Raw genomic sequence first — 144,179 nt, forward strand, 5'->3', positions numbered from 1 at the left:
TTATTTTTCTCACTATTTTATTCGACGCTTTCGAATGGACCTGAATGTCTTGACGATATCATCTTCATCAACTTCAAATAAATATTCCCCTCAATAAAAGTGACTAGATTGTAGCAGCAACCGCCGCCGCCTTCTTTGATGCAAGCTTCTAACATAGATAGAGTTGCAATATCCGAGTTTCTCTTTATAATTAAAAACAAATTACGAATTACCAAATAATTAAACAATTTAGTATTTATGATGTTAGCAAATTAAGTAGACAATAATTTTCTAAAAAAGATGAAGAGCAAAGATTAAATTTTACATAAGAAAAATAGCGAATCAAGACGATAAGCCCTAACAGGCGTGACCGTATATACTGTAGAAGAGACGTATGAAATAGATGACGATCCTCCGACTCAGAGCAGGGCGGAGGGCGGCAGGGCACCAAGGCCAGGGCGGCAGGGCGTCACCAACTCACTGGTAGGTGGTGACGCGACGTGTTCCTCCGTGGCTCTGTACTTCCCAATCGGGATTAGATTAGGAAATTGTGAAACGAGTCGGAGCTCACATACTAGACGTATGGAGTTCACTTGCCCCGTGGGCCACGTTACATGGGCCTCCCGTCATCACGTTATGGCATCCAGGTAAGTTTTTTTTCTTTTTCTTTCTTATACAAAAACGGTGTATATACTATTATATAGTATATATATACTGCTTGCCGCTGGTTTTGCAGGGTATGCCGTGGCTCAAGCCATTGCTTTTGCCAGTATAAAAAAGTAAAGTAAAAATAAATCTGATCAAATCTACGTCTAATTAACAACACATATCATTATAACAATAGTAAATCATACATACTTTATTCCTTTGAATGTTTTTAAATTACCGGGTTCTATTATGCTAAGCTAAGGAGGCATATATGTTCTGTGATCACGCATAGTCAAATATACATGCATGTACAAACGTAAATGTATATTTTGTGGCTTATGAATCGTGAAAAAAAATCCTTAATGAATTAAATACCAATGACACTAAAAATTATCTTTACATAGCACTGTCCGTTAGTATTATGTCTTTTCAAACTAATGCTATGAGTCTATGACTTTGGCCAAACCAAGTCAACAGTCAGCACTCATCAAATTTCCAAATCGCATATATGGTTACAACTACCCCATATCTGCCCCGGCCCCAGAAGTCCAGAACATGCAGAACATGGCTATGGGGCGCGGTGCGGTCTCTTTCTTACGAGCAGAGTGCTCGCTGGAGGCTGGAGGTGTACTCATCTTCTCTGCTGAACCTTGGTGCGTGGTGTCATCTGCCTAACGGTGAACATGAGTTAAATGCGTCCAAGGTCTATGTATCTGTACAGAGTTTTAAGTTAGGTTCGTCAACTCTAAAAATTAATTTTAAGGTCCATAAAAAATTAAGTTATTCATTACAGGTTTTTTTTTTTCATTTGGCCCTTAGATCTAACGTGCATACATAACGTTAGCGTAGCATTTAAATTCCATTTAACCTCTTTTTCTCAACCCATCTCCCTTTCCTTGGCCTCCCGAGCCGCTGCCGCTGCCGTGCTCTTGCTCGTCGGTGCCCCCTCCTCCACGCCTATTGCACTCTTTGGCCTGTGCTCACGGGCCCATGCGCTCACTAGCCCTATGCGATTGTTCGATAGCCACGGCTACGCAGCGGTCTAGACCCCTGCTGCACTCTATGATTGTGCTCGTTGGCTCCTCTCCTCTCCTCCCTTTCCCCCTCTTCCCTGCTCCCTTCTTCGAGAGGCAGCATGCATCACGTGGAAACTGGCAAGCTACATGAGCGCTCCACCAACAAGGCAACAAGCAACACCGCATGTTCTTAAATGCAATTTAGACGCTATGCTGGCGATGGCTTTACATGCCACATCAGATCTAAGGGTCAACGAAAAGGTATGGACCTGTTGTGAGTAACTTAAAAAGTTTATGGATCCGAAATCGACTTTTAGAGTTGAAGTTTGTGGACCTAATTAAAACCCCTGCATAAGTTTGTTTGGATACCCTGTGATTATAATAATTAGATTATGGCCCCGTTCGCTTCGCTAAAAAAACAAGCCGAAACACTGTTCCGGCTGATTTGTTGTGAGAGAAAAACACTGTTCCGGCTGAAAAAACAAGCTGAAAAGTACGAATTATAAGACAAGCGAACAGGGCCTATATAATCAAATTATGATCTTAACATGTTTGATCATATGATAGATTATTATAACCAAAATCCCTTATTATCATAATCTAGGTGAGACCAGATTTTAGGAGATTATGGGTGCTGAAAGTCTAACTTGCCCCAATCAATTGTTCAACCTGCCAAAATAAAGAATAAAATAGAAATTTCTCATTTTAACCGACCATAATCAATTGTCATAATCTAGGGATCAAACACTCTGATTATTATAATACATAATTATTTTCATTACAATAATTATATGTATAATCTAAATTGTAATAATTTAATTGTGATCCAAACGGATGTCTAATGGGCCTAGCGAATTTAACTCTCTGAAGAATGAGTATATTTCGGCTTCTCTCGATGATGTGATTGGGTTCTTGTGGTGGAACTTGCCCACCTGGGTTTAAGTCCTCAACTTTGCATGGATGCTTATATTTTTCTGAATTTATTCCAGGCGTTATGCTTTTAGTGTTAGGTGACGTTGCCGTCGACAACAAGGTACCTGTGGTGACTTCATGAATCTGGAGATCTACCGGCTCAGGTGCTCATAGGTGTGTGTTTACGTATGTGTTTTCATATGGGTGAGTGTGCGGGCGTGTTGTAAACGTCTACGTTGTACCGTGTAATGAAAAAAAAAAGAGCAACAATCCATTTGTGAAGGGATTTTCCATAACATATTTTATCTGCCAATGGCCCGTTATCCAATTCAATCAGTTTTAACTCCTGCGGTCAAGTCATCGAAGATTCGTTGGTCCATCAAGGAAGCTTCGTGGTGGCCTGTGGCTGTGGGGTGTTGCCGTGTGTGAAGGGGGTTCAGATAGGCCGTCCCGGGAAAATTCGAGGCCCTGTACCAAGCTAAAAAATGTGGCCTACTAGTCGCTGCAGGCTCAGGTTGTCGTCAGTTCCTCACGCTCGATGTCGATGGCTCGTGATACGCGGCCGATAGCCGATACGGCATCAGGGCGATGGCAGCGGTAGGGGACGAGGAGACCGAGACCTAACTGCTGCGAATTGGGATTGGCAAAACAAAATGATGCACTGTCCAGCGGCCGGCCAACAAATCATTTTTTATTGGGCCAGACTGTTGCTGTGCAAGCTGCCGCAATATGCTTGCTAGCTAATGGGCCAAAAGCCGAAGCTTCAGCTGTGCTGATCTATTTAAGTACTCTATATTTGAAGGCCTACGAGATTTGGAGGCCCTGCGCCGTCGCTCATGCTGCACATGCGCAGGGACGCCCCTAGAATCAGATTCTCTAACTTGCTGAACGAAAGTTACCGGTGACTTACTCCATGCCCGATGCCATCCATTTCACGTCCAACGGCTGATAGAAGATGCAACTTTTCCACCCCAAGCAGCAAAGCCCAGCTATGGTTTTGGCCCAAATATAGCCAAACTCGGGATTATTATATATGAAACAGAGAAATAACAGATAGTTTTACTAAGTATTTTCATAGCAAAATTAAACGGGCATTTTGCTAAGTATTTTTAATGAGCAATACTATGGTAACCTCTTTACTTACTAGGAGGTAGTACCTCAAATAAATCTAATCCCTTGATTTTTATAGTTTTTTGAATTAATTATTAATTAATCTATGAAAAGAAAAAGAGATATAGTCAAATCCTCCTAATCAGCACCTTCCTTGCCGCACCTTTTCTTGTGCTCGCCATTTGTGAAGGAAAGCCACTATCTGGGATCCCATCGGCGGCGACGCCATCACTACGTGGGCAGTCACTCTATCACCTTCTCCTTTGAGGGTTACTACTTCAACGGCACCACCTCCGGCTCCGGGGAGCTTTGCATGACTGGCACAGGCTCCTATTCCGAGGAGAACGGCTCCACCGAGCGCCTCCGCAGCGTCTCCCTCTACCTCCGCGTAAGGATGGCAATGGGGATCCTGTCGGGTATCGCCGGGACATTCGCTTCTCCGCTACGGAGAATTCATCCCGTCCACATCCCCATTAATTGTCTCGGGTATAGATTCTTGCCCATCCCCATACCCATCGGGTATCGGTCGGGTAACAGATACCCGACGAGTACTGCATACCCGATAAACAAGGACACTTGGGGTCGCAGCTTTGCAATCGGAGACGTTTGTTTTTCACCCAGGTATAAGTGTCGGAGTCTCGGAGATGCCGAGGAGAAGGAGCGAGGTTGCGAGGAGGATGAGCAAAGGTGGCAGAGAGACCGAACTGAGGAAGCGAGGGGCACGAGCTCTCGTGAGACATGCGTGCTTGTGCTGCTGGCGGAGATGGTGAGGAAAAATTGAACGAGGGTTCCTAGAACACACAAACTATATATATATATATATATATATATGGCTGTTCAGATTTGGACCAAAATACCTATGTTGAGTTTCTTTGGACCTAATACTCGTATGACAGCTCAAATAGTCGGGTTCCTCAACGGGTAACGGGGACGGGTAAACAGGGAACGTTCCCGTACCCGCTATACCCGTCGGGTATGGATTCTTTCCCATTTAGATGCACACGGGTAAAGATATGATTCCATCTCTATCCCCTAATGGATCAAATACCCGTCGGGTATCGGGTATCGGGGGCCGTTGCCATCTTTACCTCCGCGTCCCCAACCCCTCCAGCATCACGGACCCCTTCATCACCGGCAGCCTCGAGGGAACTGGCTTCAAGACCATCTCTCTCGTCGCGTACGACGAAGACGGCACCTACCACTATGGCAAGCGCGCCTCCTGCCCGCAGCTGCCGCCATCTTCTGCCGCGGCAACGAGGGGCGCGCTCCAGGCGCGCGGCTCCAACTTCTCGTGCACGCACCTCAAAGAGCGTCTCACGACTTCTTACAAGCTGCAGGACGGCGACGGCGCGCACCCGCTGAGCTCCTCGCCAGAGCGGCGCCTGCACATCAGCGAGGTGCAGTGCACAAGAAACGGGTCCGTGCGCGCGTACGCGGCGTTCTCCAACGACACGCAGATGTGGAGACGTCTGCAGCCACGCCCACCCTTCATGGTCAAGGACGAGGTGGTTGTCGCCGAGGGGCACTGGGATTCAGCTCGGAGCATGCTCTGCCTCAGGGCGTGCCGTGTGGTGAGCTCTGGGGCGTCCATGCCGGTGAACAAGGAGTGCGACATGGGCATGAGCTTCTGGTTCCCGGGAGTCTTGACGATTCGGGATCGGAGTGCCGTCGCCGGCATGCTTTGGAACTCGAGCAGAGCGGCTGATGGCGCCAACGATGCCTCTGGTGTCAATGGTGTGAAACGACTGTCGAGCATCGATGTCAGCATCCATAGAGGCAACTTCTCAGAAGTGAAGTACGACTACACGATGGTGGAGGAGGCGAAGAAGCATTATCTCTAGGATCCTGTATCGGGCAAGCGCAAGAAGAAGGTTAAGGGGCCGTTCGTTGCTCCTAACTACACCGATCATGACTTCGAGTTTCATTTCTACGAGACTAAAAGCATGATGATGCTGAGTGGAGACGCCTACCCGGTTACGATCGGCTCGGCGATGGTCTATGGTGATCAGCTGGCCGCCGACGATTCCTTCTCCCGGCACGCCGTGGTCGACATGAATTCGCAGGAGCTGTTGACCGTCAGCTACGACATCCGTGAGCAGTTTCCACCTGCGGGGGCTGGGTGCGTCCCAAGAACGGGACGTACGGGGTCACCCTTGAAGAACGGCGAATGGCAGCAGAGGGTGTCTTTGATCCGAAGACGGGCATCCTGTGCATGATCGCCTGCCGAGAGTACAACAGCTCGACGACGGACTGCCAGATACTGGTCACCGTTTATTTAGCCTCGCTGGACGGGAAGGCGCAAGGCCATGGAAGGGGAGCGATCAGCAGCCTGAGGAACAAGACGGACCCTCTCTTCTTTGACAAGGTCGACATCAGGTTGTTCGGGATGTACTCCGACCAGATCTCGGAGTCGATCTCGAGGATGGACTTGGAGAGCATCCTGCTGGTGATCTCGACGACGCTGCCGTGCGTCTTCACCGTCCTCCAGATTTTCCACGCCAAGAGGAGACCCGAGGCGGCGGCGGCCACCTCGGTCGCCATGCTCGTCGTCCTGGTCCTGGGGTACGTCGCCCCTCTGGTGGTCAGCTCCGAGGCTCTGTTCCTGAGCCGGAGGAGGCAGTACGTGCCGCTGCCGTTCCAGAGCTACGGGCCGTACGAGCTGAGCCAGGCGATGCTGAGGGCGCCCACTCTGATCGCCCTGCTGCTACAGCTGCGCCTCATCCAGCTGGCCTTGTCTGCACGGAAGGCGGACGCCGACCGGAACAAGGCCGAGGCGTCATCTTCGGTCGCCGAGAGGAGAGCGCTCTGGCTATGCGCGCCGCTGTACCTGATCGGCGGCGCACTGACCATCATTGTTCACTTCGTGGACGCAGCGCGGGAGGAGTCCCTGGCCGTCCGCGTCAGCCCGGAGCCGGCGACGCTGTGGGAGGACCTCGTGTCCTCCGCGGGCCTGGCGCAGGACGCGTTCCTGCTCCCGCAGGTCGTCATCAACGCGCTCTCGCCCGGCGCCAGCAGGATCAGAACCCTCTCCCCGTGGTTCTACATCGGCGGCACCGTGGTCCGCGCGATGCCCCACGTGTACGACGTGATCAGGGCGCAGGGCTACGTGCCGAGCTCGAAGCGGTCCTACGTCTACGCGAGCCCGCGTTACGACCGGTACGGCGTCGCCTGGGACGTCATCGTGCCGTGCGCGGCGGCGCTGCTCGCCGTGCTGCTCTTCTTGCAGCAGCGGGTTGGTTCGGCGGCACCCTTGTTCCGTTCGCGGAGGAGGTTGGGTGAGTACCAGATGGTCTCGCCACTTTAGACGATGATGATGGCTTTTGCTTGGCACGTTATGGTCTACGTCTCGCGTGTCTCTTCCACACCATCGTCGTTGGCTCGTTGCCACGGTGCATTTCTTTATCGCACTCGCACCCGTTTGTCGTCATGAAAAGTCTTCGTTGGATAGTGGAGCACTATCCGCTATGCAGTAATGTAGTGTAAGAATAATGTATATTTTATTTGAGGAGCCTCTGTTATTTTTCTCGAGTAGCGGCTTTATGACTGAATAGTTGACGTTTACTTTGAAAACCAAGCAGCGTAGATTATAGTTTTCCAAACGTGCCGGCAGGGCACTACACGGCGCTAGCCCGTCCCGGCACGGCATATCTGGACACGGCACGCTAGGCACGGCTGATGAACCGTGTCGTGCCATGTCGTGCCACCGTGCCCGACTTTAGGTTCAGGCACGGCACTATCATTTCTGGAGCGTGCCGTGTCGTGCTGTGCCGACTTCAGGCTCAGCGTGCCCGTGCCAGCCCAGGCACTAAACTGGCAAAACCACTCAATGAACTCAGCACAGCAATTCAAAGAGATCTAAAATGACTAAGTTCACAAAAGATCAAAAACAGATCAGAACACAGCACAACAAAGAACACAAACTTTTGAAACTAAAACTAATTTAAGTAGGAGATGTGCAATGGCTGCCTCATTAAAAACCTGTTTAGGTAAAACTCACCCCTGTGAAAAACCCTAAATAAAAAAAAGTACAGCCAGCTCCTAGATTAATTGTTCATTACATCCATCACCATAAGTTCAAGTCTCAATTATTACAGAACCATTATATAAATGAGAAGCGAACTAGTCGACATCAAGATAAAGACCAGCAAAGGCCTCTTCCAGCTCCTTGTCCTCCACTATGTGCTGCAGTCTTGTCTCAGCATTCTCCCAATCCTTGATGTAGGTAAGCGCCTCTACAGTTTCAGGGTTCAGCCTCCACCGCCGCTCCTCTATGATCCTGCCAATTAAGCTAAAAGTAGACTCTGAAGAAATGGTTGACACATGCACTGTCAAAATATCTTTAGCAAGAACAGAAAGTACTGAATAAGTAAGCCTGTGCTCATGCCACCACTGCATGATGTCAAACTCATCATTCAACTGGCTTACTGTGTCACAGTCCAGATAGCATGCAAGCTCACTAGAGTTAGAACTAGCAGTTGCTGCCTGTAGCAAGGAAGTGATGGAAACACTCCTAGAATAATCAAGACTAGAAGGGAGGGAAGAACAGTCAGCTCCAACATCCAACTCATCATCATCATAAATTTCAGTCCAAGCTGTTCTTTTCTTACCAGACAGGGATGGAGGAACAACCCTTTCAGCCTATTAGAGCCATACATTACATCATACCTGTTATACATTTTGAACAGAATAGCTCTGGTGTCCTGCAACTTATTAGTGTAGTCAATATTAAAAAGAGAATGTAACTTCCTAAGCACTTTGGTAAATCCCTTAATTTTAGCTCTTGGATCCAATATGAATGTAATAGAATAAAGATCAGGTATGTTCTTCCAGTACTTATTGTATTTGTCAATCATAGGTTGGATAATAGATCTTAGATGTTCATCATGTTGATACCTATGCAGGTGTATAGCAATCTTAACAAGATGATGAATCATAAGTGGAGAAGTAGGATAGTAAACACCAGACAAATCAACAGTTGAGTCATAGAATAGTTCAAGAAATTCCAAGATTTTATTTGCCATAGCTCAGTGATCATCAGTCAAAAGGAAACTACTACCTCAACATCTAGGATAATTGGTCTCAATGAAAGTACTGAAAGTACTCCTATGAGGCAGCAAGTGCTTAAGCATTAGGTAGGTAGAGTTCTATCTAACATCCATGTCTAATCCAAACTCCCTAGGTCTAACACCACTAGCAATGCAATAACTCTTGTATGCAGTAATTCTTTGATTAGAGGAGTTCGTAAAAGAGATTGTTGTTCTAAAATCCTCAATAAGAGGATTCACAGCAGCCAGTGCTTCTTTCACAATCAAGTTAATAATATGACAAGTACATCGTTGATGCAAAAATAGATCAGAACCCAAATATTCTTTAAGTATAGGTTTCAGTTTATCCATAGCATTTTTATTTGCAGATGCATTATCCAAAGTTATAGAAAAAACCTTGTTAAGTATACCATACTCAGCAAGGACAGATGCAACACGCTCAGCAATGTTCTCAGCATTATGGGACACATCAATCAACCTTAAACCAAGTACCATTTTCTCTAAGTGCCAATCAGCATTAATGAAATGAGCCACAATAGATAAATAATCTTCTTTAACCTTTCCAGACCATATATCAGAGGTAATAGCGACAGATGAAACAACATTATCCTTTAAACAGATCATCAGTGTCGCAGAACTGACCAATTTATAAGAGTACAAGTACAATGGCAGCCCGCAAGCGGTCGCACTGTCATACTTGAACCCATATAAACCCGGTAGTCCATCAAGTACCACGACGGGTCTCGATAAACGATTTACAACAACCAAGATCGTACAGGATTCAACATACATGCCACATATTACATAAAGTTCACAGATACATTTCATCATCAGAGTAAGAATAAAAATTATTACAAACCGAGTTTGATAACTAAAGCGGAAGCAATTAAGTTCGAAAATAAAGTTTCCAACATAGTTTGATACAGTGCCAAATAGGATCATGGTCCACAAAAGCAAAGATAGGAATTAATAAAGAAGCCCGCCCAAGGCTTACTCCTCATCCACGGCGGGATAGAAGCAACTCTTGCAATAACCGTGATACACAGTGCCATCTGCAACAATGGGAAAATAAACCCTGAGTACGAGAAAGTACTCAGCTAGACTTACCCGTCATGAACTAGAAATAAAATGACTCCAAGGATTATGCAAGGCTGTATAAGTGGACATAACTCGACAACATTTTTGCATAAAAGCAATTGAATCATGGTACAATTACAATTTCTTTATCAGGTTAATTATAACTATCCATTTCTAGATTAGCAACTATCCTATGCCAAACATGTGGTATATCATTTAGAAGCATACAATAGTAACCATAGCAGGTATTGTAATTCCATATTCATCTGAACCATCATGTTTCATAACACAGTTGCTACGATGTTGGGACTAGCCAAGTTTCTCACTATCCGGGAGAGACGGCGATTCGAATCGATTTCAACCAGCTGGGAATTTATTTCTAACACAAACCTAGGTCTACCAGCCACGATAGCCTTAGGTCACCGTTGGTACAACTCAGGTACACATTTCATGGGTCCGTACCGCACCGCACAATCTAGAACACCAGATGCTAGGATGCTCAGGCCAAGCCTGCCCTTGGGCTCAGTCTGATCGTTCCCCGGAAGGAGCGCACAACAGAACGGGTCCTGGCCTGAGTTGAATTACTCGACTTCGCGGTCGGAACGAGTTATCCGACCAGCTAAGTGAGAGGCATGTGTTCAATCTTGTCAGAAGCGCCAACAACGGTACGGTCTTTAATCGACACAGACGAGGATAAATCCACACCCAAGACCTCCATGTCTTGTTGCTTCTCTATCGACTTCCCGTCCGGTCTCGATTTACTTTTACCCCATGGTTCTGTTCCACGATAGCAGATATAGCCAACCGTGCTCTGGTATCCACCTACATCTCGCAGGTGATAGGACATCACCCGACTTCTACCGGTCTAAGCATGGCTAAGCATATATTTGATCCTAGACCTATACCGGTTAAAGGTGTAATATCTGGACAAGGAATTTATATGTATCAAGTGGTTCCATTCAACTCTTATAACCTAATGCATCAATCATAAGTACTTAAGTAAACATTTGTAAATTACGGGGAGACTTATAATGCTCCAGAGCTTGCCTCACAAAAAGGAAGTAGGGCGGTGGTCAGGACACTCCGGAAGCTCTTCAGGGTTCTGCTCCACGCCTTCGGGAGCTGCGGCTTGCAGATTCTCCTGCTGGTCCCCTTCCTCCGCTTCTTCGAATTCCAGCAACGTTATCTCTTCCTCTGATCCTAGATGCATGAATATGGCATAAGTATTACGAATGCATATATGTTAACAAGTGCATCATGTTTATTGAGTAGGTGCATATCTCTTCTCGATTATTTAATTAACTACTTCCACAATGCATCGATTATACCACAAAACAGTAGCTACTTGTTTCACTCATAACTGGAGTTCTACTAATCCAAATATAGTGATCCTGGACTTTCTGGAAAGCTTATCAAATTTTATACAACTTTTTTATTAACCATTTTTACAGTACACATCATTTTCAATATGCAACTCATCAAACTCTAGAATCTGTCCGGAAACTATTCAATATGCAATACAAAGTAACAATACTTCTACTTCATGTAATCATTCAAAATTTGACAACATAAAATCTACCAACAGTTTAAGCATACCAATTACATTTAAGATAATATAATGGTGAAGCTCAAACTATTTATTTAAATGCCTTTATTATTTTACTAAGATATTTAGGTTAAATAATAAACATATATCAGATGTACTTCATAAATTCTCAAAAATTTACAGTGCCTTATTAATGCTATCAAAGGACTACTATAAAAATTTCATATCATTTTACCCAGTAGAACATCCTATACAAAAATGATAAGGCAGCAAGGCATGAAATAGCATAAATGGAAAACCCTATTGAAAAGTGTCAAGCAACAGATTTTCTATTTTTCTTAGCATCCATATACTACTAGGATTATCTCCAAAAATTTCATGAATTTTGGATTCATAAATAATTTATAAAAATTTACACAAGGATTAACTATTTATAAAAGAAAAATCTATAACTATAAATCTACACATGCACTGGTCCTCAAATTTTTACCAGAGTTCATATATGCTATGACTAGCTTACCACAAAAATTTCATAATTTTTGGAGCACAGGAACTCTAGATATAAAATAAACAAATTTGAATGCATTCAAAAGCACATTTCAAATCCCTATTTAAATCTCCAAAAATTTCTACTGTAAATGTTAAAAACATATTTTTTCTGAATACTACACTTCCTAAGGAACACTAACAAATTTATTTCAAAATTTTTGGAGCTATCAAACTGAATATATAAAAATCACAAAAGAATTCAAAAACTGGATCAAATGAACTATCACACACTCTAACTGTCGCTGACCGGTGGGACCCGCTGGTCAGGGGACCCCACGAGTCAGTGACTTGAAACAGGGCAGCGGCGCTGCACAGCGCTGGCGTGGCTAGAGCTCGTCGCCGGTGAGTTCTCCGGCGAAACCACGGGCACTATCGTGATCTACTACTCAAGACGCGTTGGATGGTCTAGGTGGTGACAGTGCTAGTGCGGCGGAGCATGATCGTCGCCGGCCATGGCGGCACGGCGGCGCTGCTCAACTCTGTGCCGGCCGTCTTCGGCCATGGGAAAGCTAGGAGAGGCGCGCAATAGTACCACGGTGTCCTAGTGACTTTATTTCAGCAACAAATGCTTCACGCAAAGCTCCGACGACGCTTGACCACGACGCGGTGGTGCGGGGGTTAGAATGCGGCGGCGCGGGTTGTCGCGTTCCCCACCGGCGGGCTCACTAACGAAGGTAACGTCCTAGCACCGACTAATACACGTCCTGACCAAACGCTAACGCTCAAAATCAAAGGAAAAGCGCCTATGAGCCGAGCCATGGCCAGCTTGCCGTGGGGGCGGCCATGGCGACCGAGAACTTTGGCGAGAAGGAAACGGTGAATACGCCCTCACCGAAGCGTGACAGCCGCTGCAATCAAGAAGAGGGGTGGAGGGAGCTGTGGCATAGCTATGGGCGAGATGGAGGCGGTGGTGTTGCGACGTAGCGCACGCAAGGCGACGGCAGAGCTGCTTGGCGCTGCGGGAGCTCGGCGGCTGCGCGCAAGGACAAAGGAGGGCCGGGAAATGCGAAACAAGGGCGTAGACAGGAGCGGGCGGGTGCTGGCGTGATAGTGCCACGCTCCGGCGTGTCGTGGCCTGCGCGGTCAGGGCAATGGCGACGCGCGGCCATCGCGACCTCCACGCGGCGCGCGGTTCCTGCCGGTGTCGGCCACTAAAGATTTCGATTCAGTCGATTCAGTTAAGCAAGGCCGAGCCTGACGACGAGTTTTGCAATCGAGTTAACTGAGAATCCGTGGCTTCGTTGTGCAAACATCCTAAACCGAATTGGTAGACCTATGTACCAGCTTCAACTATTGTTCAATAATCGTGTTCTAATTCCCAACCAACATCGAGTAAAATCAATCCAAAGTCGGGCTGACAGCACTGTTAGTGATCAAGACTTAGTAAAATTTTGTTAAGTGCTGAAATCTTGATTCTTCTTACTTTTGTGGGACCAATTCAAGCATGTTAGAAGCTAAATTAGTCAATGACCCAAAAATAAAAGTTGTTCCTTATGTCAAACACTACAACTTTGCTTTAGTGATCTCCTCCATGCAAGGTCTCTAACACCTAGTTCAAACTTGGTCAAACAAGCTACATTCAAATGATGATACATACTCAAACTGTGACTTAATGACCTAATTAGCCCTAGCCCTAAATACCAAAGTTGTTCATGATGATATTCTAAACATGTTTAAGCTATTTGCAAGGTCACACAATCATCTACATGTTTACACTCATGATCATATGCACATACACATGGAAACATGAAATAATAAGAATGTTGCACATGTTTCAATCGAATGTTTCAAATGTCAAAGCTTGTATATGAATGCTTTATGATCATGCTCATGCTATGCGAGTCAAGTTATGCAAGGCTAACACCCGAGGTGTTACAATCAGTTTATCACGTTTCTCGTTGTAGTATTTAAATAGATCTCTACCAGTGGTTTGCTTAGAGACAGGTGAAAAATTAGGGTTATGAGCAGTTTTAATATAATCTTTAAATGCCTCAGTTTCACCAATCATAAGAGGTAGGTCCAATCTAGCAAGCATACGAACAAGTTCAACACGAGCTACCTTAGCACTGTACTCCCAACGATGAATAGAACCATCAGAATTAAAAGTAATATGAGTCTGAGTCATGCCCCGGGTCTTCTCAAGTTTCTTAGGACACTTAGCAAGATGTCGAGTAAGATGCCCAGTGCCACAAGCAGAATAAGCAAAGTAGCGCTTATGGCAATGAAGGCAAGTGGCAGCAAACCTGATCTTTCTACCTTTCTCAGTTTTGTAGTGCTTCTCAAAGTCCTCCCAGACAGCAGACGTGGAAGGGCGATTAGAACCGACAGGGCTAACCTCGCTCTAGCCACCGTCGGCATCAGCCACGTCGACTGGGGGGTCGGAGTCATCAACAGGAAGGGGGTCAGCAACAGAACGGCCAAAGAGCATGACAGTGTCCTCGCGGACATCATCGTCCTCATCATCTCCGGCCATCCCGCACATACACAGCTCATCGTTCTGGGAGTGGTCAAACTCCCCGTCGTCGTATTGCCCGGCGCCTGGGGCCATCTCTGCCGTCTTTGGTTCCTCGACGGCTACCACAATCAATAGATAAAAGCAGGGTTAGGTTGGGGATTAGGGTTAGGGTTAGGGTTAGGGTTAGGGTTAGGTGAAAGGGTAGAGATGGCGACTAGAGGGGGGGTGAATAGTCCTTTTTAAAACTTAATCACGTTGGCTAACCGAAACAAGTGCGGAATTAAAACTATTGGTCTAGCCAAGACTACACCCCTCTATCTATGTTCACTAGCACCTTGCAAAGATACTAATCAAGCAACAAAGGTGCCGGGCCGGCTAGAGCTCACCTAACCAATTCTAGAAGCAAGGTCACACAAACCTATGCCGCTAGTACTTTAAGCAACAAGGGAGCTCCTACACATGCTAGTAAGCAAAAGCACAAAGCCAACTAAGCTCAATAGCAATGCTCAATAACAAGGCAACCAATGCCAAATTAGAGAGTGCAAATACTTAGCTACACAAACTAAGTAATGTGACTAACAAGGTTACACAAACCAAATTAGCCACGCAAGGGAGCTACTTCTATGCTACACAAGCAAGAAGGTAATTAGCAAGCTACACAAGTTATCTAATTACAAGAGCAACAACACAAGCTCAATATATATAAAAGTAATTGCAAGCTTGTGTAACGGGGATGCAAACCAATGGGAAGAACAATGTTGACACGATGATTTTTCTCCCGAGGTTCATGTGTTTGCCAACACGCTAGTCCCCGTTGTGTCGACCGCTCACTTGGTGGTTCAGCGGCTAATTAGCATCACCCGCTAAGCCCGCACGTCGGGCGCCGCAAGAACCTACCCCTTGAGTGAGGGTAGCTCAATGACACGCTTTACTAAAGTTGCTCTTCGCGACTCCCACGGGGCGAGCACAATGCCCCTCACAAGCTCTTCTCCGGAGCGCCACACAAGCTTCTTGCTGGCTTCGACAGAGACCACCACCAAACCATCTAGGAGGTGGCAACCTCCAAGAGTAACAAGCACCACCGGCTTGCAACTCAATCACCTAGTGCTACTCGATGCAACCTCACGATGCAATCGTACTAGAATCGCTCACTCACACAATCGGATGATCACTATCAAATATGTGTGAGATGGAGGGCTCCTAAGCACTCTCAAGCATGGACACAAAGTCCCCCAAGGTGCTCAGCACCAGCCATGGCCAAAGCCCACTTCTATTTATAGCCCCAAGGGCTAAACTAGCCATTACCCCTTCACTGGGTAACTGTCGGGTCGACCGGACGCTCCGGTCGTGTTGACCGGACGCTGGACCTCAGCGTCCGGTCGCCCGATGATAGCCACGTGTCACCTGCGTTCAATGGCATTCTTCCGATCTCAACGATCATCTTCTGACCGGACGTAGCATCTTCAACTGACCGGACGCTGGACCCTCAGTGTCCGGTCGTTTACAGTAAGGTACCGACCTTGACTGGATGTGTCCGGTCGCATGTGATCGGACGCAGCCCAGCGTCCGGTCACACTCTAGCTCCTGCGTCACCATGCGTCAGCCTGACCGGACGTGCCCTGCCAGTGTCCGGTCACTTCCAGTGCCAGCGTCTGGTGCACTCAGTGAGACACTATCTTTTCTGTGTAGGGCGCCGGTGGCACCGTCGGACTGTCCGCACTCTACGGGCAGACACTCCACCGGTGGAGTTTCTTCACCGAGTTGATCCACATCAACTCCAACTTCATCTCCTTTGTAAATGTGCCAACACCACCAAGTGTACACCACCATGTATATGTGTGTTAGCTTTTCACAATCATTTCCCAAAGGGTTAGCCACTCAACTTGCCACGCCACTCAATCCTAGCGACGATGCGAAGTTAGATCACTCGAGTGGCACTTAGATGACCGATATGCAAACAAGTTTGCTCCTCTTGATAGTACGGCCATCTATCCTAAATCCAGTCATAAACTTCTCTACACACCTATGACCGGTGAAATAAAATGCCCTAGGTTATACCTTTGCCTTGCGCATTCTATTCCATCTCCTCCAACGTCGATGCAACACATGCACCAACACGATCAACAATGATATGATCCACTTCATATCATCACGTGATCATATTGGTTCATCGATCTTGACTTCACTTGCTCTTCACTGTTGCCATCGTCCATCGGCGCCAAGTCTTGTTCAAGCTTCACAGCCACGTGGTCCATCACTCCAAAGCCTTCGACTTGCCCTTCATGCTTGCAACCGGTCCATCAAGCCAAGTCTTGTCTTGATCTTCTCCACCTTGATCACATAACTCAATGTCATGTCTCATGTGCAATGAACTCCTTCATCATCACATGTGTGAGCTTTGCAGCATCTCCAAGCCATTTTCACCTTGATGGCATATGTTGCTCACACACATGTACATGTGGACTAATTACCTATGTATCTCACATAAACACAATTAGTCCACTTAGGTTGTCACTCAATTACCAAAATCAAACAAGGACCTTTCAATCTCCCCCTTTTTTGTAATTGATGACAACTCTACAAAGATATTGAAATTAAGCTCTTTTGGATTCATGTTGCTTGCCCAAGCAATTTTTACCTTGTGAAAATAATTTTGGACAAGTTTCATGAACCTCAAATGGTAGCAATTACTCCCCCTACATATGTGCTAAGAGTTTGGATTGTAGCTTGCACATATGCATAGATTAAAAATATGGGAGAGTAATTACTACAAAATGATGCTAAGGTGTATAGAATAAACCTTTGAAGCGTGTACCAATCGGAGTTGCACCTTTAAGTTCATCCTTGGCACCATGGTTAGCTAGATATCACTTGGCAATAAAACACTAGATACCTTGTGAGATCAACATTAAAAGCAAGGTACTAGCATTATTTGAAAAGCATACCAAGTGTCTAGCTATCATCCTATGCATGCTAGTTATCAAAACATCATTCAAGCTTTACAACTAGCATACACCACACAAGCATGCATATTGAATTTAAAAGCTTATGCAATGCAAGCAAGCACATGAATATGCACATATCAAATGCAATCAATCAAAGTTCATGAGCTTGCTCCCCCTACTTGTGTGCTTCTCTTGTCCAAGAATTTTGATCAATCTCTTTTCTCTAATGTTTCTCCCTCTTTGCCCATGTTCATGTCCAACCTCTATTTGTTTTATATCTCATCTCTCCCATTGTACAATCTCTACCCCATTCAATCAAGCTTTCATATCTTTGTATAATTTCTTCCCCTTTGTCATCAATTTCCATAAAAAGGTAAGCTTCATATTGATGCAAAGGTATGCATTTGGGGTAGATGGTTGAGTCTTGAATCTTGCATTTTTTATGGACATCACTTGATTGTTGGAATGACACCACTTGTAGATACCACTTGTAACTTATACCACTTGAATCTTGTGTAGGGCTTCTTGAGATACCACACATAAGATTTTTTGATCTTGATATCAATTTGTGGGACACCTCCCCCTATGTGATAGCATAGGTCATCCATTTGATACACTTGAGCTCTTGTAGTTGAGGGATGCATTCTTCAATTGATGATCACTTAAAGTTGAGGATCACTTGTGGAACCATCATCTTGCATGATTGATACTATGTATAGATACCACTTGTAGGAAGTGAATATCATTTGAAAGAATCTTCTAGTATGGAACCACTTATTTGATTTATCAATAAAGACCATTTCTTGAACATTTTCTATCTTTATAAGTACCACTTATAGGATATCACTTGTGAGTTGATCTAGACATTATTTGTAGATTCTTGATAAAATACTTGAGTCTAGATACCATTTGAAACATACAAACTAGATATCCATTTGCATTGTTATCTTGTGCTTGTACTCTTATCACTATCATGAGCTTCTATGATTGACTTGAACTAAAATGATTTGCCTAAGCTTCCAAGTTCGGTTTGAACCAATGACAAGCTTCTTCACACCTCTTGCAAGGGTTATCTTGCTAATGTTGTACTTGTCACTTGTTAGCAATCCAAATTAAGTCAAGTACTTGGGTTCACTAGCTCATGAACAAATTCATGTACTAACCACTAGATCAAGTAATCATTCAAACAATAGTGGTAGGCTATGAATTTAAACATTTCATTTGTTATGCATGATCTTATGAAGTGTGTACTATATGCACTAACCGCATACTAGTAAGGGATGAAATGATCATGCACATTACAATGATACCTTTGCTATGTTGGAGTAGAGGATAGTCACATAGATTCCAATTCATTACTCCAATAGCAATGTGAAGTCCAATTATAAGCTTGGTGAAGACCAATAGATACCATGTTGAATTTCATTCTTCACCCATATGAAATGAATACTACTTATGATCAAGTGCACTTTCTTGTTGTGGTTGACTTGCTTTATCTTTTGATCTTTGCTTGCATGAGAGTATCAATTTGAGAATACCACTTGAAATATCATGATTAGCTCTCTTTTGGGTGTTGCTTGCTTTTCTTGATAAACCCTTTTGATTGCTTCAACTAAGCATCTCAAATGTTCCTTGGATCACCACTTCCATGTTAGCCTTCTAAGTACCATACTTGGTTTACCTACACATAGGCGGCAAGCCCCTACACTAGGGAGAAGTGACCTCTCTCCAAGAATCATTCTTCATACTCACTTGAAATGACTTGATTGATTGATCCAAGTGATGGACTTAACTTGGTGAGTAACCTTGATTCCTTCTTTAAGTCATTTTCTTTATTCTTGTTTAAGTTATTTTCTTTCTACCAAATGATTTCCAATAGTCACTAGAACTTAACCTTCAACTTCATCTTGAGTTTGATCATGATCTTCCAATTTGAATACCAAAGGTGTGCAAAGTACACTCCACAATCAAATGGCCTTGTACTCATATCTTATCATGCTTCTAGATCATCTCAAAACCAAACTTAGGTACCTCAAACACTTTTAAACATGTTTCCAACTTGAGGACCTTTCAATCAAAGTGACTCTAGATCAATCCAACATTTGTTACTTTTCTGACAGATTTTGTACCCTTCAAAGGAATGAGCATATTTTCCAAAGTACAAATCCAAATACCACTAAATTTGGTGGAGATGTTCTTTACTAAGTTATCTAGCAGCTGTACAAATTTGAGCTTCATTTGACTTCTAGATTGCTGCCACATTTCAATTCTTCCACCACTGCTACATGCTGAAAACTGCTGCACTATAGCTGACAAGATCCACTCCAAAACTGAAGCATTTCATATCCAATTCTCATGAAACTTTTGCAGCATCTTATACCATAAGTCTAGAGCATGTACACCAAATTTTATGCCAATCCAATAAGTTTTGTTCACTCAAACATGGCTAAGATCATAGCTAGCTCAGAATTTGCAATATAGGACATATTTCAACAATTGAGCTATACTTCATCAAATATGAATCAAACTTGAAACTAACTAGTTTGAATACTTCCATAAGACATATATCCATTCAAACCACTTACTAAAAGTCATCTTATGAACTTATCCAACACAAATCAATCTAAACTTGATTACTAAGCAATTATCCATTCAATCAACTTATAGCAATCAACATTGCATATTTATCCAATTCAATCAACTCACATGCACCCAAATGAAATAATCAACAAGAGATATACCTTGGTTGGCTCATGATCATCCAATTAGCAAGCTTCAACTCAAATATTTGCAAGCCATCAAATAATATCCAATGAATTACCAACAACTTGAATTATAGCACTTGTATGTTGATAGCGCTTGGACTTCACTCAATTTTCTCTTGGCATTGGGTTCGGATGTGCACTAAGCTTCATAACTTGATTCAACATATGATGATTAATTATGAAAACAGTTTGAATCAAGCCTCCAATGCCATGGTACCTACACACATTCATCCACTTTTTGATGGTACCCAAACAATTTTGGATCCTCTCAAGTTAGGAGCAACATACTTAGGCGATGCCTTAGTATGAGTAGCGGGATGTTTTGCAATAGCAACCATAGAGGTACCATCACCATCCTTTCGAAGCATATCATGATCATCAATTGAAAGAGGCTTAGAAATTTACCTAGGGGACATGAATGTGCCATGTGTCCCCTTTCCCGGCATGAGTAGCACCTTCTCTTTGCTTGAGCCTTCTCTTCTTTGCTCATGTGGTGCTTCTCATTGCCTTGCCTCTCATGGATTGCTTGAGCCTTCTTCTCAAGCTTGGTAGGACACTTAGAGGCAAAGTGTCCCATACTTCCACACTTGAAGCACTTGATGTGAGCATAATCTTTCTTCTCATCTTCATTCTTGCTCATCATCTTAGCATCTTGAGTTTGCATTGGATGCCTTGCCTTTCCACCCCTTCTTGTTTTCTTCTTCTTTATCATCAAATCACCACTATCTTCATGGTTGATCTTGATTTGCTCTTGGGGTGTCTTCTCTTGCTCAACTTGTGGCTTTGGTTGAGGCTTCACTTGTTGCTTCACCAATTGCTTGGTTGGGCACATTGAGGTAAGATGACCCCAAGTGCGGCACTTGAAGCACTTGACATGCTTGAGCCTCTCATCTTCTTTTATATTCTTGAGCTTCTCAATGTTAGGGCAACCATTTGCAAGGTGTCCCGCTTCATGACACCGGTAGCACATGGTATGAGAGAGCTTTCTTTGTTGTAGCTTCTTCATCTTTCTCTCTCTCTCTCTTTCGCCCTTTGTCATCTTCTTCTTGAAGCCAAGGCCACACTTATCACCATAGTTTCTTTGAGTCTTCAACATGTGCTCAAAGGTGACTTTTGAGTTGTAGCACCTCTCCAACTTGTTGCTTAATTTCTTCACTTCATTTTTGAGCTCATTGTTCTCCTTCAAAAGGTTAGTCTCACAAGACATAGAAGTAGAACAAGCATCTAATTGTGAAGAGCATGGCATATCTAATAAATCATCACAAGAGGTGGATACATGCTTCTTGCCTACATCACAAGGGTTAGCAACATTTTGCGATTTATCATTTGATCCATGTGATGAGCTCTCATTGTTTTTAAGTTTCTTTGTAAACACTTTAATGAGAGAAGCATGTTGTTCTAATAATTCATCATGAGATGCAAGTAGTGTCTCATGATTCAATTTTAGCTCATCAAGTGAAGATTTATAAGCATTATATAATTTCTTATGTTCTTCACAAGAGTTCTTTAGAAATGAGTTTTCATTTTCTAATTTCAGTGTTTTAGCTTTCTCATTTTCTAAAGACATGGTCATGCTAGCAAGTCTACTAACAAGCTCATCATATGAATCAATATGATCAACCACATTATCATTTGATACCTTGGTGTCACCTTGTGACATGAAGCAATGTGGTGATGTAGTCAGAGAGCTTGTAGTAGCATCTTCATCATGGCTTGAGCATGAACCATCATCACCATCAAGTGTACATGGGGTAGCATCATCACTTGCAACACTTGTGGCATCATCATTAACCTTGTCAAGTGAACTTGTAGTGGATCGATCATCATCATCATCACTTGACCATGAGGTGGAGCAATCTTCCACAATCACGAAATTGTGGTTATGCTCAACACACTCATGTGCCTCCTCCTTGAGCTTATCATCATCATCGAAGACCATCCCATACTTCTCATTGAGATAACTCCAAATCTCATGGGCAGTCTTCATGTCCATGATCTCTCCAAATATGCAATCATGCAAAGATCTATACATGATGTTAGTAGCATGGATGTCAAGATCTAGGCATTTCTCTTGTGCTTGAGTTAGATTATCTTCATCCAACACATGAGAAAAGCCTACATCTACCATCCACCACATTTTAGGGCATACATACTTAAAATTACATATCATCCAATTTTTCCATCGTGTAAAGTGTGTGCCATAAAAAATGTGTGGACAATCAACATCTAGCCCATAAGCCGCCATCCTCTCGGGTCGGTGAAGACCACAAATGAGAGACCTAGCTCTGATACCAATTGAAAGGGTCGAGATGGCGACTAGAGGGGGGGTGAATAGTCCTTTTTAAAACTTAATCACGTTGGCTAACTGAAACAAGTGCGGAATTAAAACTATCGGTCTAGCCAAGACTACACCCCTCTATCTATGTTCACTAGCACCTTGCAAAGATACTAATCAAGCAACAAAGGTGCCGGGCTAGCTAGAGCTCACCTAACTAATTTGTTGGGTACCATAAAACAGGGTACCCCGAGCATACACCAAAAGAGTCACTTAAACCCCATCAAAAACAAAGCCAGAAGGTAAGTCGTTGATTAACCACCGGCCCCATCCGAGCCCACCGGCTCTCTGCCTCGCCTTTGGCCTCGCACGGGAGGCCTCGATGGCCTGATGAATCTCCGCCTCGCGCGAGGCCTCTCATGGGAGGCCTCGACAAGGAACCCATTCTCCATCTCACCCGAGGCCACGCGCGTACAACCTCGAACGAGACAACAATTCTTCGTATCGCTCGAGGTCGGCTCAGCAATAACCCGTTGCTCCCACCTCGACCAGTCTTCCCGACAGAGCGTCACGTCCCATTAATGCATCAACCACTCCCGCAATCTCAGCCGGACGACGGCTCGACACCGTAGAGTGGCCGACGGGACAAGGAGTCGCATCAACACCGTACCGACTAGGACAGGGCGCAGCTGGGATTATCGGCCACTGTGTTCTGGTGTTGTGCCCACGATCAGCGCCTGCACTACACTGTGCCACGTAACCCCCGTGCTCGAAGACAATGCGGCATGGGGAGTCTAGTCCGAGTCACCATAGCCTCGGAATCAGCATACAAGACCAACTGTTCCCTCTTAGCCTCAACAATCTACATTAGGGTCTCGGCAACCTCGGGATTCACGTTGGCCAAGACCACCATGACAGTTTGGCCTCGACACCAAATGAGCCTCGGCTTCTCACGTAGTCAACACACAGTGACCCGCACGTCGACCGCCATGCCTGCTTCGAGGTAACCCTGGAGCTCCCACGACGCATAGGATCAGATGTGACCGGCATGTCGCACCAGTACTTCTAGGACAGACCACTCCGTCGGCCACGCCGCCATAGGAACAGGCTACAGGGCTCAGACACGCCGCCTCCGTTCGCACGACGCCATGTAGTTAGCGCATGTATTACCCTTGTCCCCCCTTCAACTATAAAAGGGAAGGACCGAGGCCATTTCTGAGGACAGGCGATTAGACCTAGGCTCACGCAATGAACTTACGCACAAATGCACGGACGAACACACGAGCTTTTCTATGGCTTGAGATCAACATCCCAAGCAATCCACACTGCTCCATGAAGAGACTTGGGAATAGCTCCCTCTCTCGCCCTGCTTGTAACCCCCTACTACGAGCATTTTGGTGCAAGGAATACAAGATCGACCCCTTGAACTAGACGTAGGGTACCCATTACCCGAACCAGTATAATCCTTATGTCTCTTTGCATCACCATTCGGGGCTGGGAACACATAGTACAAATTTACTAGTTGGTTGAGGACCCGCCGGTCCAAAACACCGACAGTTGGCGCGCCAGGTAGGGGCCTCTGCGTGTCAGCTTCGTCATCCCAACAAGTTCTAGATGGCAGACCCCGTACGACCACTACGTCTTAGCACGGTGATCTGGTTCGGTAGCCTAGAGTTCATGTCTCTAGGATCTGAGCACGACATGGTGCTCCTCACACCCTGAGCCCCACCGGCCGACGACAACGCCACGCACCGGCAGCCTAGGCGCAGGCGGCGCCCGGGTAGCTGCTCTCGTCGCACTCGCCAAGCGTGACACGGGCAGGACCACCACAACTCTACCCAAGCTTAGGGCGCCACGCCGCGCTCCACCGTCATCCCACGCCCAGCTGTTGGCATAGGATCCCTGGTCGGGGACCTATCTAGCCTAAGCTTGGACAAGGGAAAAACGCCGATGGTGCGCGGCGACACCCCGACATCAAGCTCCACTCCACCATGTCCTAAGGAGCTAACTCCAGCGGAGCAAAGCCCGGCAATGGCACCATCTCATACCCCTTCGGGTTGAGAAATGTCATCGCCTCCTACGCTTACGCCTACGCTTCCGCTCACGTGGATCCCCCAGGACGCCGCCAGCGCTTCGCCCTTGACTTCGACACCACCGCTTTGACCTACACCCACGCTGAATCCTCAGAGGAGGATGAGGCATGGGTTGGAGCGGATTTCTCCAAACTCCACGACCCTAAAACCATGCGCCGCTTCTTGGTCGCAAGCGACTACTGCTTCGGCTACTCCGACTCCGACGACGAAGGTGCTTACGACCCCACTCGCGAGTGCTTCCAGATCAGGCTTGGGATGCCAAGGACGGGCGAGGAGGACGAGGGGGCAGGTAGCCGTTCCCCGCTTCGCCTAGGTGTAGGCGCCGCCACACCTCCACGCATTGTCCTACCGGCAGCGCGGAACAAGAACCTCGCCCCCGCACGACCTCAATGCCCGGACCTAGAACAGCTCCGTGAGCTCTAGGCCAAGGTCGAGCAAGACCGACTCCTCCTGCAGCAGCTGTGAGATACTCTCGAGCAGGAGCATCGAGGTCGCGGCGAGGGAGGAGGAGCCCGACAGAGGAACCGCGACGTGCACCACCGCATCAATGAGGACGAAGGGAGTGAGCAACCCCCAATCTTCAATCGCGCTAGCCAGAACGTCGCGGCTGCAGTGATGCTAGTCCGCACGATGCCCGAGCCATCCACCATGGAGGGGCGACGGGTCCGCGACGAGCTCCGGGATCTCCTCGAGACCGCCGTGGTGCAGCAAGCCGAGAGTTCCACCTCTCGACGGCACGGGGGCGCCTTGGACCTTCTTATGGCACTGCCTCGGTAGAATAGGGAGGCCTCGGTATGTCCTGAGCCTGCTCGAGCACCAATAGCCCCCCGGGTCTCCTTTCTACTCGACCGCCTCGGCAACCAACGCGAGGCGTAGGGAGACCATGAGGTGGTCAGCAGGCGACGACGCCATGACAATGAGGGGCTCGCCTGGGGCTACCATCCACACCGAGGTGGCTGTTATGACAGTGAGGAGGACCGCAGTCCTTCTCCTGAACCGCCGGGCCCTTGAGTCTTCAGCAGAGCCATCCGCGCTGCTCATTTCCTGGCCCGGTTTCGGCAACCAGCCAACCTCACAAAGTTTAGCGATGAGACCAATCCCAAACTTTGGCTTGCCGATTACCGCCTAGCTTGTCAACTAGGTGGCGCGGACGATGACCTGCTCATCATCCGCAACCTCCCCTTGCTCTTTTCAAACTCAGCATGAGCCTGGCTCAAGCACCTTCCTCCCTCATAGATCCACGACTGGCGCGACTTGGAAACATACGTGCGCCCTGGAAACTCCTGGGACCTTAAGAGCTATCGCCAGAAACCGAACGAGTCTCTCTGAGACTTCATCCGGTGCTTCTCTAAACAGTGCACCGAGTTGCCCAGCGTCGGCGACTCAGAAATCGTCTAGGCTTTCCTCTCTGGTACCACCTGCCGAGACTTGGTCCAAGAGTTAGGCCGAAACATGCCACGCTTGGCTACCGCGCTCCTCGATATCGCCACCAACTTCGCCTCAGGCGAAGAGGCTGTTGGGGCCATCTTCCCAGAGAATGACGCCATGGGGAAGTAGAGGGACGAGGCCCCTAAGGCCTCGGCTTCCCACCTCCCCAAGAGAAAGAAAAAGGGTTGCCAGGGGAAGCAGGCCATCCTCGAGGCCAATCTAGTCGTGGCCACAGAACGCAAGAATCCCCGAGGCCCCAGGGGCCCCTAGCCTTTCGACGACATGCTTAAGAAACCCTGCCCTTACCACCAGGGCCGGGTAAAGCACGCCCTCGAGGATTGCTCCATGCTGCGGCATTACTATGCCAAGCTTAGGCTCCCCGACAATGATGCCAAGTAGAAAGGCACCGGTGACCGGGATGATGTCAAGGACAACGGGTTCCCCAAGGTGCACAACACCTTCATGATCTTTGGCGGACCCTCGGCATGCCTTACGGCGCGCCAGCGAAAGAAGGAACGCCGAGAGGTCTTCTTGGTCAAGGTGGCCACTCCCCGATACCTCGACTGGTCTCAGGAGGCGATCACCTTTGATCGAGATGACCACCCTGACCATGTCCTGAATCCCAGGCAGTACCCGCTCGTGGTCGACCCGATCGTGGGCAACACCCGGCTCACCAAGGTATTGATGGACGGAGCCAGTGGCCTCAACATCCTCTACGCCAGCACCCTGGAGCTCCTGGAGATCAACCGGTCGAGGCTCCGGGGTGATGCCGTGCCTTTCCACGGCATCGTGCTAGGGAAACGCACGCGACCCCTCGGGCGCATCGACCTTCCCGTTTGCTTCGGCACCCCCTCCAACTACCGCAAGGAGGTCCTTACCTTCGAGGTGGTCGGATTCAGGGGAACCTACCATGCCATCCTAGGGCGGTCGTGCTACGCCAAGTTCATGGTAGTCCCCAACTACACCTACCTCAAGCTCAAGATGCTGGGTCCCAACGGCATCATCACGATTGAGTCCACGTACGAACATGCATACGACTGCGACGTCAAGTGCATTGAGTACGCCGAGGCTCTCGTGGAGGCCGAGACCGTCATCGCCAACCTCGACCGGCTCGGCGGCGAGGCACCTGACTCCAAGCGTCATGCCGGGACGTTTGAGCCCATGGAGGCCATCAAGCTCGTCCTAGTTGACCGCGCCTGCCCCGACGACCGGGCGCTGAGGATCAGCGCCACTCTCGACATCAAATAGGAAGTCGTGCCCGTCGACTTTCTCCGTGCGAATGCCGATATGTTCGCATGGAGTCCCTCGAACACGCCGGGCATACCGAGAGAGGTCGCCGAGCACGCCTTGGACATCCGGGCCGGCTCCAGGCCGATGAAGCAACACCTACGCCGATTCGATGAGGAAAAGCATAGGACCATCGGCGAGGAGGTGCAGAAGCTCTTGGTGGCTAGATTCATTAAGGAAGTATCCCATCCTAAGTGGTTGGCTAACCCCGTGTTGGTTAGGAAGAAAAGTGGGAAGTGGAGGATGTGTGTAGACTACACCGGTTTGAATAAAGCCTATCCGAAAGTCCCCTTCCCATTACCTTGAATCGATCAGATCGTTGACTCCACTACGGGATGCGAGAAAATGTCTTTCCTTGATGCGTATTCCGGTTACCATCAAATCAAGATGAAAGAGTCCAACCAGCTCGTGACTTCTTTCATCACCCCATTTGGCATGTACTGCTATGTGACTATGCCTTTCGGCCTCAGAAACGCAGGGGCCACATACCAGCGGTGCATGACCCAGGTCTTTGGTGACCACATTAGGTGAACCATCGAGGCCTATGTAGACGACATCGTGGTCAAGTCCAGAAGGGCCGGGGATCTCATGACGACCTAGAGATAGCCTTCAAATGCCTTAGAGAGAAGGGCATCAAGCTCAATCCCGAGAAGTGTGTGTTCGGAGTCCCCCAAGGCATGCTCTTGGGATTCATAGTCTTGGAACGCGGCATCGAAGCCAACTCGGAGAAGGTCTCGGCCGTAACCAGCATGGGACTAATCCAAGACCTCAAGGGAGTGCAGAGGGTCATGGGATGCCTTGCAGCCCTGAGCCGCTTCATCTCGTGCCTCGGCAAAAAAGGCTTGCCTCTGTACCGCCTCTTGAGAAAATCCGAACACTTTTCTTGGACCCCCAAGGCCGAAGAAGCCCTCACTAAGCTCAAAGCACTACTCACCAATCCCCCCATCCTGGCACCGCTGGCCAGAGACGAGGCCCTCTTACTCTATGTTGCTGCAACAACCCAAGTGGTCAGCGCTGCCGTAGTAGTAGAGAGGTAGGAAGAGGGGCATGCTCTACCCATCCAACGACCTATCTACTTCATCAGCGAAGTGCTCTCCAAGACCAAAACATGATACCCCCACATCCAAAAGTTGATCTATGTCGTAGTCTTGGCTCGGCGTAAGCTGTGGCACTACTTCGAGTCACACCCAGTAACCGTCGTGTCATATTTCCCCTTGGGAGAGATAATCCATAACCGAGAGGCTTCGGGTAGGATAGCCAAGTGGGCCGTCGAACTCATGGGGGAAACCCTGACCTTTGCGCCTTAGAAAACAATAAAGTCTCAGGTCTTGGCCAATTTTGTAGCAGAGTGGACCGACACCCAGCTGCCACCAGCTCAAATTTAGACAGAGTGCTGGACCATGTACTTCAACGGGTCTCTGATGAAGACCGGGGCAGGCACGGGTCTGCTCTTCATCTTGCCCCTCGGAGTACACATGCGCTACATGGTGCGGCTCCACTTCACCGCCTCCAACAATGCGACCGAGTACGAGGTCCTCGTCAATGGCTTGCAAATCGCCATCGAACTTGGGGTACGGCGTCTCAACGTCCGGGGCGACTTGCAGCTCGTCGTCGATCAAGTCATGAAAGAATTGAACTACCTCAACCCCAAAATGGAGGCGTACTGCAAGTTGGTACGCCACCTAGAAGACAAGTTCGACGATCTCAAACTCAACCACATCGCGCGGAAGTACAACGAGGCCACCGACGAACTAGCAAAGATGGCCTCGGCATAGGCTCTGCCCCCCTGAATGTCTTTGCCAGGGACCTCCACAAGCCTTCCATTGACTATGCCTCAGCAGCAGAAGAGGGCCCACCGGCCGAACCCACCGAGGGGCTCGACGACCCCTCTGCTGCCGAGACTCCTTTGGCTGAGCCCGAGGTCATGGAAGTCGACATCGGGCCTCCCCAGACCGACCAGGACACGGACTGGCGAGTCCCGTTCCTTGATTGGCTCGCTTAGGGAGAGCTTCATAGTGACAGGACCAAAGCCCGACGGCTTGTGCGACAAGCCAAAACTTACGTCCTCTACGATGGCGAGTTGTACAGGCGAAGTCCATCTGGCGTCCTCCAACGATGCATCACCATCGAGGTAGGCCAGTCCCTACTTTGGGACTTGCATGCAGGCGCCTACGGGCACCATGCGGTGCCTTGGATGCTCGTCGGAAACGCCTTCCATCAAGGATTCTACTGGCCGACGGTAGTTGCCGATGCCACCAAGTTGGTACGCTCCTGCGAGGGATGCTAGTACTATGCTCGGCAGACGCACCTCCCGGCCCTAGCCCTCCAAACCATCCCCATTACATGGTCGTTTGCTGTATGGGGGCTCGACATGGTCGGGCCTCTGCAGAAGGCCCCCAGGGGCTACACCCATCTACTAGTAGCAATCGATAAGTTCTCCAAATGGATCGAGGCTCATCCGATCAGTCAAATCAAATCCAAGCAAGCAGTGCTATTCTTCACTAACATTATCCACAGGTTTGGGATCCCTAACACCATCATCACCGACAATGGGACACAGTTCACCAGCAAAAATTCTTGACATTCTGCGATGACCACCACATCCGTTTGGCCTGGTCGGCCGTAGGACACCCAAGGACCAACGGGCAAGTGGAACGTGCCAACAGCATGATCCTACAAGGCCTCAAGCCAAGAATTTACAACCGGTTGAAGAAATTTGGCAAGAAATGGCTCGCCAAACTCCTATCGGTCATCTAGAGCCTGAGGAACACTCCAAGCCGAGCCACAGGGTTCACACCTTTCTTCTTGGTCTATGGAGCCGAGGCCATCCTCCCCACTGACTTGGAATATGGTTCCCCGAGGCTACAGGCCTACAACGAGCAAAGCAACCATGCCACCCATGAGGACGCCCTCGACCAACTAGAGGAAGCCCAAGACGTCGCACTGCTGCACTCGGCCAAATACCAGCAAGCCCTACGGCGCTATCAGGCCCGGCGCATTCGAAGCCGAATCTTGAAGGTAGGCGACCTAGTGTTGAGGCTGACACAGAACAACATGGGCCGCCACAAGCTGACCCCACCATGGGAAGGACCATACATCATCGCCCAAGTGCTGAAGCCCGGGACCTACAAGCTAGCCAATGAGAGGGGCGAAATCTTCACCAACGCTTGGAACATAGAACAGCTACGTCACTTTTACCCTTAAATTTCCAAGCATTGTGTATATTGTTTCTCGGAATACAATTGAGAAGTGTTCTTTAGTTGTGCTAATTTTTCGAGAACCCCCCCCCCCGAGCCCATCGCGGGTCTCGGCAATACGATAACACTGTAAGGGAGACTCGACTCTGCCTCTGCAGAACCGAGCCTCCCTCGGGGGCTAGATGGGGGACTCCCCCCTATGTCTCATGCACATTTTTTAAGTCGTTTTTCAAAAAAAATTCCTACGCCAAACTCTCTAGCACGCTCTGACAAATCGGTTGTAAAAAACCCAAGGACTGAAAAGTCTGTCCCAGGGACCGAAAGCCAATAGAGTCACGAGATGGCCTACGCCCCCGGGCTATGGCACTCCCTCACCACCTTTCACCCAAGGGATGGCTTAGGTTCCAAGGAGGTTTTTTGCAAAAGAAATCTGATCAGAGACAACAAAGGGCAGAGGCTTGGAAACACAAGAAAAACAACTAAGAAACATGAGTATTTTAAAAAGAGGCCTCGACGGCCACAAGCATCACGATACAAGGTTAATCCCTATTCTATTTACATGGCCTCTTGGGCCCAGGTCAAGGCTCAGGACCTCCAGCATCGGTAGACGGCGGGGGAGGGACCACCTCCTCTTCGAACAACATTGCCAGCACCGTGCTAGGGCCTTCCGCCGCCTCCATCAGCTTTGTGACCGCCGCGTCGGCCTCCTCGTCATCATTAGGCAAGACGTAGCCATCGCTGGTGGCTTGGAGGTCAACACCGATGTAGTGCGAGGCGATGACGGCCAGCGTGCGCTTGACGCCCGTATGCAGCGCTCCTCAGAGCCGCTCGCGCACTTGACCACTCAATGCAATCAGATGGCTCCCAAGGGAGCTGCTTGACTGAACCCCCTCGACCCCCAGGGCCTCACAGGCGATACGGGCAGCATCCTTCAGCGCGTTGTGCTCCCCGATCTCGGTCTCGAGCACCGCCTGCACCGCGACAGAAGCCTCGGCTGCCCAGGTGACCTTCGCCTCCGACTCTACGCCATAGGAAACAGAATAGAGTTGAGCGTAAAGGAAAACAAACCAAATAGGGACGGAAGCCTACGGGACTCACCCTTAGCCTTCTGCTCCTAGCGTTGGGCCTCGACCCAAGAGACCTCGGCTTTCTCCTTCCAGCGCAGGGCCTTGGCCTGGGAAGCCTCGGCCTTCTCCTTCAGGCACTGGGCCTCGACCTGAGTACCCTCGACCGCCCTAGAAGCCTCCCTCCCCAGCTCTGCATCACACCAGAGAATTAGGGGGCGAATACAGGAAAAGTGAATAAAACAAGGGGAATAGGACTCACCCTCGGCCTTTCCCCTCTAGACCATAGCCTCGGTCTAGGAGGCCTCAACCACCGTAAGGGCCTCATCCAAGGTGCCTTTTGTCAGCTGGTGCGCACTCTGCTCTGCTCCTAGCTGCCCAGCAAGAGCCTTGCCCGAGGCCATGGCTTCTTCGGCTCGGGACCTGAAGGCATCCCGATCACCGGCCATGTGGGTGAGCTCCTCCTCCAACTCCTTGACCAGCGCCGCCAGGGGGGCGACCTGCTCCTGGGCCGTGGCCGCCTCGACCTTCGCATCGGCACAACAAAGGCGGAGGTCCTCCACCTCTATGCTCCATGCCGAAAGGAGCTCATTGGCGCCGGCAAGAAGGCCCTTCTGCCGCTGAAGCTAGTCCTAGATGTCCCTCTCCCGCTAGAGAAAGACCGACTTCCCAAGGGACCGGGTCTCGAGCTCCTAGGGGAAACAGAACAGGGGTCAATCCCTATAGGAAAACTCGGAAAAAGACAACACCGCGTGAGAAAAGAAAGCATGAACCTGGGCGACTTCGGGCAGATCGTCGGCCACCATGGACAGCGCCGTCCGTAGTGACCGCTCTGCTAGCTGGTGGTACTGCTCGAACGTGTCCCAGCACCCGCCCTCGACCGCGTCCTCGAGGGTGAACAAAGGCTCCACCTCAGGGTCATCCCAGCTCTACCACAGGACACATGGGTGATCCCACCTACGGGGCTCGGGTCGTACCCGCGCGAGGGCCGAGCTTCCCTCGCCCGGGGTCAGAACCGGCTGTTCCACGGTGCCGGCCACCTTGGCGTCGACCATCTCCTGCACCGGGGAAGTATCGTCGGAGGAGATCAGAAGGACCTCCACCTCTCGGGCACTCTCCCACAACGACGGTGGGCCTTGACCCAAGGGTGCCACCGAGGCCTCCATCGCCTCCATCTCCACTTCCTGGGCCAACGGCCTCGCCGCGATCACGTCAGCCTCGATGGTCCCAGGGGCTTCGGCCTCTACCATCGTGGCCTCGGTGGTCCCAGGGGCTCCGGCCTCCGCCATCGTGGCCTCGGTGGTCCTGGGAGCTCTGGCCTCCGCCGTCGTGGCCTCGATGGTCATGGGGGCTCCAGCGCCTGCTGTAGCAGCCTCGATGGTCTTGGGCACCCCGGCCTCCGCCGCCTCAGCCTCGGAGACCAAGGGGCCTCGACCTCGGTGACCTTGGCAACTGAGGGCACTTCAGCCCTATTCAACTCACGGGCCTCTCCCTCGTGGGGCGTAGGTGCTCCCTCCCCCATCCGTGTCGAGGCTGCATCGGTAGCCCTCCTTGGGTGGCCAGCTCCTTCGGGTCGGCCCTTACCAACACCGCGCCACGTTGTAGGGCGGCTTGCGCCTCCGCCACCTAGTGGGCGGTGGAACCGAGGGGTCACCTTGAGCGCCTTAAGGGGCGCCAGGGTAGGCACCTCCGTAGGATGCTTCTGACTAAGAACAGAACACTTGCAGGGTCAGCACGAGACCGAAGAACGAACGGAAAAACACTACGGCTCTGCCAAAAATTCGCTTACCTCGAGCGAGGCTGCAACCGCTTCGGCACGGCAACCCTTGTCTACAAAGGCGGTGGCGGTGGCAGAAGCACGACCTCTGAATCCGCCGGCACCGGCCGATCCTCGATGGACCCCGGCATCCCCTCCATCCTCTATGGGGGTGGTTGCGTCGCCCCTGCTGCCACCTGCTCCACTGCTGCCGTCGAGCCCACCAGGCTGACGGCACGCTTGCCCAGCGCCCACGCCTCGGGCATGTCGGCCTCGGCCTCGAGGCGAGCGATTGCTGACCCCAGGACAGCTCCTCCTCCTCCCCCTAGGAGCGCTGGGCTACTTGCCGACACCCTAGGCACCATCTCCCCTATGTCAAGGAGATGGTCTAGGGGACCCCGCCCCATCTCGCCCTTGTCATCTCCGTTCGAGGCATCCGTCGATAGCGACGGCGACGGGGACTCCTCCAACGGGAGGCCGTCCTACCTTTGCTACCGGCAACGCTCATCTAGTTTCTCATGTGCAAGAATCTGCTTCGTGCGCTTCGCCACCTTGGCGTCTTTCCGCTTTTTCTGTGCCTCAGCGTGCGCCCGGTTGATCGCCCATCGCCTTGCATCCTCGGGAACGGGCGGCGGGGAGGCTCGTACGTCCCTCATCCCCTATAGGAATGGTGAACGCGCATAAGGGAATGAGAAATGATGAGAAACAGAGAGGGCTCGGGGGCTATAGCGGCGCGCAACTAACCAGCGAGAAGAACCCCCATGACGGATGCATCACGGGGGTGGTCAGACCACCGCTCCTTAGCTTCACATCCACCGTCTCCCTCACTCGGTGAAGAATTTCCTCGTCAGAGAGGGCGAAGGCAGACATCCAGATGCCCACGATCGGCTCATCCGGCCTCATCTCGAACAGGCGCCGCTGCCGAGCCATCAGTGGCAGCACCCTCTGGTGGTGGAAGGCAGCCACGACAGCAGCCGCGGTAAGGCAGCGGTCCCGCAGCCTCTGCAGCCCCTCTAGGAGCGGCTGCAGCTTGGGCTGATCCTCCCTCAGGACACCATACTTCCACCTCTCCAGGCAGCTCCCCATAATCCGCCCAGTGTAGGGGGGAAGTCTGCCGTCATCGTTGCGGAGGTAGAACCAGCTCGTGTACCATCGACGATTAGTTGACGCGAGCTGGGCTAGGATGTAGAGGTGCTGGCAGTCCTGGCGCACTTGGGGAGTGCAGTCGCCGGCCCTCACCACCTTCCTCATGCCCAACGTGCCCGTCGGCTTGGTGGTATGCCCCGCCCAGAAGAGATGGAGCCACAACTCCCAATGGGGAGCAATCCCCAAGTACCCCTCACAGACAGCGATGAAGATGGCCGCCTACGCAATAGAGTTGGGGTTGAAGTTGTGGAGCTCCACGCCATAGTAGTGCGGGAGCGCCCGCATGAACCGGTCCACCGGGACACCGAGGGCGCGCTCGTGAAAGGACACGAAGCTCATGATGTAGCCGTCGCAAGGCCTCGGCTCTGGCTTGCCCGATGGAGCGATCCACTCCGGCCTGTTGGGGTCGGTCACCAGACGAAGGAGTCCGCCGTCGACGAGCGACTAAAGCATCTCCACGATGACGTCGGATGGATCCCAAGGGTCCACCTTGATGACAACGATGTCGTCCGCCATGAGTGTGGTGGAGGGTTCAAATGCGGCGGTGAGTCTGTCTCTCTCTCTCTCTCTCTCTGGCTCGCCCTTCTCCCATCTTCTTCTCGGTGCTCGCTGCTCTAGCGACGGCTCAATGAGGGCAGAGCTAATGCAGGCAAGGTAAGGTGGGGAGGGGTGAGGCTCGTTGCGTATTTATGTAGGGTGAAGGCGAAATGGACGGGCGGCAAAATTGGGGAAGTTTCCCCCTGATCCGGTGCGGTTAATCCTGATCCAATTTTACCGCCCACATGCCCACATTTTCCTCAATTAAATCGTGGGAACAGCTACGTCCCATCCACTGACACCACGTCGCATCCAACAGCAGCAGCGGCAGGCGTCGTTCCGCCTCCTCAGGAAAATCACCTCAAAAGGTGTGCCGGCCGCTGTCGAGCCGATGGGGGAGATATCCCCCCACCCTATTCCTTTCAAACGAAGGAACGAGGCGCCGAGCCCATTACGGTCCAGGGGTTCGAAGGCTGGCCCCTAGGGGTTTCGACAGCTGCCCCAGGGCAAAAGAGTCAGGGACGACCACGGGTGAGCCCATACGGGGCCGAGACCCAAGCAAGCAAAAACGCTTAGGACGCCCAAAGTCGTGTCCGAGACCGGCAGGAGGTCTCTGAATGGGATCCCATCGTAGGGAGGCACCGAGCCACTGAGGCCCAGCGAATAGCCTCGGCACCCACTAGAGAAACCCTCTAGTACTCTTGGAGTGCGTCTCTAGACCACTAGCCGACCCCTAGCGAATAGGGCATGGGCCTCCACTCGGACTTACCTGATAATAGCTCACCAGAAGTGCCACCGCTTGTGCCCACCGAGGGTAGCCTGGCACATTCCACCCCTCCTTTCGAGCGAAAAGGAAGCGCGAGGGTCGTACAAAAAGTCAGGGGAACCCCTAACGGCCCTCTTGCTCCGTGCAGAGGCTAAGGGGCTCTTCCTGCAACCTTGCCGAGACCTTGCGACCCCGGCTCGCACTCGAGGGGGCTCGGCAAAACAACCCCTCCTTCCGAGCAAAAAGGAAGCGCGAGGGTCGTACAAAAAGTCAAGGGAGTTCCTGACGGCCCTCTCCCTCTGTGTAGAGGCTAGGGGGCTATTCCTGTAGATATGCCGAGACCCCGTGACCTAGGTTCGTACCCAAGGGGGCCTCGGCAAACAAACCCTCACACGCGAGGGGCGTACAAAAAGCCAGGGGAACTCCCGACGGCCCTCTCACTCCGTGCAGAGGCTAGGGGCTCTTCCTGCAACCTTGCTGAGACCCAGCGACCCATGCACCCACCCGAATGGGCTCGGCAGACAACCCCTCCGTCTGAACGAAAAGGATGTGTGAGGGTCAAACAAAAAAGCCAGGGGAACCCCTGACCGCCCTCTCGCTCCATGCGGAGGCTCGGGGGCTCCTCCGGCACCCAAGACAAAGACAAGCGACCTAGGCCCACGCTAGAAGTTTTGTTAAAAACGCGATAAAGGGCATCGAGCCCGTTACGGTCTAGGGGTTCGATGGCTGGGCCCCCTAGGGTTTCGATAGCCGCCCCAGGGCAACAGAGTCAGGGATGACTATGAGCGAGCCCATGCATGGCCAAGGCCCGAGCAAACGATCGCTTGGGACGTCCTAAGTCGTGTCCAAGACCGGCAGGGAGGTCTCTGAATGGGATCCCACCGTAGGGAGGCACCGAGCCACCGGGGCCTAGTGAACGGCCCCGGCACCAACTAGAGAAACCCTCTGGTACTCTTGGAGAGCGTCTCCGGACCGCTAGCCGACCCCTAGCGAACGGGGCATGGGCCTCCACTCGGACTACCCAATAACAGCTCACTAGAAGTGTCACCGCTCGCGCCCACCGAGGGTGGCCTGGCATATTCCCCCCCCCCTCCTTCTGAGTGAAAAGGAAGCGCGAGGGTCATACAAAAAGTCAGGGGAGCTCCTAATCGCCCTCTCGCTCCGTGCGGAGGCTCGAGAGCCCTTCCTGCGACCTTGCCGAAACCCCATGACCCGAACTCGCACTTGTAGGCTCGACAAATGCAATAAAATCTCTCGCTCAATGTAAGAAAAAAGACCCTAGGGGAATGAATCCACTCCCCTAGGGCCTTAGGGGCTACACCCAGTGGGTACGCTCGTGTGCACCCACCGAGGCCTTAAAGTACAAAACACCATCCCGCCAGGGGCTATCGCAAGCCAAGCCTCGTCAAAACCACAAGGAGAGCGCTCACGCTCTCCCTAAGGCTCGGGGGCTACTGTCGGGTACCATAAAATAGGGTACCCCTAGCATACACCAAAAGAGTCACTTAAACCCCATCAAAAACAAAGCCAGAAGGTAAGCCATTGATTAACCACCGGCCCTGTCCGAGCCCACCGGCTCTCCGCCTCGCCTTTGGCCTCGCACGGGAGGCCTCGATGGCCTGACAAATCTCCGCCTCGCATGAGGCCTCTCACAGGAGGCCTCGACAAGGAACCCATTCTCCATCTCGCCCGAGGCCACGCGCGTACAGCCTCGAACAAGACAGCGATTCTCCGTATCGCTCGAGGCCGGCTCGGCAATAACCCGTCGCTCCCGCCTCGACCAGTCTTCCCAACAGAGCGTCACGTCCCATTAATGTGTCAACCACTCCCGCAATCTCAGTCGGATGATGGTTCGACGCCGCAGAGCGGCCAATGGGACAAGGAGTCACATTAACGCTGTACCGACTAGGACAGGGCGCAGCTGGGATTACCAGGCACTGTGTTCTGGTGCTGTGCCCACGATCAGCGCCTGCACTACACTGTGCCACATAACCCCCATGCCCGAAGACAATGCGGCATGGGGAGTCTAGTCCAGGTCACCAAAGCCTCAGAATCAGCGTACGAGACTAACTGTTCCCTCTTAGCCTCGGCAATCTATATCAGGGTCTCGGCAACCTCGGGATTCACGTCTACCAAGACCACCATGATGGTTTGGCCTCGGCACCAACTGAGCCTTGGCTTCTCGCGTAGTCAACACTCAATGACCCACACGCCGACTGCCACGCTCGCTTCGAGGTAACCTTGGAGCTCCCATGACGCACAGGATCGGATGTGACCGGCACGTCGCACCAGTACTTCAAGGACGGACCACTCCGTCGGCCACGCCGCCAAAGGAATAGGCTATAGGGCTCAGACACGCCGCCTCCGTTCGCACGACATCGTGTAGTTAGCGCATGTATTACCCTTGTCCCCCCTTCAACTATAAAAGGGAAGGACCGGGGCCGTTTCTGAGGGCAGGCGATTAGACCTAGGCTCACGCAACGAACTTATGCACAAACGCACGGATGAACACACGAGCTTTTCTACGGCTTGAGATCAACATCCCAAGCAATCCACACCGCTCCACGAAGAGACTTGGGATTAGCTCCCTCTCTTGACCTGCTTGTAACCCCCTATTACGAGCATTTCGGTGCAAGGAATACAAGATCGACCCCTCAAACTGGACGTAGGGTACCCATTACCCGAACCAGTATAATCCTTGTGTCTCTTTGCATCACCATCCGGGGCTGGGAACACGCAGTACAAATTTACTAGTTGGTTGAGGACCCGCCGGTCCAAAACACCGACACAATTCTAGAAGCAAGATCACACAAACCTATGCCGCTAGTACTTTAAGCAACAAGGGAGCTCCTACACATGCTAGTAAGCAAAAGCACAAAGCCAACTAAGCTCACTAGCAATGCTCAATAACAAGGCAACCAATGCCAAATTAGAGAGCGCAAATACTTAGCTACACAAACTAAGTAATGTGACTAACAAGGTTACACAAACCAAATTAGCCACGCAAGGGAGCTACTTCTATGCTACACAAGCAAGAAGGTAATTAGCAAGCTACACAAGCTATCTAATTACAAGAGCAACAACACAAGCTCAATATATATGAAAGTAATTGCAAGCTTGTGTAACGGGGATGCAAACCAATAGGAAGAACAATGTTGACATGATGATTTTTCTCCTGAGGTTCATGTGTTTGCCAACACGCTAGTCCCCGTTGTGTCGACCGCTCACTTGGTGGTTCGGCGGCTAATTAGCATCACCCGCTAAGCCCACACGTCGGGCGCCACAAGAACCTACCCCTTGAGTGAGGGTAGTTCAATGACACGCTTTACTAAAGTTGCTCTTCGTGACTCCCACAGGGCAAGCACAATGCCCCTCATAAGCTCTTCTCCGGAGCGTCGCACAAGCTTCTTGCGGGCTTCGACGGAGACCACCACCAAGCCATCTAGGAGGTGGCAACCTCCAAGAGTAACAAGCACCACCGGCTTGCAACTCGATCACCTAGTGCCACTCGATGCAACCTCACGATGCAATCACACTAGAATCGCTCACTCACACAATTGGATGATCACTATCAAGTATGTGTGAGATGGAGGGCTCCTAAGCACTCTCAAGCATGGACACAAAGTCCCCCAAGGTGCTCAGCACCAGCCATGGCCGAAGGCCACTTCTATTTATAGCCCCAAGAGCTAAACTAGCCATTACCCCTTCACTGGGCAACTATCGGGTCGACCGGACGCTCTGGTCATGTTGACCAGACGCTGGACCTCAGCGTCCGGTCACCCGATGACAGCCACGTGTCACCTGCGTTCAACGACATTCTTCCAATCTCAATGGTCATCTTCTGACCGGACGCAGCAGCTTCAACTAACCGGACGCTGGACCCTCAGCGTTCGGTCGTTTACAGTAAGGTACCGACCATGACCGGACGCGTCCGGTCGCACGTGATCGGACGCAGCCCAGCGTCCGGTCACACTCCAGCTCCTGCGTCACCATGCGTCAGCCTGACCGGATATGCCCTGCCAGCGTTTGGTCACTTCCAGTGCTAGTGTCCGGTGCACCCAGTGAGACACTGTCTTTTCTATGTAGGGCGCCGGTGGCACCATCGGATTGTCCGCACTCTACAGGCGGACACTCTACCGGTGGAGTTTCTTCACCGAGTTGATCCACATCAACTCCAACTTCATCTCCTTTGTAAATGTGCCAACACCACCAAGTGTACACCACCATGTGTATGTGTGTTAGCTTTTCACAATCATTTCCCAAAGGGTTAGCCACTCAACTTGCCACGCCACTCAATCCTAGCGACGATGCGAAGTTAGATCACTCGAGTGGCACTTAGATGACCGATATGCAAACAAGTTTGCTCCTCTTGATAGTATGGCCATCTATCCTAAATCTGGTCATAAACTTCTCTACACACCTATGACCGGTGAAATGAAATGCCCTAGGTTATACATTTGCCTTGTGCATTCCATTCCATCTCCTCCAACGTCGATGCAACACATGCACCAACACGATCAACAATGATATGATCCACTTCATATCATCACGTGATCATATTGGTTCATCGATCTTGACTTCACTTGCTCTTCACCGTTGCCATCGTCCATTGGCGCCAAGTCTTGCTCAAGCTTCACTTCCATGCGGTCCATCACTCCAAAGCCTTCGACTTGCCCTTCACGCTTGCAACCGGTCCATCAAGCCAAGTCTTGTCTTGATCTTCTCCACCTTGATCACATGACTCAATGTCTTGTCTCATGTGCAATGAACTCCTTCATCATCACATGTGTGAGCTTTGCAGCATCTCCAAGCCATTTTCACCTTCATGGCATATGTTGCTCACACACATGTACCTATGGACTAATTACCTGTGTATCTCACATAAACACAATTTGTCCACTTAGGTTGTCACTCAATTACCAAAACCAAACAAGGACCTTTCATTAGGGTTTACCCTTACCTCTATGGTCGGAGCCCCGTAAACGACGACGATGAGACAGACCGATTGCACACACCTGGTACCTCAACGAAGACCAGAACCCTAGAGGTGGTGGTAGCCAGCGATGTGGACGACGGACAGATGACGGAGATGTGGTGAGGATGCTGAGAACGAGGCTCAATCGACGTTTAGGGATGAAGAATAAGGAAATAGATGGAGATTGAGGGCGGGAACCACCGGATCTGAGGGAGAAGAGGGAGATTGAGGGCAGAGAGGGAGAAGAGGGAACCATCGGCCATCGGAACTGACCCCTTACCCGCCGGAAGACTCCATGGCGACGAAATGAGCTAGGGTTTGGAAAGGCTCTAAGCCAGGAGCGACGGCTGGCTTATAAAGCTGTCCCACCTGATGATCTAGACCAAAGAGCAAAAAACCAAGCAAAACACAAATATCAGACCAAAGAGCAAAGATCAGAGATGAGCTAGGGTTTAGGGTTTGATAATAGGGGGCTCACCTCTATGGCCGAAGCACCGGAGACGCCGGAGAGGTCAACGACACATAGATCTAGCCCCCTGGTACCTTGACGGCCTCGCCTTGGCAAAAGACCTGCGAAAACAAACAAATCAAACCATTAAAACATGCTTATAAGTCTCAAAACAACCGGATCTGAGAGAGATTAAGGGTGCAACCCACTTACCGGAGCCCCAGAGGTGCCGACGACCGACGAGGTTGACGACGGAGAGGAGACTCTAATGCGGCCAAGATGCGGAGGATGAGGCTCAATCGACATTCAGGGATGAAGATGAGGGGCAAAGATGGCCGTGTCATGTGCCCGTGCTAGCCACCAGTGGCTCAACCAGCCACCGGAGGGCGAGAAGAAAGAGAGAGGCTAGGGTTTCCACCGGCAGGAGAGAGGAGAGTGACGAGAGAATGAGCTAGGGTTCCAGCGCCGGGGGAGCGGCCATGGCGGGGAGGATTATATAGCCCTCATGCCCCCACGGGAGGATCCAATGGCTAGGAGCGGGGGGAGGGGATCAACGGCAGGCACCCGTGCCACCCCCGTGCTGCCCATTGGAGCGGGCCATGCCCGTGCCGGCACTATGGGCCGGTGTGTAGGCCTAGGCATGGGCACGGTGGTGGGTCGGGCTAGGCACAGGCACGAGCCAAGCCGTGCCGCACCGGGCCAGTGCCGTGTTTTTTCGCACCGGGCCCGTGCCGGCCCAGCGGGCCTGGCCCGTTTGGAAAACTATAGCATAGATAGAGACCGATGGACTAGGTCGGTCAACTGGGGCAGACCAAGGTGTTACCAGGCAGCAAATATGCATAATTAATCCCCTCATCTTGTAACGAACAATGAGGGGCACATCTACTATCAGATTAGCAGTGTAAATTTAACAAATTACTTGCACAATTGACACGACGATTTACGTGAAAAACTTTCTTAAGGTGAACCACGGGACCAATCGGTCCACTCCAAGCTTCCACTATCATCAATAATAAGTACAACAAATCTTCTCTATAGCATCTAGAGGATTACAACAACACATTCATCATGTTACAAGCTTGGGATAAACTACAACCACAACCTTCTAACAAGAGGAATGACAACACCAAATAGAGAAATCACAGATTATGTCCCTGTCAGAGATATGGGCTAGGGGTACCTGCACCGCCCGTATATATGACTACCACCAAGCTATCGGCCCAACAGCCGTCAAGAGGGAAGCCCACAAGGGCTGACGCGATCAACCAACATGGGGATCAAGGCAAACCAAGGCGGGTGTATCTAGACGATAGCTAGGATCAATCTATTGCGCATATCGTGTAACAAACTAGGAACACAATCTGCTAGCCCGATCGTCCTCCCTGTAACCCTACCTCTCCTGCCTATATAAAGGAGGGTAGGGACCTCGGGCATGGGATCCAATCTTCCACATATTCCATATGTCTCGTAGCTAGGAGCAACAGCCCTTGTAACTGAGCATACGAATACAAGAGCAGTCACACCACTGGAGTAGGGTTTAGCGTGCATTGTGTCCTAAACCAGTATAAATCTTTATGTCTCGTGTGCTACCATCTGATTCCGTCTACGCGATCACGTTGCTAGATATTACCGGAGCAAAACAATCTAACAGTCCCACTCGGTAATCAGTTCATATCTCACAAACTATAGCTCCAATGTGCACTAATTTTGGTAGGCATGTAGATCTATAAGTGCCCTAACCACTAACCAAGTTTCAGCTCAATCAAACACCGTTTCACCACCCAAATCAATCATCTACCAAAAATACTTTGTCTTGAAACTGTTGTAACTAGAGCTAACAAAACCCTCTCGAATTTTATGCTTTACTCAACCAATCTTCAAACCAATGGAATAGATCAAAGTAGTCTAAGTGTAGAATGAGCTCACCAAAATTTATGCCTATCCAAACACATTTGAGCCTTCAATCACAAGCTTGAAGACAATTGGGTCAGAGCCACCAAATCTGAACAGATTTGCTTCTCCTTTTTTTCCTCTCTTCTCCCTCACGTTGTGTTGTGTGTGTTCTACTCCCTCACTCTCCAAGTGCAGCAATAGGTGAAAAGGAGTTGGGGGTTTATGTGTTTCACACCCTTCTCAACAAATTATCTCAACCAAAATCATCTGTGCACAAGCACTGGTCTTATGCGCTGTTTTTGCTGCGCTCCAAATCATCATCCATGTGGTGGGATAGCTCAACAGTTATTGCTACTCCCTCTATCCATAAAAGGATGTAACTATGAGATTTATATATAAGTTAAACTAGCTTAACTTTTACCAAGTTTATAGTAAATAATATTAACATTTATGTCTCCAACTAAGTTTACTATAAAAATATATTTCATAGTTAATTCAATGGTACTTATTTTGTAGAGTTAAATGCACCAGACGTCCATTAACTTGTGAGGAGGTTTTGGTTAGGCCATCAACTTCCAAAGTGGCTTTTTTGGTCCATAAACTTTATATGCCGTATCACTTAGGTCCATATCCCGCCACGCGGGCTTCTCATGCTGACGTGGTCTGCTAACATGTCCTTCTAAAGCAGCTCTTGGCAATGCATTTTGTCAAACCGCTTGTGGGCAACGGTGACAGCGTCCCCAGCGCGCCGAGTAGCGAGCCCGACAGTGCGTTGCTGCTCACATCGACATGGGCGAGTCATGGGAGGAGCCCGACGCCTCCAGCAGGTCGATCAGTGGCGCCACATTAGGTGCACCATGGACAGCTTCACCTCCTGCAGCGTGATCCCAAACTGGAGCTCCGGCGGTGACTCCATCCGTGGCGACCGCTAGAAGAGGAAACGCCGGTACAGGTGCACCATGGATAGCTTCACCTCCTACAGCGTGAACCGTTGCCCCATGCACGCCCGTGGGCTGATGTCGAAGGGGATGTGCGTGCACGGGTGCCGCCCGTGTTGCTCCTTGCTCATCGGGTCGAACCGCTCCAGCCGAAACGCGCCGGGGTCCGGGAAGTTGGCGACATCACGGGACAGAACGCCCGGCGCCATCCACAGCCACATGCCCTGGCCGCGGTGAACCATGCATGAACAGGACGAACACCATGCCAATGCCAATGCCCAACGCCTGGTGGTGAGATGTGCCCGTCTATACCTTTGGGAGCGTGTGGCCTCCAAGCTCGGTTTATCGAGACGTCACCCTGGCGATCAGTGGCGACACTGTGTAGAATCTCATGGCCTCCTTTATGACCTGCAAAGATGCAAATGGAAGCTTAAGGGCCTATTTGGCAGGGCTCTGGCTCCTCTAAAAATGGCTCCGGCTCAGGCTCCTCTGAAGGAGCAGCTCCTCTGGAGGAGTTGAAGCCGTTCTGGAAAACGTTTGGCAAAACGGCTCCTTCGCACTAGACGACGTGAACCCACAACAAGGAGCCGCGCGAAGCTCGTTTTTTAGGCTTCTCCTGCGCAGGTAAAAAATGGCTCCGGCTCTTGACCGGCTCCCCATGCGGAGCCCTTTCCAAAATAGGCGTTTGGCACAACTCCTGTAGGAGCCGGAGCTGAAGCCCCTGCAGGAGCCCTACCAAAAAGGCTCTAAGTTCACGCCCGTTGTCCTACTCTTACACGTGACGCTGCGTTGTCATGTCACATGCCTGATCAAGGTAGGGGAATCGGTGCTACAGGTCGTCGGCGGTCGGCACGGCGCCGCGCGGCCCAAAGCCGTCGACCTCCGGGTGGCCGGCGATGAGGTACACTGCGGACGAGAGCGTGAACGTCGTGGTGGCCGACCCGGCGAGGAGGTGCTCGTAGGTGAGCGCGCTGACGTGGTCCGGCGTGAGCAGCTCCCGCAGCGCCGCGCTGCGGTCCCGAGCGTCGAGCACCGCTGACAGGAAGTCCTTCCTCCCTTCGCCATGGTGGCCGTCGTGCCCGCATTGCGCCCAGCCTCAGCAGGGGTCCGGCACCGCGTTGGCGCGCCCGTGTCCTCGCTGGGAGGGTTCGACACGTGCTTCAACACCACCGCCATGGCGTGGCCACCAGTGACACTGTTGTTCGACGGCATGCAGGTGACACTACCGGAGGAGAACGTGGTTATCCATAGCACATACGGGACCATCAGCTGCCTGGCCATGGCCGCGACGCCCGACGGAGCTCCGGCTCATGGAGGTCCGGTCGCGGCCTCGACGCCCGCCCTCCCCGCACAGCTGCTCGACGCCATGGAGCTCCGGCTACGGCCGCTGGACGCCGTGGAGGTCCGGTCACGGCCTCGACATGCGTGGTGCTAGGATGCTGTCGGTGCTTCTGCTGGTGGTGGTCGCGGGCGGCGCGGCCACGTCGCACTCGAGCTTGAGCTCGTCGTGCCCTGCGACGCCGCCGGCGTCGTCCCCACCATACAGCACTGCATCGAGCGCGCCGCGGACGCAATACTGGCGGCGGGGGTTCAGGAGAACGGCGACGTCGACTTCTCCGACCTCTCGCTCAAGCTGGCCACGGACATCATTGGGCAGGCGGCGTTCGGCGTGGATTTCGGCCTCACGGCGAGCGGTCCCGGCGGCGAGGTCGCGGAGTTCATCAGGGAGCACGTCCACTCCACGACCTCCCTGAAGATGGACCTGTCCGCGCCGCTCTCCGTCGCTCTCGGCCTCGTTGCGTCCGCGCTGCAGGGCCTGGTACGGCGGCTGCTGAGCCGTGTCCCGGGGACGGCCGACTGGAGGGTCGTGTGGACCAACGCGCGGCTCCGCGCGCGGGTGGACGAGATCGTGGCGGCAACGCGCTGTCGGGTTCGCTGCTCAGCGCGCCGGGGACGCTGTCGCCGTCGCCCACAAGCTGTTTGACAAAATGCATTGCCAAAAGCTACTTCAGAAGGACATGTCAGCAGACCACGTCAGCATGAGAAGCCCGCGTGGCGGGATATGGACTTAAGTGATACGGCATACAAAGTTTATAGATCCAAAAAACCACTTTAAAAGTTGATGGACTTAACCGAAACCTCCTCACAAGTTAATGGACCTATGATGCATTTAACTCTATTTTGTATCATAAATGTTAGCACTTTTTAGTTGAATTAAATTAAGTTCAGGCCAATGGTGACAGCTTAATTTAGTTCGGCTATTGAAGGGTCAATGTGCTACACTTTGCCGCTCTTGTACAGTATGTGCAGGGCTCTGACTCCGCCCAACACCAACTTGCCAACATTAGGAGTTGCTGAAACCAATGTTTTTGGCTTTCCACTGTTGTAGCGGAGCTAGAGCCTTGAGGAGCCTGACAAAAGGAGATCTAAGAGCAACTCCACCGGATTGAACATCCATTCTCCCTAAAATGTCAGTATAGGAGATTGAGAAAATAAGATTAAAGAAGAGAGGGAGTGTATGTTGAAATAGATTGAGAAAAGGAGAGTGTTTGGTTGTCTGCCACCACTAGCCGCACTACAGTAAAGTCTGCCACACCCTGCTAATGTTGTTGTTTCGTTGCCTATTCAAGTTCAGCATGTCATTGATTTTGTACATGCTCTTAGTAGTATTTCTCGCCACTTGTGTGCTGTGAGTTTTTGGCTCCACAGACTCTGGCGCCGCCATAAACTCTGGCGCTTGGCATTGCTCGCTGCATCCAGAAACCAAACGGGCCCAAGATCCACCCCTTTTCATCCACAAACATATGGGACCAACAAGTCAGTGGTTCATTACATTATTTTTCTTCCACTCCTTTCCTATTCTCTTTCTTCTCTCACATTGCACAACACTCGACGGCCAAGGCGGTCTCGATGGCGCTGCTAGCCTCCTGCGCGCTACACGGGGGCGGACAAGCACGGTGTGATGGCTCACAGTTGGGCACACCGATGTCTGTTGCCTACGACGCTGTACCGCTGCTCAACGGTTGATGCGATAGGCCCGCCTGCCGCATAGCAGGGCCTGCATGGCTCGCCCACTAGACTCTAGCACTTTTGTTTTTATTTAATAATTAGTGTTCAATTATGGACTAATTAGGTTCAAAATGTTCGTCTCGTAATTTCTCACCAAACTGTGCACTTAGTTTTTTTTCGTCTACATTTAATGCTCCATGCACGGACCGCAAACATTCGATGTGATAGATACCGTAGCACTTTTTAAGAATTTAGAGTAGAACTAGACAAGGCGCAAATCTCTGTCTCGGATTGACTTGATCAAGCGATCAAGCGGTGGCGTGAAAAACCTGTTGTGGAGGTGGAAAGGGATTGAGCTCATGTTTAGTTTCAACACAAAATTCTAAAAAGTGCTACAGTAGCTATCACATTAAATGTTTACGTTCTATGCATGGAGCATTAAATGTAAACGAAAAAAATTAATTGCATAGTTTGATAGAAAATTACGAGACGAACGTTTTGAGCCTAATTAGTCCATATTTGAACATTAATTACCAAATAAAAACGAAAAGTGCTACAGTAGTCCAAAATTTCAACTTCCTGAAACTAAACACGGCTTGAAGCAGTCTCTCCTTCCTCGTGCATGGGAGGGAGGAGAGATTTCAGAAGATTGAGAAAAATTTATGGAAAGAGGATGAGAAAGGGGATCTAGAAAAGCTGTTTTTTTATTTTTAAAAAATCAAAGTGACACATAATTTGGAACGGATAAAGTATAAACAAATCACAAGATAACAAATACGACGTGGCTGTGCCACACAACCAACACGTCACCTGATGTGACTCAAGTTTTCATGACGTTTAAGAAAATTGGTTTTTTAAAGCTTATTCTCCTATACGATGGTTTTTAGAGAAAGAAGATTTTTTTTCTCAATTTGATGGACATGCTCTAATTAGCCAGGCTGATGTTTGCATGGAAAAGTAGTATGCATCTCGTGTGCGTATATAACTTAGAGCATGTTTGGTTTGTCTAGTAGCTACTAAATTTAGTAGCTTTTAGTCACTTTAGTAACTTTTCAACCAAATAATATGATTAAAAGTTACTAAAAGGACTTTAGTCGTAACTCTAGAGTTACTAAAAGTGACTAAATTGTTTAGCAGCTACTAAAGTTTAGTAGCTCGAACCAAACACCCCTTATACGTTCTCCATCGGGTTCGGGTCCTGCGAGACGCTGTCAGTTTAATGTTTAAGCTAGTCGGGTTGGTCTAGCGCTCCTGCGTCAACCCGCTGGCCGGGTGTCGGTGTTTCGGACCAGCGGGCCCTCAACCAACTAGTAAATTTGTACTGCGTGTTCCCAATTCCGGATGGTGATGCAAACAGACACAAGGTTTATACTGGTTCGGGTAATGAGCACCCTACGTCCAGTTTGAGAGATCGATCTTGTATTCCTTGCAGCGAAGTGCTCGTAGTAGGGGGTTACAAACAGGGCGAGAGAGGGAGCTAGTCCCAGGTCTCTACGTGGAGCGGCGTGGATTGCTTGAGATGTTGATCTCAGGCAGCGGGAAAGCTCGAGCGTTCGTCTGCGCGTTTATGCGTGAGTTCATTGCATGGGCATAGGCCTAATCGTAAGTGCCCGATCCTAGAAACGGCCTAGGTCCCTCCCTTTTATAGTTGTAGGGGAGGACAAGGGTGATACATTCGCTAGCTACATGGCGTCGTGCGGACGGAGGCGGCATGTCCGAGCCCTGTAGCCTGTTACGGTGGCAGCATGGGCGACGGAGTGGTCTCGTCCTTGAAGTACTGGGGCGACGCGCCGGTTACATCCGATCCTATGCGTCGTGGGAGCTCCAGTGTTATCTCGAAGCGGGCGTGGTGGTCGGCGTGCTGGTCACTATGTGTTGACTGCGCGAGAAGCCAAGGCTTAGTTGGTGCCGAGGCCGAGCCATCGTGGGAGGCTCGGCAGACGTGAATCCCGGGGTTGCCGAGACCCTGAAGTGGATTGCCGAGGCTTGGAGGGAGTAGTTGGTCTCATACGCTAATTCCGAGGCTATGGTGACCCGGACTTGACTCCCCATGCCGCGTTGTCTCTGGGGCGGGGGTTAGGTGGCACAGTGTAGTGCAGGCGCTGATCGTGGGCACAGCACCAGAGCACAGTGCCCGGTAATCCCCACCACGCCCTGTCCAGGACGGTATGGCGTTGACGTGACTTCCCGTCTCGTCGGCCACTCCGCAGTGTCGAGCCGTCGTCCGGCTGATATTGCGGGAGTGGTTGGCGCATTAATGGGACGCGACGCGCTGTCGGGAAGATTGGTCGAGACAGAAGCGACGGGTTATTACCGAGCCGGCCTCAAGCGATACGGAGAATCACTGTCTTGTTTCGAAGCTTTACACGTGGGGCCTCGGGCGAGACAGAGAATTGGTTCCTCGTCGAGGCCTCCTGTGCAACACCTCACGCGAGGCGGAGATTTGGCAGGCCGTCGAGGCCTCCCATGCGAGGCCTCATGCAAGGCGGAGAGCCAATGGGCTCGGACAATGCCGGAGGTCAACCGATGTTTCACCTTTTGGCTTTGTCTTTGATAGGGCTTAAGTGATTCTTTCGGTAAATGTTCGGGGTACCCCATTTTATGGTACCCGACAGTAGCCCTCGAGCCTCAGGGAGAGAGTGAGCGCTCTTCTTGAGGTTTTAACGAGGCTTGACTTGCGATAGCTCTTGGTGGAATAGTGTTTCGTACTTCGAGGCCTCGGTGGGTGCGCGCGAGCGCACCCGCCGGGTGTAGCCCCCGAGGCCCTGGGGGAGTGAATTCATTCCTCTAGGGTCTTTTTCTCACATTGACCGAGGGATGTTATCGTATTTGTCGAGCCCACAACTGCGAGTTCGGGTCGCAGGGTCTCGGCAAAATCACAGGAAGAACCCCTGAGCCTCTGCATGGAGCGAGAAGGCGATCAGGAGTTCCCCTAACTTTTTGTGCAACCCTCACGCTTCGTTTTCACTTGGAAGGAGGGGTGGAATATGCTAGGCTACCCTCGGTGGGCGCGAGCGGTGACACTTCCGGTGAGCTGTTATCGGGTAAGTTCGAGTGGAGGCCCGTGCCCTGTTTCCTAGGGGTCGGCTAGCGGTCCAGAGACGCACTCCAAGAGTACCAGAGGGTTTCTCTAGTGGGTGCCAGGGCCGTTCGCTGGGCCTCGGTGGCTCGGTGCCTCCCTACGGTGGGATCCCATTCGGAGACCTCCCTGCCGGTCTCGAACACGACTTAGGATGTTCCAAGCGTTTCGCTTGCTTAGGCCTTGGCCCCGTACGGGCTCGCCCATAGTCATTCCTGACTCTGTTGCCCTAGGGCAGCTGTTGAAACCCTTAGGGGCCCAGCCTTCGAACCCCTGGACCATAACGGGCTCGATGCCCTTTATCACGTCTTTTTGAGTCTTCAAGTGCGGGCTTGGGTCGCTCGTCTTTGTCTTGGGTGCAGGAGAAGCCCCCGAGCCTCCGCACGGAGCGAGAGGGCGGTCAGGGGTCCCCCTGACTTTTTTATTCAACCCTCGCACATCCTTTTCGTTTGGACGGAGGGGTTGTTTGCCGAGCCCACTCATGTGTGAGCCTAGGTCGCTGGGTCTCGGCAAAGCTGCAGGAAGAGCCCCCGAGCCTCTGCACGGAGCGAGAGGGCAATCAAGAGTTCCCCTGGCTTTTTTATACGCCCCTCGCGCATGAGGGTTTGTTTGCCGAGCCCCCCTCGGGTGCGAGCCTAGGTCGCGGGGTCTCGGCATATCTGTAGGAAGAGCTCCCTAGCCTCTACACCGAGCGAGAGGGTCATTAGGAGTTCCCCTGGCTTTTTGAACGACCCTCGCGCGTCCTTTTCGCTCGGAAGGAGGGGTTGTTTTGCCGAGCCCCCTCGAATGCGAGCCTAGGTCATTGGGTCTCAGCAAGGTTCCAGGAAGAGCCCCTTAGCCTCTACATAGAGCAAGAGGGCCGTCAGGGGTTCCCCTGCCTTTTTGTACGACCCTCGCGCTTCCTTTTCGTTCAGAAGGAGGGGTGGAATATGCCAAGCTACCCTCGATGGGCGCGAGCGATGGCACTTCCGGTGAGCTGTTATCGGGTGAGTTCGAGTGGAGGCCCGTGCCCCGTTCGCTAGGGGTCGGCTAGCGGTCCAGAGACGTACTCCAAGAGTACCAGAGGATTTCTCTAGTGGGTGTCGGGGCTGTTCGCTGGGCCTCGGTGGCTCGGTGTCTCCCTACAGTGGGATCCCATTTGGAGACCTCCCTGCTGGTCTCGGACACGACTTAGAGCGTCCCAAGCATTTCGCTTGCTTGGGCCTCGGCCCCATGTGGGCTCGCCCACGGTCGTTCCTGACTCTATTGCCCTGGGGCGGCTGTCGAAACCCTTAGGGGCCCAGCCTTCGAATCCTTGGACCGTAATGGGCTCGGCGCCTAGTTCCTTCGTCTGAAAGGAATAAGGTGGGGGGATATCTCCCTCGTCGGCTCGACAATGGCTGGCGCGCCTTTTGAGGCGATTTTCTCGGGGAGGCAGAACGATGCCTACCGCTGTAGCGGTCAGACGCGACATGGTGTCAGTGGATGGGACGTAACTATTCCCACAATTAACGAGGAAAAGGTGGGCACATGGGCAGTAAAATTGGATCAAGATTAACTGCGCTGGATCTGAGGGAAACTTCCCCGATTTTGTCGCCCATCCATTTCGCCTTCATCCTGCATAAATACGCAACGAGCCTCGCCCCTCCCCTCCTTACCTTGCCTGCATTAGCTTTGCCGCCTTTGAGCCATCGCTAGAGCAGAGAGCCCTGGGAGGAAGAAGGGAGAGAGGCGAGGCGGAGAGAGAGAGGGAGAGAGAGACTCACCGCCGTAGTCAAACCCTCCATCGCCCTCATGGCTGGTGACATTGTTGTCATCGAGGCAGACCCTTGGGGTCCATCCAACATCACCGTGGAGATGCTTCAGTCGCTCGTTGACGGTAGACTTCTTTGTCTGGTTACCGACCCCAACAGGCCGGAGTGGATCGCTCCGTTGGGTGAGCCGGAGCCGAGGCCTCGCGACGGTTACGTCATGAGCTTCGTGCCTTTTCATGAGCACGGCCTTGACCTTCCGGTAGACCGGTTCATGCAGGCGCTCCCGCACTACTACGACGTGGAGCTCCACAACTTCAACCCTAATTCCACTGCGCAGGCGGCCATCTTCGTCGCTGTCTACGAGGGATATCTGGGGATTGCTCCCCATTGGGAGCTATGGCTCCACCTCTTCCGGGCTAGGTATACCACCAAGCCGACGGGTATGTCGGGCACAAGGAAGGCAGTGAGGGCCGGCGGCTGCACTCTCCAAGTGCGCCAGGACCGTCAGCACCTCTACATCCTGGCCCAGCTCGCGTCAACCAATCGCCGATGGTACACGAGCTGGTTCTATCTTCGCAACGACGATGGTGGACTTCCCCCCTACACCAGGCGGGTTGTGGGGAGCTGCCTAGAGAGGTGGAAGTATGGCGTCCCAAGGGAGGATCAGCCCAAGCTACAGCTACTCCTGGAGGGGCTGGAGAGGCTATGGGACCGTGGCCTTACTGCGGCTGTGGTCGTGGCCGCCTTCCATCGATGGAGGGTGCTGCCGCTGATGGCTCGGCGGTGGCGCCTGTTCGAGATGAGGCCGGATGAGCCGATCGAGGGCATCCGGATGTCTGCCTCCGCCCTTTCCGACGAGGAAATTCTTCGCCGAGTGAGGGAGACGGTGGAGGTGAAGCTGAGGGGTAGTGGCCTGACCCCCTTCGCGATGCGCCCGTCGTGGGGGTTCCTCTCGCTGGTAAGTCACGTGCCGCTGCAGCCCCCGAGGCCTCCCCGTTTCTCATTGTTTCTTGTTCTCTTATCCGTGTTCGCCGTTCCTGCAGGGGATGAGGGATGTGCGAGCCTCCCCGCCGCCTGTTCCCGAGGACGCAAGGCAGTGGGTGGCCAACCAGGCACACGCCGAGGCACAAAAAAGGTGGAAGGACGCCAAGGTGGCGAAGCGCACGAAGAAGATCCTTGCGCGCGAGGAACTGGAGAAGCGCCGTCAGCAGCAAAGGAAGGACGATCTCCTGTTGGAGGCGTCCCCTTCACCGTTGCTATCGACAGACACCTCGGACGGAGATGATGAGGGCGAGATGGGGCAGGGTCCCCTGGACCATCTCCCTGACATCGAGGAGACGGTGCCCGAGGCATCGGCAAGCATCCCGGCGCTCCCAGGGGGAGGAGGAGGAGCTGCCCCGGGGTCAGCAATCGCCCGCCTCGGGGCCGAGGCCGACACGCCCGAGGCACGGGCGCTGGGAAAGTGTGTCGTCAGCCCAGTGGGCTCGACGGCAGCGGTGGGGGCGATGCAACTGCCCCCGCAGAGGACCGAGGGGGCGCTAGGGTCCATCGAGGACCGGCCGATGCTGGTGGATACAGAGGCTGTGCCTCTGCCACCGCCACCGCCTTTGCAGACGAGGGTCGCCGTGCCAAAGCGGTTGCAGCCCCGCTCGAGGTAAGCGTATTTTTTGTGGAGCCACAGCGTTTTCCGTTCGTTCTTCGGTCTCATGCTGACCCTGTAAGTGTTTTGTGTTTAGCCGGAAGCAACCTACGGAGGTGCCTACCTTGGCGCCCCTTAAGGCGCTCAAGGTGAACCCCGGCTCTACCGCCCACTGGGTGGCAGAGGCGCAAGCCACCATACAACATGGCGCGGCGTCAGCGAGGGCCGATCCAAAGGAGCTGGCCACCCAAGGAGGGGCTACCGAGGTGACCCTGACGCAGACAGGGGAGGGAGCACCTCCGCCCCACGAGGGCGAGGCTCATGAGTCGAATGGGGCCAAGGTGCCCTCAGTTGCCGAGGCCACCGAGATCGAGGCCCCTAGGGTCTCCAAGGCCGAGGCGACGGAGGCCGGGGCGTCCAGGGCTGCCGAGGCCGCCACGACGGGGTCGGAGCCCCCAGGACCACCGAGGCCACGATGGCGGAGGCCGGAGCCCCTAGGACCACCGAGGCCGACGTGATTGTGGAGAGGCTGTCGACCCAAGAAGTGGAGATGAAGGCGGCGGAGGCCTCGGTGGCACCCTTGGTGCAAGGCCCGCCGTCATTGCAGGAGAGCGCCCGGGAGGCGGAGGTCCATCCGATCTCCTCCGACGATACTTCCTGGGCGCAGGAGGTGGTCGACGCTGAGGTGGTCGGTGCCGTGGAATAGCCGGTTCTGACCTCGAGCGAGGGAAGCTTGGCCCTTGCGCGGGTACGGCCCGAGCCCCATGGGTGGGATCACCCGCGTGTCCTATGGCAGAGCTAGGACGACCCTGAGGGGGAGCCTCTGTTCACCCTCGAGGACACAGCCGAGGGTGGGCGCTGGGACACCTTCGAGCAATACCGCCAGCTGGCGGAGTGGTCACTGCGGACGGCGCTGTCCGTGGTGGCTGACGATCTGCCCAGAGTCACCCAGGTTCGCTCTTTCTTTTCTCATGCGGTGTCATCTTTTTCCGAGTTTTCTTATAGTGAGTGACCCCTGTTCTGTTCACCCAGGAGCTTGAGACCCGGTCCCTTGGGAAGTCAGTTTTTCTCTGGCAGGAGAGGGATGTCTGGGACCAGCTTCAGCGGTAGAAGGGCCTGCTTGCCAGTGCCAACGAGCTCCTGTCGGTGCGGAGCATAGAGGTGGAGGACCTCCGCCTTCATTGTGCCGATGCGAAGGTCGAGGCAGCCATGGCCCAGGAGTAGGTCGCCCCTCTAGCGGCGTGAGTCAAGGAGTTGGAGGAGGAGCTGACCCGCGTGGCCAGTGATCGGGATGCCTTCAGGTCTCGGGTAGAAGAAGCCACGACCTCGGGCAAGGTCATTGCTAGGCAGCTAGGGGTGGAGCAGAGTGTGCACCAGCTGACGAAAGGCGCCTTGGATGAGGCCCTTAAGGTGGCTAAGGCCTCTCGGACCGAGGCTGTGGTGTGGAGGGGAAAGGCCGAGGGTGAGTCCTATTCCCCTCGTTTTATTCGCTTTTCTTGTGTTCGCCCCCTAACTCCCTGGTGTGATGTAGAGCTGGGGACCGAGGCTTCCAGGGCGGCCCAGGCTACTCGGGTCGAGGCCCAGCGCCTAAAGGAGAAGGCTGAGGCTTCCCGGGTCCAGGCCCAGCGCTGGAAGGAGAAAGCCGAGGCCTCTCGGGTCGAGGTCCGATGCTGGGAGCAGAAGGCCAAGGGTGACTCCCGTAGGCTTCCGTCCCTATTTGGCTTGTTTTCCTTTGTGCTCAACCCCATTTCATTTCCTATGGCGCAGAGTTAGAGGCGGAGGTCACCCGAGCATCCGAGGCTTCCGTCGCGGTGTAGGCGGTGCTCGAGACCGAGATCGGGGAGCACGACACGTTGAAAGGTGCCGCCCGTATCACCTGTGAGGCCCTAGAGGTCGAGGGGGTTCAGTCAGTCAGCTCCCTTGGGAGCCGTCTAATTGCGTTGAGCGGCCAAGTGCGCGAGCGGCTTCGAGGAGTGCTGCACACGGGCGTCAAGCGCGCGCTGCCCGTCATCGCCTCGCACTACATCAGCGTTGACCTCCAGGCCATCAGCGATGGCTATGTCCTACCCGATGATGACGAGGAGGCCGATGAGGTGGTCGCGAAGCTGATAGAGGCGGCGGAGGGCCCTGGTACGGTGCTGGCTAAGCTGTTCGAAGAGGAGGTGGTCCCTCCCCCGTCATCTGCTGATGCTGGAGGCCCTAAGCCTTGACCTAGGCCCAAGAGGCCATGTAAATAGAATGGGGATTAACTTTGTTTCGTAACGCTTGTGGCCGTCGAGGCCTTTTTTAAAGTACTCGTGCTTCTTAATCATTTTTCTTGTATTTCCGAGCCTCTGCCCTCTGTTGTCTCTGATCAGATGTCTTTTGCAAAAAAAGCCCCCATTGGAACCTAAGCCGCCCCTTAGGCGAAAGGTGGTGAGGGAGTGTCGTAGCCCGGAGGCGTAGGCCGTCTCACAACTCTACCGGCCTTCTGGCCCTGAGACAGACTTTCGGTCCTTAGGTTTTTTCACAACCGATTCGTCAGAGCGTGCTAGAGAGTTTTGGCATAGGAATTTTTTCGAAAAACGACTAAAAAATGGTGCGTGGGACTTAGGGGTGAATCCCCCATCTAGCCCCCGAGGGAGGCTCAGTTCTGCAAAAGCAGAGCCGTGTCTCCCTTGTGACGTTATCGTAATGCCGAGGCCTTTGATGGGCTCGTGGGGTTTCTCGAAGAATTAGAACAACTGAAGAACGCTTCTTAATTGTATTTCGAGAAACAATGTATACAATGCTTGGAAATTTAAGGGTAAAAGCGACGTAGCTGTTCTATGTTCCAAGCGTTGTTGAGAATTTCGCCCTTCTCGTTGGCTAGCTTGTAGGTCCCGAGCTTCAGCACTTGGGCGACAATGTATGGTCCTTCCCACGGTGGGGTCAGCTTGTGGCGGCCCTTGTTGCTCTGCCTTAGCCTCAACACTAGGTCGCCTACCTTCAGGTCTCGGCTTCGAATGCGCCGGGCCTGATAGCACCATAGGGCTTGCTGGTACTTGGCCGAATGTAGTAGCGCCACATCTCGGGCTTCCTCCAGTTGGTCGAGGGTGTCTTCGCGGGTGGTGCGGTTGCTTTGCTCGTTGTAGGCCTGTAGCCGTGGGGAACCATATTCCAAGTCAGTGGGGAGGACAGCCTCGGCACCATAGACCAGGAAGAAAGGTGTGAACCCTGTGGCTCGGCTTGGAGTGTTCCTCAGGCTCTAGATGACCGATGGGAGTTCGGCAAGCCATTTCTTGCCGAACTTCTTCAACCAGTTGTAAATTCTTGGCTTGAGGCCTTGTAGGATCATGCCGTTAGCATGTTCTACTTGGCCGTTTGTCCTTGGGTGTCCTACGGCCGACCAGGCCACACGGATGTGGTGGTTGTCGCAGAATGTCAGGAATTTTTGGCTGGTGAACTGTGTCCCATTGTCGGTGATGATGGTGTTCGGAACCCCAAACCTGTGGATGATGTCCATGAAGAATAGCATCGCTTGCTCGGATTTAATTTGATTGATCGGGCGAGCCTCGATCCATTTGGAGAACTTATCGATTGCTACCAGCAGATGGGTGTAGCCCCCGGGGGCCTTCTGTAGAGGCCCGACCATGTCGAGCCCCCACACGGCAAACGGCCATGTAATGGGGATGGTTTGGAGGGCCTAGGCCAGGAGGTGCGTCTGCCGTGCGTAGTACTAGCATCCTTCGCAGGAGCGTACTAACTTGGTGGCGTCAGCAACCGCCATTGGCCAGTAGAACCCTTGGCGGAAGGCATTTCCGACGAGCATCCGAGGCGCCGCATGGTGCCCATAGGCCCCCCATGCAAGTCCCAAAGTAGGGCCTAGCCTGCCTCAGTGGTGATGCATCGTTGGAGGACGCCAGATGGACTTCGTTGGTATAACTCGCCATTGCAGAGGACGTAAGTTTTGGCTTGTCACGCAAGCCATCGGGCTTTGGTCCTGTCAGTAGGAAGCTCTCCCCGAGCGAGCCAATCAAGGAACAGGACTCGCCAGTCCATGTCCTGGTCGGTCTGGGGGGCTCCGTGTCGACTTCCATGACCTCGGGCTCGGCTAAAGGAGTCTCGGCGGCAAAGGGGGCGTCGAGCCCTGCGATGGGTTCGGCCGGCGGGCCCTCTTCCGCTGCCATGGCGCAGTCGATGGAAGGCTTGTGGAGGTCTCTGGCAAAGACGTTTGGGGGGACCGGAGCCCATGACGACGCCATCTTTGCTAGTTCGTTCGCGGCCTCATTGTATTTCCGCGCGATGTGGTTGAGTTCGAGGCCGTCGAACTTGTCTTCTAGGCGACGTACCAACTTGCAGTACGCCTCCATTTTGGGGTCGAGGCAGTTTGACTCCTTCATGACTTGATCGACGATGAGCTACGAGTCACCCCAGATGTCGAGACGCCGTACTCCGAGTTCGATGGCGATCTACAAGCCATTGACGAGGGCTTCGTACTTGGCTACGTTGTTGGAGGTGGCGAAGTGGAGCCGAACCATGTAGCGCATGTGTACCCCAAGGGGCAAGATGAAGAGCAGACCCACGCTAGCCCCGGTCTTCATCAGGGACCCGTCGAAGTACACGGTCCAGCACTCCGTCTGGATTTGAGCAGGTGGCAGTTGGGTGTCGGTCCACTCAGCCACAAAATCGGCCAAGACCTGAGACTTTATTGCTTTCTGAGGCGCAAAGGTCAGGGCTTCCCCCATGAGTTCGACAGCCCACTTGGCTATCCTACCCAAGGCCTCCCGGTTGTGGATTATCTCTCCCAAGGGGAAAGACGACACCACGGTTACTAGGTGGGACTCAAAGTAGTGATGCAGCTTGCGTCGAGCCAAGACTACGGTGTAGATCAACTTCTGGATGTGGGGGTAGCGTGTTTTGGTCTCGGAGAGCACTTTGCTGATGAAGTAGACAGGTCGTTGGATGGGTAGAGCATGCCCCTCTTCCTGCCTCTCTACTACCATGGCCACGCTGACCACTTGGGTCATTGCGGCGATGTAGAGTAAGAGGGCCTCATCCCTGGCCAGCGGTACCAGGACGGGAGGATTGGTTAGCAGTGCTTTGAGCTTGGCGAGGGCTTCTTTGGCCTCAGGGGTCCAAGAAAAGCGTTTGGATTTCCTCAAGAGGCGGTACAGAGGCAAGCCTTTTTCGCCAAGGCGTGAGATGAAGTGGCTCAGGGCCGCAAGGCATCCCATGACCCTCTGCACTCCCTTAAGGTCTCAGATTGGTCCCATGCTGGTCACGGCCAAGACCTTCTCCGAGTTGGCCTCGATGCCGCATTCCGAGACTATGAATCCCAAGAGCATGCCTCGAGGGACCCCAAACACACACTTCTCGAGGTTGAGCTTGATGCCCTTCTCTCTGAGGCATTTGAAGGCTATCTCCAGGTCATCGATGAGATCCCTGGCCCTTATGGTCTTGACCACGATGTCATCCACATAGGCCTCGACGGTTCGCCCGATGTGCTCGCCAAAGACCTAGGTCATGCACCGCTGGTATGTGGCCCCTGTGTTTTTGAGGTCGAAAGGCATAGTCACATAGCAGTACATGCCGAATGGTGTGATAAAAGAAGTCGCGAGCTGGTCAGACTCTTTTATCTTGATTTGATGGTAATCGGAATACTCATCAAGGAAAGACAGGGTCTCGCATCCCGCAGTGGAGTCAACGATTTGATCGATTCAAGGTAATGGGAAGGGGACTTTCGAACAGTCTTTATTCAAACCGGTGTAGTCTACACACATCCTCCACTTCCCATTTTTCTTCTTGACTAACACGGAGTTAGCCAACCACTCTAGATGGGATACTTCCTTGATGAATCTGGCCGCCAAGAGCTTCTGCACCTCCTCGCCGATGGTCCTACGTTTTTCCTCATCGAATCGGCGTAGGCGCTGCTTCAGCAGTCTAGAGCCGGCCTAGATGTCCAAGGCGTGCTTAGCGACATCCCTTGGTATGCCCGGCATGTCCGAGGGACTCCATGCGAACATATCGGCATTCGCGTGGAGAAAGTCGACGAGCATGGCTTCCTATTTGATGTCGAGAGTGGCGCTGATCCTCAGCGCCCGGTCATCGGGGTAGGCGGGGTCGACTGGGATGAGTTTGACAGCCTCTACGGGCTCAAAAGTCCCAGGTCGACGCTTGGGCTCGGGCAGCTGGCTGCCGAGTCGATCGAGGTCGACGATGAGGGCCTCGGCCTCCACGAGAGCCTCGGCGTACTCGATGCACTCGATGTCGCAGTCGTATGCATGTTCGTACGTGGACTCAATCGTGATGATGCCGTTGGGACCCGACATCTTGAGCTTGAGGTGGGTGTAGTTGGGGACCACCATGAACTTGGCGTAGCATGGCCGCCCTAGGATGGCATGGTAGGTTCCCTTGAACCCAACCACCTCGAAGGTAAGAACCTCCTTGCGGTAGTTGGAGGGGGTGCCGAAGTAAACGGGAAGGTCGATGCGCCCGAGGGGTCGCGTGCGTTTCCCCGACATGATGCCATGGAAAGGCGCGGCATCACCCCGAAGCCATGACCGGTCGATCTCCAGGAGCTCCAGGGTGTTGGCGTAGAGGATATTGAGGCCGCTGCCTCCGTCCATCAACACCTTGGTGAGTCGGGTGTTGCCGATGATCGGGTCGACAACGAGTGGGTACTACCTAGGATTTGGGACATGGTCGGGGTGGTCATCTCGATCAAAGGTGATCACCTCCTGAGACCAGTCGAGGTATCGGGGAGTGGCCACCTTAACCGAGAAGACCTCGCGGCATTCCCTCTTTCGCTAGCGCGTCGTAAGGCACGCCGAGGGTCTGCCAAAGATCATGAAGGCGTTGTGCACCTCGGGGAACCCTTCGTCCTTGTTGTCGTCCCGGTCGCCGGCGCCCCTCTTCTTGGCATCGTCATTGGGGAGCCCGAGCTTGGCGTAATAACACCGAAGCATGGTGCAATCTTTGAGGGCGTGCCTCACTGGGCCCTGGTGATAAGGGTAGGGCTTCTTTAGCATGTCGTCAAAGAGCCTGGGGCCCTTGGGGCCTCGGGGATTCTTGCGCTCTGCGACCGCGACTAGATCAGCCTCGAGGATCTCCTGCTTCCCCTAGCGACCCTTTTTCTTTTTCCTAGGGAGGCGAGGAGCCGAGGCCTCGGTGGCCTCGTCCCTCCGCTTCCCCTTGGCGTCGTTGTCAGGGAAGATGGCTCCAACTGCCTCTTCGCCTGAGGCAAAGTTGGTGGCGATGTCGAGGAGCGCGGCAGCCGAGCGCGGCATGTTCCGGCCTAACTCTCGGACCAAGTCTCGGTAGGTCGTGCCAGAGAGGAAAGCCTGGACGATTTCTGAGTCGCTGACGCTGGACAACTCGATGCACTATTTGGAGAAGCGTCAGATGAAGTCTCGGAGAGACTCGTCCGGTTTCTGGCGATAGCTCTTAAGGTCCTAGGAGTTTCCAGGGCGCACGTATGTGCCCTGGAAATTCCCGACGAAGATCCTAACCAAGTCGCGCCAGTCGTGGATCTGTGAGGGAGGAAGGTGTTCGAGCCAGGCTCGTGCCAAGTCTGACAAGAGCAAGGGGAGGTTGCGGATGATGAGCAGGTCATTGTCCGTGCCACCTAGCTGACAAGCCAGGTGGTAATCGGCCAGCCAAAGCTCGGGGTTGGTTTCGTCGCTGTATTTCGTGAGGTTGGCCGGTTGGCAAAACTGGGCTAGAAACTGAGCGCCGAGGATGGCCCTGCTAAAAACTCAGGGGCCAGGCGGTTCAGGAGAGGGGCTACGGTCCTCCCCACTGTCGTAGCAGCCACCTCGGTGTGGATGGTAGCCGTGGGCGGGCCCCTCATTGTCATGGCGTCGTCGCCTACTGACCACCTCGTGGTCATCCCGTGCCTCGCGTCGGTTATCGAGGCGGTCATGCAAAAAGGGGACCCTGTTGATTGTCGACGCTCGAGCGGGGTTGGGACAAACCGAGGCCTCCCTATCCTGCCGATGCGGTGCCGAGGGGAGGTCTGAGGTGGCTCCGCACCGTCGAGAGGCGGAACTCTTGGCCTGCTGCACCGCGGTGGTCTCGAGGAGATCCCGAAGCTCGCCGCGGACCCATCGCCTCTCCGTGGTAGAGGGCTCGGGCATCGTGCGGACTAGCATCACCACAGCCACGACATTTTGGCTAGCGTGATTGAAGATTGGGGGATGCTCGCCCCCTTTGTCGTCGTTGATGCGGTGGTGGACGTCGTGAGCCCGCTACCGGGCTCCTCCGCCATCACCGTGACCCTACTGCTCCTGCTCGAGAGTGTCTCAGAGCTGTTGCAGAAGGAGTCGATCTTGCTCGACCTTGGCCTGAAGCTCACAGAGCTGCTCCAGGTCCGAGCGTCGAAGTTGTCCAAGGGCAAGGTTCTCGTTTTGTGCTGCTGGTGGGACAATGCGTGAGGGCGTGGTATCGCCCGTTCCCTGGCGAAGCGGAGTACGGTTGCCTGCCCCCTCATCCTCATCGCCCATGCTTGGCATCCCGAGTCCGACGTGGAAGCACTCGCGAGTGGGATCGTAAGTACCTTCATCATCAGAGTCGGAGTAGCCAAAGCAATAGTCACTCGTGGCCAGAAAGCGACGCATGGCTTTAGGGTTGCGAAGCCCAGAGAAATCCGCTTCGGCCCACGCCTCGTCCTCCTCCGAGGAGTCGGTGTGGGAGTGAGTCAAAGTCGCGGTACCGAAGTTGAGGGCGAAACATTGGTGGTGTCCCGAGGGCTCCGCGTGAGTAGAAGCATAGGCATAAGCATAGGAGGCGGCGACATTTCTCAACCCGAAGGGGTACAGAGATGGTGCCATCGCCTGGTTCTGCTTCACCAGAGCTGGCTCCTCAGGAGGTGGAGGGGCAGAGCTTGATGATGGGGCGTTGTCGCATGCCACCGGCGTCTTTCCCTTATCCAGGTTCAGGCTAGACAGGTCCCCAACCAAGGACCTTGTGCCAACAGCTGGGCATGGGATACCGGTGGAGAGCGGCATGTCGCCCTGAGTTCGCGTGGTGTCGGGGTGACCCCGCTCGCGTCGTGCCTGGCGAGCGCGGCGAGAGCGGCCGCCCGGGCGCCGCCTGCGCCTGGGCTGTGGGTGCGTGACGTCGTCATCGGTCGGCGGGGCTCGGGGTGTGAGAAGTACCATATCATACTCACATCCTAGAGACATGAACTCTAGGCTCCCAAACTAGATCACCGTGCCGAGACGTAGCGGTCATACGGGGTTTGCCATCGAAACTTGTTGGGACGACGAAGCTGACACGTAGAGGCCCCTACCTGGCACGCCAACTGTCGGTGTTTTGGACCGGTGGGCCCTCAACCAACTAGTAAATTTGTACTACGTGTTCCCAATCCCAGATGGTGATGCAAAGAGACACAAGGTTTATACTGGTTTGGGTAATGAGCACCCTACGTCCAGCTTGAGAGATCGATCTTATATTCCTTGCACCGAAGTGCTCATAGTAGGGGGTTACAAGCAGGGCGAGAGAGGGAGCTAGTCCCAGGTCTCTACGTGGAGCGACGTGGATTGCTTGAGATGTTGATCTCAGGTAGTAGGGAAGCTCGAGCGTTTGTCTACGTGTTTATGCGTGAGTTCGTTGCGTGGGCATAGGCCTAATCGTAAGTGTCCGATCCTAGAAACGGCCCAGGTCCCTCCCTTTTATAGTTGAAGGGGGACAAGAGTGATACATTCGCTAGCTACATGGTGTCGTGCGGACAGAGGCGGCATGTCCAAGCCCTGTAGCCTGTTACAGTGGTGGCATGGGCGACGGAGTGGTCTCGTCCTTGAAGTACTGGGGCGACGCGCCGGTCACATCCGATCCTGTGCGTCATGGGAGCTCCAGTGTTATCTTGAAGCGAGCGTGGCGGTCGGCATGCTGGTCACTGTGTGTTGACTGTGCGAGAAGCTGAGGCTTAGTTGGTGCCGAGGCCGAGCCATCGTGGGAGGCTCGGTAGATGTGAATCCCGGGGTTGCCGAGACCCTGAAGTGGATTGCCGAGGCTTAGAGGGAGTAGTTGGTCTCATACACTGATTCCGAGGCTATGGTGACCCGGACTTGAATCCCCATGCCGCGTTGTCTCTGGGGCGGGGGTTAGGTGGCATAGTGTAGTGCAGGCACTGATTGTGGGCACAGCACCAGAGCACAGTGGCCGGTAATCCCCACCACGCCCTATCCAGGATGCTATGGCGTTGACGTGACTTCCCATCTCATCGGCCGCTTCGTAGTGTCGAGCCGTCGTCCGGCTGATATTGCGGGAGTGGTTGGCGCATTAATGGGACACGACGCGCTGTCGAAAAGATTGGTCGAGCCAGAAGCGACGGGTTATTACCGAGCCGGCCTCGAGCGATACGGAGAATCACTGTCTCATTTCGAAGCTTTACACGTGGGGCCTCGGGCGAGACGGAGAATTGGTTCCTCGTCGAGGCCTCCTGTGCGACACCTCGCGCGAGGCGGAGATTTGGCAGGCCGTCGAGGCCTCCCGTGCGAGGCCTCATGCGAGGCGGAGAGCCGGTGGGCTCGGACAATGCCGGAGGTCAACCGATGTTTCACCTTTTGACTTTGTTTTTGATAGGGCTTAAGTGATTCTTTTGGTAAACGTTCGGGGTACCCCGTTTAATGGTACCCGACACTTGGGATCGAACCCTCTCGAAGGCGATTTATGCTGGTCGGAGGGGAAAAATTCCCTCGTCTGCTCTGCATTTTCCAAGTTACGAACCGGCCCACTCATAGGGTTATGGGCCCCTGTGTGGGCAGGGTATGAGATTCGGAGGTTTTTTCGACCTACGTGAGTGGTCTTCTTGTTAAAACACAAAGCTCCGGGGCTGTCTAGCCATCTGAGGATCGAGTTTTTTTTAAGCACGCGCAGACTGAACAAAAGATAGGTACGCAGAGCAGATGGTCTCTCTGCTTCGTTTTTGCTCGTGACGTAACTAATTGAGTAATCGTGGGGAGGGATGAAAATGGATCGGATACGGACGGATATCACCGATATTACATTTGTTTTTATATTTCTGTCCGGATTCGGATTCGAATACGGATAGTGTCAACTATGCCGGATAGGATACGATTGGATATCGACATCATAAATATGCGATTTGAGTATTTGGATACGGATACGATATCGGATGTTGGATATCCGGACTCGGATACGGATAGATCTCAACCCCTCTAAACGGATTCGGTTTCGAATACGGTCGGAAAATATCTGTACCGTTTTCATCCCTCTGGTGGATGCATGAAACCATGCATGTGAGATTTTTTTTATTTTTAACACTTTTTGTAAATTATTTCTAAATCTAACACGGTTTGTTTTTTATTTCCAAATCTAACACTTTTGGCCGCGCCTGGCGCGGCGAAACGCCTGTGCCGAGTCATACATGATGGCACGGCGGGAAGATGACGTGACGAAGACGGGAGGCGCTGACCGATGACGTGGCAGAGTCTGTCGCGTCACCGATCTTGGCGCGACACTAACGCGCTCTGATCGGTGGCGCGACAGAACCGTGGCATAGAAGGTGGAGCAGTTGAAAGCGGCAGAGGCATCGATGGCTTGACAAAGAGAGAGCAGCAGAGACATGGGACAGAAGGTGGAGCAGTTGAAAGCGACGTATGTGAGCATGTGAGAGAACAGTGGACCCAGAAACGAACTGGGTGTTTGGCTGGCTGGTCAGTCAGCCCACTCATGAAACAACTGTTCACGAGAACCGTGTTTTCGGGCAGAACAATATTTTTCTCTCACAGCAATCTGTCGGAATAGTATTTTGGTTTATTTTTCGGTCCTACCGAACAGGCTAGAAGAACTAGCGTGTAATGCATGTATTGTACAGTGCTGTAGCCTCGGTACCTACGTGGTGATTAGCTTTTTCTTGGAAGCACCAACTTTTCTCCACCGCGTTCGGCCTGCTCTCAGCAGTTTAGGACGCCATAATATGTTCGGGCCAATCATTTCTAGTAGATCCTTTTGATAAAAAAGAAATCTTAACTAGTACTTGCCCCTGTTAATTTCGAATCTAGACACATAAACCTTGAAGATATCCGAAGTTTGTGGTTTCTATAAGAAAAGGCATGAGATCACATATTACCGGCAGTAAATTTTAAGTTATGTTCAGTGGCATAGCTCCAAAACATACGACCTAATCGGCACTAGCAGAGGTTGGGCACGAAATAAGGAGGAGACAACGTGATATGAAATGTAATGAGAGGGGGCATATTATTATTTTATTATGACTTAAAGTGGTGAAATTAAAACATTCATTACCAATTTCTCTAGCTTAGGGGGCCATGCATGGCCCCAGCGGCGAATTCAGGAAATATTTTAGGGGGGACTGAACAACAATGCTGCTCGATCTTAAGTCTCAGCCCTCTACACTATAGAATTTTGTCTAAAAATTTATAGGGGCTCTATAGTAATTTGCACTGCTTCGGTTTGGGTAGGGGCGGCTTGAGCCCCCCCCCCCCCACACACACACACACACACACTGCTGGATCCACCCCTGCATGGCCCACTATGACCTAACTAAGCTCCGTCGGTGCTAATCGGCACAATGTGCTCGCTCGGGCTAGCTACAATAATTAAGCGTTGGGTCCGTTATTGGTTATGTTTATGAGCATATATTATAGGCCGAATTATTTATTCAGTTGTTCTCTAAAAAAACATTTTTTCAGTTATGTAATTTGTTCAAGTGTATGCATGCTCCCATCACTGCTGAGAATAATAGCCTGGAGCGAACGTGACCAGTGAACTAGCTTACAAGATGCGCATGTGACGGCCTGCCTGACGGGCATGGATGGATGCTGTGGTGGGTGCCGTACTACACATTTTATTTTACAAAAAAAAAGGGTCTGATGCGCACAAGTGGAGCTAAGGTAGAGTTTAGTTTCCAAAATTTTACAAAAATTTTTAAGATTCCCCGTCACATCGAATCTTTAGACGCATACATGAAGCATTAAATATAAATAAAAAATAAAACTAATTACACAGTTTAGACGAAATTCACGAGACGAATTTTTTAAGCCTAATTAAATTATGATTGGACACTAATTACCAAATAACAATGAAAATGCTAGAGTATTATTTTTCCAAAAAAAATTCACCAATTAAACAAGGCCCTAGAGAAGCCAACGCTGCGGCGACGGAGACCTCTCTAACAAACTGTGCACGCAAAAAGGCAGCAAAATTATGTGCTGAGAGAGGGTGGATTAGAAGGCAAGTCACCATCAATCGTCAACCCAAATTCAACCTGGTCCCGGCCCACCCATGACTATATGAGCTCAATCGTGAGGGTTTCGTGATTTCGTCTTCATAATTGGCTTGCCGAAAAATCTGTTTGCTACTGTCAGTGCCCACATTTTTAGCTTCATCCATTTGATATGTGCGATCAAATCTTAGCCGTGCATATTGGCCATGTTTGCTTGTCTTCTAATTCGTATTTTCAGCTTGTTTTTTAACCTGGAATAATGTTTTTCTCTCACGACAAATCAGCAGGAACAGTGTTTCGGTTTTTTTTTTTTAGCGAAGCGAACATGACCAAATGGTTGTTGAACTGTTTGTAACCGGTCCAATTCTCTTTGCTTATTAATACGATGATGCACAGTTCTTCTAAGTATTGAAAAAAGGCCATGTTTTTTTGGGGTGACTCCATGTGCATATGACTTGGAAAATTATGTTGACATCGACCAAGCATTGAGCTTATTGGATAAAGCATACAATTAAACTGCACTATTCTGAGTGCCGGTGTGAACCAGTGAATGGAGAACAGGTCTTGTCGATGACTTCAGACTTTGAAAGAGCCTTTTTTCTGATTTGCCTTTTAATTCTTCTAGATTGATGTAGCAAGATATAAATACTTCTATGACTAATTGTAGCATAGTGCTAAGTCAAATTATCTTAATTTTGACCAAATTTATATAAAAAATCAATATTTATCATACTAAACAAGTATCATTATATTTTTTATGGAATATGTTTTCATAATATATTTATTTAAACTCATAAATATTGATATTGCTTTATTTAACTTAGTTAAAGAAAAGATAGTTTGACTTAGACCAAACTTAGAATTGGATGGAGGTATTAGAAAATTTGAACAATAATTGTTGGTCACAAACACTGTTTTCTTTTAGCAAATGGCGGCCGAATATTCATACGGAGAAAAGACGATGTTCTATATAATACATAATGCTGTCCCCGTCAATGGTTTTCAGTATCTACGACTAAACAACGTAGGAGACATTGTACGTAAGAGGATTTTTAGCTTAATTCTACACCACCCAATTAAGCACAAATAGCATATGTTCTTCCACAACCAAGACGACAAGGTGACAGCCAAAGTTATGCCCAAAAAGAGCAATGATGTAAAGTTGGCGGAGAAAAGTTGGTGGTTCCAAGAAAAAGCTAATCACCACGTAGGTACCGAGGCTACAAGCAGGTTTGAGGCTACATCACTGTGCAATGCAGGCATTACACGCTAGTTCTTTGTTTCTGGGTCCACTATTCTCTCACATGCTCACATACGTCGCTTTCAACTGCTCCACCTTGTGTCCCATGTCTCTGCTCTCTCTGCCAAGCCATCGACGTCTCTGCCGCTTTCAACTGCTCCACCTTCTGTGCCCATGGCTCTGCCGCGCCACTGATCAAGGCGCGTCAGTGTCGCGCCAAGATCACTGACACGTCCTGATCGGTGGCGCGGCAGACCCTGCTACGTCATCAGTCAGCGTTCCCGGTCTTCGTCACGTCATCCTTCCGCCGCGCCACCATGCATAGCATGACGTGGCATATACGTTTCGCCGCGCCATGGCAACAGGCGCGGCTAAAAGTGTTAGATTTGAAAATAAAAAACAAACGGTGTTAGATTTAGAAATAGTTTAAAAAAAAGTGTTAAAAATAAAAATAAATTCGCATGTGACACTAGCTTTTGAAGTTACTACGAAAGTTCTAGCCTACTTCAACGTTCTAATAGCCAATGGGTCGGTCATCGCCTCATCGGTGTCCCTATCCTCCTCACCGTCACCGGCACGGCTAGCTCCACCAGCCACCGCTACTTAAAACGCCAGCCACACCGACGGGAGCATCCACAATTCGTCCGCCCGAGACGCACGCAAACATGGCGCCACAGCCCAGCAAGCACGGCCGTTGCACTCGCCAGCTGGTCTTGTTCCTCCTCACCCTCCTCCTGTCGTCGTCAACCGCGGCCCTCGCCGCCGTTGTCCCCACTTCCTACTCCTCCCACTGCTCCTCCCCGTCCCCTGCAGCCCCCGAGACGCACGCAAACAGTGAAATCCGGCAGCAGCAGCAGGTTTCCACGTCGATCTGGCGGATGGACCCGCAGCGCATCGTCACAGTGGCCTCCACGACGCTCTCCTGTGTCTTCACCGTCTTTTGGAGCCTCCGAGCCGGTAGGAGGAACCGCGAGGAACCTCGTGCCATGTCAATGGCCATGCACGTCGTTATTATTTTCCTGGGGTGCGTCGCGTTGGAGTTCATCCTGTCGCACTGGGTGTTTTTCCTTGTCACGTTCGTTCACATGTTTAAGGCATGGATGCACATGCTCATATTGAGGCGAGTCTGATCCATATGATACGCACATGTTTAGCTAGTGGCCTGAGGCATGCATGCACATGTTCATATTGAGGCGACGAGGCTGATCCTTCGGTTGGTCGTCGTCTGATCCATATGATACGCGCTGTGTGGAGACTTAGGAATCGGGCAAACCGCCATAGCCCACGTCGTTTGCTTAACACTCCTATTTGAAATCTATTGGTCGTATACTTTATGGAATTATCAAACCAGAAAAGCTGCAACGTTTATTTTCAGTTTTTCATTCACGCAGCACAAAACATCGTCTCGCGCGATCTGTGTGCTCTGTATTTGTCAACCAGATATCGCGTCTCTGTATGTCCTCACTTTTTTTAATTGCTGCGATCGGCAGCTTGCCACAACATTTTAACACCTCGATCGATACTGCTCGCAAACAGGAACAATCGATTCGCTAGCAACGGTATATGCTCAAGCTGAATCACCCTATGCAGTTATGCTGGTAGCCTGGTACCCAATGCAAATAAAAAGAAATAAGGGCATGCTTGATTTTCACCGAAATGTACCATGCACTAGCCAAACTTTGGTCATCAAAATTGGTGACCATGGTTTTTGGCCACCAAAATGAACTAGCATGGACAAATGAGAGGGCCGCCAAGCCAAAATTTAGCACCCAAACGAGGTCAATTCTGGTCAAAGGAGCCAAAGTTTGGCTTGGCATCCTTCGGAATATTTAGAGGGTATTTGGGACTGCTCCACAAACTACACCGTTGAGTAGCTTCAAAAAAAAACTAGAGTTTGTGGAGCACCTCTTTAGGTGATTTTCACAATTGCACCATTTTTCCTCGAACAGAGTGCGTGGAGCTGAAACCATTTGGCTAACAAACGTGGAGCGGAGCAGTCCCAAACACCGCCTTAAGCAACCAAACAAGTACCTCATATATGTGCCGTGCTGGTAACCGGTAAATGAACCCATACGGATAAAACACCGTGACTTCGAGTGTCTATGTTAGTTATAACGTTCCCGATATGCGATAAATGTTTTTCTAGTGTCTTAGTTGGATACATGCTATATATTATAATCGAAAGTTTGTCATCCAAGTGCCATATTTGGGGCATGGTTTTCAATAGGGGTGGGCAAGACTTCAGCAAAATAGATTAACCAAATCCAAACAAAAATCGAGTTTAAACGAAAAAGTTGATTACCGAAATTTTCGTGAACTATTCAGTGAAAACTTTTTTGCGCTATTCAGTCGGTGATTTATCCGATTCTGAGCGGGTATTAACCGAATTTCTTTGTGACCATTATATTAAACACTAAAACAGTGTCCGGTGCATATTTAAATGTATTTCTATGATACTTTCTTTGTTAGAAACATTCTTTGTTGCTTTTTCTTTTGTTTTATTGTGTGATGCATTTTTTGTTTGGTGGTTTCCAATACAATTATGTTGTTGCATTGTCTCCAAATCAAACTGATTTAATAAAAAACGAGGTTGGTCTGCTATTGGTTTTTTGGCAACAAATTTAGTTAACATTTTGTCAAAATCGAAATTATTGATAACTGATTTCACCGAATGGCAAGCCTAGTTCACAGTAGCACAGATTTAGAATACAAATCATCAATGCTTCGTTGTTGTGAAATCAATTTGTACAACAAATCAACATCCAACGACTCCGACTGGGCGACCACGGCACGGTGGGCCATGGCGCCGCCACATGTGTCCCAGCCCACCAGCGACTGGGTGAACGCGGTGAGGCGGGCCAAGGCACCGCCGCGCGCATCCCTGTTCACCAACGCCTGGGCGCGCGTGTGCCGCCACGAAGACGACGACGCATCTCACCACCGGACTCTGAGGGGTGGAGGGAGATGCTGCCCCAACAAGCGGACCCGCTGGCGGCCGCTCGCGTCACCAGAAGCAGGCGCCCACGCCAGCGCGGCATCCCGGAGCCGTTCCGCGACCGCTGCCTGAACTGCTTATCCTTCACCCACTGCATCGCCACCTGCCGCCTACCGCTGCGATGTTTTTGTTGCCGAGGATTTGGGCACCTGGCCAGGGACTGTAGGTGCTCTCGCTCACAGGGGACTGGCAGGGTAGGCGTTGCGGACTCTGGCCAACGTCGCTCTGTCAGGGTGAGCTGGGCTCCGGGCAGCCCAGGCATGCTATCGGGCTCGCAAGCGAGCGGCACGACCCCTCCAGCCTCTTCGCCTCCTGCCGCCGCACAGACAACGGCGGCGGCAGCCACCATGGCACCTTCGGTGGAGAAATTGACGACACCTCCTGCAGTCCCTGACCTGTGGGACCCATGCAACTTCGAATCCGCCTCCGCAACGCAGCCTGGTCATGGACAGGACATCGAATGACATCCTGCCTCGAATCCCATGATTCTACTGTGATCCTAGGATCACGTTAACCACCCACGACCGCGAGACAGGAAAGAACTTCGGTCTACAGGTTGAGGTCGATCCGGTAGAGGTGACCTCCAACCAGGATGCCCCTGCACCCTGTCTGGCATTAGACCCGACGCCGGCCACTGAAGCCAAGCCGGCGACGCCCCTGCGGCATGAGGTGGCCAGTGGAAGCCATCTGCTCCTGCCCTCTGATGCAGCACCAACCACGACGAGACGAGTCGATCATGCAGGCGCAACCGTCGACCAGGTTGGGATGGAGGTCCCACCGTCCTCCCCGACGAAGGCACACTCAACGGCTCTGCCTTCGGCTCAGTGCATGGTTGTCGGACCGCAAACTGAAGCGACCGATGGCACAGCAACAACTGAGCTAAGCACTGAGGACACGCCCACATCGAGGGAGGCCGCCAAGCGACTGGCCAGGTTCACCGAGGAGGTCCAGGTAATGAGGCAACCACCTCTCATCAACTCCTCGCCCAAGCAGAAGCCGGCGCCAAAGCGGACCTTGCCCCTTAGGAGTAGGCGGATTGCTAATCAGCAGATGGACCACATCCCGACATCCAAACGCGGCGAAGTAATGCTCATGAAGAAGATGGGGTTCCAGGCACCATCAATACCGAGTTCCTCTGCGGCCAAGCGTTCGTCCGAATCCTACTTCAAGGGCACCCGATGAGTTGTTCCTAGCATCCAGGGCGATAACAAGTGGAGCAGCTCACCGGCCTTCGGCCATGAGCCATAGGCCCACGCGTAGTTTAGGTTGATCCCAATGGATCACAAGGATGTCATAGCCAAAATATAGCCCCTTTAAGGTATCAGCCGGGCTGAGAAGTCGAGAACGGCATCTCTTGTATTTTTCTTAAAATTCTATCTTCTTGATACAATGATACAGCCATTTTTCAACAATGAACCTTTTTGACCCATTTGACCATTACAGAACATTGAAACCCGAGACCGCATCTCCCGATCCACGTCGTCATGCTCATGCATGAGTCCTCTTCTGCAAGTGTGTCTCCGTCTTTAAAACTAACCATCGATCCCTTGCCCAAATGGAGCTTTTTTATATTGGTTTTGCTTTGCATGTCTCTCTTCATTAAAAAAATAGTGCCATATATATGAATAATAACAAACTAAGGTTGACGTTTAATTACTTGGAAAAGTAGTAAGCATCGCCACATGAATGCTCGTTTAGGAAGCCACCTCGATGCGCCGCCTGCCCTGTTGAGAAAGAAATAATACTCCGTCAGAACATGTACGTTTGCCATTAGGATTTAGGTCGTGTGAGGCGCTGTCAGTCAACAGTACATTATTATAATTTGAGGCACGCAGGGACACAGCGTCTTACAGGAAGGAACAAATGCCCACTATGTTGTTCTTTCGTTTTCCTCGTGATGCAATGTAATCGTCGTTCGTCGATGCATGAAACCAAAAGCGACGTACGTGCTTGAAACAACTCCGAAAGTTCTGTGGACCTTCTCGTCATCACAAGGGACCAATGCTACCATGCCACAAAATGATAGCATGCGTTTCTAAGCAAAGTGGTCCATTAAAACTCTTCAATAATATAATTTAGGTGTCCGAATTTTAAGATGATTTTATTTATGCTACAATTAACTAGTATAACTAAAAGACAATTGTTTGAACGGCAAAAAAAAAAAAAAAAAAACAGACACCTGAAATACAGGATTCACGTTAGTGATAAGCTTCGTTCGGCAACAAAATATGTTTAGTTTTGTTAAACGCATTTTTCAGGAAAAAAAAAAGAAACTAAGGTCTCGCGGAACTCCGAAGCTATCCGGTCAACAATGGATAGATCGTCACTTTTCATCAATGTTAGACGGACGGTGACGTCCAATCGGCAAACATTCCCTTTATATTGCCGTGTTTGTGCCTCACCTTCCTCTACTTAAACACCAGCCACACCGACGAGACCATACCACACTTCATCATCACCAAGCTAAAGTGCTAAACATGGCACCACCGCCCAGCAATAATCCCCGCCATTGCACTCGCCAAGTCCGCATTGTGGTTGTGGTCCTGCTCCTCCTGTCGTCCATCGCCACCACCCTCGCAGCCGCTGTCCCGTCCTCCTACTCCTCCCACTGCTCGTCCCCATCTCCTGCTCCCGACCTTCCCATCGACGTCGGCGAGGACATTCATGAACTCGTCAGCTCCTTCCATCTCTCCACTGGCTTCTTCTCAGGCAGCGGTGCAGACAGCCTCTTCTACCCCGACAACGGTGGCGGCCTCCGCCAAACACCACCGCTCCTTCAACTTCAACCTCCACGACCGCTTCTTCACATTCATCTCCGACGGCGTCTCCCGCACGACCGACCCCGCCTTGATCCATCTCACCGCCACTCTCACCCTCTTCGGCTACCGTGTGGAGACCTATGAGTACAACGGTGACACCATGCGCGACCATCGCGCCCATTCTATTTCCTTCCACCTAGACGGCTACTACTACTCCACCTCTGCTGAACTCTGCATGGTCGGCGCGGGCACCGAGCACGCCGCCGCCGTGGCCGGCGGCTCCGTAAAACACTACGCGGACGTCGCCCTCCGCCTCCGCGTTCCCAGCTGTCCCAGCCGATTTCGAGGCCGTCTCCCTGGTCACGTACGCCGAGGGCGACGACGTCTACAAGTACAGCGGGCGTGCCTCGTGCCCCCCAACGCCCATGGAGCCGGAGGCCACCGCGGGGCGCGCTCTCATGCCGCCGCAGGCGCAGCACAGAGGCTTCTCTTGTTCGGCCCTCAGAGCCCGGCTCATCACTAACTACATACTGGAGTACGGGAGCAGGCACGCGTCAAACACCTCCTCCTCCTCCGGCTCCGGCTCCTCACTGCCGTGGTTGCGTGAGCCACGGATGAACGTGAACCAGGTGCGCTGCGCCGCTAACGGCGCGGTGCGCGTCTATGCGGTGTTCTCCAACGATACCAGCCTGTGGACGACGCCCATGGACCGCTTCTTTGTCGAAGAACAAGCCGTCGTCGCCGACGGGTTCTGGGACTCTGCGACGAGCCGGCTCTGCCTTAGCGCTTGCCGGGTAGAGCGCTTGGCTTCGGGGCCATCCGCTACGGAAAACCTGGAGGTGCGCGAGCGCGGGATCGGAATGAGCTTCTGGTTCCCGGCCGTGTGGACCATTCGCGACCGGAGCGTCGCCGCCAGCTTGCTCTGGAACGCGAGCGCCAACAGCCACGCTGGTGTAGTCTCCAGTCCAATAACAGCGTCGAGCTTTACGAAGGTCATCCGTGGCAACCTCTCTGACGTGGCGTACCAGTACAACCATACAATGCTTGAGACGGCGAAGCAGCATTATCTCAAGGCCACGCTGAGCAACGACAAGAAGAGCAAGGATTCGTTTCCGAGCAACCACACTTACTCGTACCGTGATTTCGAGTTCAGATTCTTCCTGGACGACCAAAGCGGCGGCGGCGACGGCGGCGGGCGCGCCTACCCTGTCTCTATCAAATGGCTCAACGGACTGTCAGATACTGATGACCGTCCAATTCATTTCGTTCGACGAGCCACGATTTGGGCACGGCAAGGGGAGGATCAGTAGCCTCAGAGACAGCACCGACGATCTGTACTTCGAGCCGAGGGACATCACCTTGCTCGGCGTGTACATCCAGGCCGGTCTTAGAGGAGAGGGCTGGAGATGCGACTGTCGCGGCCCAAACCGCTAGGGGACTCATGACTAATATATTTATGTAGGAGATATACATAGCTATTATAATAAAGCATTGAAGGTCCATGTATTTAGAGGATGTTTGGATACTAATAATAAAACTAATTATAGAAGCCATGACTAATTCGCGAGATAAATTTATTAAGACTAACTAATCCATCATTAGCATGTGTTAATGTAGCATCACATTGTCAAATCATAGACTAATTATGCTTAATAGATTCATTTCGCAAATTAATTTCAAACTGTGTAATTATTTTTATAATTAATTTATATTTAATACTCTAAATTAGTGTCAAACATCCGTACCACTAAATTTGGGAGGGGGCCGATCGACTTTCCTGTCTTTTTCGCGGTCTCGTCCGACATCCAACACATCATGCCTCGACTAGTCAACCGAGCGTGAAGCCGTCCTACTTGTACGCGAGTCCGAGCGACGGTCTCTTCGGCGCCGCGTGGGACATCGGCCATACCTTATGGAGTGGAGCGGTTCTTGCAGCAGCGGCTCGGTGGCGACTTCTTTCTCTGTTCGAGTAGCAGGACTGCAGGAGGTCGGTCTCAACTTCCCCATAGTATATATAGATCTTCAGCCAAGAAGCTTGGCACTCGATAGTACACTGATGGATATGTATCAGCCTTACTTATTTCTCTCCGAAGAAGCAAGAATCACCCATTGCATCGAGAGTTCATTAATAATAATTTGGGAGGGAGACGATTGGACACCTTTGACTCCAGAACTGTTATTTCGCTTCATACGAGTTGCTTAATGCAATCAATACTGTCTATTCCATACCGTCAGAAATCAGAAGGCTAACAACAAAAATGTAAGGGGTATATATATTGACTGAAATTGCAGATAAATAAGCCTCCATCAGCAACTGCTGTCACTTTTAAGCTATACAAATGGTATATATATGCTACCAATCGAAGTCTTTGGACATGCTGTAGAGTAGAGATGAGACAGGTATTCATAATGGAAGCCGTGGTTGAAGTTAACGAAAAGCAGGGTAGTACTAGTAGTCTTCTTTTTTAGGGGAATTTAAACTTGTACTAGTAGTCTTAGTACCATTAAGATGAGTTATCAATCTGAGTTTTGAGATCCATCAAGTTCATTGCTCAACATATGGTGCAGAAGAATATCAACCATAGTACCCTTCGTGTTCACACTGCAGCACGTCAGCACTTTGTAAGCAAAGGATGCAACAGTAAGGTACGAAGAACTTAGCAAATACACTTCAGTTGATTACCGCATGGATCGCCGCTTGTTTCTTCCTTCGGGGGTAGAATCCTGCAAGGGTGGACAAATACCCTCAACATTAGATACAATGATCTGTGTAACTATGCAGCTCAGCAACAAGGCCTCCTTACTTTGCCTCTGGTTTTGCCACATGATCATGATTTTCCCATTCTCCAATATGCAGATGACACTCTTATTTTTATGCAAGGAGATGCTAGGCAACTTTTCTTCTTGAAGGCTATTCTTAATTCTTTTGCTGAATCAACTGGACTTAAGGTTAACTATGCCAAGTCTATGATGGTGCCAATCAACATCAGTGAAGAGAGGTTCAATATTCTAGCACAAACTTTTGGTTGCTCTAAGGGTACATTGCCTTTTACATATCTTGGTCTCCCTCTGAGTTTATCAAAGCCCACTGGCAGATTTCTGGCCTCTTGTAAATAAATGTGAGAGGAGACTAACAAGCATCTCATCTTTCCTAAGTCAAGCAGGAAGACTACAAATGACTAATGCTGTCCTTACTGCATTACCAACATTCACAATGTGCACCTACCTCCTTCCAAAAACAGTCATCAAGCAGATTGACAAGTTTAGGAAACATTGTCTGTCGAGAGGGTCAGACTTAAGATGAAAAAAGCCCTCTAAAGCTGCCTGGAAGCTAGTTTGTGTTCCAAAAGATAGTGGTGGCCTAGGTGCCTTAAACCTCTATATTCAGAATGAGAAGTGATTTTGAAATATCTGCATAGATTTTTTAACAAGCTTGATGTGCCTTGGGTGCAGCTAGTCTGGAATTGTTACTACTCCAATGGCAGTTTACCACCCAATAGTAACAGAGGTTCTTTTTGGTGGAGGGACACACTCAAAACACTAACCTCCTTCAAAGGTTTGGCATCTGTAACAGTCTCAGATGGGTCCTCTTGCTTTTTCTGGAAAGACACTTGGAATGATAGATTTCTCAGCCACCAATTTCCAGAGTTGTTCTCCTTTGTCAAGGACAAGCATCTCACTGTGCAGGACTGCAGGCATTCATTAATTCTGAGGATATGTCAGATCAGTTCCATTTGCCACTTTCTGTACAGGCCTTCAGTCAGTATCAGCAGCTTGGGACTATTATGGCTGATACAATTTTACATGATGGTAATGATACCTGGACCTATATCTGGGGTTCACAGTTCTTTACTTCAAACAAGGCTTATTTACAACTCATAGGCAAGAGGCAAGTTCATCCAGCATACAAGTGGCTTTGGAATTCTCATTGTCAACCCAAGAGGAATTTTTTCTTCTGGTTATTGTTAAAAGATAGACTCAGTACTAGAGAGTTGCTCAGAAGGAAAACCATGGATTTGGAAAGTTATAATTGTGTTCTGTGCCACTTAAATGTCGAGGAATCTCTCCTACATTTATTCTTCCACTGTCCTTTTGCCATGAGCTGCTGGAACTTGTTGAATTTAGCTCATCTCATACAGTCAAACTTGCTGGATACCATTTCTGCTTTCAAAGATCAAATTCAGAGATCTATCTACATGGAAATTATTATATCTATGTGCTGGGCTATTTGGACTGCTAGAAATGATGTTATTTTTAGGAATCACATCAGCATTCACTTGGAGCAGTCAAGATGGTGTTCCAGAAGGAGTTGGCCCTAGTTAAGCTACGAGCCAAAAGCAAGTACCAACCTTCGTTTGATCAATGGCTAAACAACTTTGTATAATAGTTATGATTTTCTTCATTTCCTTCTTTGTATCCTAAGCCTTGTTTTCGGCACTCTGTAAATTTAATAAAAAATTAATAAATTCCAGTAGGGGGAAACCCCTCCTGTTTCATAAAAAAAATGATCTGTGTAACTACTTTTAATGAAATATTTAGTTGGCAAATGAAGTAAAATGGTGACAAAATGATAAGAAAGTTTTTAAAAATGTAAGTGTGCCAAGTTCTTCATCAAGTAGCTAGTGCGGTAAAACATGCTGAACTCATGCTACTAGTGCCCAATGTGTCGTTGATGCTACATTAAAATTCCCTTATCAGACCTAGTGAAATTAAGCCTCTTTTCATCACCCTACTCCCTAAGGTGCACTCAGCAGAACGGCCAAAGGATTTCCGGCCTATTAGCCTAGTTCATAGCTTTGCTAAACTAGTCACTAAGCTGCTGGCCAATCGTCTGGCAAGCCGGCTGCAACAATTGGTGTCTCCCAACCAAAGCGCTTTCATTAAAGGTCGTTTTATCCAAGATAACTTCATGTTGGTCCAGCAAACAGCAAGGTTCCTTCACCAGCAAAAACAGCCACGAATTCTACTCAAATTAGACATTTCTAAGGCCTTTGACTCAGTGTCGTGGCCTTTTCTCCTTGAGGTGATGCAACATTTGGGTTTTGGGCCAATTTGGAGAGACTTGGTCAGTGGGCTGTTAGCATCTTCTTCTACTCAGGTTCTACTGAATGGGATTCCAGGCAACTCTATTGTTCACCAGCGGGGCTTGCGTCAGGGTGACCCCCTATCACCTATGTTGTTCATCTTGGTTATGGACGTTCTAGGACACATGGTTTCAAAGGCAGCCAATGAGGGACTCCTGCAGCCCCTCTCCAGGCGGGTTTTACAGCACAGGATCTCTCTCTACGCCGATGATGTGGTGCTGTTCCTCAGGCCGGAAGCTGGTGACATCAATCTGGTAATGGAAATTCTCAATCTTTTTGGTGATGCTTAGGGGCTTAAAACCAACCTTCAAAAGAGCAGTGTTTTACCCATCAGGTGTGGTGACATGGAGCTGACCACCATCCAGAACCTGTTGCCTTGTGCGGTGTCCGAATTCCCTTGCAAATATTTAGGTTTACCCCTCTCCCTTAAGAAGCTCACTAAGGGGCAGATCCAGCCTATTATTGATAAGATTGCAGATCAGCTGCCAGGTTGGAAGGCGGACCTCATGACTAGGGCTGGAAGAAAAGTGCAGGTACAGTTTGTGCTCACTGCTATGCTAGTGTACCTTGTTATGGCCATAGACTTCCCTCCCTGGGCCATCAAAGCTGTGGACAAACTTAGACGGGGTTTCCTATGGAGGGGAAGAAAGGAAGCAAAAGGGGGTCATTGTCGTGTGGCATGGGGCAAGGTGAGCCGTCCACCGGAGCTTGGTGGTTTGGGGATCTCGGACCTGAAATTTCTTGGATGGGCGCTGCGGATGCGCTGGGTTTGGCTTCAGAAAACGGAACCCCATAGGCCCTGGGCGAACTTTCCTATCCAGGTGCCTGGACAGGTCCAAGCCTTCTTCATATTAGCGGTTGTCTCTGAAGTTGGCAATGGGGCAAACACTCTTTTCTGGGCTGATAAATGGCTGAATGGACAATCAATTGCAGACCTAGCCCCTCATCTTCTTGCTGGAATACCAAAATGGATAGTAAATAAACGCACAGTTGAAGAAGTTCTTACTGATCGTGCTTGGGTTCTGGATATCGAGGTATCATGACAGTGGAAGTAACGGTGGAGTTCCTCAATCTCTGGGATCTCCTTTATGATTTTCAGCTACAGCCGGAGGTTGAAGACGCTCACATTTGGCGTCTTTCTTCTAGTGGTCAGTATTCGGCCAAGTCAGCATATGAGGGTTTTTTCATAGGATCCACTCTTTTTGGCCCATATGAGAGAATCTGGAAATCTTGGGCTCCACCCAAGTGTCGTTTCTTCATGTGGCTGGTCGCACATGACAGGTGTTGGACGGCTGATCGGCTTGCAAGGCGGGGGCTGCCACATCCGGCACAGTGCCACCTCTGTGATCAAGAGGAGGAAACCGTTAACCATCTGCTGGTTTCTTGTGTCTTTGCTCGGCAATTTTGGTTCTATTTGCTCCAGCACTTTGGGATTCAACAATTCTGTCCACAGCCTTCAGATTTGTCTTTTGATGTGTGGTGGGAAAATTCAAGCAATGCTACTGTTGGGTTAACAAGGAAGGGGTTCAACTCTCTTGTGATCTTTTAGGAGCTTGGACCTTGTGGAACCACCGAAATAGGTGTGTTTTTGACGGAGCTACTCCCAGCTTGGGTGGTGTTTTGGGTTTTGCTCTAGAAGAGAGTCGGCTTTGGGCTGTGGCGGGAGCTCGGGGGCTATCTTTCTTGGCTTCCCAGCCTCCCCCTCCCCCTGTAGCCCTGTAGTCTGGAGGACGTCTAGTCTTGGTCGCCTCTTTGTTTCCACAGGCGCGTTTGTACTTTTATTTTGGAGTGGTGTGGTGTGTGTTGTAACTGGGGTCTCTCCCCCCCTTTTTTTCTTAATATAATTAAGCGCAGTTCTCCTGCGTATTCGAAAAGAAAAAAAGTAGTGAGAGGCGAATTTTCAAACTATTTAAAACAATACTGTGAAGCTGTGTATATCAAAGTAGTCAAAGGACAAAGTAACCATGACAACTGGATAGCATTCTGTCCTCATTAGCAAATACGGTGCCAGCAATTCCTTAGTTAATTACTGACTTACACCAGTTTTCTGAGTAGAGTAATGATAATTTGTTATAAGCAGAAACATTCGTCTAACCTGCATATCAGCTTCTCCAGCTTTCTCCAGTTCCATCTCAGCAAAAAATGCCTCCAACACAAATGCCACAATCTGAAAATACAAAAGGAGAGACCATATGGTGACAAGACATCTAATAACAAAAAAAAGGGTTAAAAGCATACTTGGAAGTATCATTTCTAAATAAAGTCTAAAGCTAATCACAAACCAATCATAACTAACGAATTTTCTGTTACGACAATAGAAAACTTATATCATGCAGAAGCCTAGGCCAACTAAAAAAAAAGGGCAGACCCAGTGCCGGAGGCTCCCACATGAGTGGGGTCTGGGGAAGGGAAAAACCGAGGCAAGCCTTCCCCCCGCAAAATCTGCAGAGAGGCTGCTTCGAACCCACGACCTGGTGACTCAGTGAGACAGCTCTCACCACTGCACCAGGCCTGCCCTTCAAGCCTGGGCCAACTGTTAAAAGAAAAAAAAAATCAATATCTTACCAGATTAAGCAGCAGCAATACTGAAATAAGGTAAAAACTGACAAAATAAACCAGGCTCCAAGAACTTCCAGTCAGGTGTGCATAGCTCTGAAAGAATGGGGAAGGTTAGGGGAAAAAATGCCATCCAAAACAAAATTGGTTCAATACTTCTGGCAGAAATCTTCTAATAATCATTTAGACAGACAATCCAGAAACCATGAAAAATTAGGGGGCAGTTTCAGGGAAATAGACATAAGTATTTCAAGCTAGTTCCTTAGATTTTAGAAAATCAAGTCAAGCAAAATAAAAGGACATGCATAACAAACTGGTTACATGTCAGAACCCTAAAAGAGATGGGTCAAGAAAGAAAGCAGATTGCGGTTTAAGGGTGCATGCGAAATTCTTACCTCCATCCAGACTTGCCAATTGCCCATCACTAACAAATTGAACAGAGTAACCATACCACTTGGGTAGTCATTGAAGTTGAAAAGAAGATAACTATATATGTCAAGGGAAAAATAGACAGTACTGGGCATAGTACATTTCGATTTCATAGTTAAAGTATTAGTATAGAGGCCATGTGAGCCAGGACAAACTGTAGAAGTCTACATGAAGATCAAGACAAAAAAAAAGGATACTCGTTCCCAAAGAGATCTGTTTCTTCCAACTTCGAGTTTCCTGCGTACACGATGCCACCGAAAAACTGCAAACAAAAGAGCCACAACTATCATCTTATGAAAAACAGAGATGTAAAAAATGCCTATGGTATTTCAACAATCAATGCATGTAGTTCAGCTCAGGAAAAGCACAAGCAACAGGTGTTACACATAATTTGTGATCAAAGAGAAAAAAAATCTAGCCAACAGGTATATGTAGTTATTATACAGGTGTTCAACTAAACAAACTGAATCAGTAAATTGCAGTCCTTTACAGACTGTAGATTTAAGTTAAATTCCTTACTTGACAGCTGTGATAACTAACCATTTAATAATAATTAAGCTCTCAGGTGAACTAGTTTATGCATAAAATTTATCATGGCAAAGCACAATTATATTAGGACCTGTAAACCAATGGAACAGTATACACAAAGTATACAAAACACAATCCCCAAGTATGGCAACAAGCTAGACATGAGGGAAAAGAATGTCGCAACAAATGCTCTGAAACGCTGAACTTGCATCAAAATTCTTGTTAAACGCAACATCCTTCCAAGGAGAAGATATCGAATCCTGTTAACAGAAAAATCAAAGGAAAATGAATCACATATTTGACAGCAAGATTGTTACAGCAAGCAACAAGAAAATGTTGTCAGATTTTTCTCAGTGCTATATCATCTTGAAACCAACTTAAGTGGCAAAAATATTGAATTTACAATTTTTAGGAGTACAGGCGTACAGCACAGGACAACTCTGGGAGTACACCCTGAATCATCAACACATGTAGCTCAACATAATTGTGACGGTGGCAGGTTCTTGACTTGCATTTGCAATATAAAGGAAACTGAATAATAGCTTAACATAGATGCATAATGTTGATATTTCACAAGTTTAGAGACTTCTAAGCCCTCTAGACTTCTAGGCATATTTGTAAGAATGATGTGTATTTACAAGGACTAGACTAAATTTTTGAAAGTAGTGCATCCAAAATAGTGAAGTTACCATTCTCCATTTGAAAGAAAAGGAAGCGTTGATGGGGAGGCAAATGTCAGGGTCTCTCCAATAACTACAGGGAAATGGGAAGTTAGATACTACAACAATCATTTGCTAGTACACTTATTTTTTTTAAAATCACTATGACTTCAGAAGATGCCCTCATAGAAATGAAATAAATAATTCAAGTCAAGCATCTTGTCGCGAACTTATTTACAGTGATGACTTTAGGAGATGTATGCAAACTCCCCAAATATTGAGAAAAGGTGTCTTTGTAGCTCAGAAGGCTTTATAGATAAACTATATTTGTTTTTGTAGCTTATTACCTTTATTTTTACTTGTACTTTTTACATATTTGGCTTCTTATGTTATCCTCTTAATGCAAGGATATGCAGCTTTCTTGTGTGTTCTAAAAAAGGATAGAAAAAATCTTAAAATTTAACAAGCATCATGCATCTGGCACAATCATATTTGTTCTGAAAGAAAACATGGCTATGATTAGTTAAGTTGATTACCAATCAAATCAGATCTAAGACTAACCACTGGAAATCAGTATCTTGCTACCTTATCTATAGACATGTAAACATTATTATGTATCGTATATAGATTTCTGTTCTTACAAAAAGTCACTGAAATGCATGATTCAGCGAATTTACAGGTTTTTATTGTAAAAATGGAGCTAATCTTTTGAACCAAAATATTTTGCAGTGCAAGTGACTTTTTCTTAATACAATGCAAAATGAAAAAATAATAATAATGGAACAGTACAAATAAACTCTTCTAGAACTGAGGTTACACTTACAAATAGTCCAAGTAATCACAAAATCAAACTTATTTTGACCCTCCATCCAATAGGCGCCAAATCCTAATGAAAATATTTTGAGTGCCATCTCCACAACATAGATCCATCCTACAACATAAGATTAGTATTAGCATTCATGGTAATAAAGGAAACACAATATATGGTTAAATAAATGTTTCAGGAATAATGTCTTCCATGATGAAATAGCACCAAGGAAGCACTTCAAATGCTCAGCTAAGTGTCAACAGGAAAGATAGGAGGTGACAAAAAGGAAAAAAATGTAGGAAATGCAATTTACGTTGTGGCAACACTATTATAGTATGTTACCTCACTAAGCAAAAGCAATGACCAGTCTATAAATAGCCAATCAGGTACTCGCATATTTAGCATATATTTCTTATGAGCTTCACAAAAGAGAAAACAGGTATTTTATAACTTATTATATTACTGTGGCAGTGCTTATGCGCAGAAGCATTGCAATTTGCGATTCGACATGATAAATGAAAAGCCACTCATAGCTGATGAGACTTTAGCAACCTACCAAAAAGGACTAAGGCCATACCCATTGTCAAGATATACTTAGCAGTCATAACTAGTACTTGGACCAAAAGCATCCAGTCATCACAGAAGAGAGGAGTTAAAGTCCATGTATGTCATGCAGCGTATGCACCTAGTGGAGATTTTGTAGGCATGTGCAATTTACTAATTATTCTAGGGAAATGCATAGCAACTGGACCAAGATACCCCAAATAGAAAATGCTGGCATGTTTTGGACACTAAGGTATCATCCCTAGATTTTTTTTTCTTTTTTTGAAAATGGATCATCACAAGAACCAGTTCATTTTTCGTAATTGTATTTAGGAAATGATGTAGATGTTTTCATTTTAAAACTTGAAAGTTAGATGTTTACTGCAGCCTTTTTCATTGTGACTACATGCTACAGACCATTTCACTGATTCATATTTGCAACAGTACTATGGCTGTATGCTACTCCCTCCATTCCAAAATTTAGGGCGTTTTGGTTTTGTCCTAAGACAAACTTTTCTAATATTGACCAAGTTTATAGAAAATGAACCAATGTCTAAAACATCAAATTAGTTTCATTAAGTGCACCATGAAATATGAGATAGAGCGTTTATTTGGTATTTTAGACGTTACTAAATATTTTTTAACTTTGTCAAAGTTAGAAAAGTTTGACTTAGAACAAAATTAAAACGACCTACATTTTGGAACAGCAGCAAGAACAAAAAGCAATGTTGTTTGACAAATTAAGTGAAAAAGACTACCGGAACATTGTAGCATAAATAACAAAGAGACTGACTTTAAGTTAGAAAGTCAAAGACTCGACATAATATACCATTATAAATTCCATCAGAGTGATTAAGGACATGTTCACCACAATATACTTACCAAAGACAAACTCAACTTCTTGCCACACTTTCTGTGAAGAGCTGTTCTCTATATCTAGCTGCAAAGATCACAGCCAAGAGATTGCATTTTATTTGACTCAAACTCTCAGTATGCTATTATATTAATTTCAATTCCAGTTTATATTTGTAAAAGAAAGGTACACTATTGTATCTATTATTTTTTTTTCTCAAATACGCTGCATATCATTGCATTAAGAAGTATCTATTATATATTTTGTTTCAGCAGAAACGAGACATCGAACAATCAAGACTTTCAATGGAACAAAGCAAACATAGGTTGCTTATTTCACCATGCCAGTAAAAGGATATATATGGTGGGGAATCCTCATAAAATTTTGTAACGATTGTTGTTCTGGCAGAGTTGTAGAACTCTTGTTAAAAAAATTGTCAAGATTGCATATTTCATTTTTGTTTTGTGTGCATTCTCGTACCATCATGAATACCCAGAAGATCATCATCTGGGAAGTCATGATCAGTGTGGTATCATGGCATCCAGCACTAGGAAAACATGCTGCACTTGGTGGATATATCATACAAGTTCATGACATGGAGGAGACATGAGATGGGATGGTGTGGAGACAAATAAAGAAAGTTAGCTACGTCATGCCTCTGCTCCAAAATTACTTTTGTCTTACAAAATAACTAACCTAACTAGTAAAACTAATGTAGACTCTTTAACTACAATTGTTAATGCATATAAAAGTTAGAATTAGAATCCTATCATATTACATGTGTAAACATGAACAAACCAACCTTCCTGAAGGTTCCTCATGTGGGACAAAAATATTCATATATTTACTATGGAACACATACTTAGTGAATGAAACATGATAGTTTACCTTCCACCAATACAAAGAATTGCTCTCATTTTTTTCATTTGTAAAAGAAGCACTTATAATTTGAAGCTTTGATGCATGTATTCCAAAGATTCAATACATTTGACCTCTAAGAAGTCAGAAGCATGAAGTGTTGGTCCCTTGCTGCCCTGCACAGGTAAGCAATTAGCTTACCCACACACTCACTTGGCTAGAGGTAGAAGAAGGGGTTGAGCTCAGGAACACACATACAGCACAAGCACCAGCCCTGGCCGAAGCTCTGCTTCTGAATGTGGCAAACTGAACTGCCCTTTTCCATTGCATAGAGGTAGTATATATACAAGCTACTAGTACCTCCTAAGGTACACTAGTACACCTACGACGATGTCCTCTAGGACATGGCTGATATCAGCCCCAACAACTAAGATATGGCTGAGCTAAGCCTCTACTACCTAGAGTACAGCCTGGTACAAGTGATGGCCTATTGTCATACTTGAACAGGGCAAAAGACAGCAATGAGCTGACCACATTGCCAACTCTGCTGCAGAGAAAGAGAGGGAGATCAGCAGCAGATTATGTCTTACAATTTTTCCCCTAATCCTGCTGCTAATCCTGAGCCTTGACCTCATCCATGCCAATCATCTTCCTCAGCTCCATGAACCGCAGGCGCCCGAGTGACTTGGTGAGGATGTCAGCAAGCTGTCTGCCGGTCTCGACGAACTCGATGACGATCTGTCCTCCATCGACACAATTCCGGAGGAAGTGGAACTTGATGTCGATGTGCTTACTCCGGTCGTGGAGGACAGGGTTCTTGGCGAGGGCGATGGCGGGCTGGTTGTTCACCATCAGAGCTAGCGGGTGAGCTTCCTTGCGGGTCAGCTCGCCTAGCAGCCGACGCAGCCAGACAGCCTGGCACGCCGCCGTGGCCGCTGCGACATACTCCGCCTCACACGTCGACAGCGCCTCGATCTTTTGCTTCAGCCACTGTCAAGCAAAGGGGGCCGCTCCAAGGAAGACGAGCACACCGGAGGTGCTCCGTCAACCATCAATGTCGGCCACCATGTCTGCATCATTGAAGACAGGGAGCTCCGGCTCACCTTCCTCAGTCTTGGGGGGTGCCTCGCTGAAGACCGTAAGCCGCAGCCCACCTCTTCCGCCGTGCTTGGGGAAGATGATCGCTTGATCAAGCGACCCCTTGATGTAGCGCAGCAACCTCTTTACTGCCGTCCAGTGATCTTCACGCGGGTCCTCCATGAAACGGCTGACGTACCCGACCGCGAACGCGATGTCCGGCCGAGTGTGGGTGAGGTAGCGCAGCCCACCGACGATGCTCTGGTAGTGCGTCGCGTCCACCTTTGCCGCGGTGCTGTGCTTGCTCAGCTTCAGCCGCTCCTCCATCGGAGTCGCGCACGGCTTGCACTCCGCCATGCCGCCGCGCTCCAGCAACTTCACCGCATAGGCACGCTGGCCCAGGGAGATGAACTCCTTCCCCTATCTCATCTCGATGCCGAGGTAGTAGGAGAGCGCGCCGAGATCGCTCATCTTGAAACGAGCCGCCATCTCGCGCTTGAAGCCATCGATGTCCTCCGCACGCGCTCCGATGACGATCAAGTCGTCCACGTACACGCCAACGATGAGCTCCTCCTTCCCCCGTCGCCACGTGTAGAGCACACGTGCTCGGTGGCGCAGCGGGTGAACCCGAGCTCGCCCAAAGTGGCATCGAGCTTGGCGTTCCATGCCCGTGGGGGCTGCCCGAGCCCATAAAGCGCCTTGCGCAGCTTGAGCACCTTGTGCTCTGCCCCCATGATGGCGAAGCCCGGAGGTTGCTTGACGAAGACCGTCTCCGCAAGCTTGCCGTTGAGGAAGGCCGACTTGACGTCGAGGTGGTGGACGCGCCAGTCCTTCGCCGCTGCCATGGCCAGCAGCAGGCGGACAGACTCCATACGTGCCACCGGAGCAAAGACCTCCTCGAAGTCGATGCCCTCGTGCCGAACCAAGCCGCGGGCGACGAGCCGAGCCTTGTGCTTGACAATGGCGCCGAGCTCGTCCCGCTTCACCTTGTAGAACCATTTGAGCCCGATCGGCCGGCAGCCCACCAGCGGCTCAACCAGCTCCCACATCCGGTTGTCCTCGATGGCCTTCATCTCCTCCAGCATCGCCCAGCGCCAATTGGCGTCGCGTTCAACCACCGTGAATGTGGGCGCCTCCTCCGCGCTGACAAGGAGTATCGTCGAGGATTCGAGTGGCCAGCCCAGGAGCTCCCCCGTCGCCGACGATGTTATCCACCCGACGGAAACGAACCTCCTCGCCGTCGTGGAAGGCGTCCACGTACTCGTCGATGTCCGTGGGCGGAGAGGCGAACTCGAGTGGAGGCGTCCCCTGTCCTACAGTCACAGGGGACTGTGGTGGAGGCGTGTGAGCCGCTGCTGGTGGAGACTGCTCGCCCGCACCCGCCATAGCCGGACTTGGCGGCTCCTCCTCTGCTGCCACAGCTGCCGGAGCTGGCTCCTCAGCCCCTGCATCTCCTCCCCCTTGGATTACCAAGTGCTCAAGGGCGAACGTGCCGCTGACACCGCGGTCTTCCCCCGTGCCCAGATCCTCCCAATCCCAGGCCGCCATTTCGTCGAACACCACAACCCGGGAGATCACCACCTTGCCTCCCTTGGGATCGTAGAACCAATAGGCCTTGCTGCCTTACTCTTATCCCAAGAGCACCATGGGCGTGCTCCTGTCCTCCAGCTTGCCGAGGAAGGGCTTGATGTTCTTCACATGGCCAACGCACCCGAACGTCCTGAGGAAGGACATGTTCGGCTTGCGTCCGTGCCAAGCTTTGAACCGCGTCTTGCCTTGGTGGGCGCGCGGTTGAGCATGAACACCGCCGTGGTCACCGCCTCGCCCCAGAACTCCGCCGGCATCCTTTTGGCCTTCATCATCGACCGCGCCATGCTGACCACCGTCTAGTTCCGCCGCTCCACCACGCCATTCTGCTGCGGCGAGTACGGCGCGGTGTGGTGGCGCACTACCCCTTGATCTGCGCAGTACGCGGCGAACTCCACCGACGTGAACTCGCCACTGCGGTCCGTCCTCAGCATGCGCAGCTTCTTCCTGGACTCAGCCTCCGCACACGCCTTGAACGCCTTGATAGCTTCCGCCGCCTCGCTCTTGCTCGTCAGGAGCTGCAGCCACATGTACCAGCTGCAGTCGTCCACGAGCAAGATGAAGTACTTGCGCCCGCCATGTGTTGCCGGCATGATTGACCCGCAGAGGTCACCATGGACCAGCTCGAAAGCCCCTGCCACGCGTAGGGCTGGACAAAATACTCGCGGCTTGCCAACTCGCTCGACTCGTGGCCGGCTCAGCTCGGCTCGACTTGGCTCGTTTTAACTTTTTCACGAGTTGAGCTGGAAGTCTAGCTCGCTATTTTAACGAGCCAGCTCGCGAGCTGCTCACGAGCTGAAACGAGCTGAGGCCTATCAGCCCACGACCATGATTCCAGAAGATGATGATGATGACCTAGAAGTGTACACCTATTCTATTGGTATGTAATCCTTATTTTCAGCTATTTCATATGAATTTTAATTTTATAATTGTTGTGGCACTTAAATGTTGATTTTATGGATTATTTTTCAGGGAGAAGGTGATGATACTGACATTGAATCTGTGGACTTTCCTAAGTTTGTGGTGTGCTGGAACTGCATGCTCATGGATGAACCAGCTATGTTGTATGGTTGATATTTTTTATGAACTTGATATGTATTAATCATGTATGGTTGCATAATGGTGGACGTCACCTTCTGGAATTAATGTAGCATAAACAATATAAACATGTGTCCTATTTTTTTGTAGTAGTTCGCGAGCTAAACGAGCCAGCTCAAGCTCGGTAACGAGCCGAGCTGAGCTTCCCCTCTAGCTCGTAATATTAACGAGCCGAGCCGAGCTGGCTCGTTAGCCTAACGAGCTAGCTCGAGCTGGACCGAGTCGAGCTGGCTCGATATCCAGCCCTAGCCGCGCAGTACTTCGCCGTCTTCGAAAACGGCAGCCTCCTCTGCTTCCCGGCCAGGTAGCTGTCACACAGCTCGCCTGCATGCTCGATGTGAGGCAGCCCGTGCACCATCTTCTCTAGCCGACCAAGAGCGTCGAAGCTGAGATCGCAGAACCGAGCGTGCCACAGCCATGGCTCCTCCGTGCACTGTGCCGCCAAGCAGATGGGCTGTTCCACCTTCAAATCGAGTAAGTATAGCCGGTTATGGGATCTTTTTACCTTGGCCAGAAGCCGTTGCTCTCGGTCCCTGATCCTGAGGACACCGTCCTTGATCAACACCTCGCTCCCGTGCTCATCCAGCTGCCCGATGCTGATGATGCTCGAGTGCAGCTGCGGGATGTAATAAACATCCGTCAGCGTGCGGTGCTCGCCATTCTGGCACCTGAAGATGACGGTGCTGCACCCTCGGATCACCCTTGAGCCGTCGCCAAACTTCACCGTGCTGGACACGTTCCCGTCGAGCTCGGAGAAGGCCGCCTTGGAGCCCGTCATGTGGTTGCTGGCGCCGGAGTCCAGGTACCACCTCTGCTCCTGCTCGCTGCCCATATGTCCGAGGTAGACTTGGGCACGCGACTCGTCAAGGTCGACGGTCTTCGAAGCCTTCCCGCGCTCCGTCACCGCCACCACCTCTGCCTTCCCTTCTGCCTCGACGTCGTGCAGTGCACAAAACATCACCATCAGGGGTGTGGCCTCATCATCGTCGTCAGCCTGTGCGAGATGAGCCTCGGCCTTCTTCTCCTGCTTGCGGTTTAGGCACTCCTTTGCCCAGTGACCCGTCTTCCCATAGCGCCGGCAGGCATTGGGGTCGACCTTCTTCTTCTTCTTCTCCGAAGAAGCCTTGCCGCGGCACTTTCCGTTACCACAACGTCTGGAGGAGGCTTCCCCGGACTTCTCCTTCATCCGAGCAACCCACTCCGTCAGCAATAGCTTGCCGCTGTCCGTCGTCACCATGGCCTGCTCTGTGCGCTCGTCCACCGCCCGGTGACGGCCAGTCACATCCTCAATGGTGAGGGTGGACATGTCCAGCATCGTCTCTATGGAGAGAGCGATCTGGATGTACCTCATCGGCACAGAGCGCAGGTACTTAGACACCGCGTCCTCTTCGTCGATGGTGATGCCATGGCTCCCCAACTTACCGATGAGCGACTGCAGGCGGAGGGAGAAGTCCTCCACCGACTCACCGTCGCGAAACTTGAGGTTGTGGGCCGCTGCCTTCTTTGCACGATCGGAGCTGACACGCATGGCCGTGATGGCCTCCCAAGCCTCCTTAGCAGACTTCTTCGCCCCATGCGGCTCTCTATACTCTGCTGGCATAGCGGCGAGGATGGCCTCCATCGCCGACATGTTGTCTTCTTCATTGTCGGCGCCCTTGTCAATGGCGTTCCAGAGCCGTCGGGCACCGAGCTTGACCTTCATGGTCACCGCCCACTCGCCATAGTTGGTGCGAGTCAACATCGACCAACTGGTGCCGCTGACCTCCCGTACCGTGCGCACAACGACCTCCTGTCGTGGCTGGACAGCCCCGGCAGCTCCGCCGCCTCCAGCAGCTCCACTGCTATCACCCGTCTCCGAGCCGTCCGTCATCGCCGGCGATTAGTCCGACAACGCGCTCTGATACCACTTGTTAGTCCCTTGCTGCCCTACACAGGTAAGCAATTAGCTTACCCACACACTCACTTGGCTAGAGGTAGAAGAAGAGGTTGAGCTCAGGAACACACATACAGCACAAGCACCAGCCCTAGTCGAAGCTCTGCTTCTGAATGTGGCAAACTGAACTGCCTTTTTCCATTGCATAGAGGTAGTATATATACAAGCTACTAGTACCTCCTAAGGTACACTAGTACACCTACTACAATGTCCTCTAGGACATGGCTGATATCAGCCCCAACAACTAAGATATGGCTGAGCTAAGCCTCTACTACCTAGAGTACAGCCTGGTACAAGTGATGGCCTATTGCCATACTTGAACAGGGCAAAAGACAGCAATGAGCTGACCACATTGCCAACTCTGCTGCAGAGAAAGAGAGGGAGATCAGCAGCAAATTATGTCTTACATGAAGGTTATAGATCACAATCATATTCACTGGTCATATGACTGTTCATTATGAAATTGAGACAAATATAAAATATGGAAAAAAAAGGAAATAATGCTGCACTGCCATACCGTTGTTTCAATAATGACAGCAATTAGGTTCACCAGAAGAACAAAGACAACAATATACTCAAAAAGGCGACTCCGTACAAAGGACTTCAACCTTTCACACTGTGGTGAATGGTAGAAAGATGGGTACTTCTCCAGATATGAAGGCTGCAAAGACGAAAACAAAAATACAAACCAGTCAAACTGTCAGTTACAACAACATGGGATCAAAAATAAAAGTAAATGATTGAAATATCACTAGTTTTGATCTGAAAAACATCACTTTTGTATTAGTGGTAGTACATATCTTTTCCTAATCTAATTATTGCTGACAGTTAGTGCTTTTCTGCTCTCCCAAAAATTAAATACACAAATCCTAAGGCATTATTGTTAGTGTTGGAACAGTGCATCAAATCAGATCTTTGATGCCCCCTTTTTGGTTAAGCATAACAGCACTATCATTTATGCACTGCAAGTTACATAACACAAATGTTTGACATTGAATCAAACCTCGTCCAAATATGAGCAGAATTTTCATGACATGTGATAAACACAAAACTATGAGCAATTGAAGCAGTCAACATACTGGTGGTTCTTTCTGGAATTTTATTGCAATAGTATTGCATAGGTCAGCAAATTCCTCGGAGGTAACCTGTATAAGGGTATATGATTTAGAATCATCAATATTGATATGCAAGCATATTTACGTTTTGAAAAATCAAAGGTTAGAGGTGATAGATAACAGACTGGGAAGCTAGCAGAACTTCAATATTATATTTACTTAATTTTCTCTAGATTTTTTAATTACAGTCCAAAAACTTGAAAACTTTCAGAAAGTAGAGAAGCCAATCTTTGACTAACATTTCTGCACAAATACTTAAACATGAGCATGCAGCAGAAGGCGTACACTGGTCTTTTCCACCAGATGGAGCACTCAAAGGCCTACTTTTTCTTCATCATGGTGCTAATGAACTTAGACAAATAATTCATTCTCTGATTTATAAATGGCAGACATTCAAATGTACATGAAAAATACCAAACAAATTATTAAAAATTTAAGAAGCGAACCACAAACATTTTGGAGCTCAATAGCATTCCATCTCAAGCTAATATCTTGAATATCGAAGACACGTTATTTTAAAAAAAAAATCAAAATTCCAATAAGCCTTTAGAAAAATCACGAATGCAAAAAATATATATAATCAATATACCAAATTATTATAGTAGCCCCCTTTTGTGTGTGTGTTTGGGGGTGGGATCATACCTTGAAATCACCACTCCGATCAAGCTCGGCAAAGATTAGTTCAAAATCTTCCTTTGAGGTTTTGGGCAACGACCTAAAAAGAGGTTCCATGACATGATGATCTAAAAGACACCAGCAATTCAATGATGTGTACATCAAATGTTAAATATTTAACATGTTGGATCCCTACTGGATACTGTGTTAAATTAATAAAGAAAGATTCAAGTAAGTAACTCAAGACCACCATAAGCGCTGTTGCAAAATGTTATTATGCGCCAGTGGCAACACCAAAAGTGCAAAACTAAAAAACAAACAGCATAAGATGATGCACAGCAACAACAAAGCGGGCACCAACAAGGGTATAAGAGTAGGAAAAGTGTATAGTAAATTATGGAGATGAAACCAAAAGACATTTCAGGTTATGAATACCGAGATATAATTAGAGTGCTATACTGATACTAGTTAGTAATTTAGTATCATACTATCCTTACTGAAAGAAAAATCTAATTTGGTTATGAACAGGACAATTCTCCGGGAAGATTTGACAAGATATAATGCACCAGAGAGTGAAAGGAGACACTTTAGTTACCTGTATTTGTTTAGCTCATCAAGTAATGATATGCACTGTTCCTTGTTAAGGTAGCCCTGACCCTGATGCACAGAAAAAGGGAACAGATATAATTGCTAAATTGGATAGTACATCAATGTCCAAGAGAACATAAAAAAAGGACTCACGTTAGTGTCGATGAGATCAAATGCCTTCTGTAGAATACTTTTCCTTATAGAGTCCATTTGAGCAAGTTGTTTTGCAAGCTGGATCACAAAAAAAGTTCCATGCATGCATTCAAATTACATTTTGGCATAGAAAGAACACAGCAGAATTCAGAAGATAAGAATACTAATGTTCAAGAGAATTAGGATGTAAGGAAGGATTCTACCTGCTCTTTAAAGCTATCATAAATGACAGCAAGAATTAAATTTGTTAGGAAGTAAACTCCTAACAGCACATAAATAACAATAAACAGGGCGTTCCAACGAGAGCTCCTAATCAAGAGATGTGTGAGCATGTGTGAGTGAATCTGAAGGAATTATCAAAACTCTTCAGGAATAGTGATGCGCAGCTTACTTGTAAGCAGGGACCCATACGTCAGGATTATTGGATGTGGTGAACAGGACAAACATCTGATATAATGTTGTACCGTATGATGTGAAAATGGTCTTTCCTTGTGGCGTGTCCTCAAATGTTACATAGGCTAGCCAGCTTGCAAATAATAGGAACAACAGTGACAGAGCCTACAAATGCCGGTGACAAAATCATATGATGAAACTGAAAAAGATAATGCGCACAACAAACTTATAGGCATATGATACTATGAGTGGTATAAAAAACAAAACCTTACCAAAACATTAAGGTATGTCCCAACAATACCAACCAGCGTAACAGCACACATTCGCAGTTCCCTATTGCAGAAAGGAATGTTTACTCAGTGTGTCAAAAACACAGCAGTCCTTAACCAACAATGAACGTGCTCTGTGCGCGCGTCTCAAGTTCCTTGTTTCTAAACAGTATGACTCTCCTCTTGGCTTTTATATTCCATGTCAGTTATACATGGATTTAGTTGGAAGCCCTCCTACTATGTTCATTATGGTACCAGAAGTAGCATCAGTTTGGGCAGATAAACACATACCTGATCGTCATAATTAGAAATACAACGCGAATGTATGGAGCTACTCTGAAAGGTCCAGGACTAAGCATAAACACAAGTATGTCGCATGCTAAGATGAAGAGAAGAAGAACCTGCAATCCGAACCAGAACCATGAACAAATTACAATGACTGGAGCAGCAAAAACACATACCCAAACCCAACTCGACAAGTGAGAACAGATGTGTATTGCAGCTGTCTTGGTTAATTCATCAAAGGACAATTACAGAGTACACTTTATGGAACCCAGGCGACGCCCAGGAGCCAAGGCAGCACGCTGGGATAGTTCCCAGGGGGCAGGCTAGCTAACAGTAAAGCAGAGCTTTAATCGTGCATAGAGAAAATCTCTAACAATAAGAACTAGTAAAACAAGAAAAATAGAAGTACTATGCCTGAACACAGCTCCATCTAAAATGCAGAACTCAGAAGGATCTAGACCTGTGCAAAGCTAGTATGCTACTGACTGAATAGTTTATCATGCACTACAAGATTAAACTAAATTATCACAAAATCAAGCACGCATCCCTAAATTTACTATCTTAAAATTGGTGCTTTGCCAAACTGTGTCGTGGTGGGCAAGGGCCAGAAATATTCCTGTTAGAATATATATGTGTTGTGCGTGTGTATATGTTGGGCGTGTGCCTGGTATAGCCGGCCAGCCCTATATATGATTACAGGAGATCTCGGCAGGTCCTATTTCTATAAGCCACCAGATCTCCTCTCCTATATATATGTACATAGGTCTCTCCAATCAATTCATCTACGATTCCACGCAATCCTAATTGCTATCATGGTATCACGAGTCTAGAGTTTCCTTCCGCACCCGCCCGCCGATCTTTCCCGTGTGCGCGGTTTCCGCCGCACCGGCCATGGCTGGCTCACCTCCATCCGCTTCCCCGCTCGCTCCGCAGCCCCCGCAGCCCTCGAGCGCGGCCTCAGGCGCCGTCACTGACGCCTCGGCTGCCGCCGCCGCTGCTGCTAAGGAGACGCGCGCGCGGGACGACGCCGCGCGACTCGCAAAGGCGGAACGTGCGAGCGTGACCAAGGCTCGCCACGACGCCACCCTCGCCCGCGTCGCAGAGGCGGACTGCGTGGCCGCCGCCGCCCAGGCTGAGCGCGACGCCGCCGACGCCCGTCTCCGTGCCGCCCTGGCTCGCGCTGATCTCGAGCGCGCCGCGACCCAGCCGCTTCCCGGCAGCGATGATGACGCCAGCGACGCCTCCGGCGACAACGATCACGTCTCCGTGGCCGGCGACGCTACGCATCTCCGGGATGCCTTGCTGCAACACGAAGCTGCTGCCCTGATCAATCTGCACGCCCAGGCTGTGGCTGTGCAGAACATCCGCCTCCTCGTGCCACTCACCCTCGACGTCTCGTCCACCTTCTACGGTCGGTGGCGCGAGTCGCTCCTCCACGTCGTCGGCCGCTACTCCCTAGAGAGTCACGTGCTATCCGACGTGACCGCGCCCACCTCCCCGGACTGGGTCCGCATGGACTGCGTCGTCCGCACGTGGATCACCGGCACCATCACCGATGCCCTTGCCGACACTGTGATCGAGCCGGGCAATACTGCTCGCACTTCGTGGCTCGCCATCGAGTCCCAGTTTCGCGGGAATCGCGAGACTCGCGCCCTCCATCTCGACGCGGAGTTCCGCAACTTCAAGCAAGGCGATCAAGACATCACCACCTACTGCAGGAAGCTCAAGGGCATGGCAGATGCTCTTCGTGACCTTGACAAGCCCGTTCAAGACCGCACGCTCGTCCTCAACCTCCTCCGAGGCCTCGACGGTCGATTCGAGGCAATTGGCCTTCATCTTCGTCGTGGGCGCCCCTTCCCTACCTTCCTGCAGGCACGCAATGATCTCCTTCTCGAGGAGCTCAACATGGAGGCGACGGCACCGGCTACTGCCCTCACCACTACTACTACAGCGCCATCTACTGGTGCGCGACCACCTTCTGCTCCAACTGCACCTTCAGCCGCGCCTGCACAGCAGCGGCAGCAGGCGCCGCCTCAGCCCTTCAACAGCGGGGGGTGGGGGGGCAAGCGTACCCGGCGCGGGAAGCGTGGTGGCGGCGGTCGTGGGCCAGCGAACACCAGCGGTTAGCCCGCTGCTCCAAGAGCTTCGGGGTCCTCCGGCTGGCCCAATCTTCATCAACCATGGGCTGGGACCATCAACATGTGGCCTGGACCCCGCCCAATGACGCTCCCACATCCTCAAGCACTTCTGGCCGGTGTACAGCAGCCAGACGGTGGCCAGCAGGTACCCCATGCGCTGCTGGCCGCCACCCAGCAGGGCTGGGGTGTTCACCCCGGTGTGCAGCAGTGGGCAGTACCACCAGCCGGCCTATACAGCCCCGCTGTTCCAGGATGGGATGCCTCCAGCTTGGCGTCCAACTTCCAGACGATGTCGCTCCAGCAGCCCCCCTCCACCAACTGGTACTTTGACTCCGGGGCTTCTAATCATATGTCTTCAGATGCTGGTATAACTACTACTACTCATACTCCACGTTCATCTTTTCCATCTCATATTGTTGTCGGTAATGGGCACCTTCTTCCCGTTACTTCCACTGGCGTTACCACTTTACCTAACAATCTTCATCTTAATAATGTCCTTGTTTCACCTGGTCTTATTAAGAATCTCATTTCGGTTCGCCAGTTTACTTCCGATAACAACTGTTCTGTGGAGTTTGACCCTCTTGGTTGTTCTATGAAGGATCTTCATTCTCGGAGAGAGATCGTCAGGTGTGACAGCTCCGGTCCTCTTTACCCACTGCAGCTTCCGGAGTCCGCCTCTGCTCTCCTCGCCGCCTCCAGTCCTTCGCTTTGGCACCAGCGTCTTGGTCATCCCGGTCATGAGGTTTTGTCTAGGCTAGCACAGTCATCTGCCATTCCATGTAACAATAGTGCTAGTCATACACTTTGTCATGCTTGCTAGTTGGGGCGTCATACTCGTTTACCTTTTCATGCGTCTACCTCCAAAACCACTCATATTTTTCAATTAATCCATTGTGATTTGTGGACATCACCAATTCCAAGTGTTTCTGGGCACAAGTATTACCTTGTTGTTCTCGATGATTTTTCGCACTATCTCTGGACTTTTCCGCTACGACTAAAGTCCGACACCTTTTCCACACTGTCTAACTTCTTTGCCTATGTTACTACACAGTTCGGTGTCACTGTTCAAGGCATCCAGTGCGACAATGGCCGCGAGTCAATCACACTTCCCGCGCTTTCTTTCTTTCTCATGGCGTCCAGTTACGCATGTCCTGCCCATATACATCTTCACAGAACGGTAAAGCTGAACGCATTATCCGCACTATCAATAATGTTGTTCGCTCCCTTCTTTTTCAGGCTAGTGTCCCACCAGCCTACTGGGTTGAGGCTCTTTCCACCGCCACACTCCTTAATATTCTTCCAACCAAGGCACTCAATTTCTCAGTTCCCCATACGGTTCTCTATGGGGCTCCTCCATCCTATGAGCATCTTCATGTTTTCGGTTGTCGCTGCTACCCCAACCTCTCCGCTACCGCCCCCCACAAACTCGCTCCCCGCTCCTCCTTGTGTGTCTTTCTTGGTTACTCTCCTCATCATAAAGGCTACTGCTGTCTCGACCGGTCTTCCAACCAGATTATCATTTCCCGGCATGTTGTCTTTGATGAGTCATCATTTCCCTTCTCAGAGGACAACACTCGTCCCACCCCCCAGGACTTCGAGTTTTTGGACTCTACTGACCCACTGGTGGCTTCCCCAGTGCCATCATGTTTTATGCCTGCAGGTTCTTCTGGCGCCGCCACCGCACAGCCACGTGCGGCTCTTCACCCCGGGAGCAGCGCCCCATGGCGTGCTGCTGCTCCTCTGGCCTCTAGCGCCCCTGCACTGGCTGGACCCGCTCCCTCGACAGCCAGCCCGCTAGTGCCCAGCAGGGTTTCACCACCAGGCAGCCTTAGCCCGGCATCGGCCGGCCCTGCAGCATCACCACCTCGCCCGACTGGACCTCCGCCCGGCTTTCAGCGCTGGGCTGGTCACGTCTATAGCCGGCGCCCTCGGCCTCCTCTGCCTGACTTGGCTGCCCGGGCGCCGGTGCCACCAGTTCGGTTGACGTATAGCCGTCGACCGCGGCCTCCTCCGTCGCCGACTTCGACTACTTCACCTCCTCCGCCACCGGATGTCACTGCTACTTTCCCTCGTGGGGCAGTTCCCATCGTCCCTGTGGCCAACCAGCATGCCATGCGGACACGTGGGAAATTTGGTTTTCGACAACCGGTTACACTTCAGGCGACCACCTTGTCACCGATTCTGCGGACATATCGGGCCGCCCTTGCTGATCCTCATTGGCGTGCAGCTATGCAGGAGGAGTTCTCGGCCTTACTTGCCAACCACACTTGGGATCTTGTTTCGCGACCCCCGCGCTCCAATGTAGTGACTGGCAAGTGGATATTTAAGCACAAGCTCAAAGCAGACGGTTCTCTCGAACGTTACAAGGCTCGCTGGGTTCTTCGTGGCTTTACACAGCGCCCTGGCATTGACTATGACAAGACCTTCAGCCCTGTTGTGAAGCCTGCCACCGTTCGCACAGTTCTTTCTTTGGCAGTCTCCCACCGCTGGCCAGTTCACCAGCTAGATGTGAAGAATGCATTTCTCCATGGGACACTCTCAGAGACCGTCGATTGTGCCCAGCCAGCTGGTTTTGAGGATACCTCTCGCCCAGACTTCGTCTGCCGCCTAAATCGGTCTCTATATGGCCTGAAACAGGCGCCTCGTGCTTGGAACAGCAGGTTCGCCTCTTTTCTCCTCCAGTTGGGTTTCGTTGAGGCTAAGACGGATACATCTCTGTTTGTCTATCGACGGTGTTCAGAGATTGCCTATCTCCTGTTATATGTGGATGATATTGTGCTGACTGCCTCATCAACAGATCTGCGCCAGCGCATCATTGTAGCTCTTCTGAATTCTCTATGAAAGATTTGGGAGAACTCCCATCACTTTCTGGGCATGCAGGTACAGCGCACTAGTTGTGGACTCTTCTTGTCCCAACATCAGTATATGTTGGATATACTAGACCGGGCTGGTATGGCAGACTGCAAGCCTTGTTTCACACCGGTTGACATCAACCCCAAACTTTCCGCTGATGGCGCTCCCATTGCATATCCTACAGATTTTCAGAGTCTAGCAGGAGCTTTGCAGTACCTCACCTTCACACGGCCGGACATTGCTTATGCCGTGCAACAGGTGTGTCTTCACATGCATGACCCGCGTGAGCCTCACCTTGCAGCCTTGAAGCGCATTCTGCGCTATGTTCGTGGCACCTTGGAGTTGGGCTTACATATTACAGCTTCCAGTGCACCTAATCTCATTGTCTACTCTGATGCGGATTGGGCTGGATGTCCTGACACTCGTAAGTCCACATCAGGTTACGCAGTGTTTCTAGGGGACAATCTTATCTCCTGGTCCTCCAAGCGCCAGAACACAGTATCCCGCTCTAGTGCAGAAGCTGAGTATCGTGCGGTCGCCAATGCCGTTGCTGAAGCCTCTTGGATACGACAGTTGTTGTCTGAGCTGCATACACCTCTGCACCATGCCGCTTTGGTCTACTGTGACAACATCAGCACCGTATATATGTCTTCCAACCCCGTTCACCATCAGCGCACCAAGCACATTGAGATTGATCTTCACTTCGTTCGAGAACGAGTGGCCCTAGGTGCTGTCCGCGTTCTTCACATCCCAACGACGTCTCAGTTCGCTGACATCTTCACCAAAGGCTTGCCCACTGCTGTCTTCATGGAGTTTCGATCCAGTCTCAACGTTCGCTCCATCGACGCTGTGACTGCGGGAGGATGTTAGAATATATATGTGTTGTGCGTGTGTATATGTTGGGCGTGTGCCTGGTATAGCCGGCCAGCCCTATATATGGTTAGAGATATCAGGAGGAGATCTCGGCAGGTCCTATTTCTATAAGCCACCAGATCTCCTCTCCTATATATATGTACATAGGTCTCTCCAATCAATTCATCTACAATTCCACGCAATCCTAATTGCTATCAATTCCAAATCATTTTGCTGACATTACTTTTTGAGGTGACATTTCTCTTTGAACTTCGGATAGCTTTAAAGTAAAACAAAGATATTTATTTTCTACTCGTAGTCATTATATCTGTATTGCAATGTATAGAAGCTACTTTAACTCTTTCAATCAGCATCTATGCCTTACTAAATGTTTGAGTTATCTGATCTCTACTCTGCTAGCCTCTATTTACTGTTCCTAGTCATCTATATATGAAAGAAAATTAATGTTTGTCATTGGCATGGTCTCCAAAAACACAACTTTAGCCGCCCTATTTTATTAAAATATAATATGATGGAAGTAATTTATTGAGATAGATTTACACCACATTTTCATATGTATGGTTTAAATATGCATAATATGTTGATAAGCAAAGTTTAGCTACACATTCTAAAATGTCAATTTATGGTTTACTGGATAAAGATATTATAGTGTATCAATACCTATTTTCACTCTTTCAAACCACAAAAATTAATAATATTCAAGCACTCAGACCTATGCAGAAATGTGCCCAAGAAGACATAAGCGAAGACAAATGTGTTACCTTCAATTTGTTCATGGAGTTCTTCCAGAAAATATTTAAACCTTCATAGGAAAGTGGGTAGAAGATATCCAAGACAAGAATGACAAGGGTAAGGGCCTGAAATTAAGAGTAAGCAACATAAAGCTCTGATTTTCAGACTCCTTATAAGAAACTATATGTTCTTCATTCAAAACATGCACAATTGTATACTATGGTAGCTCCAACTCTAACTGAAAGTTTGAAAATTTGTAAAAGACTACTTTAGGTAACTGAAGGTAAATATACATGCCCTGAAACACACTACTGACCGTAATAACGCTTTAAGGTTTGAGTCGTTAAGTTCTTGCCTGGGCACTGAAGCACTACACATGTCAAGGAAGCCTTACCTCATATATGAGTGATTCTGTTTTGCTTAAGTATGGCAGCTGCCCAAGAAAGTAAAGATCCCTTTGATCACAAGTATTTGGGGCGTATTTCTGGCACCAGAGAGGCTTCTGGAAATGCAAATAAAATATCTCATTAATTGTTGTAATAGTCCTTGCGATGAAATGTCATTTTTTGGCCAAAGCAAACTTGGTACACTTAAGATGCCTAATTTCAGCTACGAGTAACAAAAGGTCAATCTTGACCTAAGAACTTATACAGCATAACAAATGGAGATCGCAAATATTGGGAACTGACCTCTAGGAAATTCAATAGAATCAAAGCAAATAGGTTAAGTGACCAGAGCCAATCCAATCGGAGATACACGAAATAAAACCTCATGGCCCTCTCAAACCTTGTGTCATTCAAGACATCCTCAGGGATACCGACACCATCTTCTGCCTGTCAACCAAAACTGTACTGAGATTTTCAAACATGCCACAGGAAATGACAACAAAAACCTAATTTCAGATTGACAAATAAGCTTCATCGTTAATTGTTCATTTCAAAAGTGCATTTTGCCTCCAATAACTACAGCCCAGCTCTCAGGAATAAAATAACCTTGTTTTGTGGCACGTAATAAATAAAAATGTCAATTCTGGTAAGGTAAAATTCTGTGTCAAATGCAAATATTTCTTGACGCCATAACTGTGAAATCATCACTAGTTACATACAACATCACAACTACCCCATATCCTACAACACAGCACAGTAGTGCATCATCTTCAAACAAGCATCAAACATATGGCAGCCACACACTCAGGTCAACAGTGAACTCCACAAGCAAAAGCACTGGAACGTAAATGCTCCTCCATATGCTGATATGCACAAATAGTTAAGTATCCCCAGAGGACGAAACACTCCAAAATCCAAACCACCCGAAACTAACATAAATAGCACATGAAGCGGTACCTCAGCTTCATCTCGACGTTCTAACCAGAGCACAAACTCTGAAACAAATTTTGTGCAACAACCCACAACCCAGAGCTCAACGTTGCATCTCACCACGTAAGCACGCAACTGTCTCGAACAGGAAATTCGTCCACTCCACCAACAGCAAACTACCTCACGGACATCAACAGGCTACCAGCACCTCAATTCTCAGCTACAGCAAAGCATCACAGCATTTCACATAACGAAGCAAAGCGGGGAGAGTGCGAGAGCAGTGAGAGGCGGAGCGGGAACCGACGAGGTCGACGAGCGCTGCCGCCTTCTGGTACCGGTCGCCGTACGCGAGCGCGTCCGAGCGGCGGTGGTACTGCCTCGCGCCCCGCACGCCGTTGCCGAGGCCAGAGCGGCCCCCTCCGGCGGACGCGGAGCCGCGGAAGCCACGGCCCTCTTCCCCCTCCACCTCGGTGATGAGCGGCGCCTCCACTTCCGCCATCGCTCCACCTTGACGGAGATCTGGAACGGCGAGCAAAATCTGGGATTAAAGTACTACAGTACCACTCATCGAAGTGGAAGTGGAAGCGGGAGCGGGGGCGGGGGTGGGATTAAAGTAATCCGACGCGAACGAGAACGTGTTCAGTTAAGGAGCCCGCCACGCTTGGGAACAAGTCTGTCGTAATCATATGGCGATTTGTAGCTTTGGAGCGCAGTTATCGGCGGGTACAACGTAGCAGAGTAGCTTCCGGAACGGACACGCGTTGCACGCTGCCGTGCAGCGTCTGCCGGTTCATTGGTGGGCGCTGGTGCTTGGTGTTTGTGTACGCACGTTGACGTGCACGTCGGCGCCATTGCCGAAACGAGTGGCTTCCGGAACGGACACGGGCGTGATGACGACCCGAAGGGCCTTACCTGGCTGGACACAGACAGTGTCGGCAAGATCAGAACGGTTCGCAGATACTCCATCCAAGAGCGTATGGTACAGTAGGCTGTCGATGCCCGAACCTATTGTCCCCATAGAATTTTTTTTTACATATTTTTTAAACTATTTTTAAAACTGTTCAATTTTTTTTTCAAAACTAACCCTTTTGGACGCGCCTATTTGCACGACGCGGCTAAATCACGCTGCCATGCCAGTGGCGTGGCAGGGGGCAGTCGACGGCTACGGCGACCGCTGACGTGGCAGGTATGACACGCCACCCGTCACGGCGCGGCGGGCCTACCGCGCCACGCATCACGGCACGGGGCTGCCGCACCACGCATCACGGCGCGGCAACCCCTTGTACCCGGCCTCGCTTCCCTTTCTCTCTCTGTCTCACTCGGCCTGAACCGCCACGCCCTGAGCCGCTCTGCGCCCGCCGTCGCGCCACCACGCCGCGCCCGCGCCCGACGCGACCCCGGCCGCCGCGCCCTAAGCCGGCACGACTCCCGCCTGCCGCGCGCGCCCTCCCTCCTGCAGTCACGCTCCCTCTCCTCAACGCCTCTCTCCCGCACCATCACACCAGCAGGGACGCGCGCCGCAAGGGCTGCGCGTCGCCAGGGAGGGGCGCCGCCAGGGAGCCGCGCGCCAGCAGGGAGGGGCGTCGAGGGCTGCGCCGCCAAGGAGGGGCGCCAGGGACAAGGGGCTAGTCGGCCGCCGTAGGCCGGCCTGCTGCTGCTGTCCGCCGTCGTCGTCTTATGCTCCCTCTTCGCCGTCGTCAACACAGGGACGCGCGCCGTCCCTCCATCTCTCCGCACTATCTCGAGCCGTGAAGGACATTGTTGCGCTGCCCATCGTCGTCCTCCAGAAGGGGGGATTACCGCTGGCCGGCCGGCCATTGCCGTTGCCCTCCAAAAGTAGGCCGCTGCCGGCCGGCCATTGCCACCGCCGGCCATCTCCTTTCTATTGGTGGATTGTGGTGACCCATAATCTTTGTTGAGGTAATGCTCTTCTGCATCTCTGTCAATTTTTTTGCTAGGGTTATGATTCAAATTTAGTTTGACTGGATAGAGATTTATACAATTAGTTAACAAAGATATTTAGTGAAGTTAGTAAATATAAGTTATGTTTAGTTTTGCAGTTAGCTAGATATGTATAGTTAGTAAAGTTACTTAGTATAGTAAGTATAAGTATTAATATTAGTGTGTTTAGTGTAGTTAGTTAGTATAGTTAGTTAGAATTCTTGGTATAGGTATTAATATTAGATTAGTTAGTATAGTTAGTTAGTATAGGTGTAGTCAGTTAGTTAGTACGCACGACGATTTTGATGAGCTAATGAAGTTTCTGAAATGCTTTTGTAAATGGATTGTTGTGTTAGAGTTTTCTACGGAGGAAATATTAGGAGAGAAGATGGTATGTTCGAGGATATGGAAGAAGAATTGGAATGGTTTTATGAACCTCCTAGCTTCAACGACCTTTGTGTCTGTTTGAATATAAAATTTGGCGACGATTTCACACTGAATGGGAGGTTTGATATTGGAAAGACTAAGACACACTATGTCCTGATACCCTTGCGCGACCTGGCTCACTGGTCCTGCTACAATAGGGTGCTCCAAAGTTCCAATGTGCCCATGACTGAGGTGGTGGTGGAGAATGGGTACAGGATGCTGGGTGTTCTGGATGGGTCGTCCATTGACGATGTTGGAGGCAATGAGCAAGAATTGAGGGTCGAAGGGGAAGTAACTCAGGGTAACATAGATTTGGATGGTCAGTTAACATAGGAGCAGTTCATTCAAGTCAAGTAGGCTGTATAAGCAATGACTTCGATGTGAACGAGTTCGAACTGGAAGAGGAGGAGGAGGAGGATAGGATCGGTGATGTAGTTAGCAGTGATTCGGACGATTCAGATGATGACCAGGGAGGTAGACATGCTATGCCCACACCGGTTGATGCCATGCCAGTACCTATTCATGGTATGCCATTAGCAGTACCAACTGAGGTTTTGCATGCTATCCAGGCTCAGGATAGACTAGTCATAGATTTGCCAGCAGATGATACCTCCTATGATTCATGGGGCAGAATTAGCGAAGCACAGCAGTATGTTCCACCACCACCTTACATAGCGACTGAGCTTGAGCAACTAAGGTCGATGAACGTACCTTTCAGGGGCATTCTGAACTATAGGGATGTCAGCATGACGGATATGGCAGTTTGTGACACCGGTCTCCAGATGTGTAGGAAATCATTGTATGACCATAAGAAAGAAATCCTTAGTAAGGGGGATGATATTCAATACAATGTCAGAGATGAAGCTCTTCCTTCAGGACTATGCTGTGTATCACCATAGGACGTACAACGTCACTCATTTGGACCAGGAGTTGAGGTACCACGTGATATGCAAAAAATGGTTGTATATGGAGGTTAAATGCATGAAAGAGACAAAGTGATGGCAAGTGGAGGATAAGTAAAATGGTCGAACCCCACACTTGCCTAACAAATAGGGGGAAGGAAAATCATCAGCAGCTCACTGCACGTTACCTTGCCCATCGTATATTGGGGCTCGTTGATAACAATAACGACATTTCAATGTCTTCGTTACAACAGTCCATATCTGGATTCATTAAGTATGATGTAAAGTATGGAAAGACTTGGCGTGCTAAGCAAATTGCCCTGGCGATTCGTTGGGGTAGTTGAGAGGAAGCGTACAACAGGGTGCCCCGCATCTTATGTGCAATGCGTTACTACAACCCTGGCTTGAAATGGTTTGTGGACACCGATGGGATGTATTTTTAGGACCCGTTGAGGCATGTCCTATATCGTGTGTTCTGGTCGTTCGCGCAAACGGAACATGCATTCTAATTTTGTCGGCCAGTTGTACTTGTTGATGGCACTTTTCTGATAGAAAAGTACAGGGGCACCTTGATGATGGCTTGTAACACCTCTGGTGTTATGAGCTTCCTTAGCATCTAGGTTAATGCCTAAGAGAAATTAGCAAAACAAGTTTGCGGGTTTAAAAGTTTAAAGCACACATGGAATTATAAACGAATCTTGTGTGACTCGCTTTCGTGAATAAAACAAACAAATAAGTGCCGCTAATCAACTTGTCTCGGTGCTTAACAACTTGTAAATAATCTTGTGGACAAAAGTTGTTTAGGGCTTGTTTTGGAAAAGAATTGTAGACAATGCCATTTTGGCATTTAAATTCCAATAAAACTGGTTAGGCAATATATCTATGTTTTTGCACAACTGGTTGCAACAAGATTTGTACTTGAACACGATGTAGGTTGTGGTTGGTCTGGAAGTCACGATGCTCTCGTAAAATTTCCCCATTTTGCTTTGAACATGTTAACCATGTTAGTGGCGCTCTGTCCGTGAACCGGCGTTCTGCGCGACCAGTCTATCTTGGCGCCTCTCTTTCCTTCTCGCTGGTCATCTTCTGGTCGTATGGGTTGCTTCATTGGGGAGATGGTAGTGTCAACTCTAGGGTAGTGCATTTTGGTTGGATCTTAGTGAGCTAATCCGTGGTTTTTGTGTCTCTTTAAAATTCGTGCGCATCACTACTCACCATCGAACAGCTCGGCCTGCGGTCACCGCGTGCACTGCCTGCCAGCCGTCTGGGCGACATGGTGCTTCACCCACCGCATGACCCACCTAACCACGGAGGAGCTGGCTGCCTTCGCATCCCACCAAGTTTGAGTCATCCCGTCTATGCACTAGTTTGTGGGACGGTGGGGCCACGTTGTTTCCTCGCATGTACTCGGCCTCGCCTTAACTAGCAGAGCATCCCTGCCTTCGTCCCCTCGCCATGGTCGTGCCTAGCTCCGGTCGGGCCGCTGCCGCTTTTCACGCTGCCCGCGCGTGCCCTGCACCCCGGTGCGGCTGTTTGTCTATGCCACTATCCTTCACTCCTCTCCCTCGCTAGCGTCTTATCCAAAATTTTAATGGGAGCGCCAGCCGAGCATGTGCTTTACAGCACTAGTAGCCCAATAGCAGTGTAGCGCATCTTTGCAGCACCCGTACTAAGCCATCCAAGCTACAGCAGACCCTTTCTTCCTCGCCTACCACTGTGCTCGGCACCCTAGCGGCCGCACCCCTTGCCCTGGCACGCCGCACCACCACCACCACACACCGGCGTGGCCATGCTCTCATGACCTCCACACGCCTGCTCCTCTGCCACTGTGTAGCCACCCGAGCCCTAGGAGCGCCGTCGCCGTGGCCCGCTGCCGTCATTGCGCCCCAGCCGACCGAGACTCCTTTGCCACGTTGTGCCTCCTCTGCTTCGCTGAGGCCTTAGCCTCGCCACCCCATCACAGTAGGCGTGACGTAGAGCTGTTGTCGGCCACGACCACCCCTCCCTGCCCCCGCCGGAGACCTGTCGGTGATGGCTTTTCCCCCCACCATGGCCTTTGCACACCGCCGTGTGCATGGCCGGCCCACTGCAAGCACCTACGACCGCTCCCATCGCCCGGTCACCACGCGCACAAGCGCGCATGAGTCCGTGTTGCCTCACGATGCTCCATCTCTGCTGTTGCGCCCGCAGCGCCCCACCGTGGCCGCGCCATCATCGCCGAAGCGGCTACCCGCGTGGGTGCGTGGCCAGGGTGCCATGGGCCGCCCCTAGCCATGCCGCCAATGCCCACGGGAGCGGCAGGCACCCTAGCTGCCCCTGCGTACCGCCTCCATCATCGCTGGCCATCTTCCATGCCGAATCGACAGCCGGTGATGGCTCCCCCACTGTGTGCTCTGTTCTGGAGGAGGTAAGGACGTAGAAGTGTAAATAGAAGCTTTTTCAGGAGGCTAGGTATAAAAATTATGACTCATATGAATAGTAGCATACTAAATAGATAGAAGCATGGAGACGTTTTTGCAAAACTGCCGTCGCGCCTAGGCCCGTCCGCGTTGGGCCATTTCTGGCCTAGTCGTGACCGACCATGGCCCATGTCCATGCACACCCGCGTGCTGGACCAGCATGTCACCACCACGCCTGGGCTACTCGCGCCCGCACGCGCGCCCCGTCTCCGCCTGGGCCATGGCCTGTCTACCCGCCTAGGCCGCCCACGCCCGTTACCGCCGCCACTGGGCCACGCGCGCGCCTGCGGGCCAAGCCTAGCCGCTCAGGCCTTTTCTTTTTGTGTTGTTTTTGTTTTGTTAATTCAGTGCTCTTTAAAAATTGAAAATAAAGTGTAGAAAAATCACAAAAATGCCAAACTAATTTTGTTAAGTTTCTAAAATCATGATCTATCTATTAGCGTAATTGGTTCATCTAGTTTTAAAATGCTTCCATGGTTGCTCTAATTATTTAAAAATGTTTAATATTGTTAAAATATGAATTTGTGGGAATTTTTATGGGGAAATGGTGATAGTGTTGACTCTAGAAGTTTTACAGTAAATTACTAATATTATTAGCTGCTCGCTGTAATTTTTATAGCTCCAGAATAATTAGTTTGCTAGCTAGATAATAATGCCATATTTCGAATAAAGATTAAATCGATAGAATTGAATAAAGAAACAACTTGGGTTTGTATAACTAAAACACTTGTTGGGAAATGACATATTTCTCAATGATGTTGATACATAGATTAGTACGTTACTTATTAGAGCTAACTTGTTAGTTCGTAGTATATGCTCTGTTCCAAGAGTTGTTGTTGCCTTATTAATTATCTGATGTATCATCCCTGCATCGCATTGCATATCAAAATAGGGACGATGATGGATCGCGGAGTCATCGAGAGTTGCTGGTGAGATGGTACTTTTGGAGATCGTGTCGCCAAGATGAAATACTAACTTTTAGTTATATCTTACCCAGGCAAGCCCCGGTGCATAACCCCTACTTTTCTGCACTTTATATTATATTTGTGTATTAAGTTTTAAGGAGTTGAATGAATATATATATATATATATATATATATATATCCTATGAGTCTTACTAGTATGACAGGGTCTTGTAGATTGCTATGCTATAGGACTCCGGTAGAAGTCGAGTGATTGTCTGTCACTCGCGAGAGATAGGAAATATATTATTGTGTTACTATATTATTATCGCCTAGAATATATATATATATATATGAATGATAATTGGAGACCAGGTGGAATAGTACTTTGGATCTGTACTTGGTTTGGCATTTGAGCAAGGCTCGGATTGCATTTGTTCCACCTGTGTCGGTTAAGGACCGAACGTTGCATTGGATTCTAGGCAGGTCACAGACTTATTATCCTGAACACATACTAGTGTATGGACGTGGGAAGACTCATTGCTCTCTTGTCATAGGTTCTGGCTCTTACTGGACTGACAGATTGGAGGCAGGGATGGTGGAGGTCTAAGCACCGCACTGAGTCCGGGACTCAGGAGTGGGGGCTTGGAGTCCAAGTTTGGACGGAGACCTAGACCCCGTGACAGAAGGGTAGTGGGTTGGTCCTGCTTGTGCCTAGGGTACAAGCAGGACGTGTGTTTCAGGGTACCCAGCTAGACACATTGATTCATAAATCGCCGAGCGATCTGGTATGACTTATCTACAATCTAGCATCGTAGTAAGAACTGGAAGATGAAAGATGATAAAATGATTCTGATTACTTACCACCTGCTTGAAAATAGCACAGGTGCTTATATAGAATTGTTAGTTAATGAACTAATGCTGACTACTAATAAAAATTGAATATAAGGACGCGCGTTTAGTAATGTCTCCTGCAGATGCAATAAACCCACAAAGCCAGATAGCCTTGCATATCCTTGGAGTCTTTTCTTTCCTCCTGTCGGGTAAGTCTTGCTGAGTACAATTGAGTACTTAGGGTTTTATTTTCACCTGTTACAGGTGATAGGCGGATGCTAGAGCTGATCCTTGTGTGTGGATTCCTCCTAGTGGGCTCAGAGAGGATTCCTTTTTGCAGCGATCATAGTCTTTATTTATAACTCTTACTAAATATTTTTATAAATGAAAGTTTTATAATCTGTTATTATAGTTTATATATCAATGCTTTATCATGCCATGAAATTATATTTATTTCCGCTGTAACTCTGTTCACATGTTTATATTCCGCTGTTAAATTAAATTGTTCATAACTCTGATAACATGATTATATTCCGCTATTATAAACAATAAATATTATACTCTGATGTGCATAGAAAGTGATGTAAGAAATGACTAAAATATTGTAAGCTTTATTCTCTTATTTGTGATCCTGATGGAAAAATGTGAATTTTTAGGTTCTCCCTTGGGGTGTGCCCAACGAAACTGCTTAATTATTGTTCTCTCTTGAGTACTTAGTGTCTAATGGAAGACAAGTACTCCTGAGAGGTATTAGATTAGGCGGTTCTGCCACATGGCTGCTGTTATTGATCCTGAGGACCAAATAGTACCCATGGCTTTTGCTTTGGCAGAGGGAGAGAACAATGAATCATGGTCATGGTTCATGCGGCTTCTACGTGTACAAGTGCTTGGCCCATCTCGCATTATATGTTTGATTTCGGACCATCACCCAGGGCTTCTTAATGCTGCAACTGAGCACATAGATGGGTTCCCGCCTCTAGTGCACAGATGGTGCATGAGACACTTTGTCGCTAATTTCTGACGGCGTCAGATGAAGGAGATATGTGACAACTGACAAGGTAAAGGCTCTATGTTGTATACGTACAGAGCACCAGTTCAAGGAGACAAAGAGAAAACTAGACAATATGCTAAATGAAGCGGGAAAGGCCTAGTTAGAGGCACAGATGGAACATAAGGCTAGGTGGGCGTTAGCATATGACGAGGGAGGTTTTAGGTATGACATCATGACCACTAACTCCTCGGAGTCTTTCAACCATATATTCACCAGAGTTTGATCGTTGCCTATGTCTAGAATTGTTGAGTTCTCCTTTTATAAGTGCAACGATTATTTTGTCAAGAGGTGGGAACTTGCGTAGAGGAATATAGCTGAGCAGGGGTGTTTTGGAAAGGCCAAAGCAGAACATTTGAAGGAGGATGAGGAATTGGCCAAGCAGCACACCGTCGAGCCATATGGACCCCACCGCCATATCTTTAGTGTACGGGGTAAGGGTGGCACAAGCTTGGGCGGCGAACGTTATGGTGGACGAAACTACCGAGTTGATCTTGAAAAGTAGAGTGCAGTTGCAACATCCCTCAGATGATGCATGCCCCTTGCTCTCATATGATCACGGCCTGCAGGGTTCGCAGGTATAACTATGAGGATCTACCATATAAGTCACCCTTGTATCTCTGTTCAGACACCGTTAGTATTTGGGAGAGGAGCTTCGAGCCATACCTTGACCCGACATAGTGGCCACCTTATCATGGTTATGACTACGTGTCGCATCCGGATCTAATGAAGGTAGGCAAGGGTAGGAGGAAGAAGAAGCGACTCAAGTGGGACATGGATGCTATGAGAGGGTACGACGAAGACATGTACAGAGGAGGAGACTTCAACGAGTCCCATGGTAGGAATCTTTGCTCTATTTGCAAAGAACTTGGTCACAAGGCTAGCAGGTATAGAAGACAAGGGCAACAGGTGCATATAGCATACATTTTATTATATTAATGTTAAATGTTTGCTATGCTATTTAAAACTACTTTTTGAGTACATTGGAACCTTGGAGCTATGTTTATTATGATATATGTTTATTCTCTAATTTTGCATAATAGTTTATTCCTTTTACATTTACTTTGTTTTTATGCACTAATGTTCCATCATATTATAGTACTCTTAATGTTTGTTCTAACATATCCATTTCAAATTTGAACCCGGATGGGGGATCATCATCCGCAGTATCCCATTCTTGAGGTGCACTATGACAAGGACCACCGAGCCAAGCACCTGTCGGAGCTTCAGGAGGACTTGGTACCTCTTAGACTACGCACGCACCAGCCGCACCTCTGGGACGAGCGATACCGGTCGTACACATAGCGTGCCAGCTTCCTTGAGATTGTCCGGGTCTTCAACATTGGGCTACCGATCCTCGACCCTACACTTCTCACTATTGTTGTCAATAGGTATGATTTGATACACGTTTGCGATAGTACAAAGCATTGATTTGTCTCATTGTTTGAATTAAAAACTTCTTGTATTGAATTAAAAATCAATAGGTGGAGGCCAGAGACTCACACCTTCCACCTTCAGTGCGGCGAGATGACTATCACGATGTAGGACGTGAAGATGATACTATGTCTATGGTTGGGGGTCTTCTAGTGACTAGGATCCTTGATAACGATCACTGGATGGACTTGGTGGAGCAGTTCTGTAGCAGAAGACCACCCGAGGACGAGGATGCTAAGAGAGCAAAGTAAGAATTTCTACATTCCAAACATTTACCATTTTAACACCAGCACATATTCTGTAAATTATTTTGCTATTTAGATGGAGGGTGTAGTACATAACTTTTATGATGCGTATTGTCTTTGTCTAATTTAATGTTTGTTTTTGTTCCCTCAGCTCTCATGTAACATTCGGTGTCAGCTCTAATTTAATGTTTGCAAAATATTTTAGGAAAACATCCGATGTCAGTTCGGTCTGGATAACAGAAAACTTCGGGGCGTCGCTGCACTCAAACGCTCTAGAGCAGGAGATCGAGAGGTATGCTAGTGTGTGGCTATGGCACTTCTTAGGTGCCTTCCTATTCCTCGATGCATCGGGTAACACCATCAACTGGGCTTCCTAAATATACTGAGCCAGCCATGGGAGAATATAGGAGCGTACAGCTGGGGCAGCATGGTCCTAGCATGGCTATGCGTTGCCTACTGACGTGGTACAGGAGGTGCCAACCTAGGAGGTTGTTCCCACCTAATACAGGTTTGGTGTTGGGAGCGATGGCCAGTCGGGAGGCCCATTGTTCACGGTTTGCCTGTAAGTGCATCGATTTTTTATTTTCCTCAAACTTGATGCTGCACTTGTGACTGACTATTCTATTCAATGCAGGCATGGAATCACGTGGACGTAGGACTGACTGCTCTATACGTCTGGCAAGAAGCGGAGGTAGTTAGAGGGAACCCGAAGCGGCAGTACAAGCAGTACTCGAACACGCTAGACGTCCTAACACAGCACCAGATAACGACCACTTCGATACTCCTAGTTAGTGTTGTTCCTTTTTTATTATTCCAAAAACCTAACTGTAGTGAATTAGTGTCCTTGGTCCAGATTCGAGCTAGAGGGGTACCTGAGTCCTCGCACTGAGGAAGAGTCGGACGAGTGGCTTTTTAACGGGCCACTAATTTTCTTCCATATGGTCGAGATGCACTACCCTATAAGGGTGTATAGGCAGTTCGGAAGATTGCAGCTATGCCCATCGCCGCTGTACACAACCAATAGAAAGTTGCACAGGTGCGACAACTAAAACATAATAATTTAGCAGTCATGTGCATACATACAACCACTAACTTACGTTAAACTTGTAGGTACGATCGAAGGAATAGGTACAATGAGAAGAATTGGGCTGTGATGCACGCCACGTTCATCCATGACTAGGACAGTCGGCAAAGGGTCCTGATCGCCGAGATACCGCCGCACGACCAACGCAACTTTGACCGCTACCTCCAATGGTTGCATAGGAGTACCCACACACATATGTAGGCCCCCTACACTAACAAGCCAATTGATGAGGATGAAGACGAGGATGACATCGCTGATGCGTACAACGAGGCGACAAGGATGGAGACATAGAATCAGAGAGCCCCGCTACAGAGATATGTGGTAAGAAATTTTAATTTTAATACAACTACATGTCGGCGTTCCTATGAATTATAGTGATACGAACTTAGCTCGCTTGTGTATGCAGGCATCACAGTTGACAAGTCTATCCAATGAAGCCGCCGTGCGACTTCACGAGACTAGAGGGGAGCCGCATGGCATTCTACACGTCTTCGTCGATGTACATTCTATTCTCAAAGCCATGACAGTGGTTAAATGGTTCCCATGACTCATTCACCCGTGTTTTCTTTTTTTGCAGAAAGTGAGGAGGAGCTATAAGAAGCTAGCACAGAAGCTTAGCTGCGTGGATACTCCATGGGAGATGCCCTATGACCTAGACTTGTCTAGTTCCTTACGCTCGAGCACTATGCCGACACGAGCAGGTTCCTCCAACACGACAGCTGGTGGGACCTCTTATGTTCGTACTCCTAGCAATGCAGGCAAGGGTCCTGTGGAGCACGACGTTGAGGAGGATGAGGACGAGGAGGAGGAGGACTACGATGAGATTGGGATGTCTCAGCTTGGTGATGCACCATTTCCTACATAGTTCGACGAACAAGTACTTGAAACAACCATTCGCCATATACGTCACAATTACTTGAACATTGTAAGTAACGATGCCTATATTGTAATTGCAGGGTCCTAGTTACACTCAGCAGTACCGCCGAGTGTACTGCTAGCGAGACCATACCGATGTTGGGTTCACTCCTAACGTGCTGCCTTCACGTTCGAAGAGACAGCGACGTCCATGGTACCGATATACTCCTGGGTCGTAGGAGTTCTTTAGGATGACATGATGCACTTGTACTCGAACACCCATATATTGATGGAACATGTAGTATGTCGAGTAATGTTGAACTTATGTATTAATGAACTTGTGTTGTAGTTATGACTTGCTGAACTTATGTCGAACAGAGGTATTGTCGAACTTGCGATGAACTTGGGACGTGTACAAGTTAGTATTGCTAAACTTGTGTATTGATTGTCTCATGCACTTAACCTTCCTGCTGACCTATTCATTAAACCGACACAATGAAATAACTTGGCTCATGTGAGAACATAACAGAAGTGCCAGACTCCCTTCTGAGCGCATCAGCAGCAGCAAGATTTTGATGCATATAATTTAGGGGGTTTCAAAAGATCGTAATGGTGAGAATAGTCTTCTAGATGGGCATCAAACTAAGACCCAAAAGTAATACCCGAATGTGTGACAATGACAAAAGCAAAAGCATTATATACCGAGAACATAACAAATACATGCAAATTGCAACATTGTAATACCATTTTTTGTGGCAAAAGTTTTATGAGATAACACAATGTCCGTTACAAAAATTAAATAGTGTTTGTTACATGGGTACAATACATAAATAGTTCAAATGAAACACAATACAACACCGATAAAGTTCTACTACAATACAAATACCAAATCTAAAGCATTGAACTAGCACACTTGTACCAATCCTCTACCACACCTATACCAATCCTTAGTCTAAAACATACTGAGTAAGCAACTCATCGTCTGAGTACCAGTCCTCTACCACAACCTCCTTGTTGTGGCTAGGCTCACCTGCATTGCCCTGATCTGCCTGTCGCCTATAGTAAGCTGCATCCGCTTCACCTACGGCCTCTATGGCCTGAGTCAAGGACGCATCCTCCTCCATCTGGCTCATGTGGCTAGGCTCACATGCATTGCCTTGATCTGTCTGTCGCCTGTAGTAAGCGGCCTCCGCTTCATCTACAGCCTAAGTGAAGAACACGTCATCATCATCCTCCGCCTACAAGCCCACCTCTGCTAGAGCGATGAGCTCGCTCAGTCTGCCAGTGTCATCCTTAGCCTCCTTTGTTTGCAAGCCAGCCTCAGCTAGAGCGATGAGATCGCTCAACCTGGCAGTGTCATCCTCATCCTCATCTCCCTCATTAGACAACACAATCGGAGTTTGAATGGTGCAACCAGCTCGTGTTTTGTGCTCATGTAACTTCTTTTTCTCAAATCTTGCATGGGCCACCTCTACGGCATGGTCCTCGCTACATCCAATCCCTTCATGTATGAAATGCAACAAGTTAGCAATGTGATTATATTACATTAAAAAACAGGCAACAAAAATAAAAAAGGTTTCCAATGACTCACTGGCACACAATGCAACAACATGGTCGTTCAAGACCTACATCTATACTCTTTCCTCCTCCCTTGCCTCCTTCCTTGCCCTCTCCTTCTCTAACACCCTCCATCTCTCCAATCCCCATTTGTCAAGCCCAACATCGATCAGGTTATGAATACCGCGCTGTCTAGCAAACTCACGCATCTTGTTTTTGTGATGTTTAACGAATAGGTTGACGTAGTTAGGTCCATATCCCCTCTTCTGTGCAATTACTTGCCTCTCCTTCAGTTCATCCAAGAACTTAGCTTGACCATCATAACATTCCCACCTGCATTTCCTAGTGCTCTGTTCAAATGAAAAATGATATCATATATGTCTTAGCAAAAGAAATAAAATACGATTTCATGTTTACCACAAAAATAACCAACCTCATCATAGTCAACCATGTGGCCGCAATAATGACCTATTCCAAGCTCCGAAGGGACTAGGCCGTAGTTAGATTTAACACCACATTCACACTTGATTGGAGGTGCTTTATAAATTAACCTTTCTTTCTTCTTTTCCTTTGCCTTAGGTGGCTCCGGGCATTGATTCTTAGGACCGTAGAGCTACTCATTGAAACGACACTTCACAAATCCATAACGCTACAAGAGAATACTGTTTACACCAAAATTTGGGAAGAAGAATGCGGGAACTCGAAGCCCCCAAGATCGTGTCATCAAGGAATTGATTACATGAAGGTCGGTATCAGCTGATTCAAGTGCAATACTAGAATCGGCTCTCTTCAGGTGACGCCAGTAGATAATAACAAAAGCTATGGTAAGCGTCAGGGAAAACATGTCGGACTCTATAAAAAGGGAAATATTAGGATCCAAGTTATCTTAAATTAGGAATGTTTTCTCTTATGGCAAAAATTGAAATGACTCGTACTTAAGTAGGATTCATGCTTAGGTTTTGGGTATAAATATTGGACCCCGGCTATTGTAAAGGGCATCCAATCAATTAAATACAAGTTACTTATTTTTTTGGCTCTGACCAACCCTTAGGAGTAGGAGTAGAGTAGATTTCGGTGAGTTCTTCAGCAAGCAGGGCTGCATCGGTCTGGCCGACCTCCGGCTTGTATGTAAGTATCGTCATGGCTTATACCTCTGTTTGTATGGCTACATCAATCTGGTCGACCTCCACTGCAACTCTGGTATAAACTAGTTATCGACTCTTATCTAGTTCAACTATGGCTGCATCGATCCGGCAGACCTCCACTGCTCGAATTAGATTAAGGTCAAGTTATCGGCTCTACCTAAGGGTGGCATCCTTTGGGTATATTCATTAAGTTACCGATCTTGCTGATGTTCTCATTGTTATTAGTTTGCAACAACATCAATCTACTTAGTTGAGATTGATCTAGATCGGCCTCACATCCTTTTTGTCCGTTGCTTGCTTTGTTACAACATGATGTTTCTTACTTTGAGCGACGGGTCACGTTTTATCGTCTGTTCTACTTCGATCTTGATCGCGCATAGTACGCAGTTAAGGCACGTGTGACCTTGAATAGGTTTGCTGACTAGTTAAATCTGGTCTACGGTTCGCTATTATGGCTGTAACGATCTGGTCGATCCCCACTAATAGCACTTTAGATTGGAGGAGGCTAGTTGGTAGATTTGTTCTCGATCAGGCGTGACCTTAACTGTTTGCTATGCCTGCATCAGCTAAATAGCCGATCACCTATGCTTTAACGCCTATAGTATGTTTCCATGATTCTGTTAAATGTGAATAGATTTATTTACTTTAAAGGTTTGATTTGTTGTCTTTATCATGGCTGCATCGATCCAGTCAAACCCCACTATTAGAGATAGCAGGTTAGGTCTGATGAGTTCATAGGTTTGTCCATCTGAAATAGTCGATTGTTCACACGCTGTAGTCTCGTTTCATCCAAATCGGCTATTTCAGTCGATCCATCTTGGGCTTTCACATATATAGCGTGTCTTTCGGAAAAGCTTGTCGATGTGTGGGCGGTTTTATGGATTCTAAGGTTTTAGTTTGTTATTATCATCATAGCTGCCATCGATCCGGTTGAACCTCACTATTGATGGTAACAGATTAGATTCAGAGCGTTTGTAGATCCATTTGCACTAGACAGTCGATTTGTTTGCATGTTATATCCTTTCTCGATTAGATTCATCGGCTCAATGATTCACACCGGTAATATCCACCTAGCCGATGACTTCACTTATATCTACGGGCATTGTATTTATCAACATAAAAACAATCGCTATTCACTAGCTTTACTGTCCGTAATAGCCGATTTCTGTGCGTATCGACTATTTAGTCGATTTTCCCGTCTGGCTGGTCCTAAAGTGGCACACTTGGAACTGTCTGGGCAAAGATTGGTATGTTCCACCTTAAATTACTGATAAACTTTCTCTCCTTGTCAATTGTAGGGTCAAATTGACTGGCACGCCTCAGGAGGAATATGCAGGATTGGTTAACCCTGCGTTAAAGCCAAGTGGATCTCTGGGCTCATCCTAAGCAGATCCTTTCGACTTGCTGTGTGCTGACACATTTTCGTGCCGACACATGTTCTGGCATGCCTGGTGGGACCCCACAAACGTCATGGCGACTTATAACAACAATGACATCTGTATGGTGCCTTATGAAGACCTACCTGATGGAGATACAGATATCATCAGCAAAGCTTTAGAAGAGTTTTAGAATAAGTGTTTGTTGCCCTACACCAAGGCACGTGACAATACAATTATTCAGAAATATCCACTATCGAGAGTTTTGTTGCATGGGTAGACAGATGTAGATGAAGCTAAAGACAGGAGTTTCTTCGTAGAGGCTGTAAACAAGTCTGTTCATGATGCCATGTCGAATCACAATGAGGTTTTCTTGAACACATTCCACAACACCATGAAAGAGGTGTTTCATGAATTTCTAGTTGATCAGGTTGCGCCGGCTTATTACAACATTCCACATCCGTCGACTCAGGGGATTAATCAAGCCGATGCCAGCCATCAAGAAGCAGCACCAGCTGGTAATAATGATGTCCAGGTAGTTCAGAATTCATCTGAGCAAGTTCAAGGTGCTACTACTAATTAGATACAGTATAATCTTAGATTGTCAGAACAGCATGTGTAATAGCCGACAGGGCAAGGTTAGAACCAGGTGGTTAATTTTGGCACATCAGGTCAAATACCGTTATCGGCTCAAAAAATAACGCCATTAGTTTAAAGGATTCATAGAGATACAGATATAATATCTATAACCAGAGACTTCAAGCAGCAAACCAGCAAATGATCCAGCAGATACAGATTCCACAAGGATATCATTATGGCACAGATTACAACACCCTTCTGATGGCGGGGAAACGGGCGGCTATGACCCGCCTCCACGCCAACAGAGACAAATTTGGTTTTGGTTAAATTTAATTGGGACAAAAGAAAAAGAACATGTATTGCAAGTCCATACATCCATAATTCTTATATTTGCATAAAAATTATGTTAATTACATCTCCGTAGAGAACACCCCTGATTAAGAGTTCCAACATGAGCACATGAAAAATAAGATTACATCATATGGCTTCCTATTACAAACTACAAAAGAAAACAAAATCTTCAACCTTGTAGTCGCAGATGGATGAATTTGTATGCTTGGCATAGACTTGAACTTGATAAATGTCATTTTATTAAACATGACATGAATTCATTTGTCGAGGAGTAACATATTTTCCTTATATGATTGGTTGATGGCGTGTTTAGCTTCTTAGCAGACCATGATATACATGTATTCAATTCATACACTATATGGTGCAACACGCATATATGTCGGCTAAGAGAAACTGATTTGTTTGAGTGATACACATTTCTTGAGTGAATTGTCATGTATGCAGGCACGTAATTTACTTTGAAGACTAAATTTGACATAGTCTTATTGAATCATTTAAGATCATGATTTAGCATGTTTTGATAGGCATGTTCATGGATGCACTCAACATCTTGTGCAATATTTTATTTTGGCTAAGACAACCTATTTTGACCTTGCTAAGACTCAAAAGACGTATTGCAACTCCGGGCTGGACCGGGGCGCATATAATTAATTCATTTTATCAAGGTTAGCATACACACTCATGGTATGGCGTTTGGCCAGGGATTTGCATGCACGGTGCTATGTGATCCCATTTAATTTGGTTTGCACTTTTTAACAAATTGGCTAAGCATGATCATTCATGGATACAATCTAGCTAAGATGCAATATTTAATTTATCCATTGTATGCATGGCACTTGGAAGGCTACGCTGGGCATGGATGATGCGCCTAGAAATTATGATAAATATGACAAGCTTATTTGACTTAGATAAGTCTGTATCGATGTTCATGACATTTTGGTTATTCTAACCCTAGCGCCGCAGCAGGTTAATTAGCATGGGCGATCATGGTATAGAATTTGATATGATGAAATCAATTTATTTAAGTTTATTTATATGGTCTAGCCGTAATTTAAAATGGCGTAATTTTATCTAATGCATGATTAGACATATTTGATTCCTCGGCATGATGAATGCACTAGCAGGCAGTATGTAATGAACCGATATATTTTATGCATGCAAGGTATAATTTCTTTTGTTTTAATTATATACTTTTATTTACTTGCTGATGGCCGGAAGCTGGTGCTGTGGGTGAGTACACCAGAGACCTACAACGTCATAGTTTATTTATTTGACCGAAATGCACTAATAACCGTAACCTATTCATTACGTGGAGAAGTGCAATATGAGTTTTGTTTATTTATTGATTAAGACTCCATTAACAAAGGTCATGGCTGTGCAACATGCAAAGTATTGTTTGCGTGCATGTAGTTAGACCAGAAGGCAATGTTAATTTGCATGTGATCTTTAATTTCTTTGCAGACATAGGACACGCAGATGTCACCTGGCTTTGCATGGTAACTGGTGATTTCAGTAGTGGCAGGGGACTACTACACATCTTCATAGCCGCAATTTAGTTGAGTGCATGATTTGCTTTTTATCATGATTGCCAGTGAAATACATGCTAATGTAATGCACGAATACAGGAGGTGGCATGCAGTTCGGATGCTAGCTAGTTAGTTTGTACAGAAAATGCTAACTAGCCAGAAGATGAATATATTTATATACACTTATATATGCAATATGTTGTTAATATCTTTTTTTTTATAATTTCATTTGCACATATGATTGTTTCTTTGATTTGATAGAAACACATGCATGATCTTTCTTTATGGCAGTAGCATGCGGGTTCTTTATTTTCTTTGATGCATGATACGAACTAGCCGGCATTGCCGTGGCCAAAACACATGTAGATATGGAGCAGATTCACATCCATATCAAATTTACTATGAACCGGGTGGAGCGCGTCCACCAATTTTGTACCATGAACCTTAAACCGGGTTGGAGCCAAGATCGCGTCCAACCGAATTTCACCAAGCCATATTTGTTGGCCTTTCACACCTTTACCGGGGCATGTCGCCCGTGCGCAAAGCGCGGTCATGGCACTGTTGGCCAACCTTTTACCGGGGGTAAGACCTATATATATGCACCCATCATGCATAGAGACATAGGCCAGCCGTTTACCGACGCCGAAGAGTTACCGATGTAGCTCATTGACGTATCAGTCAAAGATGAGAACCAGGGAGGCAGGGATTAGAGAAGCACCATGCGCCCCTCTCACCTTCTTCTGGAACTTGATGAACAGAAGGAGCTTTTGCCGGCAGGTCTTGCGTGGGAGCAGCCTCAGTGCAGCGGTGCATCAGCTTTTCCGATCGGGAGAGCCGGAGTGTATTTGTGTATGTGTATGAGTGGGGAGCAGTGCGCCTGTGGTGGTTCTTTATTTATAGAGCGGAAGCCAACAGCGGTTGCCAGGGCATTTGGCGCTCTTTCTTTTGATTAAGCTTTGCCGGCGCCAATGTTTGAATCGTCGCGCACGCAGATCATGCAGTCAAGCGTGGACGTGGTCAGTTCCTTACTACTTCATTTGAAAACCACGGGCACCGGAGCTAGAAGTTACTCTTCCATGACATGTGGACCATTTGCCATTTTCTATTCTTAACCACAGTGATCAAAGGTATATTTATTTATTTATTGATGGCCGGCCGATGGCACGTTGCATGAGCATGTACGGATGCACCGTGCACGTGAAGGCGTACGAGTGCCCCTGGTTTGAATCGTCTATCGTGCATGCGCGTGTGTATATCTGGGTATTTCAACATGTGTATGGGTTTATCCTTTCTTCTCTTTACTCTTCGTTATCTTTCTTTTCATTTATTACACCGATCATCATGGCACTTTTGTATAATATAGATGTGACCATTTAATTATGCCGTATTTAAGGAATATTTAAACAGCTTACCGCCGAGCAAGCACGAGCGTGATATTTGCATGTAGAGTATATATTTATTATTATACCCCTTCGCTAATGCCGCCGGCGCGCTAGAGTTTGAACTTTGCGCGCGCTTGTTGAACGTGCATGGGAGTTGTGTATGACCAAAGCTTGACTCAGTTTGAATATGTAGAGCGCGTTCAGGAGCTCCCTCCTTGCCGGCGTGCACATATGTGCTATACGTTTGCTGTGTATGTACACACACGTACGTACTTGCATGGTCTCTTTTTTTTTTAATCCATGCGTATGGAAGCGTGTATGTATTTACTGCCCAGCGTTTTTAATATGACATGTAATAGCCGTGCTTTTGTCACTATACTTTGCCAAGGTATAGTCATGCTCATGCATATATGCGTATATGTCCTCTTTCTTTATTCTAGCTTTCTTTTCTTCTTCTTAATTTTCCACTAATCACCACATCATGTTTTGACATTGAAGATGATTGATTATTTTAGTCAATCAACAAAGTATTTTATTCTCATATGTGCTCTTCGGATGATTTGCCAGCCGGCCACGTATTCACATGAGTACATGGTATTTGATTTACACAAATGAAATACACGAGCACACACCTTTGCTTGTCGTGCGCTCTTGGATGCACTGACTTTCATAGCCAATATTATTTCTCTTATTATGGAATTAGGCCATATATATAAATGATATATATATATATATCATTTATATTTATTTAAAGCAAATATTGCACATAATATAAGTGAGCCAAAAATCGTGTCAACACCTTCATATGATGCTAAATCCGGGGTATCAAGGTACCCAAAATTTTCATCCACAGATGGGTCAGCAATTGCAGAGAAATTCAAATTCAAATGCTGATGAGTTGTTGCTGAGAGTGACCGAGATGATGAAGAATCAGTTCGGTTTGAAGTCAAAAGGACAGACCTTCTCGTACAAACGTCCATATCCAGAATAGTACGATTTGGTCGCTCTTCCTATAAATTATAGGCTCTCAGAGTTTGCTAAGTTCACTGGCCAAGATAGCACGAGCACAATAGAACATGTCAGTCGGTATCTTACACAGTTGGGCAAAGCATTCATTGAAGAGGCCCATCGAGTTTGTTTCTTCTCCTCGTCTCTGTCAGGACCAGCCTTCACTTAGTTTTTTATCACTGTCAGTTAACTCCATTGCTAATTGGACCGACCTAGAGAAGAAGTTTCATACATATTTTTATACTGGGATAGAAGAAAAGAAGATTACCAATTTAACGACTATAAGACAGAGAACTAATGAATCAGGCACCAAATTTGTTCAGAGGTTCCGAGAGACCAGGAATTTGTGCTTCTCATTAAACTTAACTAATGATCAGCTAGCTGCTTTGGCCGTTCAAGGAATCTTGCCAACAAGGAGAGAGAAGCTGCTTGGATAGGAATTTGATAACTTGGGTTAGTTGGCTCAACGAGTAGCAGCGCTCAATAGCCAATTCTAGAATATGCGCAGAGATATCTGATTCTAGAAAAGTACCACAATGACCGAAGCCTATAATCCATATTCAGTTGATGACGGCTATGAGGACGAAGAAGAAGAGGGTTGCTGCGGTCGAATGGAATTGGGGGTAAGAAGACAGTAATAGTGTCAAATCCTTGGGGAAGTGGGATCGAAAAGAGCTATGATTTCGACGTCACAAAATTGGACAAGCTCTTTGATTTCTTACTCGAGAAGGGACAAATCAAGTTGCCCGACAATCATGTTATGTTGCCTCCTGATCAGTTAAAGAATAAGAAGTTCTGTAAATTTCACGACGCCACTTCTCATTCTACTAATGAGTGCAGAGTTTTCTGGCAACATATACAGAGGGCTATTCAGCAAGGAAGGCTCAAATTTGATACACCTCAAAAGATGAAAGTTGATAATAATCCTTTTCCAAGGGATCAGAACATGGTTGATGCTAGGCTGCTCAAAGGGAAGACTAAAATCCTAACATCAATTAGATCAAAAGAAACTGGAACAGTCAATCCCGAGACGCAAATATTGGCTGATGAATACAGAGAGATTAGAAGACGTCGTGACAAGCAAAAGAGTCAATATGAGCAGGGAGAGACGTCAAAGGATGGGGCGACAAAGTTGCGTGTCACATCTCAGATTTTGTTGGATAAATGGCAGCGGTAGAAGGAAAAGGATTATCGGCATTGGTTAGAAGAGCAAGAATATCAGCGTCAATAGGAAAAAGAAAGGAATGAAAGAAAGCAAGTTGAATCACATTGGAATTATCCTTTCTTCAGACATTGCTGGAATGAAGGTTTGAAATTGCCTACCAGAAATAACTGTCCGAAGTGCAGCGAACAATATTAGGAGTTTAGACAATCTCAAGCCAACCACCGGTCTATCCATGCTCAAGATGAGTATCATTATAATAACATGGATCAGCGCTTAAAAAATAGAAGTGTTCATGATCAGCTTGGAAAGCGAGGCGTTGATCAAAACTGAGCTGATTATGAAGAAGAAAGTAATGAGGAAGAATATGTTTGGCAAGAAGGCCAATGGTGTCTAGGAGGTCTAACAAGAAGCTAGAAAAGAAGAGTTCAGCGCCTAAGGAACAGAGAGCTAGAACAGGCTCAGACATCTGGTAGACCTCAAGTATAGCATGAAAAATAAACAGCTGATAGAGGGCAACCATCGGCTAATATTCAAATGGCTTTTCTATTACCGTCAGAATTTAGAGCTCCAGCGGATCAATAAGTTTATTCAGATTTCAATGAATCAGAGTATGAGGAAATAGTTGCCAAGTTGACAGTTATACAACAGGCTATATTCGATAAGCCAGTCAAGCATCGGCACTTAAAGGCTTTATATGTAAAAGGTTTTGTTGATGGGAAGCTGATGAGCAAGATGTTGGTGGATGGAGGTGCTTCTATCAATCTTATGTCTTACACCACTTTCTACAAGCTTGGCAAGGGATCAGGAGATTTGATTGAAACTAATATGATGCTTAAAGATTTTGGAGGTAATGCGTCCAAGACCCGGGGGGCAATGAACGTCGAGCTGACAATCGAGAGTAAGACTCTGCTCACCATATTCTTCGTCATTGATGGAAAAGGGTCATATAGTCTACTCCTTGGTCATGACTGGATTCATGCAAACTATTGTGTACCATCAACCATGCATCAATGTTTGATTCAATGGCTTGGAGATGATGTTGAGCTGGTTCGCGCTGATGATTCTGTAAATATCGCTATAGTCGATCTAGTATTTTGGGAGCTAGAAGACTTTGAGTGTTTTTCTAGCAAGCTGTGGGAAGGAGGCTTCATTAGAGTCAATGATGAAAGCCAATAGCCGATCCAAGCAGTCGGCTTTGAAAATTTATTTTAATGGATAATCTAATAGATGGTATAGATGGTAAACTAGGACATGGCTTTACGTCGGCTGATGAATTAGAAGAAATAGATATTGGTTCTGGAGATAGGCCTAGGCCAACGTATGTAAGTGCCAAGTTGAATCCTGAGTATAAGCAAGAGTTAGTTGATTTATTAAAGGAATTTAAAGATTGTTTTGCTTGGGAATACTATGAGATGCCTGGTCTAGACTGATCGATTATTGAACATCGGTTGCCAATCAAACCTGGATATCGGACGTTTAAACAAGCTCTGAAGAGATTCAACCCAAACATTCTTGATGATATCAAAAAAGAGACTGAAGGTTGCTAGAAGCAAAGTTTATCCGACCGTGCCGATATGCAGAGTGGATATCGAATGTTGTTCCCATGTATAAGAAAAATAGGAAGTTAAGGGTTTGTATCGATTTCAGGGATCTGAACAAAGCTACACCCATGGATGATTATCCGATGCCGATAGCCGATATGTTGATAGATGCAGCAGTCGGGCACAAGGTCATTAGTTTCATGGACGGTAATGCAGGATATAACCAAATTTTTATGGCTGAGAAAGACATAGCAAAAATAGCTTTTAGATGCCCTAGCGCAATCGGTTTATTTGAATGGGTTGTGATGACCTTTGGTTTGAAAAATGTTGGTGCAACTTATCAGAGGGCAATGAATTATATTTTTCATAAGTTGATCGGCAGGATTGTTGAAATTTACATTGACGATGTGATGGTAAAATCCAAACGGTACAAGGAACATCTAGCTAATTTGCGAAAGACTTTGGAGTGCACAAGAAAACATGGTCTAAAGATGAATCCTAATAAGTGTGCCTTTGGAGTATCAACTGGACAATTCTTGGGTTTTATGGTCCACGAGAGAGGAATCAAAATTGGTCAAAAGAGTATGAAAGCGATTGATGAAGCAGTACCCCCGACTACTAAAATAGAGTTACAATCTTTGCCTGGTAAGATTAATTTTAATAGGAGGTTTATTTCAAATTTGTCAGAAAAAGTTCCACCATTTTCTCCCTTGTTGAAGTTGAAAAATGATCAAGAGTTTAAGTGGGGTGACATACAACAAAAGCCATTCAAGGAAATAAAAGAATATATGAAATGTCCACCTGTGCTGGTTCCTCCTCAGCAAGGCAAGCCTTTTAAGTTGTACATATCGGCCGATGACAAAACAATTGGATCGGCCTTGATGCAAGAGTTTGAAGGAAAAGAGCGAGTTGTTTTCTATCTGAGTAGAAGACTTTTGGATCCAGAAACAAGATATTCTCCCATCGAAAAGTTATGCTTGTGCTTATATTTCTCTTGCACTAAGTTGCGACACCACTTGTTATCGGCTGAGTGTACAGTTGTTTCTAAGGCTGATGTAATCAAGCATATGTTATCAATGCCAATACTAAATAGGAGAGTGGGAAAGTGGATTCTCGCGTTATTGGAATTTGACTTGAGGTACGAATCAGCTAAGGCAGTCAAAGGGCAAGTAATAGCTGATTTTGTCACCCAGCATCATAAGCCAAGTATTGGTTATGTAGAGCCGGTACCTTGAACACTATTCTTTGATGGATCATCATGCAAGCAAAGTGGTGGTATTGGTATTGTTGTTATTTTGTCTCGGGGGCAAGTTTTGAGTTTGCTTTTCCGACTGAACCAATGATTACCAACAACCAAGCTGAATATGAAGCTATTCTTAAGGGGCTTCAACTTCTTCATGAAGTAAAGGCCGAGGTAATTGAAGTATTTGGAGATTCACAGTTAATTATTAATCAGTTGATCGGCCTATATGAGTGCAAAGAAGATACTCTAAGGGGATATTATGATGAGTGCCAAAGGTTGCTCAAGGAATTTCCTCATGTCTCTCTTCAACATATTCCAAGAGCATAGAATCCAGAGGCTAATCATTTAGCTCAAAGTGTGTTAGATTATCGAGTGTTTCAAGAAGTCTTAAGTAGTGAAATCTTGAATAATGTTTGGAGAGCTGAAATAGCCGATTACCTTAGTAATCCATCATAGAAGGTTACCAGGAAGCTAAGGTATAAATCCACTAAGTATGTTTTACTAGACGATCAGCTATATTACAAAACAGTCCTAGCACCCCTAGATGAGAAGCTAAGGTGTTGATGGGCAAAGTGCATGAAGGGATATGTGGAGCTCATCAATCGGCTTATAAGATGAAATGGATTATTCGCATTACTGGATATTTCTGGCCAACAATACTGGAAGACTGTTTTGAATATTATAAGGGGTGCTAGGACTATCAGCATTTTGGTAATATTCAGAAATCTCCCGCATCGGCTATGAATCCAATAATCAAACCATGGTCATTTTGTGGTTGGGGAATTGATCTAATTGGCTAGATTTTTCTGCCTTTAAGTAAAGGACATAAGTTCATATTGATAGCAACGGATTACTTCACTAAGTGGGTTGAGGAAATTCCTTTGAAGACGGTAACCTCAAAGAACATGGTTGATTTTGTCATGGAGCATATTGTGTATCGTTTTGGGATTTCTCAAACTATCACTACCGATCAAGGGACAATGTTCACATTAGAAGAGTTTAGAGATTTTGCTGCCAGTATGGGAATTAAGTTGCTGAATTCTTCTCCTTACTATGCTCAGGCTAATGGCCATGCAGAGGCGTCCAATCAGATTATGATTAAGCTGATCAAGAAAAAGATTGAGGAACATCCAAGGAAGTGGCATTCAACTCTTAATGAGGCACTATGGGCATATAGGATGGCTTGTCATGGATCGATTAAAACATCACCTTTGAAGGGTCGACATGGCGACTAGAGGGGGGTGAATAGTCGTTTCTAAAACTTAATCGTGTCGGCTAACCAAAACAAGTGCGGAATTAAAACTATCAATCTAGCTAAGACTACACCCCTCTATCTATATTCTCTAGCACCTTGCAAAGATCCTAATTAAGCAACAAAGGTGCTGGGCTAACTAGAGCTCACCTAATCAATTCTAGGGGCAAGGTCACACAAACCTATGCCACTAGTATTTTAAGCAATGAGGTAGCTCCTACACATGCTAGTAAGCAAAAGTACAAATCCAACTAAGCTCACTAGCAATGCTCAATAACAAAGCAACCAATGCCAAATTAGAGAGCGCAAACACTTAGCTACACAAATTAAACAAAGTGACTAACAAGGTTACACAAATCAAATTAGCCACGTAAGGGAGCTACTTCTATGCTACACAAGCAAGAAGGTAACTAGTGAGCTACACAAGCTAACTAATTACAAGAGCAACTACACAAGCACAATGTATATAAAAGTAATCACAAGCTTGTGTAAGAGGATTGCAAACCAACGGGAAGAACAAGGTTGACACGATGAATTTCTCCTGAGGTTCACGTGCTTGCCAACACGCTACATCCCTGTTGTGTCGACCGCTCACTTGGTGGTTCGGTGGCTAATTGGCATCACCCGCCAAGCTCGCACGTCGGGCACCATAAGAACCTACCCCAAAAGTGAGGGTAGCTCAATGACACGCTCAACTAGAGTTACTCTTCACGGCTCCCACGGGGTGAGCACAATGCCCCTCACAAAGCTCTTCTCCGGAACACCGCACAAGCTTCTTGCGGGCTTCGACGGAGACCACCACCAAGCCATCTAGGAGGTGGCAACCTCCAAGAGTAACAAGCACCACCGGCTTATAACTCGATCACCTAGTGCCACTCGATGCAATCTCACAATGCAACACACTAGAATCATACTCACTCGCAATCGATTCGCACTCTTGCAAGCATAAGTGAGTTAGAGGGCATCCAAGCACTCCTACAAAAGCCACATAGGCGTGAGGATGCTAAGCAACCAGCCCAAGGCCGGCCACACACTCCTTTTATAGCCCCAAGGGCTAAAATAGCCGTTACCGCTTCATTGGGCAAAGCGCGTACTGACCGGACGCGTAGGTCATAACGACCGAACGCTGAAACCTAGTGTCCGGTTACTTACAGAGAGGTTCTAGCGATGTTTTTTAGCGACCGAACGCGTCCAGTTATCACCGACCGGACTCTCCCAGCGTCTGGTCACTTCTAGACACGCTAAAAACACTGACCGGACACTGTGACTAGACTCGTAGGTGCTGACCGGATGCTGGACCCTAGCGTCTGGTCATTTTTCGCGCCATCGTCCGGTCACAGACCTTTCAGCGCTAAAACGGCTATAACTCTTAGCTCCGAACTCTGATTTCAATGATCTTGGACATTTTGGAAAGCTTACTCAGAGGGATACACACCCACATGCATACTTGATCCAAATCATAATGGATCAAAACAGTATTCCATTCCAAGGACCATCCCATAGTCCGGAGTACACCGAAAACCCTTTTTCTCTTCTCTAAGTTGATTCACGATAACTCTAACTTCTTCTCCTTTGCAAATGTGCCAACACCACCAAGTGTGCACCACCATGTGTATGTGTGTTAGCTTTTCACAAACATTTTCCAAAGGATTAGCCACTCAACTTGCCACGCCACTCGATCCTAGCGATGATGCAAAGTTAGATCACTCGAGTGGCAGTAGATGACCGATATGCAAACAAATTTGCCCCTTTTGATAGTACAACCATCTATCATAAACCCAGCCATCAACTTCTCTACACACCTATGATCGGTGACATGAAATGCCCTAGGTTATACCTTTGTCTTGCGCATTTCATTCCATCTCCTCCAATATCGATGCAACACATGCACCAACATGATCAACAATGATATGATCCACTTCATATCATCACGTGATCATATTGGTTCATCGATCTTGACTTCACTTGCTTTTCACAGTTGCCTTCGTCCATTGGCGCCAAGTCTTGCTCAAGCTTCACCGCCATGTGGTCCATCGCTCTAAAGCCTCCGACTTGCCCTTCACACTTGCAACCGGTCCATCAAGCCAAGTCTTATCTTGATCTTCTCCACCTTGATCACATGACTCAATGGCATGTCTCATGTGCAATAAGCTCCTTCATCATCACATGTGTGAGCTTTGCAACATCTCCAAACCATTTTCACCTTCACGGCATATGTTGCTCACACATGTACTTGTCGACTAATCACCTGTGTATCTCACATAAACACAATTAGTCCACCTAGGATTGTCACTCAATTACCAAAACCACAGAAGGATCTTTCAACCTTATGAACTTGTGTATGGTCATAATGCAGTCCTTCCTTGGGAAATTCAAACTGGATTGAGGTGTGTCACGTTGCAAAATGATTTGTCAGCCGAAGTCTACAAGAATCTTATGATAGACGACTTAGAGGACTTGAGTTGCCATCAGTGCGTGCTCTTGAGAATATCGAAGCCAATAAACTGAGGATTGTAAAGTATTACAATAAAAAGGTCAAGAGCAAGCGATTTTCTGAAGGAGACTTAGTCTGGAAAGTGAAATTGCTGATCAGATCAAAAGACAACAAGTTTGGCAAATGGTCACCTAATTGGGAAGGACCTTATTGGATTAAACGTTGTGCACCTGACAATGCTTATATTTTGGAAACACTAGGAGGAGAAGAAGAATTTGACAGAGCAATCAATGGGAAATATCTAAAGAAATATTATCCTAGCATTTGGATTAACACTTAACAGCCAATTTGTTCGACCATCGGCTCTAATAGCCGATACCAGAAGGGTATCGCCTCGAGTTCAAAAATAAACTCGAACGAGTAAAAGCCGGTATGATATGTATCACCTATGGAGCAAGAACAAACACAAATTGGAACATGGAATATAAGTGCAAGAAACCAATTAAAGCGAAGAAATTATTTGCCAGCTTCTCCTATTACAAACTACAGGCCGAGGAACACTTTATTCACTATGTCCTCGGCCTAGGTAGTAAGGGCTACGGAGTTGGCAGCGTCGAAGAAATCCTCGACTAGGCGCTCATGATCCCCAGGGTGTTCGGTGGCTAGAAAACCATGGGGAAGAAGCCGAAGCTCGTGACCAGAGCGGGCTTGCGCAGCAGCCAACGCCATGGCAGCACCATGATGAACGCCATGAAGAGCAACCTCTTTGACATGGTTTGGGATGTCATGCAAGCGAACCACCGAAACGGTGCCCCTGACAGTGATGAATTCTATCGCGGACTCAGTAAGTGATCGGAGGCTTTCCAGCTGAGCTGATAGATCTAAAAAGATTCAAGGGAGGGATGATCCGGATCTTGAAGATAAAATTAAAAGGAGACAGAAAGTTGTGGTAGGCATCTCACCTATGATTCTAGCCTCGGCCTTGGCCAACCTATCCTCCACCAAGTTGGCCTTGGAGGGTGATCGACATCGAGCCATGGCCAAAGTCAATTCTATGATGGAGAGGCAGTCAGCGAGCTTCTGACCAGCCCGATCGATGGAGGCAATCAGATCATCATTGTCGATCCGCCTCCTCGGGTAGTAGGGGAGCTGGAGATGAGTTGTTGATGAAGACGACCCCGGTAGTTGAGCGAAGTTGGCCCTATGCTCCAGGATGATGGGAGCATCCCGGGTTGCACCCTCCTAATGATGAAGACATTGGCGTGGTGACGCATACCCACTGAAGGCCTCCTCAGTAGACCTCTTGTTGTTCTCTATGCTTTTAAACCTATGGGAAGGCAGAATCACACCAAAGATATAGAAGGTTTGGGACGAAGCAGGTTATTTTTCAATCCACAGCCGTGGCCCGTATATATAGCCCGAGAGGTGAGAAGAGAGGCTTCGCCGGGGTTATGGAATTAAAGTCAGATATGGAAACGGATCGACACTCCAGAAATTCAAGGGACAGATCATGAAGAAACAACAGATTTGGACTTATTGCTTCCCATAATTACAAGATATCGTGGGATTGATATGAAAGGTTTGTATTAACTGGCAATCATATCACCAAGACTTCTTTGGATTAAAGGGAGTCCGGATCCCCACAAGGCCGAAGGTCATCATGGACCAAGTCGCATCAGCCCGCTGATAAAATTACATCCAGGGAAGAGGAAAGGTCATCTGTTTCAAAGATGCCCTTATACCCAATCGATTTCTCAGTGACTGGGAAACAATGGGAAAGAAAGCTGCCTACTAAAAGATGCCCATTCTTCGATGGCTAGGAAACTGTGGGAAAGAAGTCTGTGGTTTCCCCGATGGGCATTTGATGAAGCGAACAAGGGGAAGGTGTCCACACATTTTAGCCCTTGCAAAAACTAGAACAGCTCTGCGATCATGGTGAGAAAACTCAAGTGATGTCACAAGAATTCTTCTAACCGCAGTAGCTGATCCTCTTGCTCGACAAGGCATTGAAATGAGCAACACAATCACCCTATGCGCGAGAATTCTTCTAACCACTCAAGACCCTCATGGCAAAGAATGGGTCCATGGAGGGTCTGGCAGAGCCAAGGGCACTTGAGGAAGCAAGCAGAAGAGAAACATGACTGAGTTGCTAAGTCGCTCACGCCAGAGTCGGATAGACATTTATAGTCGGTCTGGAAAGATGGATCCAAGCGCCCGTGAAGCAATGATGCTCTCGTAAAGCTTTGATGCATGGGCTCATAAGCTAGCAAAAATGGTGATAGATAGTAGACCCCAGATCAAGATTCTCTACCCATGACTACGGACTTATCGAAAGCACAGGCGTGATAATTTTGGAATAAAATTACTTTTACCCCAAAAATGGGGGGCATGTGTTTACACCAAAATTTGGAAAGAAAAATGTGGGAACTCGAAGCCCCCAAGATCGTGTCATCAAGGAATCGATTGCATGAAGGTCGGTATCAGCTGATTCAAGTGCAATGCTAGAATCAGCTCTCTTCAGGTGACGCCAGTAGAGAACAATAAAAGCTATGGTTAGCGTCAGGGAAAACATGTTGGACTCTACAAAAAGAGAAAGATTAGGGTCCACGTTATCTTAAATTAGGAATGTTTTTCTCTTATGCCAAAAATTGTAATGAGTCATACTTAAGTAGGATTCATGCTTAGGTTCTGGGTATAACTATTGGACCCAGCTATTGTAAAGGACATCCAATCAATCAAATACAAGTTACTTACTTTTTTAGCTCCGGCCAACCCTTAGGAGTAGGAGCAGAGTAGATCTCGATGAGTTCTTCAGCATGTAGGGCTGCATCGGTCTGGCCGACCTCTGGCTTATCTGTAAGTATCGTCATGGCTTATACCTCTGTTTATATGGCTGCATCGATCCGTTCAACCTCCACTGCAACTCTGGTATAAACTAGTTATCGATTCTTATCTAGTTCAAGTACGGCTGCATCGATCCGATTGACCTCCACTGCTCGAATTAGATTAAGGTCAAGTTATCGGCTCTACCTAAGAGTGGCAACCTTTGGGTAGATTCATTAAGTTACCGATCTTGCTGATGTTCTCATTGTTATTAGTTTACAGCAACATCAATCTACCCGGTTGAGATTGATGTAGATTGGCCTCACATCCTTTTTGTCCGTCACTTGCTTTGTTACAACATGATGTTTCTTACTTTGAGCGATGGGTCAGATTTTATTAGCTGTTCTACTTTGATCTTGATCACGCATAGTACGCAGTTAAGGCACGTGTGACCTTGAATAGGTTTGCTGACTAGTTAAATCTGGTCTATGGTTCACTATTATGGATGTAACGATCCGGTCGATCCCCACTGATAGCACTTTAGATTAGAGGAGGCTAGTTGGTAGATTTATTCTCGATCAGGCGTGACCTTAACTGTTTGATATGCCTGCATTGGCTAAATAGCTGATCGCCTATGCTTTAACGCCTATAGTGTGTTTCTATGATTCTGTTAAATGTGAATAGATCTGTTTACTTTAAAGGTTTGATTTGTTGTCTTTATCACGGCTGCATCGATCCGATCGAACCGCACTATTAGAGATAGCAGGTTAGGTCTGATGAGTTCATAGGTTTGTCCATGTGAAATAGTCAATTGTTCATACGCTGTAGTCCCTTTGACCCCGAATCGGCTATTTCAGTTGATCCGTCTTGAGCTTTCACATATATAGCGTGTCTTTCGGAAAAGCCTATCGATGTGTGGGTGGTTTTACGGATTCTAAGGTTTTAGTCAGACTAGGCATTCAGTTTAAACCAAAAATTCAGTTTGGTTTGTTCGGTTTTAGTAAACTTTGGTTTCCAGCAATGAACACCCGATCGGTTATTTCAAAAATGCAAAACCGATGAGTTTGGTTTTAGTTTCCTAATTCGGCTTTTCGGTTTAAACTGAGATGATCGAAGTCTTCCTGCTGACCTGCTTCGCTCCTCGCTGATCTCACTTGAAGTCGTTCCTGCCGCCGCGGCCACGTCCGTGCAGCTCCTCTCCCTGCTTGCTGCACCGCTCGCCAGCTCCAGCGCTCTCAGCCGCCACTCGCTCGCTCCGGCATAGGGCGATCGTAGCCGCTGCACGCCCGCTTCGGCATTGGGTGCTCGCAGCCACTGCAGTGCCCGCACAGCTCGGTGCTCCACTCGGGCGCTCGTAGCTCATCGGCGAGTCACACCTAGCCGCCCACGTCGCTTCCCCCTCACGTGACCGACGCATCGCCACCGCTCTCTCCCAGTAGGGTTTGGGGCAAGTTCGCTCCTGGCCGCTCGCCTGCTCGGGTGTCTGTCTCATCACATCATCTCGCGTGGGGGCGGGGCCGAAGCGATGGTCTGGTGGAGTGGCCGAGTGGTCTGGTGGAGTGGACGAATGTTTGGTGTTCTCGGTTTATGGTTCGGTTTTACATAGGAACCGAACACCAAGCCGATGGCCGATGTTTCTAAAACCAAAAACCGAAGCCGAACCGAAAAACCAAACTACCGACTATTCAGTTCGGTTTTGGTTCGGTTCGGTGTTTGGTTTTCGGTGAAAAAGCGCCCAGGGTGAGGTTTTAGTTTGTTATTATCATCATAGCTGCCGTCAATCCGGTCGAACCTCACTGTTGATAGTAACAAATTAGATTCAGAGTGTTTGTAGATCCATTTGTACTAGACATTCGATTTGTTTGCATGTTATATCCTTTCTCGATTAGATTCATCGGCTCAATGACTCACACCGGTAATATCCACCTAGCCGATAATTTCACTTACATCTGCGGGTATTGTATTTATCAACACAAAAACAATCGCTATTCATGAGCTTTATTGTCCGTAATAGCCGATTTCTGTGCGTATCAGCTATTTAATCGATTTTTCCATCTAGCTGCTCCCGAAGCGACACACTTAGAACTGTCTGGGCAAATACCAACATGTTCTACCTTAAATTACTGATAAACTTTCTCTCCTTGTTAATTGCAGGGTCAAATTGACTGGCACGTCTCGGGAGGAATATGCAGGATTGGTTAACCTTGCGTTGAAGCCAAGCGGATCTCCGGGCTCATCCTAAGCAGGTCATTCCGACTTGCTGTGTGCCGACACATTTTCGTGCCGACGAATACATTTGTACACGCACACATATAGAGATAAACATTTAAATAGATACACTTTCCACTAACTTCGTGTTTGTTCAGACACACAAACTCCAACGTATTCTCAGGGTTTATCACAGCTTGATCTCCGCATTCTCACAGAGGAGGTTCCTCGAGTCATCTAACTGCGGCTAGGTGCTTCTTCTTAGCCATCATTGATGGGGGGTTAGGGGGTGGAACCCACCGCTAGAAGTGCTCACGTGGATGTCTCCCTCTACATCAATCGTCGAAAATGAGGTACCTAGGGTCAAACTTGTCTGCACCGTCGATCCACCGAAAAAGCACCTCTCATGGCCCTACATAATAAGATTCCAACAAAATATTAGTAGCCTACGTACACAAATGAAGAAAAAAAGATAGTGAAAACAATTACTTACATTAAAACGACTACATGTGTAGAAGCAACGCGCCGCTGTGTCTGGATGTCTCGATTGAAATACGTCGGCCGGAAAACCACAGTCATAGTTAGGGACAGGGAGGTCAGGAGGGATGGGGGCATCTTTGCTAAACGTGTCAGGGTATAATTCTTGAGGACGATCCCGTTTTCATCAAAACTCCTCCTGATACATTTCTTGCATCTAACAAAATGGTTGTAATTTAACAAACAAAAATCAAAACATCACAAATTAATGTCAATGAGAACCATTTATGTTACAACAAATAAAATATAACCTACACTTTGGTGCAAACTCTATCTTAGATGTAAACATGAAAACTATATAAAAACTATATTTTGGTCACTAAAAATAAAATTTGGTACATCAACAGTGTGTCCATATATTTATTCACATATAAAAGTTGAGATGCAAACTCAAACAAGCAAAATTCATATAAAAATTGACCTTAGAATACATGGTAATCATAATTCTAACTAACCAATTAACCTTAACATTGGCAATCTTAATTCTAATCCTTTAATCCAACGTTCGAACGAACTCATATTTTTCTTTATACCCTAACTACTCATTCAAATCCTTTGATCCACCATGGAGACCGAGGAGGAACTTCATTATCTTGACAACGCCGAGGAGTAGCTTCGCGGAAGGTAGGGAGGGGGCGGCAAGGGAGGGACATTCGGCGGCCGGCCAAGGGGGAGCTGGGAGGCAATGGCACGGCGGTGCAGGCTGGGAGGCGTGGCAGCGAGGGCTGGGAGGCACGAAGGCGACTGCTGTGCGGCGCGGAGTGAAACAGAGAGGGAAAAAAGGGACTGGGCCACGGGCCTCTATTTGGCTCTGTCGCGCCCTAACGGGTGGCGCGTCACAGACGCGCCCTGATCGGTGGCGTGGCAAGGCTTGCCACGTCAGCGACCTGCGGGGTGGGACTTTGCCACGTACGCACCCCTACCGCACCGCCATGCATGGCACGACAAAGTTATTTCGCCACGCCCTAGAAATAGTCCCCACACACAACGGAGTGCTATGGTCATGTTTGTTCTTACAGCCTAGAAAGGGCAAAATTCACCGTTGGTCCCTGAACTTGGCAGGCAGTGTCATCTAGATCCCTAAACTTCTAAAGTGATATAAGTGGGTCCTTAAATTTGGTAGACAGTGTTATCTAGGTCTCTAAACTTTCAAGGTGATTGTCACAGGTCCCTAAACTTGGCTGGCGATGTCATTCTAGTCCCTGACCTTTCAAGATAATCACCGCAGGTCTCTAAACTTGACGAGCGATGTCCAAATGTAATAATATTAAAAGTTACCTATATAGTATTAAAAGTTTTCTCTATTAAAAGTTACTTCTAATTTTAGTATTATTTTAAAAGTTTAAAAGTATTATTATAGAAGTATTTTTTCTCTGTTATTAATACTATAATATTATTATTAAAACTGTTAATACTATAATACTACTACTAAAAGTAGTATAGTATTATAGTATTACAGTATTATAGTATTATAGTATTATATAGTATTAATAATGGAGAAAATTTACTTTCTATAATACCACTATTAAAACTTTTTAAAAAGTACTAAAACTATAAGTAACTTTTAATAGAGAAAACTTTTAATACTATAGAAATTTTAATATTATTTTAATACTATTAATGATACATAAATATTAAATTAATTTTAGTATTTTTCTATTTTAGTTTAAACCTAATATATTTGTTCTTGTAGATTATTTTAATACTTTAATTTATTTTTTGCTGATGTAATTATTTTATATAATTTATATTTTCATGATAAATATTACATAAATAATGATTGATTAATTGACACACGTTGGATCCACACCAGCTTATAAAGTAGGTTAGACCACACGTGGATAGGGATGAAACTGCTTGCCAAGTTTAGGGACCTGCGATGATCACCTTGGAAGTTCATGGACCAGGATGACACCGCCGCCCAAGTTTTGGGACCTTCAGTGATCACCTTGAAAGTTCAGGGACCTGGATGATACTGTCTGTCAAGTTTAGAGATCCACGGATATCACTTTAGAAGTTTAGAGACCTGGATACACCGTCTGCCAAGTTCAAGGACCGATGATGAATTTTGCTCGCCTAGAAAAGTCAACAGAATCTGGCATGCTCTAAAGTTTGGCTCCATTTACTTCCGACAACATTTGACAGCTAAATAAATTTGGGACTCGTCTATCAGAGCACATAGGCCAGCTAGGACAGACGATGGGCGTCGGCGCCCCGGTGTTTCTTGGCCGACCGGGAGGATGAAATGAAACGACGTAGGTCTCGTTCGGTTTACCCTATATTCGATTTATTCGGCTTCTTTTTTCGGCTAGAACAGTGTTTTTCTGACAACAATTCAGTTAGAATAGTGTTTTTCAGCCAGTTTCAGCCAAAATTCTGCCAGCCGAACGGGGCCTAGTGTTTTTACAAAGTCCAATGACTTTGGGTTAGCGAACTAAATGTAGCTCAATTGGTTTGAGTTATTTTTTTACTTGATATGGGTGCTCGTTTGTTTGTGGATTTATTTTAAGATTTAATAGTATTATTCTCTGTGGTAGACAATGTGTTCTTTAATGATAAGACGTTTGTATCAAGATATACCAGCTCGGTCTTTTAGAGGAGATTAAGTGAGCATATATGTATGTGAGTGTCTATGACTTTACATTTAGAAGCTTTATTAAGTGACACTATTTTCTTTGTTTTAAAATTGGTGTCACGAAATTCGGCAGCAATGTGCGGGGTACTCGAAGAATTTTTGGGTGGCTAGAGGAGGCTGAATAGTCTTATTAAAAGTTTCTACAAATCACAACATTAAGCAAAACGTGAGATAACAAGGATGCTCTAATAAAGCTACCTCTAGCTATTGTTTAGCAAGCTTAGGTAAGCATAACTACACAATTCTAGTGATTAAGATAATAGATTACACTAATGCTCTGTTCGCTTGAACTTATCAGCCATGGTACAATGTTTTTCTCTCACAATAAAACAACATCAACTGACTTATCAGCCGCAAAAACTATCAGCCGAACAGAGCGTATCACTAACACCCTCTCTGAACTAGTAGCCTCTGGTACTACCACCAGAGGGCTCTGGTGCCCATATTTGAAATTCCCGCGTGTGCCATCTTGTCATATCTAAACTCTGGTGGTTACCTCTCTGGTGCCAATGTAAGGATATGTTTGTCTCTGGTGAAAACTACAATCCAAGAGTGTGCTCAAACTCCGGTAGTTGAGCCATGGTAACCACCAAAGATATTCGACGAACATATCCAAACAATAGCAACTAAACTCCGGTAGGTGCACTCCAGTGCCCACCGGATAGCTTCGATGGCTATGAAAATAGTCCACCGAGCTTCTTTCAAGACCTCTTTAAATGGATAACTCCAATAGGTTTCTCACCGGATGACCATCACCTTTAGTACCGAGTTAGCATTTTCAAAATATTTTTTAAAGTTTTTCACTTGCATCTCGCCGTGCCACCTGATCTTAATGCACATGCAAAGTTATATCTCACCTAGTGGCAATAGGTAATCATATAAGTAACGATTTGTCCCTCTTTATAGTACGTCTATCTCTACCCTATCAACCTAGCCATTCAACTTCTCTAATCACCACATGGCCGGTGAAAATAAAGCCTATGCATATACCTTCGCCTTGCACTTTGTTTTCCACCCTTTGCACTTCCAACTGCCCATCATCTTTAACCCTTGACTTGTTGAGCCTCTACATACTCTATGATCAATGCCATCTACACATGGCCTCGTGTAGCTCAACCTAGCTTGTGGAGTAAGCTTGGTCTTTTGTCTCACAAATGAAACCATTAGTTCACATATATTGTCATTCAATTGCCAAAATCCAAAGGAGTCTTTTAGGTATTCTACTAGCCATTATTAGTTTGCTCTTTTATTGTGAGCTACTGCTATTTTGCTCAGCTTAACATTCATTTTGACTTCTTTTTTTTGGATTATGTGACCTATATGGTTTTATGGCTTTGCACTGCATAATATCTTGTCTAGTTTAGCAAGTATATGTCTACTATTTAACTAAATTGTCTGTATCCTTTTGTTGGAATTTTGCAATAGGTCAAATAGGAATGAGTGCCTACTTAAAAGCCTAAAAATAGACACACAATTGACATTTGGCCACCACCAACACATGCATATAGGATCACACGCCTCATGTAAAAGCGTCCATCCATGTAGGAGTAGATGCATCGAGACCAACACCGCCTCAACGCAAGGCACACCTCCACATGCCTCCTTGTTCCATCACTAACCACTGTCCATCCCGTTCTCTGTTAACTTTCCCAATCCTCAAGGACATTCCTCCTCAACGTGTGGCGATACCATCATCTTCTCACTTTTTTCACCACATGCCTCCTTGTTCCCATCACTAACCACTTCCCCATGACATTCTCTGTTAACTTCCCCAATCCGACGTCCCTCAACGCGTGACGATACCATCATCTTCTCACTTTTTTCATTTCACCTCGAGCCTACATAGACTGACGAAAAGCACTAGAACCGTGATATGAGACGAGTGTACCCCTACATACGGCCTCGGTCTCTTTGTTTTAGCCATGCATCAACGCGGCCGCGACCTCGGTCTCTTTGTTTCCAAATACACCTCCACATGCCTCCTTGTTCCATCACTAACCACTGCCCATCACGTTCTCTGTTAACTTCCCTAATCCTCAAGGACATTGCTCCTCAACGTGTGGCGATACCACCATCTTCTCACTTTTTTCACCACATGCCTCCTTGTTTCCATCACTAACCACTGCTCCCATGCAATTCTCTGTTAACTTCCCCAATCCGACGTCCCTCAACGCGTGACGATACCATCATCTTCTCACTTTTTTCATTTCACCTCGAGCCTACATATACTTACGAAAAGCACAAGAACCGTGATATGAGACGAGTGTACCCCTGCATACGGCCTCGGTCTCTTCGTTTTAGCCATGCCTCGGTGTCTTTGTTTCCAAATACCAACACAGCCTCGGTCTCTTCGTTTTAGCCATGCCTCGGTGTCTTTGTTTCCAAATACCAACACACTGACACGCCGCACGAGCACAAAAAACGCTCGCGCAGGGCGCGAGGGATCGAACCAGCGCCACATGCCTAAGAGCATGCCTCGGTAACCAGTAGGACGAAAACGGATACTTGTTAAATAGATACCCAAGAGGCAATTTAATAATGATAAATATGGGAAAATAGGCATCTTAAATCATGTATAAAACGAACTTATTTCTAGGATGGAGTAGTTCTTTGTTTACTGCGCATATGAACATTGAAATTCACCTGAACCTTCGTGGTCCGTGGACCATAGTCAGTAGCTAGGAGCAAAAAGCCAAAAATGCACAAACATACTGATACAGTGATACTGTGTTCCTGTGTTTCTCTCTGTCCCTCCCTCGATTTTCTGACCCCGTGTTGGCGTGTCGATTGCGCAATTCCCCCGTCCGCCTTCATACCCTGCTCGTCGGCCCGGATAAGATAACGCCCATCTGCACGGGCACGAGAAGCGTTCGAACTCCTCCCACCGGCAGCCATGGCCACCGCCACCACCTCCCCGCTCTTCTCCCTCTCCTCCCTCTGCGCCTCCCTCCCTTCCCCCACCCGGATCCCCACGTCTCTCTCGCTCCGTGCCCTCTCCCCACGTGCCCGTCTCTCTGTCTCCCTCCCTTTCGCCTCCCCACTCGGTACGGTTCATCCGGCACCTCAGGTTCCAATTCCTCGGCGGTTCGTCAATGTCTCTGTGTTTACTCATCTGCTCTTGTGTCGGGAATGGCGGTTTCAGGCGGGTACGGGACCTGGGCGGCGACTTCAACATCGTCCGCCGGAAGGTTGAGACGGCGGGGGCTGGAGGTGGTGTGCGAGGCCACGACAGGGCGGCGGCCGGACTCGGTCAAGAAGAGGGAGCGCCAGAACGACAAGCACCGCATCCGCAATCACGCGCGCAAGGCCGAGATGCGCACCAGGATGAAAAAGGTACCTGTCTGAATGAGTGATGCTTAGTGGCAGCGACTATATGACCTCTCTCCTTGTTGCTTACAATTGCGCCAGAAATTTAATCGCATTGTGAGATAGAAATGCTCAAGTGGCACAGTACAGTTAGAAAGAGAGTTTAGCTTTGGAGAAGCTCTTTCAAGATTGTAGTGCCAGCACATTTTGTTGAATTAGATTTGTCTTGAAATAAGCATGTGAATCGGCTTGTTAGAAGGGCTCCATTTGTGAATCATACAGCCCAATCGAAGTGCTGAGTTTGTTCTTCGCTGACGTTAAGTAACTGGGTGGTTTTGGTTTACTTTGGCAGATTGGCTGGTTGCTTATGTTAGCCGGTATTTATCACGGGCTAATGTCTATTGATTGAGGGGCATGGAGGACAGGAGAACTGAACAGTCTATGAGTTTTTTTAGTCTAGATTAGATATTTGTAGAGTTAAACGGTATGGAAAAAATAAAAATGTAGATTGATTTTACTTTAGTTGAATATTAGAATGTCAGCTCATTATTTTAGTATATGTGGTAGTAAATATTTTGTTATTATTTATGAATCATTGCCCTCAAAGGGAAAAAAAAACAGCACAAGGAAAAGAGGAGATATAGTTAATGAATTTCATTCCCTGGTTATCCTGTGTGTGAACAATAGTTGTTTTGTGTTGATGTGATGAATCTTATGACACAAATGAAACTGATAATGGTCAATGGGGACGAGAATTTGAAATTCCACTTCTCATGTGGCAACCATTATCATCATCATTTTGTACACAGTTAGTATTGCATACTGTTCTCTGAAAAAACAATCATAAACCGTTTGCTCTTTCATTAGGTCTTAAGAGCTCTTGAAAAGCTTAGGAAGAAACCTGATGCCCAGCCTGAAGAAATAATTGAAATAGAGAAACTGATCTCTGAGGCATACAAAGCCATCGACAAGACAGTGAAGGTTGGTGCCATGCATAGGAACACCGGGAACCATCGTAAGTCTCGACTGGCGAGGAGGAAGAAGGCCATCGAGATACTCCGTGGTTGGTATGTTCCAAATGCTGAACCTGTCGCTGCCACCTAGGATTCTTGAGAAATCACTATCATGGATTCGTGGCAGCTTTTCATCAAATTTCACCAATT

General features: G+C 48.4%; 4 protein-coding genes and 3 pseudogenes across 10 annotated transcripts in view; 4 read left to right on the forward strand and 3 right to left on the reverse strand.

Annotated features, from left to right (window-relative positions):
• Positions 1–4,660: 4,660 nt before the first annotated feature.
• On the forward strand, positions 4,661–7,144 carry LOC136460859 (uncharacterized; annotated as a pseudogene).
• Positions 7,145–26,527: 19,383 nt separating this feature from the next.
• On the forward strand, positions 26,528–27,091 carry LOC136460860 (uncharacterized). Its single transcript, XM_066460405.1, has 2 exons — positions 26,528–26,677; positions 26,894–27,091. Exons 1-2 carry the CDS (start codon positions 26,528–26,530, stop codon positions 27,089–27,091), a joined length of 348 nt encoding a protein of 115 aa, XP_066316502.1.
• Positions 27,092–31,145: 4,054 nt separating this feature from the next.
• On the reverse strand, positions 31,146–32,737 carry LOC136460861 (uncharacterized). Its single transcript, XM_066460406.1, has 5 exons — positions 32,408–32,737; positions 32,165–32,320; positions 31,729–31,918; positions 31,469–31,584; positions 31,146–31,346 (listed from the first exon to the last, which is right to left on the reverse strand). Exons 1-5 carry the CDS (start codon positions 32,735–32,737, stop codon positions 31,146–31,148), a joined length of 993 nt encoding a protein of 330 aa, XP_066316503.1.
• An 11,007-nt stretch (positions 32,738–43,744) lies between these two features.
• On the reverse strand, positions 43,745–44,910 carry LOC136460862 (cytochrome P450 711A1-like; annotated as a pseudogene).
• A 28,012-nt stretch (positions 44,911–72,922) lies between these two features.
• Positions 72,923–74,923, forward strand: LOC136458707 (uncharacterized; annotated as a pseudogene).
• A 799-nt stretch (positions 74,924–75,722) lies between these two features.
• On the reverse strand, positions 75,723–103,503 carry LOC136456373 (two pore calcium channel protein 1-like). 7 transcript variants are annotated; one of them, XM_066456210.1, is made up of 24 exons: positions 103,123–103,262; positions 102,939–103,038; positions 102,192–102,335; positions 101,897–102,004; positions 101,532–101,627; positions 94,913–95,022; positions 94,625–94,685; positions 94,351–94,517; positions 94,163–94,268; positions 93,960–94,037; positions 93,814–93,875; positions 93,246–93,318; positions 92,568–92,633; positions 92,006–92,149; positions 84,965–85,022; positions 83,555–83,662; positions 82,762–82,825; positions 82,164–82,332; positions 81,742–81,806; positions 81,511–81,601; positions 81,125–81,211; positions 80,655–80,726; positions 76,159–76,199; positions 75,723–76,077 (listed from the first exon to the last, which is right to left on the reverse strand). In XM_066456210.1, exons 3-24 carry the CDS (start codon positions 102,273–102,275, stop codon positions 75,993–75,995), a joined length of 1,995 nt encoding a protein of 664 aa, XP_066312307.1. In that variant the 5' UTR covers positions 102,276–102,335; positions 102,939–103,038; positions 103,123–103,262; the 3' UTR covers positions 75,723–75,992. The 7 variants fall into 7 exon arrangements, 5 of the variants coding, with proteins under 5 accessions (XP_066312307.1, XP_066312308.1, XP_066312304.1 ...); XM_066456211.1 differs by having other exon boundaries at positions 102,846–103,038; XR_010759424.1 differs by lacking the exon at positions 102,939–103,038 and adding an exon at positions 77,825–77,914 and having other exon boundaries at positions 76,000–76,077; positions 103,123–103,503.
• A 39,006-nt stretch (positions 103,504–142,509) lies between these two features.
• The window catches only part of LOC136458708 (small ribosomal subunit protein bS20c-like), a 1,921-nt gene continuing 251 nt past the window's right edge, over positions 142,510–144,179 (forward strand). The window contains exons 1-3 of the mRNA XM_066458636.1: positions 142,510–142,754; positions 142,853–143,043; positions 143,884–144,179. The exon at positions 143,884–144,179 is cut by the window's right edge and continues 251 nt beyond it. Coding sequence (XP_066314733.1) covers positions 142,604–142,754; positions 142,853–143,043; positions 143,884–144,120 — 579 coding nt within the window. The 5' untranslated portion in view covers positions 142,510–142,603 and the 3' untranslated portion in view covers positions 144,121–144,179. The remainder of the gene's footprint in view (positions 142,755–142,852; positions 143,044–143,883) is intronic.

The sequence above is a fragment of the Miscanthus floridulus genome, chromosome 6 (genome assembly GCF_019320115.1).
Source record: "Miscanthus floridulus cultivar M001 chromosome 6, ASM1932011v1, whole genome shotgun sequence".
Lineage (NCBI taxonomy): Eukaryota > Viridiplantae > Streptophyta > Magnoliopsida > Poales > Poaceae > Miscanthus > Miscanthus floridulus.

Bases quoted from the DNA above. Each gene is read 5' to 3' on its own strand.
- LOC136456373 (XM_066456207.1), bottom strand. From the start codon at position 103,317: ATGGCGGAAGTGGAGGCGCCGCTCATCACCGAGGTGGAGGGGGAAGAG. The intron at 95,023-101,531 runs GTAACACATTTG...TTCGGATTGCAG, and splicing joins ACTCCATGAACAAATTGAAG to GTTCTTCTTCTCTTCATCTT. The intron at 92,150-92,567 runs GTATGTTGACTG...TCGTCTTTGCAG, and splicing joins AATTCCAGAAAGAACCACCA to CCTTCATATCTGGAGAAGTA.
- LOC136460860 (XM_066460405.1), top strand. From the start codon at position 26,528: ATGGACGGAGCCAGTGGCCTCAACATCCTCTACGCCAGCACCCTGGAG. The intron at 26,678-26,893 runs GTTTGCTTCGGC...TGCGACGTCAAG, and splicing joins TCGGGCGCATCGACCTTCCC to TGCATTGAGTACGCCGAGGC.
- LOC136460861 (XM_066460406.1), bottom strand. From the start codon at position 32,737: ATGACCATCGAGGCCACGACGGCGGAGGCCAGAGCTCCCAGGACCACC. The intron at 31,919-32,164 runs GTTCATGCTTTC...GCCGATGCGAAG, and splicing joins ATCTGCCCGAAGTCGCCCAG to GTCGAGGCGGCCACGGCCCA. The intron at 31,585-31,728 runs GCACCTTGGATG...GGTGTGATGCAG, and splicing joins TGCGCACCAGCTGACAAAAG to AGCTGGGGAGGGAGGCTTCT.